At 38.3% G+C, this 121,896-nt stretch overlaps 5 protein-coding genes across 7 annotated transcripts in view; 3 read left to right on the forward strand and 2 right to left on the reverse strand.

Moving 5' to 3' along the window:
* The window catches only part of LOC127651279 (G protein-regulated inducer of neurite outgrowth 3-like), a 4,613-nt gene extending 4,054 nt beyond the window's left edge, over positions 1–559 (forward strand). The window contains exon 2 of the mRNA XM_052137036.1: positions 1–559. This exon is cut by the window's left edge and continues 2,694 nt beyond it. The gene's annotated coding sequence lies outside the window, so the exon portion shown is untranslated.
* A 7,143-nt stretch (positions 560–7,702) lies between these two features.
* Positions 7,703–28,160, forward strand: zgc:154142 (uncharacterized protein LOC555481 homolog). Its single transcript, XM_052138111.1, is given in 23 exon segments — positions 7,703–7,826; positions 9,173–9,309; positions 10,683–10,776; positions 11,696–11,836; positions 12,117–12,214; positions 13,914–14,125; positions 14,127–14,200; positions 14,460–14,486; positions 14,489–14,680; positions 18,417–18,557; positions 19,964–20,131; positions 20,134–20,200; positions 20,670–20,801; positions 21,204–21,315; positions 22,424–22,485; positions 23,356–23,606; positions 23,609–23,626; positions 24,056–24,219; positions 24,348–24,531; positions 24,676–24,861; positions 24,864–24,884; positions 24,970–25,110; positions 28,003–28,160. Coding segments are annotated over 23 exon segments (2,904 nt in total).
* Positions 28,161–61,398: 33,238 nt separating this feature from the next.
* Positions 61,399–75,161, forward strand: LOC127651280 (protein FAM13A-like). 3 transcript variants are annotated; one of them, XM_052137037.1, is made up of 12 exons: positions 61,399–61,593; positions 64,710–64,775; positions 66,220–66,436; positions 66,719–66,860; positions 66,955–67,036; positions 67,278–67,483; positions 67,587–67,670; positions 68,160–68,255; positions 70,356–70,439; positions 71,925–72,121; positions 73,660–73,761; positions 73,918–75,161. In XM_052137037.1, the coding sequence occupies exons 1-12, from the start codon at positions 61,500–61,502 to the stop codon at positions 74,039–74,041; spliced, it is 1,494 nt and encodes a 497-aa protein (XP_051992997.1). In that variant the 5' UTR covers positions 61,399–61,499; the 3' UTR covers positions 74,042–75,161. The 3 variants fall into 3 exon arrangements, with proteins under 3 accessions (XP_051992997.1, XP_051992999.1, XP_051992998.1); XM_052137039.1 differs by lacking the exon at positions 70,356–70,439; XM_052137038.1 differs by lacking the exon at positions 64,710–64,775 and having other exon boundaries at positions 61,400–61,593.
* An 808-nt stretch (positions 75,162–75,969) lies between these two features.
* Positions 75,970–105,992, reverse strand: herc3 (HECT and RLD domain containing E3 ubiquitin protein ligase 3). The gene is made up of 25 exons (XM_052137194.1): positions 105,892–105,992; positions 103,729–104,022; positions 100,647–100,806; positions 100,032–100,108; positions 98,459–98,680; positions 98,131–98,222; positions 97,633–97,763; positions 96,978–97,132; positions 96,577–96,650; positions 96,013–96,137; positions 95,404–95,463; positions 93,486–93,597; positions 93,111–93,300; positions 91,882–92,045; positions 91,652–91,765; positions 91,149–91,172; positions 90,985–91,074; positions 90,712–90,882; positions 88,313–88,456; positions 86,648–86,814; positions 82,233–82,296; positions 81,008–81,090; positions 80,015–80,198; positions 79,598–79,700; positions 75,970–77,454 (listed from the first exon to the last, which is right to left on the reverse strand). Exons 2-25 carry the CDS (start codon positions 103,952–103,954, stop codon positions 77,246–77,248), a joined length of 3,141 nt encoding a protein of 1,046 aa, XP_051993154.1. The 5' UTR covers positions 103,955–104,022; positions 105,892–105,992; the 3' UTR covers positions 75,970–77,245.
* A 1,386-nt stretch (positions 105,993–107,378) lies between these two features.
* LOC127652057 (E3 ISG15--protein ligase HERC5-like) lies at positions 107,379–120,479 on the reverse strand. Its single transcript, XM_052138112.1, has 23 exons — positions 120,263–120,479; positions 117,621–117,735; positions 117,381–117,457; positions 117,028–117,249; positions 116,800–116,891; positions 116,519–116,649; positions 115,850–115,977; positions 115,675–115,745; positions 115,469–115,593; positions 115,309–115,368; positions 115,124–115,229; positions 114,855–115,044; positions 114,617–114,780; positions 114,391–114,524; positions 114,088–114,157; positions 113,898–113,999; positions 110,894–111,031; positions 110,602–110,768; positions 110,422–110,482; positions 110,233–110,303; positions 109,923–110,106; positions 109,647–109,749; positions 107,379–107,938 (listed from the first exon to the last, which is right to left on the reverse strand). The coding sequence occupies exons 1-23, from the start codon at positions 120,477–120,479 to the stop codon at positions 107,727–107,729; spliced, it is 2,940 nt and encodes a 979-aa protein (XP_051994072.1). The 3' UTR covers positions 107,379–107,726.
* Between the last annotated feature and the right edge of the window lie 1,417 nt (positions 120,480–121,896).

The raw sequence follows: 121,896 nt of genomic DNA on the forward strand, positions 1-121,896 counted from the left end.
AATCACGAGTGAAATTGCACGTTATTAGTTCATAAACCGTTTAAATATACCGCACTTTAACTATAGTGCATGACTTGTAAGGCAATACATTTGAACTTTTGCATTACATAACCAACTGCATTTAAAGGTTGTTCAAGTAGGGTCAAATTGCACAGTAGCTCAACCGATACAGCATTACAATTGCTATGCAAAGGACCGGGTACGAGTCCTGAAAAGCATGCAAGTCGACACATAAGTGATCTGACACAAAATGATGTGGTTGCAGGTGCGTTTTATGACACTATCGGTTAGGTTTAGGGTAGGGAGGTATTGGTAATATAAAACTCAGTAGAGCATTAACCTTAAAAACCTCCTGTTTGGGTGAAAATACAACTCGCTTTTAAGGCCCCACAGTGGACATTTCACCTCAGAACTGCCGCGAAGGAACCACATAATCTAATTTGGAAAATATTTCACAACTTTCTCGTAATTTCCATGAGATCAGGCTCCTTATACTGTGAATAGCCATTGTGGGATTCAAGAATATGCACTGTATTGATGAGCAGATGTATGCATATAATTGTTAAACTTTTTACCAACTTTGTTTAGTTGAATATCTTTTTATTCAAAGTTTATTTATATAATTTAATTTGTAACATTATATTCATTTATTGTAAAAAATAAATAAAAAGTAGAAGAAGAAGAAAAAAGAGATCTTCAATGGTTGTTGCAGTACTTTGTTTAAACTGAGCTCATTTCTGAGGATCATTATTCAACAGTGATGTTATTTTGATTTTATATTAAAACTACAAAGAATTGTATTTATCTAAAGTCCTTGTTGACAAATTCTTCTTGCCATTGCAGGAGATTTGTCCCTCTTTTTGTCATGAACAATACATCATTTTAAATGCTTTGTCTGTACACGTGTGTCTATACTAACCATGTACACCCCATTGTATTCCAAAGCAGTGTCTTTATCCATCAAATATCTGTCATTAACCTACTATATCATACCACAAACACTGTTCACTCATATAACTCTTCATTTTATGTCAAAATAATGACATCAATGACTTGGAGATGTTAAAAGATGCATAAAAAACTAGCATGGCTTTTCATTTCTGAAGGGACGCATTAGATCTTTGTTTTTTTTGTGAATCAAGGGCAAGTCATCATGAAACTAGGGCACTTTCACACTAGAGTTTTAGTCCTTTTGAAGTCAGAGTTTGGCTCATTTATGAAAAATGGTTTTCCAAATGGATGCGCACCAGCTAACGGCAAGAATCGAAAATCAATGTCTTTTATTTAAGAAGTTAAGTAAGGTCTTATGAGTAATATTTCACAAACATTTGTTTTCTAAATGACTCTATATGCACTAAATCTATAAATCTCTTTAAATATGCATAAAATATGTTTATATAAAATCATTAAAAACTGTGCCATATATTTTGCTCATATTGCATCAAAACCACACCGAATGCACGGTCTCTTTCGCTGCAGTGAATTCTGCAGTTCTACAGTGAACACTAGTTCAAAGCCAGCATGTTCTCATGCATTCACAGTACATGTGATAGTCTATTCCCCAGCATCACTTAGAGCTCTCTATGGGGCCTGAAACAGCTGGAGATTATATCAGAGCCGCACTTTGGTTGTCTGATCAGTTTTGCATCACCTCACGTCTCAACCTCAGCTCCATTTTTTTACCTTCTTCTTCTGCTGCATTAAATAACTGGAAGAGTGCCAGCACTTCCTCTCATAGTGGCTCTCCCCGTGGTGTATTTGCCTTACATATGTTTTTGCAACACACACACCTTGATTCTCTCTTGCTCAGTCCTTTGTCTCCACGTCCCTTTCTTTTATCGGTATGTGTATATATACAATATGGTACATTGAGATTTGAGACCACTAGTGAAAATGCTTTTGTTTAGCATTTTTCTAATTTAATACAAATGTTTCATTACAAATGATCAACATAACAATTTGAGTTGCATCTTGAATTGAAAAATTAACTAGAAATTCAGAATTGTCCAAATGTCCAAACTGGACTCCACAAGTTTGTGCAAAACCTGATGATCAATGTCATCCCAGCATGATTTGAGGGTGTTCCAAAGAGCATAACATGGCCAATGTCACAATTACAGTATTTGGTTAGTGATTTACATTGTAGAAATAGAGCAGAATCGAAAATATTTAGAATTTATTTTTACATCATAACGCTACTTTGCTTTCTAAAATAATAATAATAAAGTGTGTTACTTTTGAACCCAAATGTGTATTTTAAGGCCACTTCCACAGTAAGCCTTTTTTGTTTGACAAATCTGTTTTTAATTTTCTAAAGTCAACATTTTCCAAAGTATGCAGGACTAGAGAGCACTTTCGAAAGTCTTCATTTTTGGTGGAGGAAAATTACATTCCAGTGTGGAAGAGAGGGTTAAACAATGAAAGTTCTTTACATTTAAATAGACTAAGCTGTGTACTGCACATAATTATTGATCAATGGGGCAGTTTCAACTGTTTATGAGATGGATCGCCTGAGGGAAAAAACTGTTCTTGTGCCTGACGGTTCTGGTGCTTAGTGCTCTGTAGCGCCGGCCAGAAGGCAACAGTTCAAAGAGGTAGTGAGCTAGGTGAGTGGGGTCCAGAGTGATTTTTCCATCCCTTTTCCTCTCTCTGGAAGTGTACAGTTTTTGAAAGAAGGACAGGGGGAAACAAATAATCCTCTCAGCAGTCCGAACTGTCCTTTATAGTCATCTGATGTCCGATTTCATAGCTGAACCAAACCAGACAGTTATTGAAGTGCAGAGGACAGACTCAAAGACTGCTGAGTAGAACTGTATCAGCAGTGCCTGTGGCAGGTTGAACTTCATCAAGTGGCGAAGGCAGAGTGCGAATTACCCCACCATAATTGGGGGGTACTGCTCCTTCACTTCTTCTATGACCATCATGGTCCACTACCATATCAATCCCCACCGTGATCGCCAAGTGCAACATGTGTTGTGCAACACACATACAAGGTCTAAACATGCGACAAACTGATAATCAGTAGGCTACAGAATATCTCATTGTTATTATATATCCAAAAGAGAACTGTTTTGATCAACTCCCAAAAGTTAGAAGTTAAGTGCACTGAAATACCATTCTAATTACTAGTAAAAGTAATACCTTTACAAGAAGCCTATTGCCTATTTCATGAAATATTGATTTGGTTTATTTTTAGATTTCATAAGACCTGGAGGTAAGACTCAACCCTCTCATATACTGTGTAAACAGAAACCAATTTTCCATTATAGTCTATGGTAGTCAGTGTCAAATCAACACAATTACTTGAAGATATGTGAAACCTGAGCAATCTTTAATGTGATTAAGGAGCATACTATGAAAAACCATACTACCACAGAAGAACTACATAGCGGTAAGACACAAGAATTAAATTTGAAACGATAATACTAACCGTCAGTACATTTTATAGTGGTTTATAGTGAAACCGGTAATCGTCCCATCCCTACAGGTAAGTAGCCGGTAATTCAATGTATGAAGACGTGACATGAGCTATGAAAGAACAAAACACGTTAATAAATGAAGGTTGTAAAATCAACAAGCTAGATGTCAGCTAGCAACTTACATTTATCCATGCACGTCAGCAGCAAACCGTTCTCTATCTCCATTGCTTCTAGCTGCCACGGTGGTTAAAAATGGTATGGTCCACAATAGGGGTGTCTGAAATCGCTTTACATTAAAATGTTCCTACAGTGAAAATAGGAGTTGACTTATATTGTAACCGTAAATATATTTTTTCACAATATCAGAAAAATTATCTGACCCCCCCAAAACTGAAATTTCTGTCCCTTTGGGGGGTACTGGATCTTCAATGGGGGGTATAGTACCCCCCAGTACCCCCTGTAATTCGAACTATGGGCGAAGGAATAACAACATCTGATGGGCTTTTATCACAACGGAGTCAATGTTGGTCTCAAACATCAGGTGGTAGTGACCAGGAACCTGAATGACTCCTCTGCTGCCACAGTGCCTCCTAAAGTTCACTATCATCTCCACTGTTTTGAGCGTGTTCAGCTCCAGGCTGTTTTGACTGCACCAGTGAGCCAGCCGTTCAACCTCCCTTCTGTATGCAGATTCATCATCATCCTGGATGAGGCCGATGACAGTAGTGTCATCTGCAAACTTCAGGAGCTTGACAGAGGAGTACTTGGCTGTGCAGTCAATGGTATACAGGGAGAAGAGTAGTGGGGAGAGCACACATCCCTGGGGGGCGTACATGTGCTGGAAGTTAATTACCCCTGTCTTACTACCTGTTGCCTGTCCATCAAAAAGCTGGTGATCCACTGACAGACGTGACAACAGAGAGTTGGTGTAATGTCTGGAGAATAGCTTGGATGATGGTATTGAAAGCCGAACTGAAGTCCACAAAAAGGATCCTTGCATATGTCCCTGGTCTGTCCAGATGTTGCAGGATATGATGCAAATGTAAACTGCATCATCCACAAACCTGTTTGCTTGATAAGCAAATGGAAGGGGATCTAGAAAGGGTCCAATGATGTCCTTCAGGTGGGCCAACACCAGTCTCTCAAATTACTTCATGACCACAGACGTCAGAGTGATGGGTCTGTAGTTATTAAGTCCTGTGATTTTAGGTTTCAAGGGACAGGAATGATGGTGGAGCATTTAAGGCAGCGGGAACTTCACACTGCCCCAGTGATCTATTGAAGATCTGTGTGAAGAGGGGGGCCAGCTGGTCAGCAGTAATCAATATTATGCCACAAATGTTGTCGATTGAGCTTAACTTGTACTGAACCTGGAATATTCCTTTAACAGTTTACAATGTAGTGCATGGATTATTAGAAAATGTATCCCTGTGAAAATGAATCCATTAAACGTTTGTAATTTGAAGGCCAATAACACTCATACCACAGATATACCATTCCCAAATATCTCTGCACCGTGTGATGAATATTCAAACCAGGGCGTATTGAAAATATTGTTGAAATATTGAAGGCCAGTTAGGGAGGTTGTGTATAAATTACACTCTCCATATGGGTTACATAGGAGCTCTGGTTATGTGGTAACAGAACTGTCATTTCTCATTAGTCATGTGATGCTTTGAGATTATTCAGACTCCTCGTTGGCTGAATCGGCTCATATTAAAAGTCAAAGAAAAACTTGTATAGCTGCAGTGTGACAGAAAGCCATCTTCTGTGCGCACCTGATCTTGCACTGGGACACCTCCTGCCCTTACCTCTCCTGCTCATCTTAATTAAATTCAGACAATATGGCTCTCTTTGCTCATAGCTACGACTGGCAGGCAACACTCAGTAACAGTGACAGTGCAAATGTCTGTAATTGTACATTGTATCCCACGCATGACTCTGGGTGGCAGATGATACTGAAATAATATTATATAAGGACAGGAAAGGCTGCATTTACTTTCACTTGAGACACCATTTTACATGGCTTAAATGTCAATATTTATCCATATCTATATGTATATCATCATAGCCTACATTTGTGAATAGACAAATGTACATGAAGATTTATTCTACCAAAAGCTCTATTCCAAAACCTATTGGACTGAATTTTAAGGCATCATAATGTAAGTGTTGTCCCGAGATGAAAGCATGCCAAAAAGTAAAGTAATTTGTAATGTGATTACTTTTTAAAAGAAGGAATAAGTAAAGCTATCTGATTATAATTTTAGAGAAGTAATTAGTCATTTGCTGTGGATTACTATTTTTGGGAAACTTACCCAAAACTCCTTAGGAAGTATCCAGAGCAATAGTAATTTGCACAATCGTTTCCCAATTCCTATTGGGCTGTAGAATGACAATGCAGAAATAGCCTAGCTACTGTCATTACCTTTCACTTCATTATAAATGTACATGTCATAAATATATCACCAAAAACGTTAGTGTTGTATTTACATCGTCTTTAATATCATGGTTAAAGTTCATAGTTAATTAACTTCGCTATGCCCGAAAAAAGAGAGTTTTGGTTTACATGAGATGAACCTCAAAATACTGACAGATATTCCATCCATCCATCCATCGTCAACCGCTTATCCTGTGTACAGGGTCGCGGGGGGCTGGAGCCTATCCCAGCTAACATTGGGCGAAAGGCAGGGGACACCCTGGACAGGTCACCAGTCCATCGCAGGGCCACACATAGACAGACATACACTCACACTCACCTCCACATCCACACCTAGGGCAATTTTTTGGAGACACCAATTAACCTAGCCTGCATGTCTTTTGGATGGTGGGAGGAAGCTGGAGTACCCGGAGAGAACCCACGCAGACACGGGGAGAACATGCAAACTGCACACAGAAAGGCCGGGGCAACCAGGGTTTGAACCCACGACCTTCTTGCTGTGAGGCGACAGTGCTAACCGCTGCACCACCGTGCCGACAGATATTCCAAAAAAACAAATTTAATGAAAGTTCAGTCTAATGAAATTTGCTAAATAAAGTGCCCAATATTTGTAGATGTGTTTGTATGCCTGCTTATTAGTGTATTGTGTTCAGGGCTGGACTGGGAAGAGAAATCGGCCCGGGATTTTACATGGCAACTGGCCCAAATGTTGAGCTGGGTGGGGGTTCGCTGTCCTTTTCAGCATATAGCGGCACTGTTTTGTGGTCAGTTCTGCATAACGCAGCGGCTCATTGTTGCTTATCGCGGCCCATTTGGCACGTTTCGCGGCCGAACCACCAGCCGCTTGGTTCTCACGATGGGACATTCCGCCCCTGATCGGCCCAAAAGTGCGTCGGCCCACCGGGAAAATGCCCGGTATGCCAGATTACCAGTCCAGCCCTGATTGTGTTATTAGCTTAGCAAAATGCTCAAATTAAACTCTATTGGAATTAGTTGTAGAGACTCCTCACATACGCTTCATGTGAGGGGGGCTATTTGGAGTTGTTCCCTAAGTAGAGTGCTTTAAATCAGTCACATGGTTACATTTAAGTTAGGATGCTGTCTTAAAAGGCAGCTGCCTATGAATAACATAGCTAACATTGCATCTTTTTTACATATGCTTTTAACTGATATGGAATGCTAAAATGCAGCTTTCTGAGGTAAGGTCCCTCCCAGGATGTGAAAAGTGACTCCCATCGATGGAAGGTAATTCCAAGTGTTTATGAGAGCAGCACATAGTTCGCTCATTATCTTTACGAGATAATGAAGTGCCATTTAGTGCACAATTTACAGTATTTTCTCCACAGAATTCAAGAAGACACCTGAACAACATTGGGGTTTTGTGTCAACACATAGTGACACTACCTTCTAAAGGCTCCTTCAGAAGAAACCTCCTGGACTGAGTCTGTACGGTCCAATTCAATAAAAATGTCTCTTTAAAAAGACCTCCTTTCATTTGCCCTGTTCAATGCCTGAGCGGATAGGATTAGGATATGTGTGGCTCTGCAAGCTGTTCCTTTTTATCTGTGTTGATCTTTTCTACCCCAAAACAAAATGTTCAGTCAGGAATCAGGTGTTTGAAAGAACAAGGAATATTTAAAGAAGCGGTTCACCCAAAAATGAAAATTCGGGTGAGTAAAAGATGACAGAATTGTCATTTTTGATGAAAATTAACTTCCTCACAAAGGTCAACACAAATGTATACATTTTAGACCATCTGTGAGGAGAACATTGCTCACTTGGCTTCAGTTGAAGAACCCAATCACTGTTTCTCACTGGGGATCTCTGCAAAACATCAGAGCAGATGAAGTCCAAAAAAGGCTTGACCACGCTAGAGAAGAGCTTGATCTTTCTATTTGTAGCCCTGACTGCAGTCTGCATTGGAATTGTTGTGGTCTATGTCATTGAGAATAAAATCAAGAAGGTGGGTTACTATTATTGCAAAGCAGAGGTTGTTTCAGATCCAGATATACTATCAGTTAAACGTTTGGAAACATCTACTCATTCTTTATGCTTTTCTTCCACAATTTAGAGTAATAGTAATGCCATCTAAACCATTAAACAAATCAAAGCTATCTTATATTTTAGCTTCTTAAAAGTATCCACCAATTGTCTAGATTACAGTTCTGCACTCTACATCCTGAGATGCTTTTAAACCATATTAAAGGAGTTTTTATGCATGCTGGGCACTTATTAACTGCATTTGCTGCACTTTGTTGTCCAACACACCCATGAAAAAAGTCTAAAAGTGTATTCAAAACAAATGGTAGCCTACTGTACAGTATTATTAGACGATAAACCAGTTTTGTGCACTGGTGTTATTTTAGCTAACACAACTGACAACAGACAGACATTTAAATAATCTCAGCTGTGGCAATAAAAAGAAACAATTTAAATGGTGTAACTCTGTTTATGATTATAAGGGCCTATAACGTCAAATCAATAGGCTTGTCTGATGCCATAGCTTATGGCACAGAGACATTCACTCGATAAACAAGTGCGCTTAGTTTTAAAATTAATGCCTACTTAACATTCATGAAAACACAGCTATTTAAAAGTTTCTGATCAGATCCTATCCAAACGGATTTACTATAGAGACATTCCTGCTAAAAAAACAGAAACAGTAGAAATCCTCACAGAAATTCTAATGTTTTTATGGAAACTATAATGGTCTCTACTCTATTGTGTTGGCTTCTACTGGTGGCATGTTATGTCTCGTGGATATCGTTAGGGACCAATACATATCTGTAATGGAAACCAGTACAAACCAATGGAATGTCACCCAAACAGACTACACTTGTAATGGTATTTGTCATGGAAACCATTAGAATGTTTTGTTGCTGTTGGTGTGCTTCGTATAATGACTTTACAAATGTACTTTGGATAACTAAATCTCCCTGGCATGCCAAACTATTGTCTATGCCACACAATAATATAATAGCATACTAAGGTATAGCCTACTCTGTAGCAATGGTTGGGTAGAAGTTTTATCATATATTTATGACATATTTGAATGAATATAACTTGACATAGAGTTAAACTTACAATGATAATATTTCAGCTCCTTTAATGATGAATCCAGTGCAATATAAATACAGTTTATTTATTTTTTACATATTATCCTGTTCTAAGTCAATCACCGGACTAAAACTGTTATGTTTCATTTTCTTCGCCTCCATTAAATATCTTAACCTGCAGAGTGCTGAGGAGATGTAATCAATTTGTTTACACAGACTCTGTCAAATTCTATTCTTCGCCCTGTCTCTGTCTGCAGAGGATGTGATCGATAAGGGATGTGGAAATTTGCAGGAGCTGATGGCTTTCTCCGGGGAATTCTCCAGTGGGAATTACCCCAGCAGCTACAACAATGGCATGAGCTGCAGTTGGCACATCTCAGTAGAAGCCAATAAAGTATGATACTTACCTCAGCTAGTAAGAAACAACATACTCTTAAGGACAATGTATAAGGCCTTAAATTACCCATTTTCGAGCTGGTAAGGATGCTGAAACTATAATTAAATAAATTAAAGGAATATTGCGGGTTCAAAACAACTTAAGCTCAATTTTCATTTTCTTTTCATAAGAGAACTATCTCTTTATGCTCAATCAACAGCATTTGTGGCATAATGTTGATCACCACAAAAAAATTATTTCGACCCATCCCTCCTTTTCTTAATAAAAAGCAAAAATCTAAGTTACAGAGAGGCCAATGGTGGGCCAATTGTTGGAGGGTTTAAAGGCAGAAATGTGAAGCTTATAATATTGTAAAAGCACTTACATAAATTTTTCTGTTAAAACTTGTGTATTATTTGAGCTGCAACTAGTTGTTTTACCGTCATTTTAGGGTTTTAGGGTTTGTGGCATTACGTCGTCATGACAATTGGATCCATAACTTCGCACAGAAAGTCTTAGTAAGAAAAGGAGGGACGAGTCTAAATACATTTTTGTGGTAATCAACATTATGCCACAAATGCTGTTGATTGAGCTTAACTTGTATTGAACCCGGAATATTCCTTTAAAAAAATGATCTTATCCCTCCTTAATTTGCTGATATAACTAGCCATTTCAAAGATAAAAATGGAAAATACTGCAGCTCTGTGGTGCTATCAAAACTCATGACCAGTTGTAACAATTTGTGTGACATGGCGAAATTGTAAAAACTGGGCGAACTGGCTCGTATAAATACGTACAACTCCCAAAGAGAAAAATAAACGAACCAACATAATATGCTTTCCTAAGATAATTAACATTTTTCCTAAGTTTAAACCTTAAACAAAACCTAAACCTAATGATAAAGTCTAACCTCTTACCCAAACCCTCAACCTAACCATGATTTAAATAGGGAAAGTAAACATCAGGGTTTGGAACAAGATAAGGAAAGTGTTAGGAGGCTAGCTAACATATGATGCCTGTATTGTATCATGGTTTCTATGGGAATATTCTGTAAGCGGTAGCTATTCGTACAAGCATAGTCATACGATATTTATGATTTCATCATCTTGTATGAATTATTATGCGTTGTCATGAGACTATGTTGGCAAAATTGGCTCAACCAGTGGTACACCATTGGTAAATGGAGGGTTATGGGAAACCTGTTTGACAACAGTCATTATAAGTCATTATTATGATAGATTTTCATTTATCTAACACCTCTAACAGTTCTCTCTCCACAGAAATTGGGATTTCTTGCATTAAAAGGTAACAAGTCACCAATTTGTTCGCAATTGGTGGAAAATCCCAAATGGTGAAAAAGCTAAATGAGATCTCATGGTTTCTCTGACCAGGTCATACATCTGTGGTTTGAAGACTTCTCATTGGAGGACTCCAGTACATGTGAGGCAGACTTTGTCACTCTTAAGGATGAAGTTGGCACCATTGGTGAGTTTTCTGCTGTGGTTGGTGATCAATTTAGCAAAAACCCATTTATTTTCTGGCAGAGAGTCAGGAGTCAGGAGTCATGATTTGCAATAAGTTAATTACCAAGTGCACAGAACTGATCTCCCCAGTTTTTCCAGGGGCAGGAGGCAATTAACTTGTAACAGTGACTGAATGTTAGTCACCATGTTTTGGCTGTTTGAGCTGATGCTTCTCCTGAGCAAGTCAGGAGAAAGACACACACAATGACTAAAACTAACACACAATATTCACAATTCTACAGCTGCAGTTTCCTCCTGAATAAGCCTGCAGACTATTGCACATTGATTGCCCAAATCGTACAGCCTATCATTAAAGACAAAAAGGGTATGTATGCAGTGCAATCTCCATATTCAATCCAATATGAACATAACTTTGACAAGAATACTGGGGTCAGTGCTGCAACAAATCTGACTCTCATTACTGACTGTAAAGCGCGTCACTTGAGTTTAATAATAAATCTTATTATTCTCAAATCTCCTTATTTTCACTTTGTTTTAATTAACTTTTACATTAAATGTTTTTTTCTTTCTTTGTCTTATTTTTGTACTTTTATGTATTAATTTCTCTGTTTTTGAATATTTATTGTGTATGAAATGCACTATACAACTTGCATTTACTGTAATTCATCAATGATTATCATCCTGTCTGGACACAATATTTATTTGTAACTAAAATAAAAATTTGGTGAAGAATATGAACTGAAAATTGTATTGACATGTTTTGTGAGACTCTGTTATACAAACTGACATATTCAGATGTGCATGCTTCTTTAGTGCAATGGCTTGAAATATAATTAAAACCAAAGCTTACAAAACATTGCATACACAGTAAGATATGAACAATTCCATTGTTGCATACTAAATATGTTTCCTTTTTGCAGGGAAATACTGTGGCTTTTCCATGCCTAAACCCATGGCGTCTTTAGGAAACAGCATGTTTGTGTACTTTGACACAAATGACAGACACGCAGAGAAAGGATTCAAAGCACTGTACCGTTCCGTGGCCCCTGAGACGACTTCAGGTAAAGACAATGAGAGTTACATAATGGCTTCATTTTATTACATTATTATTAGCACCATAAAAGAACATTTCAGATGAAACAATACTGTCGCCTGCTGCGCTTTTCATATTATAATTGAATGTCTGTATAATATTCTTCTCTGGACTGATACTGAAAGGCTGTTAAATGGGTATCACTGTTGACCTAGAAAGAGACGCACGGCGTTAGTGGATGGGGTGGGGGGCTTTAGAATATACTTTTGGAGTCAGCTGACTCTTTGTCACTCTATCCCAGCTTCTAGAAATAGTTGGAGCTGGTGGTGTTCTTCAAGGTGACCGAGGGGAGCTGTTGACCCCTGGCTTTCCTGCACAGAACTATGAGAATGGAGCGCTCTACAAGGTGATGTATTCTGCTCCCTAAATAGTGGTGGTTACTAAGGCAAACAAGAGGTGTGCTATTTTTATTCTCAGTGATCGGAATTATGATTTGCACCTGGCGAGATATAAACCAGGTGAAAAAAAATCATTTAGATTTACACTAAAGCAGGAAACCAAGGCTTAGCTACAGAGCATAATATCATAGAGACTCAGGGGTGGGTACTTTTGACAAGCAATCCCCTAGAACACTCTAGCAACCGCCTAACAATGCACTATCAACCACATAGCAATCCCTTGGCAACCACACACAACACCGTAACATCATAGTTTGCACAGGATTGCACCACATGCTCTTCACAATATATAAAATTCTGGTTCCATTATGTTTTTGACAAATCCTTATGCACAATGTATCCAATGACAACACCCTAGCGACCACTCACCTTACCTAGAGCCACATTAACACACCGGCTTACCTGGGCTGAAGCCCAAGGGCCCCTGGCTGCATGGGGCCACCCAGCATCAGTCATGCTATACTCCCCCGTCAATGTTTGCATCAGCACGTGCATGTAAACACATCATGATGATGAGTTTTACAAGGCAAGCGCAACACAAAAAATTAAAACATTGTTTTTCAATACATTATTACAGATAACGAATACCAGGGCTGTTTCTGAGCATATGGGGGCCCTAAGCAAAATTCTACTTGGAGGCCCCCCGCAATCTCACTTCCTTCTCGGGCCTCAAGGGGGCCCCAATTTACCTGCCTAATTGAGCCATAACAGATCCCTGAAACTTACTCACATCATTTAGTATATTAAAACCACAACAATAATAAAAAAGCACCTTGCTTTGTGGTGCCCCTGATGGCTTGGGGGCCCAAGCGCCTGCTTATACCACGTATAGCTAGAAATGGCCCTGACGAATTCAATATCACTCAGATTGTACTTAAAGAGGAAATGGTAGAAGTTGTGAGGAGATTCAATGATTTGTTTTAACATTAGGGGCTTTGATTAAGGAAGTCAGATTGCTGGAAGCTTTCCCACAGTTCTACGGCTCCATCTGGCAACATATTTACCCACATCAGCTAATCACCAGCCAGGCTTGCAGCCTTGAATTCAAACTAACTATAGACGCATAAGATAGCACTTTCACCAGTCATGCCAGGATTCCAGAATTGCATCAACTATGCATCAATCTATGTTTAAAAAGCATGTACGTTACAAATAGCAGTTTGAGGTCGTAATTAAGATAATGGTGCTGTAATCTTTGAATCGATTAGTTATGCTCTGGTGAAGTGTATGGTGGGGTGATAGATAGCTGCTATCAGCACCTGCAGTGTGAAAGTACCAAAGACCAACTGATATGATTACTCAATAACTATAATTATTAGTGCAAAACCTATTGTTTGATTATGCTTCTACAATGGCAAAACAAAGTTTATGAATGCTAAAGAATTATTGGTCCATTAATTTATTCACCAGTAAATCAATTCATTGTTTATCATACAAGAGTAACAAACATGTCCTAAAGATCAAACATGAAATGTATTAATATTACCATAAGCCCAACAATATGCAAAATCTGTAGCATGATATGGTCTGAATAAAAAAACTGTCTGTTTTGGAAATTCAGACACAGCAGAAGTTTGATTCACCAGAAGTTCATAATTAGGTCCAATCAGTTAAGCATTAATCTAATGCATTTGTTTTGGATGCTAGTGGAGGATACAGGTACCTGATGGGGAAAAGGTCCGGCTAACGTTCACATCCTTTGACCTTGTCCCGGACTCATGTGGTGACTTTGTGGACATCTATGATGGTGCTATAGTTCATTTCTGTGGAAACAAGGCCCCAGCTCCATTGGTATCTACTGACAGTACTATGCTGGTTCGTTTCAAGTCTGAATCGAGCCTGACTGCTAAAGGCTTCAATTACAACCACCCCAACAACAACGAATCGACCAAACACCACCACGCCTGTTCAGACTTCCACACTTGCCCCAGCAGGTGAGTCTGGTCAGGCTTCAGTCCATGGTGGCCACGGCCACCCCTTAGCTCTGCCACTGATCAAATCTCATTTTCTTTTCTATGTGTTATGAGACCTAGATGGAGATTCATCATTATAATTTAGTGCCACAATTAAACAAAACCAATCAAAACTTGATGACTTTGTTAACAAGCACAATTTGCATCACCATCATTAGTAAGATGCATTTGTTTTGTGCTTTATTGATCAAAGAATAATGCTCTGTTACTCAATATCTAGACTCCGGCTGTGGATCCCCTGGGAAGCTGTTGGACGTAAAGGTCAGATCAACTCCAAGAACTATCCTGAGGCTTATCCTGCCAACCTGCTCTGCTCCTGGGACATCACTGTGGATGAGGGCTTTCTCATCAATTTGCAAGTCACTGATTTAGCCATCGTGGGAGAAACAGGCCAATGCGGAGATGATAAACTCACAGTCTCCGATAGTCAGCAGTCACTGGGTAAGGCACGATTAAGTTATGCTTGCATCATGGTCTGGTACAATGACCACTTAGATAATGGTGTTTGCTAAGGAACAGTTCACTTTTATTATTGCGTATACTTAGGGATTTGATCAAATCCCGAACCATAAATATTAAACTTTTCATTGTTGTTCATCACATGCTATGGACATGAATGGTTTCAAATCATGCCGATTATCACACTATGAATTTGGCAACAGTAGGTCGAAAGTTCATCTGTGCTTACTGAAATGTGAATCACTGCTCCCTAGTGGCCAAAGCTGGAAATGTTTTTGAACATATAGGCACATGTGAGCTCCATTTTCCGAGTGAAATGTCCACAGAGTGGCGCCAAACTCGAGCTGTATAGCAAGTTGTTTTTAGCTGTAAATGATGTAATAAAGTCCACAGGAATGCACATTTTATTAACTATATGCTCTAACCCCAACCCTTAATCATTGATTATGTTAACGCGATAACTTCCCGGTTTCCATGGGACCAGAGTCTGTGTCTTTGAGGCTGCTCGTGCAAAGTGCAATCAGTAGCACCACAGGAAAAGGTAAACATTATTGAATTGATGCAAAAATGCCTGATGGGAGTTGGTGCTTGTCAGTAATTCTGCAAAATGGGGTTGATTTTAACATTCGATAGCAACATGTTGATTACTTTGTTACTTTGAGTTTTTCATGGGCAGGTACTAAATAAAATGTCTTCCACCATTCTTGCTGGTCTCCCATGCTGGTCTGTTTGCTGGTTTTAGAGCCTTTTCTAGTGTTCAGACTGGAAGACCTGCTAAAAGCAGAAAACCACTTTAGGTTAGTTTACGATATCTATATAGAATATCAAGAATATCTATAGTCGACCTCAACTACAGATCTCTCTCATTTAAACTATAATGTTTGACCATGCAAACTGAAAATACAAAAACCCTTATCTTACATTTCCCTGAAATTACATTATTAAAACTGGGCTAAAAATGTGAACAGACCACAACTATTTCTATTTAATATATCTGCCAGTAATTTAATTTGTGAAAAGAGACAAGCCAGCATAACATGTGCCAGAATCAGATGCAACTATATTAAATACTAAATAGCACCACTGTGCAAGAGTAGATGGTGCTCCCATCGCTCTATCTTATCCCTTTCACAAAGGGGCTGTAAAAACTGATTATCATCAGTCTCATGCAGGCATGAGCCAGCAGGTGAGCTATAAATTACAGCTCCTTGCTGAACATCAGAGAGAGCTGAGAGAAGCCGATACACTTATCTGCAGCAGCTTTTCAAGGACTGCACTCCAGATCCCATCAAGTCCCAGTGCAGGTTGACAATGAAAGGTTTCTTAGGTTTCTTTCTTCTGTGAAACGCAAAAGAAATAATATTTTAAAGACTAAATAATATCAGTTGATATTATATTTTCTTTAAAGCTTAAAAAAGCACCCAAAAGTGTCATAAAATTAGTCCATGCAACTCGTGCAACATATTCTAAGCCTTCTGAAGGCATATGATCACTTTGTATGAAAAACAGACTCAAATTTAAGTTGTCATTCACTGCCATTCCAAATGTATGACTTTCTGACTTCAGCAGAACACAAAAAAGGTTTTTAGAAGAATATCTCTGCTCTGTAGGTCCTTGCAATGCAAGTGAATGGTGATCAGAACTTTGTAGCACTTTTATAGAAGTAACATGTGGGGCCTGTTTAGCTTCACGGTCACATCTGAAAGTGAAAGTGGAGATTTAGAGTAAAAAAGGACTTATATTAAATATTATTCTGTTTCTCACTCACACCTATTATATTGTTTGTGCAATCAATGATCAACTCATGAATAGGAAGCCCAAATTAAATATGGCGACATGTCAGTAACATCAAACCTCATTCTTATGTCATGACAATATGATGCTTGGTCACGAGACATGGAAGAACTAATGAGGTTTTGTGAACTGGATCAACCGTTTCATAGAAAAGATCCAGCACTAAAGAAAGATTCGCAAGCCAATTGGACGCTGCTACTTTTCTTATGAACGAGCATAGAATAACGAGGATATTCAGTAAATGATTACATCAATTAGCATTTGTTCCTCACGCAAAGCTATCGTATTTCTTCAGAAGACTTGGATTATAGTCACAGATCGTATATTATGGACCAGTTTTATGATATGTTGTTGGCTTTTGTTTTTGTTTTTCAAGCTTAAAAGCTTAGTTCATGATTCGTCATTGTATTTGCATGGAAAAGAGCATCCTTTTCTACTTTTGAGTTCTGTAGATCAATTATACCAGAAGTCATACCATGAACTATTCCTTTAAACCACTGAAATGTAATACAGATGAACACAAGGGCTCTAAACAGTGTCTGAAAATTATGTTAGATGAAACAAATGGGAAAAACAAGTTTAGTTTTGCTCCTCCAGCAGTCATGGGTTGTACGGCTCATTAGTCTTGACACTGTGTCCTTACTTTCCGGTTGCAAATGTGTGTGTGTTCTGCACATCACATCATTTGTCCTAGCTGTCAGTATGAAGCAGTACCTAAGTGTTAGTTCTGCTGACAGCATGTATCACCCTGAAGAGAGGAAGAACACAAACACTGTGTAGAAATGCAATAAAAACAATGTTAAACTGGGCTAGTCTTATATTTATACTCATGCAATTTAATATATTACACACAGTATATGAATGTGTCTTGTGTTGCATTTATGTCCATTTCTTGCATGTTCCTTAGATGCCATTTGCATGTTTATTCGTACATTAATGATTGACGACAAAATCATTATCTTAAAATAACATGGAGATGATGATGATTTGCTTATTGTGTTTGTATACTATAAGCCTGCACATTTACAAATGACACTTTTGATGCAAGAAAATCTTGAAATGGGCTTTTAAGAAAAGAGAACGCAATGCAAGCAATTTCCAAGGATGGATTATGGTCAGAATTAAAGTGGCAAAGTTGCAGATACGAGCAAGAACACACTGAGAATTCGCTAAGATTTAAAGGTGCACTCAGTAACTTTTTGCTCGTGTCATCTTGGACTTACAGTGACACCTAGTGGTGTGGATGCAGCATCATTCAAAATCAATAGCTGTCAGTTACAGATGACAATGTAGAAATTCACTATTCACTAAAAGCAATGATTAATTTAATCCAATAGTGAAAGTGTCCAATAACAAGATGGATACTGAGATTAACTGGTCATGTGATTCTAAAATGGCAGCCCCCATGAGGGCACCCCTGCCCCATGTAGAATTAAACAGTATTTATAAGGCTACTGATATGACTAAAGTCCTCATCTCATGTGAGTGGTCATGATTTTATATATATGTTTCAAAATTAAAATGAATTTCTTTAGGAGTAAAACTTTTTTAATGGGGAACAAATTGCTCAGTGCACCTTTAATTGTGCCAGGTAAAAGCGCTGTTTATTTGCATGCAATGTCTGCCCAGGTGCCGAACACTGGATATACCAAACACCTGGATATACGCCAGGTTATAATGCTTTTCTCCATCATTTGATGAATGTGCATTGCAAAAAGACACAAAATGTACTAGTATACCTACAACACCAATGCCTTTATTTCACCTCTTCATTTCACCTTGTTGTAATGTCACTGGTGTGCATTCAAGTGCTTTTCGTCTATCTACAGTATATAATTTACATTGCATCATATGTATTTGGCAGATGCTCTTATCCTAAGGAACTTGTGGATTCATGGTATACATGTCTGACTCTCTTTCTCAGGCACAGACTGTGGGTTTGTTCTTGCCCCTGCTCTAGTCAGTGTCAGTAACACTATGTCACTGAGTTTCCAGTCAGATGCTCGGCTGGCCGACCGTGGCTTCTCTGCCAAATGGGAAGCTGTGTATCCAGAGGACCTTGCTGGTATAACACCTTATAAAGACATCCATCTACGCACACCTACACACACTTAGACACCTTTAGATGAATCCTGCTGAGGGAGCTGCAAGCTGTGCCCAACGGCCATCACTGCTCTATGGATGTGACTGTGTGTTTCACTGGACAAGCTGTTGATCCATTTCTTAGCTGGAATAGTGCTGAACAGCTCTTGTCTTCCATATAAATGTCTCAATTCTACAGCGGCAAATGAAAGAGCTATTTTTTTGCAGTATATACAGTATACATCCTAGATTTATGAAAAGCATTCTCTCTTTAGCATATGCTACAACCCCTAACAAAAGAGAAAAAGACATATATAGTCTGTATGCTGATTTACGCCTGCAATAACATGCATTGCGAGAGCCTGAAGTTGGAGCTTGTCTCTATAACATATTGTAAATTCTGCTTGCAGTGTCCTTGAACCTGAGCAGCGAACCACCGTAAACGTACTACATGCAATGAGGAAGGCCTATGGTGCATTATAGAATGTTTGCATACAATTCATACCATGTCACTTGTCAGATGTTTCATAATATTATTAGTAATTGCAACTTAAAGGTGTAGTTCACCCAAAAATGAAAATTCTCCCATCATTTACTAATCCTCATGTCATGACGGATGTGTATGACTTTCTTTCTTCTGTAGAACACAAATAAAGATTTTTAGAAGAATATTTAAGCTCTGTTGGTCCATACAATGCAAGTGAATGGTGATAAGACCTTTTGAAACTCCAAAAAGGACATAAAGGCAGCATAAAAGTAACCATTATGACTCCAGTGGTTAAACCCATATTTTCAGAAGCGATACTGTAGGTAAGGGTGAGAAAAAGATCAATATTTAAGCCACCTATTGGTTGGGGCTGGTCAAAGGTGGAGATTTATAGTAAAAAATAAAAAAATACCCATACCTACCACATAGCTTCTGAAGACATGGTTTAAACACTGGAGTCTTATGGATTACTTTTATGTGCTGATTTATGTGCTTTTTGATTTTAGATGTTACCACATATTTGGTATGTTTTTGAGACGAGTGACAGGTGCATGATCCCGTATATGATGCTGCGAGTAGCACAGTGACCTGCACTGTTTGTCAGTTAAATACAAGGAAAAATAGCTAAATAATCCCATTTTCATTGAGAGAAAGTACATATTTTACAACAATACAAATAATGCAAAATACAGTGACGTGGAATAAAGTTACTTTTGTACCCTGTTAACGTGCGACCCTTCCTAGACTTGAGGGTAAAGCCTCGGATTCAATGTACCAGTTAACAACAAGACACAATTTTGTGATATTTTTCTATTTCTTGGAACACTCCTTTCTATACCTGTCAGATTTGATACCCATTATTTTGTCTGAAAGATGCAAAATGCACTTATGATGTCCTGCAGATATTCAGGGATGTGGAGGTTTCTCGCAGGAGGAGACAGGTGTCATCAAGTCTCAAAACTGGCCCATGAACTACCCTGCTAACAGCATGTGTCTGTGGACTGTACTCAGTGCCAAGGGCAAGACCATTAAATTGACGTTTACTGATTTTGATGTGGAAGAGGCAGGTATTCTGACAACGTGTTCGTCTATGACGGAACACCGCCAGGAGCGAAAAAACACGGTGAGGAAATGCAAGGGTGTTGTTCAATGCTTTTTCAAGGCAGCCTGTTTATGATGCACTTTAACAGATAAAACGGTGACATATTTATAACCACCATACGTTCAAACCACCCGTACATGCTTAGAATTTATTACGATTCACTAAAATGCTAAGAGTTATATGCTTTTTAGGTGTACAGAAAGCAATAAATCACAAAATTCAATCAAAATAACAATGGTTGAAATAAAGTACATGAGTAGTTGACATATTACATGTCCATGAACTTCAACGTACGTTATATTTTACATGCGTATAATGGAATATGCATATGTTTTCACAGTTTTTAGGAGTTCACTTAAATTGTCATGTGGTGTAACATATTGTTTTTTAGAAGTGAAAATTAGAAAATGCAATTTAAAAGGTTGTAGATGAAGTATACCATGTTACAACGTTCAAAAGTATAATTTAAATCCAGTGTGTATTAAAAAATATCTGCTTTTTTACAGGTCCATTCTGTGGCTCTATACTGACTTTTTCACGGAGGCCAAAGGTTTCCGTGCACACTGGACTACTGATGCTTCCCTGCCTATCCCCACAGAACCACCAGTACCGCCAAACCCATGGGACGACATCAAGATAGGACAATTATTGACATTATTTTTACAGCAGATGTTGCATGTATGTTGCATTGTCACAAACTAGTTAGTTAGCTCACTAGATGATCTCCCTAATAAAGTAGTTTAGCAGAGTGTAGCAGGATGACAGATTGCCAGTAATTTAAAGACTGCAAACTCATAGAGGTAGAAATACTGCATGTATTCCACTGTAATGCTAATTTTTCCGAAGAAAACTACAATTCTTGTAACCAGCCTTTGTGAAAATGTCTATTTTTTTCTGAGTAATTTGCAGAGAGGATAATTGTAAGCTGAAATCATACATCAGGTTAAAAATCTCTTCAGATAAATGCCTGCACCTGAATGCTTCTCATAGAAGAGCTGTGATGGTGTGACTGAAGCTGTTTTGTGTCTTTTCTCTTTCACAGGCTGGCCTGAGAGCTGTGGGGAGCCTATGATCCCCCCAGCTGTCAACACTCGCATTGTGAATGGAGAGCCTGCCGTAGCTCAATCCTGGCCATGGCAGGTGTCCATGCAGGTACAGTTATACCTACATTTACATTGACATTTATGCATTTGGCAGACGCTTTTATCCAAAGCAACTTACAGTGCACTTATCACAGGGACAATCCCCCCGGAGCAACCTGGAGTTAAGTGCCTTGCTCAAGGACACAATGGTGGTGGCTGTTGGGATCGAACCAGCTATGTGCTTTAAACCCACTAAGCCACCACCACACCTTCATGACTTTTATACCTTCATGCAATCTCATACCCCTATAGATCTAGATATCTAATATTTAAGATGACCCGAATGCTTCTTATCTACATAATGTCTTCTTATCAATACATGGTTAAGATGCTTATCTAAACATGTCAAGTGCAGTAAACAGTGGTGTTACCTACAGTACCAGTCTATATGTTTGATCATTAAATGACTCAATGATTTGTAAGATAGTTACTCTTATTATTATTTGAACAAAGCCTTGACTAGAAACACCCTGGCAACCATCCACAACACCCTAGCAACCACATAGCAACACCCTGGCAAACCTCCACAATACCCTAGCAACCACATAGCAATGCCCTGGCAAACATCCAAAACACCCTAGCAACCATATAGTAATACCCTGGCAACCATTCACAACACCCTAGTAACCACTTAGCAAGACCGTAGAAACCAGCCAAAACAACCTAGCAACCACAAAGCGATGCCCTGGCAGCCATCCAAAGTACCCTAACAACCACATAGCCATGTAATAGAAACCACCCATAAAAACCTAGCAACCACATTGCAATGCCCTAACAGCAACCCACAACACCCTAAATAGTCTAAATAGTATTCAGTCAATTACCTCTGTCTAATGACCAACACTGGCGTGTTTGTGATAGTGAGATCAGCGTACACGGCTGGCGCGAGGCTCTCTAAGCAACATAGAAATCCGAATGAATGAGTACAATATAAAATAAAGAGTTAAATAGGATGATCAAATGTTAAACCAAATTTAATAATAATAAAGATTGAAACATTAATATATCCTTGGAAACTTATATAAATGAAGTCAGATAAAATAAACAGGAATCATAAAATGAATAAAGTTATTTAATCTGAACATAATTACTTAAACTTAATACGCACAATAAGACAGAACACGCAGGAGACCTTCAGCCACACCAATGGATACCTTGGGCCTTTGGGCCCTTACACAATGTACACCATAGAAATCACAACACCCTAGCAACCACATAGCAAGATGCTAGAAACCAGCCAGAACAACCTAGAAACCATCTAGCAAGTCCAGAGTCACTCACAACACCCCAGCACATTGGCAACCTCATAACACACTGCCCTGATAAGCACCCACAACAGCCTAGCAGAATCACATAGCAATATCCCAGAAAACACCCACAACACCCTAGCAACCACGTGGCAATATCATAAAAACCACCCAGAAAAACCTAGCAACACCAATGCCCTGACAGCCACCCACAACACCTTAGAAACCACATATCAATGCCCTAGAGACCAGTCAGAACACCCTAGCAACCACACAGCAATGCCCAGTACACCACCCAGAACACCATAGCAACCACATATCAATGCCCTAGAGACCAGCCAGAACACCCTAGCAACCACACAACAATGCCCAGTACACCACCCAGAACACACTAGCAACCACACAGCAACACCGTGGAAACCATCCACAACAACCTAGCAACCACATAGCAAGGTGCTAAAAACCAACCAGAACAACCTAGAAACCATATCGCAAGGACTAAGAGTCACTTGCAACTAGGGTTGCAAAGGGGCGGGTAATTTCAGGAAAGTTTCCAGTAAATTTCCATGGGAAGTTAAGCTGGGGAATTTTGGAAATATTCCATATTAGAAACTTTCCATGGGAATAATGGGAATTTAGAGGAACTAACTGGGAATTCATTGTAATGTAATCGATCATTGTATCATATCCAAGCATAAATATAAACAGAAGTCATAAGAAAACATCAATGCAAAATGCTAGTTATTATAAAATTATTTTTATGCATGTATATGCATGTTCATATGTGTGTTTACCTGTCGCAGGTATGCAGATGAGCTGCAGCGTTGGAAGATGTGTCTAGGCAAACACAACCTGATCTTCTCCAAGCCCAATGAGCAGTGCTTTAACGTGCTGGGCATCTATCCGCATGAGGGCTTCCAGTACCCAACTGTACCTTCAGTGGAGTTTGACATTGCTCTGGTGCGCCTGGATGGAGATGTCATACCCACTGACTACATCAATTTTGCCTGTCTGCCTTCAGTAGAGGAAGTCCTGCCCGGAGGCAAAACGTGCTATGCTGGGGAGATGAAACAGGTTTGATTACAAATTGTAATCGCATGATGTTGTCCTGCATATATACATATACATATATACAGTATTAAGTGATGTCTACATTATGTAAATGTCTTTACTTTTGTTTACATCACTATATGGATTTGATTTACAAACAAACCTGCCCTGATATTTTGATATGGTCAGCCTTCATATATAGATTTGGCATTTACTTTATATTGTAAACTGTATATATTGTTTTCAATATGCAGCTTTAGTGAAGATTCTGGAGTGGATATGCCCTCTGCTGGGTAGTTTTGAAAATGCAGCACTTTAAATCAGTTACATTTAAATAACAGACAACTAAATGAAAATGTTTTTTCAAGATTTAAGATGTGAGTTTTACCTGTACTATGTAAATAGATATAAAATAACCACTAATGCATAATACGTCATTTTATTTGTCAATAGGCAACTCCACAGCTCATAAAGTGGCTGAGACATTGAACCAGGTGTCTCTACCTGTAGTACCATATGACACCTGTAAGCGCATGGACTACTGGTGGTTCCAGGTCAAAACCTCTATGATCTGCTGTGGCTACACTTTAACTGACGAGCTTAAGTCTGTGTGTCAGGTATGGATCCATTTAAAGGAATAGTTCACCCAAAAATTACAATTCTGTCATGTAGGTTATTTTTTACTGGAACACAAAAGAAGAAAATATCTGTTGCTCATCATCGCATAATTTTAATGTTGTGATAGGGCGACTCAGGTGGGCCCCTGGTATGACAAGACAGTCCCTCATCCCCCTGGGAGGTGCACGGCATCACTAGCTTCGGTCCCATTGGCTGTGTCGTGGACAAGAAGCCCAGCGTCTTCACCCGGTTCTCGGCCTACCTGCCCTGGATTGAGAACATCATTCGCAAAGACATTGTTTACCTCACCAGTATGTTATCTTAGCATAGTATGCCATAGTAGTATCTAATTTTTTGTGCAATAAGCTGAGGGCTTTAAGGTCTATTCGGTCTGAACGACCCCTTAGAATGTAACAATTTATTTGGTTTTTGAAGCTTTCTCTCTTTCAATCTAGGTTCTGGTTGTGGGGGCCTGAAGGACCTGGTTGGCACTGAGGGTGTGCTGGCATCTATGAACTATCCAGACAGTTACAGTAACAGAGTGTACTGCCAATGGAATATCCGTGTGCCCACAGGGAAAAACATCCATCTTCACTTCAACAACTTCTCCCTGGAGGAGACCACACTGTGCCTCAATGACAAAGCGATACCGTTGGCACTCTAGGTAGAAATATATCCTGTGGCCTTTGTAGTGTTTAGGGAACATGGATGACAAATTATATAGTACTGTGTACTCACTCTTCTTTCAGGTACACACTGCAGCACTTCTCCACCGAAAGATCTGGTCACAGCTGGAGACACAATGACTGCCAGTTTCTCCTCCAATGACAAAGTTGTGGACTCCGGGTTCAGTGCGATATGGAGAGCCATAGATCCTGCTGACTTAGAGAGTGAGTGAAAACTCAGATCAAACTTTGTCATTGCAGTTCTATCGGGAAGACACACAGGCATGAGTGAAGTTTGAGATGCCATTTATTTGATAGATGTAAAACAGAAAGTAATGTCTCTCTTTGGCGTAGGCTCCGTCCGGCAGTCCGAGGGAGTTGTACCCGGAACCGTCATGTCCTGCCGGAGATAGGAGGCAGGGGCGAGGAGCCTACCCCCCTGCAGGACAGGGCTCAACTGGTGGTGGTGGGGTGGTGGAGGTTGCAGTGTTAGCACACCGAAACAGCAATGTGATAGATTGTGAGCAGACTTATAAAGCATTGGCTTACGTGCGATTGGCTGGGAGTTACCCAGCTAATGGTGCGATGATGTACAGCTGCTAGTCTCCCCGCTAGGACTACACTGCGCTTACATTTCTTGCGAGGCAGCACTGATATTCCTCAAACACTCCAGGTTGGGGTTTGTTCTAAACCCCCAACTCTAAGGATTAATCTTCAACTTTATACTGTTTTAAGAAATGTAATATTAAAGTTTGAAAACATTTAGCATTCAAAATGTAACTGGCAGCAATGGTGTTATACACAGTTATATTTTCATACGTAATTGCGATTGGTCTTTCTTGTACATCATCCATTACATGACAACAGCAAAGAAGCTCTGATGCAGCATTTAATTTACAAATTTTATTCATTTATTACCATAAAACACTTTTTTATCTTGGTCTTTCTTTTGCTGCCTTGCCAGCACTGGTATTTCCTGAAGAAAATGCAAATCTTGTGCAAAACTGGAAAAAACATTTAAAATCCATTGCGCTTAAGAAGGGAGCCAAGCCATATTTAGAGACATTGGTGTAAGCTCTTTTGACTTGGGCCAGTAATCAACCACCTAGCAACCATAGAGAGCACCCTAGCAACCACCTAACATTTCCCTCGAAACCACCCAGAACACCTTAACAACTGAATAGCAAGTTAACAACCGCATAACAACTAAATAGTAGTGATCAAGCAGCCTTTTAGAACAACATAGTATTGTGGTGTTTTTGAAACACTTAAGAGCACCAATTATAAATATCCTGTTGTTTTCAGTCTTCAGTCAGAAAGGGCAAAGACCCCTGTTGTGTTTGTTAGTGTTTTTCTTCTTATTATTATTATTATTCTGCCAGGGAAGTCTATGGCAGCCCATAGAACTGTTTGTGGGAAAGTTATGAAATTTTGCACACAGATAGAGGACAGTCTAATCTGATAGCACAGCAAATTTGGAGTGTCTAGCTCAAACCTTTAGCACCAACCAAAGGACAAAATTGAATTCATGTTTATGCTAATAATTTAACCGTCCATTTTTTGCTGATTCCTGAGCTCATGCCATGTCGAAAGTATACCATGGTTTCAATTTCCGCTGGACTAAATTTTACGGCATTTCGAATTTTCAAAATATACTTTTTTGAACTTGTCCTAGGCCGTTAATACGATTTTCAAAAAATGTTGCACAGATGCTCAGTAGACAGTGCTTACAAAAACATATGGAATTCAAGTTGACAGACCAAACCGTTTTCGATTGGCGCTTCAACAAATTTGGGGAAGAATACGCAAAATGGGACTTGAGGCTATATCTCTGCCACTCTTTGACAGATTTTGATCGTGCCATGGCCATCATGCCCTGAGGTGACATGCAGCGTTTCGGTGCAGTGCTCCCTATTTGTCAAAAGATAGAAATTGCTTGTAACTCTTGAACGCTTTGGCCAAAAATCACAAACTTTATCCCTTTAGATTCAGCGCGACATACTGAGTCGAGCGACATCCAATTTTCCCATGTCGGCCATTTTTGGCATCTGCCAATTCGAATTTCTGTCGTAAAATTCAGTGATGCAGAAGCAAAACAAAGCCATGTGCTCTCACAAGACAACAAAACACCCAAATGGCATGAGTGCACATCGCTAAGACAATGAGGCCCAATATACGCTCATGCCAACTGACAAACAAGATGAGAGAATGCGTAGTGATGCCATGCATTCTCACACTAAACAAAACCTGAGTGAAGCAAATGCAACACAATGCACACAACTGGCGACAAAAAAAGACAGGACACTTGTGCGAGAGTTCGGCCACACACACACCCGACACCATAGACCGACGTGTCCGAACCTCAGCACAACATGAAGACAGCTTGCGAACCGGGCATGCAACACGAGTGCGACACGAGGCACACCCATGTTTGCGAGAGACAGACAAACGATTGACATGAGTGCATGCTGCCAAGATGACATAAGCACGATTCACCCACGTCAAAAACAGACAGACATGGAGCACAAGTCGCCGAAAACTGACACCATGCTCCCGACATGAGCCAGACCAAAGAGCGCACTGAAGGGAATACAACAATGCGCTCATACAAAGACAGACAAGGAAACACAAGTCAGACATGGCTTGATAATGCCACGGTCCTGTCAGACAAAACCCAGACTGACAGAGTGACAGGACCGTGACATTACCGTGCAGAGCTTTGGATTTTCTAGAGCTAGACACTGTTTCAAGATGGCCAGAGCAACATTTCAGATGCTATGATTAGTCCACTGGTTATGAACGAGTTTATTCAGTGTGTTTCCATCATAGTTTATGTGCATTTCTTCTTATTGAATAAAACATTTATCCACCTCATGTGAGTGTATACATTTATTTTGAGAATTTTGGAGATTTTATTTGCAACTTGGTGCTTCCACCAGCAGTTGTTATGCGATTATCCCAAAATGTGCATAAAAATATGTCGATGGAAACCCAACTAGTGGCGAACTTGCATCGCATTGCCAACAATCTCCTCTTTTTACCTCTCTCATCTGCTTCCCCCTTTTCTCATCTTTCATTAGGGTGACTCAGGTGGTCCGTTTGTGTGCAAACCGTCAGGCAGTGGTGCATCATGGGAGGTGCATGGTGTGGTGAGCTTCGGTCCCATGGGATGCATCGTGGATATTAAGCCCTCTGTATTCACCCGTGTCTCTGCCTTCAATCACTGGATAGAAGACAACGTGGCGCACTACATCTATGAGAACACTCCAAGATAAATCAACATTTAATCCAAGAAAGGGACACATGGTAGCATAACTAATGAAAATGACAAAAGAACACCAGAGTAAGCAAATGCACAAGTAAATCATTGTGCTAATGTTTATTGTTTACATTTTTTCGTCTATTGAGTGCTTTATGCAGCTGATAAATCTCATTGAAATATACTGTATTTTATGGCTATGACCTGTTAGGATTTCATAATCCACTATAATAATGAATACTAGACACTATTTCAAAGTTGTACAGTTATAATTATTTGTAGTAATTTTTTTGCCTGTACATACCGATTTTTACTAATGTTTTTTTTTTTTTTTATAATTCTCATCTAAAAGAGCGAGAAACTTTGGGGATATCTAAGTTAGAGTAAAACAAAGTTTAAATTTTAGTTTAAAGTTTACAGTGATTCAATAAAGTGTATAAAGAAAACAAAGTGCGACCCTTTGCCATTAGCAGTGAAACGTTTTGAATTGGTAATTGATGTAGCCTCCCCTCATTCGCCCCATGTGGAGAAACTTTCAAAGGTGTGGGCCCGCTGGTCATGTGACTCATGAGACCAGCCAATATTGGAGTGTGGTATGGAGTCACTAGAGCTCCATTGAGGTTTCAGCAAAGGGAGGCTGACGACTCTTTTTCGCCTCTAAAGATTTTGGAAATATCGCAGTCCATTCATCAGGATCAATGATGAACTATCCACAACAACCTCAGCCATGGACTTTGTTGTAAGATTTTAAGGAGACTGTTGTAAGTTAAAGGAATTTGGAGAATCCATCACTCTTTGGTTGCAGGCTCTTCCTGGAACAAAAGGGAGAATGGGTGCTGGAGCAATAACCATCTGTGTAAGTACAGTCTGATGACTCCTTTAAGGCAGGGGGATTCAAAGTCAGACTGCCTTTAACTAAGTCAGTGTGGAAGTTAATGTGAGCGTTTACATTAGGATATTGTGCAGTCACTGCATCTATCGTTGTGTGTTTAAAAGCCTTAAATCATCCTAGGCTTCAAACTGGAAAAAAAGCCACAAAACCAAGGTCATTTGTACCTCATCGCTTTGCACACAATGTCTCCACTGTTGGGTCAGCTGGAAGTGACAACATCTCCCTGTCCTTCAACAACTTCACCTAATGCATCTACAAAAACATGTAGGATAAGAAATAAAAAATTCACATGTATATTAATAGTTTAGCTTTTTTTGAACACCCTCCATAAAGCCGTGCATTCAAATCGACCCACTATTTGTAGCTTCAGCTAATTTTTCAAAAGCAGGAGAGACTTTACCACAAGACAACTCATCTGAAGAGTCATGTATACAACAGAACTAGGTGTCCCACATTACCCAATGTACCAAATTACAGTAAATCACCCTATGTGTGAATCCTTATATGAAGTGTTGTGAGAGCCCACTTGTTTGGCAGGAGGGGGGATTTCATGGACATCTGCTCCTCTTGACTAGAGTCGCTCAGACAGGCTTATGTTGTATAACACAAACTTCAGGCAATAAACTTGGAACCTTAGCAAACATCTTAAGTTTAAAGCATATATCATGTTAGTAGATAGACAGTGGATTATTAATAATATCTAATATTGGTATTTCATTTTGATCTCTGGTCTGGGAACACCTCTTATCACTATATGTTTTAAGTCAAACATGGATGTATCCAATGTTATTTATTTTTCAAGGAACATAATGAGTATGAAACAAATGCTATTTTAAACTAAGGGTGAAGTTTGAGTTGTAACATACTGAGTGAGCCATTTTACAGTATGCTGGAGTGTGTTTGTTGTGTGTGTATGGTAACAGTAGTCTGTGCATGTACAGTATGTCCATTCATTTCATTTTTTCATTTATTGTTTATTTTTACAGGGACAATGCACAATTAAAAGTAATTGCGCCAGAATTAGCTAATAGCTAGTTTACATCTGCTGTCCCTGGGCAGGTAAACAAACAAAATAACATACATTACATATACCCCACATAAAACATCACAATACATACATGTACAGAATATAAAATTTAAAAACAGAATATAAAACAGATAATGTACAACACAGTCATTAGTGGTTGCAGATCTGTTGTGATAGTAGCCAGTACTTAAGCTTATTTTTAAAAATTAAGAAGCTATTGAGGCTTCGAATGTTTGTAGGTAGGGAATTCCACAACCCCACTACTCTAACTGAAAAAGCTTTTTGCCCAAAGGCTGTTTTTCTGTACTGCGGTACCAAATCTCCCCTGGCAGATGCTCTAGTCCTACCTGCACTTCCATTATGGGTCACGCATCCCTGAAGAGGGGGTGGAGCAAGATTATGAATAATTTTGTACATCAGGCACACATCAGTATAAAATACAAAATTATTCATAATTAAAAAATGTAACCTTTTCAAAATAGTACAATGATGGTAGTCCCATTCAGATCTCCTCTGATTGTCCTCAATTTATTAATGGGCTATTATTGCCTGAAAGAGACAATCATAAAACATGATAATATGAAAAGATAAATATGTGTGTTTATGGTGAAAGAGAACATCTGATACAGAAGACCCAATTAGAAGATGTCCACTGCTCGCAATTTAACTGGGCACAGAGCACAGCTATGTGGCTAGGTGGAGTGGTGGCAGCGTAGTGGGCTAGAGCACTAAACTGTTAAGCAGAAGGTTGCTGGTTCGATCCCCACAGCCACCACCATTGTGTCCTTGAGCGAGGCACTTAACTCCAGGTTGCTCTGGGGGATTGTCCCTGTAATAAGTGCACTGTAAGTCACTTTGGATAAAAGCGTCTGCCTTTTTTTTTTTACATAAAAGTAAATTTAACAAAGGTTCATACTATTAATATCATAGCAATCAAACATGTCATTATAGTACAAATTCAATCGGTAACTGGTGTAGGCATTAAAGCCCAATTCCAACTTCATGAATCTTAATGTTCTCCCACTTTCTGTTAACACAACATCAATTGAGTTAAAACTTTGACGATCAAATTAAATCAGATTTTATTAAGTAAAGGCCAGACCTCACTAAATATAAAGGCCTATTTTATGTGTCTCAACCAACTGTTGTCTTAAAGCTGAAGCCCAGAAGCTGAAGTTCTACTCGTTCTCCACTAGATGGTGCTATGACATTTCAGAGCTGCCAATCAATGCATTGGGCCTTTGCTAACATCGCAGCATGTTATTATTGTGAGTCTAAATTGGATCTTGCAAACACGTCTCATTACTGAAATGTTAAAAAAACCATTTTTCTGTTTACTGTTTGATAAACTGATGAAATATGGCACAACTTCCTTCATTTGAGCTAAGAGTGGCATAATTGGTACCTGTTATGCTGGCGTAATGAAGCCAACATACTGTTATTCTCCAAACTTGGTTTAGGTTTTTTTTTTTTTTCCAAATACCAGAATTTTTAACTCCTCCAAGAGTTTTCAAGCTACCTCCACCAAACCTGGTACACATCTCCAGACTGTTCTGATTAAGTGCGCTGTATCTTTTCTAACTGATGAGCCATACAGTTTAAGTACAGTTCAGACAAGGATTTGTCAAGCCACCATCAAAGTTTATCTTGACAAACTTTATTATCAGTTGAAAAAAATAGTTATTGTAGTTTTAACTGAAATAAACTTCTCTCTCATTGTTCCATTAATCATCAGGTCTTCGTCAGGAGGATCTGTTCAGAGTAAACGGCAATGTTTGGACCATAGATAACCTGGTGTAGAGGAGGTGGACCTGCATCAGGAAGCAGATGTCTGAAATGGCTTTCTTTCCTGTGTTGACGTATTTCCGATTGGAACCTGAATTTGGGATGTGATATGTTAAAGGACTCATCCTTGGGATGTGATTATACTGCTCATAGTTTGGTCCCCATCATGGCTACCATTGTAACTCCATCAGTAGTTATTTTAACAATGGCATTTTAGGGATTTTAACATGGCGAGACCTTTCCCCACGCCCCACCTCTCTTATATACGCACAATGTTGTAGCCGTCACCCTTCCTCTACATCTTACAGAGTTAATCAGTTAGCTTTATTCACTTTCACATATATGATTGACTTTATAACCTTGAATAATCCTTGTCGCCTTGTCCAGTTTTCTCTAACAGTTTATATGTGACAGTGAGCAGAACCCTTATCCACTATAAGGAGACACTAAATATTTTTGGCAAAAAATTTCAATAAATGCATTTTTGGTTAATCTGAAAGAGGAAAATAAAAAAATATTACAATCAAAATAATAATAGATCACATGAATTGAATTTATAAAGTTGGATAATTAAAATAATATACTGGGTTCAAAACAAGTTAAAGGGATAGTTCACCCAAAAATGAAAGTTCTCTCATCATTTACTCACCCTCATGCCAACTCTGATGTGTGCAACTTTCTTTCTTCTGCAAAACACAAACAGAGATTTTTAGAAGAATATCTCCGCTCTGCTGGTCCTCACAATGCAAGTGAGTGGTGAGCAGAACTTTGAATCTTCAAAAAGCACATAAAGTCAGCATAAAAGTAATCCATCAAACTCCAGTGGATTAATCCATGTCTTGTGAAGAGATACGTGATAAGTGATAAGGTTTTGGGTGAGAACTGACCAAAATGTAACCCCCCTTTTCACAGTACATCTGTAAGCAGTCTCCTTGGCGATCATGATTTCAAGCTCAATTGATTTGAAGAAAAAAACTAAAAAGCAAAAATCTGGGTTACAGTGAGACACTCACAATGGAACTGAATGGGACTTACCTGTAAATGTTAAAATGCTCCCTGTTTTAAAAGTATAACCACAAGAAATAAACAACATGTGTGTGTTAACATGATTTTAGTGTGATAAAATCACTTACTAACATGTTCTGTGTAAAGTCATTGGCAATTTTAAAAACATTTTCCATGACTACGTAATGCCCGAAAGCCCTAAACGGCCGTAAACAGGATTTCAACTTGAGAGTTCAGATAGTACACCAGTTTTAAGACAATTAATGTGATTTTATTCACATTAATTATAAGCTTCACATTACTGCCTTTACTATTGAGCCAAAACAATTGGCACAATTCACTTCCATTGTAATTGCTGCATTCTACCCTCTGTTTTTGCTTTTTTTTTTTTTTTAAAGAAAAGGAGGGAAGAGATAATGTTTTTTTTTTTTTTTGTGGTAATCAACATTATGCCAACATTTCTGATTGAGCTTAACTTGTATCGAACCCGAAACATTCCTAATTTATAGTGTTTCTTGGATTCTGGTTGCTGGTTTTGGGCAAGAACCAGGGCTGGACTGGTAATCTGGCATATTTCCCGGTGGGCCGACGCACTTTAGGGCCGATCAGGGGCGGACTGCCCATCGGGAGAACTGAGCACGCCAGTGGGTCGGCCGAGAAAAGAGCAGAATGGGCCGCGATAAGCTCAAATGCGCCGCCGCATTATGCAGAACGGACCACAAAATGGTGCCGCTATATGCAGAAAAGGACAGCGAAGTGACAAGTTTTGGGCCAGTTGCCATGTAAAATCCCGGCCAATATTTCCCAGTCCAACCCTGGCCAGAACGTTAATATCAGTGCAAAATGATTGCAAAACTACGACATTAATCTGATGCTCTGATCGATCGGCCACCGATCAGTATCGGCCAATACTCATGTCCTATGACTCAATCTGTGGTCAGTAATTTGGCCAATCGCATAAACCGATCGCTTTTGTCGCAAAAGATGCGCGGCTCCTTTAAGACTTCATCAACAGTGTCATGGCATCACAGAGTATGGGGAAAACTGACAAGAGTTGGAAGACAACAAACTTCATTCAGCAGTTAAAAACGATGCGTTGGGAGAGGTATGGCGAATAAAAAATGGGTTTACTGTACTGTTAATGTGGCATTTCACACGCGACAAAGCAAATGAAACAGCGCGAGCTGTGAAACGGTATTATCGTTCATGACGGCAGCTTCTCACTCTCCGCCGGACATAAACATCTCAGCAATAACACTAGTTACAAGATGTGTAATTCAAACATCTTTATTAAATATCTCCCGATTAAACGGCATTAACAATAATAGCAACTTTAGAGTTATACAATATTAAGATATAATTTAATGAATTAAATATAATGCAAAAATAAAATAAGGAATAATAATTATTATATGAAATAATGACAATGAATCAATAGCCAAAAATGTCATATTAAGTTGAATTGCGTTTATGGGTTATCGGGTTGTCTTCAGTTTGACACTAAGTTTCATTTTTATAGGGCTATCAATCTTAATATAGAGAATATTTTGTTAGCCTATAGTAGTTTTAAAGTCTTATTAAAAAAAAAAAAAAAAAGTACAGCAATAAGCCTTTAAAATATTTATTTATTTTTTTGTCAACAAAAACTAGGCAAAGTGAAATTACTGGGAATAGGAAAATTAAATGAATAGTGACAGTGTGCAGAAAGCTTCCATGTAGCCAGTACTGACAGAAATCCTGATAAAAGGTGAAATGGTCGGGAACGGTATCGGCTGTAAAAACCTGGAACATTTCTTTTAATGAAGCAGACAGTAATTGCTCACATATTGTGTTTCTATGCTGTTCTTTTAGAATCCAGTGAAGATGACTTCTGTAAAGACCTACCTGAGCTCCTGCAACAGCTCCCAGAGATTCACTACTAGGCAAATTTTTATGTTGATCAAAAAAGTTGATGACATGTCTTATTTTGGTCAACTACCCTCCAGGTAAATGAACATTCCATCAATAATAAATCCCGTATTGAACATGTTATGGTGTTAAGGCTGTCTAACACCATGCTATCCTGGATTACAGCTCCAATAGATGGGGCCAAAGTCGAGCTGGAAAGTTTTACCCAATGTCAGCGCTAACACAACCCTTACATACTTCCATGGTCATAAATTACTGGGTTGTTATTTTCAGGAACAGAAACACTTAAACTGATTATTCACAAGTGAACAGCTCGGAGGAATAACAGCCCGAGATGACTCGAGATATCTGCCCCAACATCACTAAACATCCAGATGTGAAAGATTGATTTTCCCCCATAGGAGAAAGTACTCAAACATGTACACTACCACTTAAAAGTCTGGACTCACTTGAGTCATGAATAAGCATTTTACTCAACTGATCTACTGTTTTTACAGATTGTGCCTGCATATGAATTTCTTTACAAAACAAAAGCTTCTTTATTTTTTGATTTTTTTTTTTAGCCATAATCCATTTAGGAGACACAGAAGTAATGTACATTAAAATGCATCCCTTTGTGCGATTTTATAGTTGTTGTTTTTATTTTATAGTGACCGCTGTTATTCACAAATGTGGAAAGTAGTAATGTAAATGCGTCCAAACCTTTGACTGGTAGTGTGCATTTTAAGTGCATTCTTCAAGCCTTTCATTTTAATGGAAAGAGCAACAATTTTTCAAATCCTTATCATGTGATCAAGAAAGAAAATCATATCTCTTTAGATAACATGACGTTTAGAGGAAACAAGGCCAATTTCCTATAAATCCTTTAAAGATATTTGAAGTTGGTGTTGTATGTGTCCTGTTATAGTGACTTGTATATGGGTTTCCATCTGTCCAGCTGTCAGCCGCAGAATGCATCCCCTGATTATATTTCAGCCGCTGAGTTCCAGGGAATCCCTGACACCTCAGCATGTGTGTTTGACACCTCAGCATGTGTGAATATGTGATGTGTGTAACCTCAGCTCAGCAATGTGGAAGTGACAAAACCGTTGCCTGTTTTAGACGCATACCTCTCCTGTACAACATGTTCCCTTTGTCAGAAATAATTAAACCACAAATCCAGCTGTCTGACCAGCACTGCGTGACCCCTGACAGTAGCAGAATTTACTGTAAGCTTTATGACTTTATCATGGGACAGTATCTCTCAGTCTCACTGTAGCCCCACACACTGAGAGAATGGTTTATTTATTTTTTTAAGAAAACTCTTTATTGTAGATTCCCAGGAAGAATGTGTTTAGTTTTTTCCTCTTTGACCTTTAATGAGAAAAATGACCTGAATGACTTTGAAATGTGGCCTACATCCATGAAGTCATTGATGTTTATTCACTGTCAAGACTATTTAATTGTATGTAATTAAATATTTAAATTAATATGTAATTGTAATGTATTTTTTTCCACTTCATTACTAATTTGTTTTTCTGCTTAATTTAATTCAATATAATCTAATTTGATTTAATTTAATAATTTTTGTAGCACAGTTTTCTCAGCATGTCCTCACACATGCACTGTGGCTCTTAAAGCTGTCTGTTTTCCTCCGCAGTGTGTCACCTGGATTTGACAGTATATGGGAGCAGAATATCTGTAATAGCATTATGGCCAAGCTGCTCCAGAACTACAGCGCCATCTTTGAGTCTGTGGCTGAGAGAAGACCGACTGAAGAGGAACCTTCAAACATCATCATGGTCGAAGTTAGTTATTTTAAAAATAATAATTATACTCCAAGGGATCCCGAGTACCTTGTGAACCAGAAAATGGAGACATGTAATATAAATCTATGCAGACAAAGCCAAGCCATTTTAAAAACTTTTAAACCCTGACGAAGGCATGTGTGCCAAAACACCTTGGCAATAATGCTATATTTCTCCATTCCACAAGTGTTGCTGGTTTTGCCTTTCACTAGCACTTTGCTTTTTCCATGCACCTTGTTGGTGTTGTAAAGTTTCACCTGAACAACTTTATAATTTTTTTTAACCATTTAAGGCCTAATGCATTCTGTGGAAAAATTCAAAGGTTTTTTATCCTGAATAAACTAAAGTACTGTGGGGGAATGACAATTTCCTCACTTCTTTGCCTTATTGTACTCGCAACAAAGCCCTTTCCACTTTTGTTGGCAAGTAACCTGGTCTGATTCCATAAACACAGAAGTATGTTTTTGTCATGGCCACATTGTTTTTTGTGAAGTTAGTGTAAATCATCATAAAGAGAATTTTTGAGCAAACTCATAGAGACAGACTTCATAGTTATCCATTTATAAAATGAAGATAGTAACCTAGTTAGCTACAGTCTTCTCAGCTGGCATGCACAATTGTAAACAATTGTAATATTCCAGCTGTGGCTCAGGTGGTAGAGCGGGTCGGCCACTAACCGTAGGGTTTGTGGTTCAATTCCCGGCCCACATGACTCCACATGCCGAAGTGTCCTTGGGCAAGACACTGAACCCCAAGTTGCTCCCAATGGCAGGCTAGCACCTTGCATGGCAGCTCTGCCGCCATTGGTGTGTGAATAGGTGAATGAGTCACAGTGTAAAGTGCTTTGAATACCGTTAAGGTTAAAAAGGCGCTATATAAGTGCAGACCATTTACCATTTAATATCATGACAAGAACACAACAACGATTCGTTTGAACCAGTCATCAACACTCTTAGACTAGCTAAGTTCACATCTGTCAAGAATTTTAGGGATGTGCACAAACAGGAGAAATATCACCAAACCAACACCTTAGCAGAACTAAAATGTCAATGCATTTCGGCATTATTTTGGGGCAAATTAAAGAAGCCTGTTCACCCAATAATTACAAATTAGCCTTTAGTGTATACATGGCCTAGGAATACACTCAAATGCCCACTAAGTAATCACACCGATGTATGGAAAGACATGCTTCACTGTCCAAAACATGCCACTGCTTCAGCCATGTGGTCACATGCAGAGCCAACGTGCCTCCATGACCTTGTCATGTTGCTGTTTGCACCGACTCGCCAAAACCTCAAGACGTCATGGTGTTATCTCCCATATGCCTCCATCAACAAGGATTACTTGTTTTCACTTGAGTTTCAATAGTCACATGAGAAACTTTTCTGCTGTGTCATAAGAAGACAGGTAGTGCATTCACATACGACAAGCTTTGTTGTGGTCAGTGAGGACAGGTGATCTCGAAATAAGTACATGAGTGTATTGTTCTGTTCCCAGGAGGCCAACACAAACACAGAAAGCACAGAGATGTCACCTTACTCACCTGTTCCAAATGCACACACTGCCGATCTCAAGAAGATGAATGTAGGGGTGAGAGTGTGTGTGACTTTCTCTATAGGCAACCTACTATTGTACACAGAGTTCGTGTGGGCATGTTTCCACAGCCATATACACTCTTAAGTTCACGCAGTGAACTGTGGCTGATTCCGATGACATAGCACTTCAGAAACACCAACAATCCAACAACACTGTTAGATATTAGGTACAGGTCACAAGAGTCGGTTTGCAGTATAAACCAAATGACTCAACTGCATATCACAAATGCTGATTGTAATCCAAAGTGATTCTGTCACCAAGTGTCTTCTGCACTCAAATGACTAATTAAATCAGAAAGCGGAGGCACTACAGTCTGTTTTTACTTAGAGTAATTTCTTTATTCACTGAAAGCTGCATATAGACATACACATTCTACGGCAAGCCTCAAGGGGATGAATGTAGAATCACACTCTTTCACAAGGTGAAGTTACTCTGAACTACTTTCTAAATCAATCTTTTACAATTGATTATGTACACGTGGTAGTCCTGTTGTTATTTCGGCAAGCTCCATGTGACATGGAATCAGAGAGAAAGGGAGTTGTGGAGAATTGGTATGTTTGACACCCCTACACCATTTTGTTGAAAAACCACTTGGTGACCGAATCACTTTGGATTACAATCAGCGTTTGTGATGATATGCAGCTGAGTGTGATTAAAAACGTTCAGATCAGCTTGACGTCTTGTCAGTTCTTCAGTAAAAGAAGAAGCTCATTGGTCACTTGACGAGAACACAAGAGCCTGCCCTATGCGCCGAAATAATTTTTCTAACCATTTTGATTTTGCCATGTGCTGGAATCAGGGAGTCCCGACAGTCAAACGACCTTCACTGGCAGATGTTAATGCACGCTCCGTCTCTCACCCACTGGCCGGCAAATATGTATATCAGTGTTTCCCAAACTGGTGTACGCATACCCCTGGGGTTACACGAGGTGACAATGGAGGTACGTGAATAAAACTCTTGAGATATACCGTTCTTTTGATTTCATCACTGTCTATAATATTCAAATCCAGTTCATGTATTTCTCACTGCCAAAAATTATTTTGTTTGCTCTCTAGTGTAGAAACACCAAAATGGTTGTGTCATAAAGGTCAGATAAATATGCAATAAAATAACCCCATCTTTTGCTGTAAAAAAATAATGTGTACTTCACTGTTTTACCAGACTCGCCATGTCAGTCGTCCATGATTTTAGCTTGTCTGTTTTCATAGGGAGTTTTGATTCTGATGGTATAAGTTCAAAAGCTTTGATGACAGGTGTCAGACATCCGATGCGACCAAATAATGATCCACATTCACACGCAGTATTTTTCACTCACATTTGCTCGCATGCTAGAGACCTGTTTTTACATTGCTGCATGATGTTTTTCAGCAAATGAGCTAAACCTTGCTAACAGTGTCAGTGAGCTAACAGTGTGAAATGTGACATAAAAAGCATCTTGAGCTGACCAGGCAATTGCACAGATACTTATCCACAATGCTCTAAGTTGGCCAGCAATGCCGTATCTGCAATGATGCACAATTACAGGCACAGAACCGAACCCTATTCTTGCGTACCGCGATGAGGGGAGAGTTTTCAAGTTATGCAGTTACGTATATCATATCTAGCATTCACTTCTCAATTGGTAAACCATTTATTCAATATGTATATAACATACAAATATAACATGTTTAATATAAGAGAGATGTTTTACAAAGATCATTGTGTTAAATATACATATTTTCTAAATATATTGTGTGAATGTTATCTATGCATTTGAGTGGGGGTACGCAAATGGATGTTGTATGTTCGGAGGGGTACGCCACTGTAAAAAGTTTGGGAACCACTGATGTATATGAAGCTTACACATGAAAATTGCTGGAAAAATCAGCTATTGTGACGCCAGCTTTTGCGGCAGTGTCTAGAAGGGAACCCATTGCGCTGGGAAAGTCTTGTGAGAGTCTCATTTGCTGTTCCCATGTTAGTGATAGGTTTAGGTTTAAGGGTAGGGTAACAGTTAGGTTTAGGAGTAGAGCTAGGCTTAAGGGCAGGTGTAGGCTTTCTATGGGACTCAAAAAACAAACAAAAAACACAATAAACATAGTGTATGAATGACGCATGTGACAATCACAAGACTTCCTACTGCCCCAGGATCCCTTCTCTACATGACTCAACATCATTTTGAGGACAAGTTTGGTAAATCCGTATTTGGTTCATGTGGGATTGCAGCATCTCACAGAGATGGAGATACAGCTTTGTCATCCAAAAGATTTAGATCCAGTCTTCCACGGGAATGCTGTGCTCTACTCTTGGTTGGTTAATTCTAATTTGACGGATGGATTTGTAACTTGATTGGACTCTATATTTGATAAGATCGGGTCAGTTGTGATGAGGCTTTCTGGTGTAATGGAATTCTCTATCTTTGGTATTTACTTTAGTCACTGTCACTTCTGCAACAGGCATTATTCACGGCTATCACGAGAATCGAAAAGGGTGTAGACTTTGTTTATTCATTCAGACTGACAGTATTTGAGTCACACTGTAAGATGTTGGATGAACAGGACAATTCAAGACTCACTTCTGTTTGTAAATAAGGTTGTTAATCCCAAATACTGACTGTGTGAGCATATCCTAACTTGGATTATTTCATATGTTTTATGGCACATCATTAGAATCACTAAATAGTGCTGTATCAAAAATTGGGGGCTTGTCCAAGATCTGAACATGTCGATATATGCTCCATGCTGAATCTGGATCAGATTCTTGTGACCTTAATTCCAGTTAAAGGCCCAGTTTGGGATGTATTTGTCTTTCTGATGGGTATTAAAGTTACACCCCTGGAAAACACAAAAGTTATTATTGTGGACTACAGGATGTGTTTGCTTATGCACTTAGGAAAACATTGCGAGAAATATGATGAATAGATCTACAAGAGCTTGTGCCAACTGCAGATTTTAATGAGTGCTCAATCAACAGACATTCAAAATAGTTGAATCATATTTATTTAGAAAATTTAGCAAATCTTAGTTTATGTTCCCTCATTGAATTGGGCAAATAGGCAACTTGAACCGTTGGTCAGTTCAAGTCAATTCTGAATTTGTTTCAGAATTGTCAAAGAGTGGACACACGATGAGTTAAGTTTGTTTAGTTTAGTTTATTAATGAAACATTGCCGTTTTCTGTGATGGTGATCATGTGAACATGCTCAGTCAGAACCGTACATCCCAGTGTTTAGATGTCTGTGGGAGACGGGCTTGGTCTCATGTTTGTGTATGTTCTCTCTATGAATCAGCATACCTGTGACCCTATTAAATGACTGGGATGATGTTTTGAAATAAAAAAAAACAATATTGTTTCTGTAGATTTAAAAAACTTGTATGGAGGTGCTTGTTTTCAACTGCTACCCTAAGCACACAAATGCACATTTCTTCCAAATGTTTCTACTTCTATGTCTAGTTTTACTCATTTTGATTGCTAGAATTGATACATTCTATTTAAACTCGAAATGTAATGGATTAGCTACAATGTGAAGATTGTTTTGTCAGGTCGCTCAATGCTCTCTCTTTATGCTTTATGCTGTCTCAATTGCTTTTGTCTCTTTATGTAATCCAACACTGACTCAATGATTTTGAGGTCTGGACTTTGTGGGGGCCATAGCATCTGCTGCAGGACTGCTTGTTCTACTTCAAGTCAAGTCATATTTATTTGTAAAGCACCTTTCACAACACACATCGTTTCAAAGTAGCTTTACAGAAAATCATACATTAACAGAAAATGAAACTGTAATATCTATAATGTCTTAGAGTCATCATTGTGTAGTTTGATAAAATATGATTGTTAATTGTGGTTAAAAATAAGTAATTAAATAATAATTGTTTTTATAACCCCAGTGAGCAGCTGAAGGTGACTGTGGCAAGTAACACAAAACTCCACAAGATGTTGATTAATGGAGAAAAATAACATTAGGAGAAACCAGACTCACTGTGGGGGCCAGTTCCCGTCTGACTAACATCATGAATATAATGACAATATTACTTATGTATAGTGAGAGTCATGGTTTAAAATTAGTAAACAAAGTAAGTGTTAAGGGTCAGTGTTTAAACAAAGATTTTGCAAAGAACTGTAAGATTAATGACTAATGTCTTTTAAGTTCATCCTGGATTATCTGCAGAAGTTCACATAGATGTGTTGCCCTTTGTTAGTTGACTGATGAAGGGTTTTGTTGGCAATTAATTGATAGTCTATATATTCTATTATAAGAGTGTAGTCCATCATTAGACCGAGGTGACGCAGGCAGAGATCAGTGAGGTGCTGCGCAGTTCAACCTGCCTGGTAATTTCGGTGAGGTCCATCCTAAGTCCAAGGTTCAGACAATGGCACATGAAGTATCCCATATCTTATGGTTGGAGTTGGCATCAGTTCATCCTCTGAAGTCCATCGTAATAAACTGAGGTGATTTCACCGGCTGCTATTAGTCATCATCACACAGTGATACGTAGCTGTGGAGTCCAACACGAAGCAGGAATGCAGCTGGATCCAGCCGGTTCTGGTGACCTCTGCATAGGAGTCCCAAGGTTGAGACAGGGAAACACATATAATATTATATAAGCACAGATGCAATTCAATTTATTTGCAGTTATAGATCATGATCCATGTTTCTGGTTCCGACAGACCTAAAAATAGCAGCCTAATTGTGAGTTAAAGGATCAATTAGGTGTACTTCTACTATTCTATTTGCTAAGGAATGTTTGGAAAAAGGAACACATATGTGAGAATGCTGTTTGTAGACTACAGCTCAGCATTCAACACCATAGTGCCCTCCAAGCTTGATGTGAAACTCCGGGCACTATGCTTAAACAGCTCGCTGTGCAGCTGGATCCTGGAGACGGCTGAGGAAGTTTGGAATGAACCACCACATCCTCACACTGTTCTACACCAGCACTGTAGAGAGCATCCTGACTGGCTGCATCACCGCCTGGTACGGCAATAGCACCGCCCACAAACGCAAAGACCTGCAAAGGGTGGTGCGAACTGCCAGAAACATCATCAGAGTTGAGCTTCCCTCCCTCCAGGACATCTATAACAGGCGGTGTGTGAAAAAAGCTCGGAGGATCATCAGAGACTCCAGCCACCCGAGTCATGGGCTGCTCTCACTGCTACCATAAGGCAAGCGGTATCGCAGCAACAGGACCCGCACCAGCCGACTTCATGATAGCTTCTTCCCCCAAGCAGTCAGCCTTTTGAACACTTGATCTCTCACGATCAATAATCAGCACTGCACTTTATTAATTATCATCTTGTATCACACACTGGACTGTCAAATATATTCTCCCCAATTCAACTACTGTATATATTTTTTATATACCCTTACCCTTATTTTTTATTTTTATTGTATGTGTATTCTATATTGTGTGTATTGTTTACTGTACATTGTATATTGTGTTGTGTAAGTAAGTTGTGTAGGAGTGGTGGTGGCGTAGTGGCTAAAGCACAGGGCTGTTAATCAGAAGGTCACAGGTTCTAACCCCATGGCCACCACCATTGTGTCCTTGAGCAAGGCACTTAACTCCAGGTTGCTCCGGGGGGATTGTCCCTGTAATAAGTGCACTGTAAGTCGCTTTGGATAAAAGCGTCTGCCAAATGCATAAATGTAAATGTAAATGTGTAAGTATGCGTACATTTGTTATGTAAATTGTGTTGTGTAAATATGTTGTTTATTGTAATTGGTACTGCTATGTTATTCGGAACACACGAGACTTGCACTTGTGTACACAGTAGTGTGACAATAAAGTGATTTGATTTGAAATCTAAAATGCTCTAACACTAATACACTAAAGCAGAATATATAAAATAAAGTTTTAAGATAAAAAATTTAGTGAATTAAATAATATAGCAAATAATTGTGCACATTGTTGTACTGTAAGTATTAATTTCTTTTAAGAGACTTAAGAGATTATTTTTATTTGGCTGGACATTCATTTTCCACAGCACACGACAGCAGAAGTAAATCAGCTACTTCATATGATACTTAAAAGTCCTTTGTGGAAATACTGTGCATTACAGATCCCATTCATAAGTTACACATCAATTACATGAAACACAGCCTCAAGAAAAATAACAACATGTACATAATTACAGCCTTTTCCTGGACAGAATTAAGTACATGTTGTTGTTCAAGAGTAGAACTCATTATTTATGTACAGTAATTACACTGTAAAAGAAACACAGTCAATTAAATTGTGACATCTCTAAAGACCTGCTCATTCCCGTAACCAGAAGCAAGTTGAGATTAGATCCACCAGAATTGACTAATTTGTAAATCATAAACTTTTCCCCATCTTTCAACTTCCTGAAATACTTCAGCCAAGGAGGATCTTAACACATACCAGCTTATATAGTGTTTTCATGCGAGCTTTGAAATCCAAAGCAATTGGAAGTCCTCTGTTTACATAGACATGTGGTGCTGATTAAACCGAGTTTGGCCAGATAAGGTCTAATCGGCAATGAAATGTCGTAAACAGGCTGAGAACTGCTGATGGAAAAAATACTTTTGTGAAAAATAAGACCACTTCCTACTGGGGTGACGTGTCCAATTTCATTAGGGGTCAATTAAATCATTCAGCTCAACACGGAGCGCTGGCCGAAATGGGTGACTCAGTTTACCACACTTCATTTAGGAAAAAGCTACATAAATAGACAGAACTTTATACACGGGACATCTGTTGACATCTGATTATGTTTGTGTGAGAGTTTTTTCTTGACAGGAAATAGAGGAGTTACCTCTAATATTTTGCAAGTACTTAATGGATGGAGAAGATTTAGTTTGGGTTTGTTTTATAGCTTTATAGCTTTCAGGTGGAACACTTGTTGTTGTTTGGGAGAATTTCCTTGTAATTTACGCACCGTAACATTTTATGAATTAATTTTTGTGTTATTGTTAGATTAGTAGCTGACACACAGTCATCGAACCATGTTTGCTCATCATTAATCTCTGCTAAATATGTGGCAAAAGTTCAAACTAATTTAGAGCTACTGAAACTTGCTTTGCCTTAACTTTGCATTGGGTTGGTCTTGGGAGTCTAGAAAGTTCAAAGAGTTTACAAATGCTTACAGATTATTTTTAGTGTATACTCTAACACTTTCCTGCATGAAGATTAAGCTTGAAGATAAGACTCCACCGTGGAACTGTGGAGTTTAGGAACCACTCAAATCTACTTTGACATTCTGAGGGTTTGAAATCATCAGTTCAGTCAAGGTGATTGATTATCCAAGACATGTAATGGGAATCTTGTAAATATGTGCCTTTAAGACTCTTTTGAAATGTTACTAATGAGTGTGCAGTTCTGATAGTGAAAGACTTTTCTTCAGATAGAAGTGAGTGATGATAGAGACATTTCTAGACCTGTACAGTGATATGTGAGTATTTGTTGGCTTTCTGCTACACAATTCTTTTGATATCGGTATCTGTAATTGGAAAACCCATATTGGTAAAAATAATATTGGATCCAAATTGATTTCTCATCTTGGTTATAACGCACGTCTCGGAGATTCTGCACTGCAAAAAATCCTATTAGTTATCAGTAAATTTGTCTTGTTTCAAGGGGCCATTCACATCGAACGTGTTTCATGTTCATTTGTATGTACACATGTGCTTTACAGACATCTTTGACTGTTGCGCAACATCTGTTTTTCTGTCTCCTGCAGAGCATTGTGATTTATAGATGCCGCATCAAGTTAAAAGATATTTAACTTTTCTTGTTACATTCCAAAAAATATTTTTTGCCTATTTTTAAGATTTACACATTTCAATTTCAGAAATAAACCCATCAAATTGCATTGTTATTTTGTAATCTTTTGTGAGTAAAACTTGTTTATTATGCTAAAAATTACTTTTTGTTCCATTTGTTGCGCTACATCTTTGTTTTTAGCGCAATAATGCGTTCGGCCTGTAACTGCCTCTAAGAATCCTGAAAATAAGATCAATTCAGTGCAAATTATACAAACTTAATGGGATTGCTCACCCAAACACAAACAAATATTTTATAAGAAAATCTCAGTTGGTCTATTCAATGCAATTGAATGGTGGCCAGAACTCTGCAGGTCCAAAAAGCACATGAAGACATCATAAAAGTAATCCACAGAACTCCAGTGTTTTAATACATATTTTCAGAAGTGATATGATAGGTGTGGGTGATAAACAGATCGATATTTAACTACTTTTTTACTATATATTCTCCTCCCTGCTCGGTAGATGGCGATATGCACAAAGAATGTGAATCACCAAAAACAAAAGAAGAAGAATGCGGACGTGAAAGTGGAGATTTATAGTAAAAAAATTACTTAAATATAGATCTGTTTCTCACCCACACCTATGACATCGCTTCTAAAGACATAGATTAAAATGGATAGTTCACCCTAAAAGGAAAATTCTCTAATCATTTACTCACTCTCATCCCATCCCAGATGTGTATGACTTACTTTCTTGAGCAGAACACAATTTTTTTTTATTTTTTTATATCTCAGCAATACAATGCAAGTTAATGGTGATCAGACATTTGTAGCTCCAAATATCACAAAGGAAACATAAAAGTAATCCATAAGACTCCAGTGGTTAAGTCCATGTCTTCAGAAGCAATATAATAGGGGTCAGTGAGAACCGGATCAAAAGTTAATTCTTTTTTCTCAAAATCTCCACTTGAACTTTCACTTTCAGATGCAAACGTGAAACTAAACAGGCACCAGGGCTGAACAGGGCCTTTTAGGTCCAACATCATCCAAAACAAAAGTACAGAGAAGATTATCAATGTCAGTTTTCCAGTTTACTGTTTAATGCATGTATGTATGGCTTATTTCCACTGTAAAGATCCTTGAATGATCACCAGCTATTTTTGTTTCATCAGGTCACTCGTTGTACTCCAGTTGAAGATACAGACCCTCCAATGGGAAGCGAGTCAAGTCCAGATAACCCAACAACCACACCAAGAAAAAGAAGGTACGATTTTTCCAGTTATGCTTTAAGTACAGGTACACCATTTGGTTAAAAGTTGTCACACTATTTGTTTTATGTCTGTTTATGTCTAAAATCCTTGAATAAACCCAAGACATCATCATTTCCGGTGCCTTGCGTGACGTTAGCATTCCGATCCCACTTTAAACAATCACTCTAAAGCGTTTAATGCGTTAAACTCGAAGAAGCAATGATTTTCTAGTGGTGTTTGCATCATTAACACATTGATTTCCACATCCCATTGAGTTGCAGAACATTAATTGGGTCCCACAGCAGCTGTAATCAATAGTGTCCTCTTCAGCGTTTGCATTTGCATGTAGTCAAAGTCATTAGCTATAGACATCTGTGCCTTCAGGACTGAGTGGGTGTTGTTTTGTGATGTCATTTCTGTAAATTAACAGCTCATTTTGCGTTAAATTTAGTTGCCTCTTCCTATTTACTGTGCGGTGTTGGCCTGTGCTAAGATCTAGATCACAAATCAATGGGTAACATTTGGACTCTGGTTACATTGACGTTTCACAATCCATGGATGAAGGTGCCATTGCTTCCTATTTTACAATGGAGGTGATTTAGTTGAGTGTAGTTTATAGTAGTTCAATACAAGTTCAGTATTTTTTTGGTTTGGTATAGTTAAAGTTGGATTTACCTGTTATAAATTTGAAGCTCAGTTTGATCGTTTTTGCATTCAGCGTCATAAAGAAGCAATGAGTCAAGCTGAATTTGATCTGGCTCTTGTGCACGTGGGATTTTATACCTATTCCACTAATTCAACTGATTTTCGGCATGTACTGCCTTTATCAGTTAGCAAGGTAAGACAAATGTGAAGCAAGCTATTTAACTAACATTTGCTTGTTATTGTGCTTTATGTCAGGCTGGAGATCTTTAGGGTGTTACCTTTAGTAACCCAACAAAGCTTCCACCTGGTATTCATTTTACATTTGAATCTCTATCTTTGTTTCTCGGTTTCTTCCTTTCTTGTATGTTTCAGGTGAAGAAGTTAAGGATGGAGGTGGTGTCAAAATGCGTTCCTCAACCAACTCCATCTGGGGTTCCTCAATCCAGGGCTTTGCCCCATCTTCCTGACAGAAGCACCAGCCCCAGTTCTGACAGAATGAACCTAACCTCTCACACCTTAAGCCCAGCCATGTCCATAGACGCCTTCAACAGGTGAGTGCGCACTGCTTGTATAGTTAGTATATTTGAAACAGACCCATTTTCACATTTCGTCTTGATATTAGGGATGTATATTTTTTGCCATTGTATTGCATCTCACTGTTTTTTAAGCATCTCTTGTCCATAGAGGACGAAAAAGCATCCCAAAATATCTAGTAACAAAACTTTACAGTTTAGAAATACAACTACTTAAATTGCCCTTTTATCAGTGTGTTAAATTATATCTGTGTTTGTAGATTCATTTAGGATTTTACGGCCTTTTCCTTTTGAACCCTTGTCCTTCAGGGCTCTTTAAATATGTGTTGTAAACTGAGAGAAAATGGGAAGTTAATAGCTCATGCACTCATCACATAAAACTAGATGGCTCCTGTGGGAGGGGGGAAGTTAGTTCAGGACTAATTTAGCAAAGTCAGCATCAGAGTCTTGAGTCAAATCTCTTCTTTTACTTTATTATTTCAATGTAGGATTATCAGTCGCCTACTGTCTCCCTGAAATTAGGTGTCCCTCAGGGATCGGTTCTTGGACCTCTACTATTAATTATATATATACTGCCTTTGTGTCTACTCATTCCTCACTACTAGGGACGGATTATGACTTGCAAAGGCCCCTGGGCCAATTATCTCCAAGGGCCCCCCTCCAAAAATTGTTGACTGGAGTTGTTTCTTTGTTGATGGGTTTTCGAGCGGGGGGTTCGCCAAACTGGATCATGCAACCTTAAAGCCCAGGGCCCCCCCAGGCAGTCAAGGGCCCCTGGGCACTGGCCCCATTGGCCTGGTCGGTAATCAATCCCTGGCCGCCACTGTTTCATTTACCACTGTTATGCTGATGGCATTCAAATTGTAGATCTGCTCCCACTCTCTAGACGGTCCAATATCAGCATGTGTAAATGAAATAAAAAAAATGGCTCAACTCCAACTTCCTAAAATTGAACATGGATAAAACTGAGATAATTATTATTACTTATGAAAAAAATTCAATATGACTTTAGTTGTGATATTGATGGCACTTTCATTAAACCATCCAGTACTGTAAAAAATCCCTCACTTTTGAAACTCAATTAACTCCATCTCTTAAGTAGCCTTCTTTCACCTTCGCCTCATTGCTTGCCTTCGTCCCTTTATCAGTCTCAAAGATGTCGAAACACTGGTTCATGCTTTTATATCCTCATGTCTTGACTATTGCAATGCCCTCTTCATTGGATTACCTGCTAAATCTATTGCTAGGTTGCAATATATTCACAATTCTGCTGCTAGAATTCTTACACATACCAAGCGCTCTGCTCATATGACTCCATTCCTGTCTGGTCTTCACATCAAATATAAAATAATTCTGCTTCTATTTAAATCACTTCAAGGTCTGGCACCTCGCCATCTTAGTGAATTGCTTCTACCCTACAACCAGATCCGCTCACTCGTGTCTTCTGTGTCCGGGCTCCTTTCTGTCCCTAGATCTCGCCTCTCTGCTATGGGTGACCGGTCATTCAGCGTAGTAGCACCCAATATATGGAATTCACTCCCTCTGACTCTTCGCAGCATCTCTTAAATTGAGATTAAATCTCAATTTAAAACTTTTTGGTTTTCTCAGTGTTATTTGTCTTAATGCGTTATGTATTCACTCTCAATGACTGTACTATCTGAACTGTGTTTTTGTGACTGTTCATTGTTTCTGTATTATTATGTTACTATTGTAAAGCGTCCTTGAGCTCTGTAAAGGTGGAATAAGCATATTATTATTATTTTGGGGTTTAGTTGAGTCAGATTAAAAGTTTAGGCTTTCAATTCTAAATCATGTTTAAAATCTAAAGTATCAAAATGATATTTACTGCATGTGAGCAACAATAATGTTAACATTGTTCATAACTGCAATGTAAAGCTTAAGCATTGGCTAAACTTATTCTCAGTCTTAAATACTGATATATTGATAAAATGTGTCGAAAAATAAAAAGCTGGAAAGTATTTGCAATGATAACATTTCTTTCGCAATAGGGATATGTAAATATTATTTACAGGATATAATTCAGTAACTGTGAATAGTCAATATGCACTTTGAGCTTTTTCAGATTTTTCGTTTGTTCTGCAAACAGGTAAAGCTTGTTTGAAATCTTGGCAAAAATAGAGTTTTGTTTACACAGATATGCGAGTATGTCAATAAGAAGAATTGATTCGTTAGTGTGTATACCTGTCACGCATATGTAACCCTGTCTGGGGTAACTGTCAACTTCAGCAAAAAAATATCAACAGTGTTTTTTTTTACGTGTCGGTAGTGTTGGAATTAGCATGAAAACCGCTGCAGGACATCATGTTTACGGTGTTGTCATATCTCATAAACGCAAATAATTTATTTGAATAGAATGAATGGAAATCTACTCAGATTTTGTTCATCTTTGCACATCATAACTGCTTTTCGCCCTCGTCACACGAAAAAAAACAAAAAAACATTTTGTGGGTTGATTGATGAAATTGAGCACTTTTATGTGTCTGGAGAAAAAAAATAACAAATCGATTTAACAAATTTTGGCAACTGATTAAATTATGCGAATGCTCAGATGATGATGATGATTACTTATATATAATTTTAAACATATATTAATTTAGATTTATTACTATTATGTATTATTATTATTATACAAAAATATAATATGTATTATTATTATATTTTTTTTTTTATCCCCTTTTCTCCCAATTTGGAATGCCCAATTCCCACTACTTACTAGTTCCTCCACTTCTAAGATCATCAATCCACGCATCTTATCACGTGGCTTGTTGAGCACTTTTCCACGGAGACCTTGTGCATGTGGAGGCTTCACCCTATTCTCCACGGCATCAACGCACAACTGAGAGTGAGAACCACATTATGGCGACCACTTTTTATTTTTTGGCATATTTTTACAAAACGATTTGGTACTGCGATTCAGTTTCATCCCAAAAGTAGCTATTCAATATAAACCTGGATTCCACAAAACAGTTTGGTAACTAAACTGATCTACAGTAGCTGTCTTGTCAGCTTGCTGTGACTTTCTGTACATATGTGTGGACCTTGCATCTTCCCGTGGTCCAGCGTCTGCTCTTGAAAAGGATAGCAATCTAGCATTTTGATGATCAGCAAGCCCGCCTCTACACATTTAGGAATAAGGCCAAAATTTCTATGGCTGCCTCTCACCTTTGTGCTAAATATTAGATAGATTACAACACAGGTTTGTGACTACTATAGAATTATTAGTACAAAGCCAAGTGCACATGGGCATCCACTCCAAGAATGTATTTAGTGTAATCTACTGGGATGGGGGTAGTGGTCTGCTCATATGATGTTTCCAGGAAGAAAACTGTATATTCATGTAATGGTTCATTCATAGATTGAAGCATCCTTTTAACGTTAACAACATGAACAATGATGACAATAATTCAATGTACATTGTAATTAATTAGAATTGTTCTAATTATAATTCTCCATGTAGTCATATCTCGATGCACAAAAGCTCTGTTAAAATCTCTGCTCAGAGAGGTGGCGGCTAAGCAAGATTTCTGTTTTATAATTCATGATGGCAGTTTTTATTTTAATATCCTTTTCAGACTGTGCCAAACAAACTTTGTCCAATTTTGTGGATTCCTGAATGACCAGGACTTAAATCCTCTGTATCAGACTGTTGTGATTCAGTAGAGCTATAACTCTGGTTTATTTCCTTACACACACACACACACACACACACACACATACACACTCACACACACACACACACACAGTGTTCATGGTGATGTCGCACGTACGTCTGAACAGTGCATGCCAACTGAACTCCACGAATGAAGCTTACGGTGATCTCCACATTGGTTGTACTACTTTTGTTTAACCCACGCCAGAATAAATGAATCAAGTATCACAATTCAGTACATTTATAGTCATTATAGGTGAATTGGCTAGATTAACAATATTTCTATGAAATATGATAAATTCCTATGATTTATTTATTATTTATTTACTATAAGGTTCTATTGTTTAACATTAGTAAATGTATTAAGTATCAAGAACTAAGGATGAACAATGATTTTTGACAATTCAGCGTTAATTAATCTTGATTAATGGTAATTTATCAAAATACACAAAAAAATGTACTAGTATGAAAATGTACTTTAACTTTAACCATCTTTAATAAATGCTGCAAAAGTAATGCTCATGGTTAGTTCATGTTAACTATTATGTTATTTAATCTTAACAAATACATTAAGTGTTACCATTATTTGTATAAGCAAATAATTATGTAATAGTTATGGAGGGCAAAATTACTCAAAATTAAATAATTATTTAAATATTTAAACAAATCATTTGAATACATAGTGAATTCATTAAATTTATCATATAAATATTTAAATAAATTTTTAAATATGTAGTGAATAAATTAAATGCATCATTAAATCTGTACATAAAATCTCCCATACATTTTATTTCAGCTCTAGCGTTGACTCTTTGACAATTACATTTAAACAATATATCTCTGCCTCCATTTTCATTTAAGAGCTCACTTTGGGATCTTAATAATTTAAGCAAGAGAATTACCGACACGCCAATCAAAGCAGGCGGGTGTAATCAGCACTCCTTTGAGATTTTGAGAACACTCCTTTGAGAACAAAACGGAGACAGAAGCTGTCATTGTCAATGTTTTGTTTAGCAACCTCATCTGCAAGAGTCATCACGAAATCTCTGACGGTACCAAGCCCAGCCATAGTTGCGTTGTGAGAAAAGTGCACCTAAACTAACCAGAATTTCCAAAGAAATCGATTATAAAGACGACACCTACTGTCATTGAGTGATGTGCCATAACCCTGAAAACGAAAAGACTGGAAGCTCATGCGCTAATGTAAAATATACAGTATATATATATATATATATATATATATATACACATTACACATTTGTAATAACTCCTGATTTCCTCTATAGAACACATACATTATATATATTTGTATATTCACTTTTATTTAATTTTATTGTGTGTGTGTATATATATATATATATATATAACAATTCAGAAATTCAAACAATTGGAATCCGCTTTGTGTCAGAATAGAGACTTTGATTCTTGGTTAGATTCAGTCTAAGCATGACAGATCTGGTTATGATTTCTCAAAACCACTCTTGTGGGTGTGTTCTCGCTTCATTTGTGTTGACTCATTGCATCAGCTTAGGTCCCTTCGCGCACCATAGCAACTGACCCTTCACACATTTCTCATGTTTACACCATTACAGAGTTTACCCAACCCAGCCCTCGCTCAGCGGATGCTCACGCTCCCTTTGGCACAAGCATTGAGAATTCAGCTATTGGTAGAAAATCACCAGAGAGCAGTTCTCCCAAAAATGAGAACTCTGTCATCATTTACTCACCCTCATGTCTTTCCAAACCTGTATGACAAAATACATTCTGATGAATAAAAATGTTTTCCATTTCAATGAAAGCATACAGTTACCAGGCTCAGTCAAGCTCTTAAAATAAAAAAGGCATCATAAATGTATCATAAAAGTAGCCCATTTGACTCATGCTCTATATTCCAACTCTTCTGAAGCCATATGATAGCTCTGTGTGAGATACAGACTGAAATTTAAGATGTTGTTCACTGAAAATCTTCTCCACTGTAGCTCTCAAATCTTATTCACTCTTCTGCATATTCTAGCTTGGTGTATCAAATTAATATCACTTATATACTGCCTAACTATCCCTTTAATGTAGCAAAAGATGGCACAATTTGATCTGATGACATTCGCAGTACAATAGAATGTTTGAAATGCCATATATTTTCTAAATACAATTTATATTAATTGGTATAAATTAGAAGTTTATATGTTCTAGCTTAGCCAGCCTCCCCTCTGCCCAGACGTGTAGTGTGCTCTGCAGCTGCCAAGTTGTGTAAAACTGGCAGACCTCATCAAATCATCTCTAGTCCTCTGTCTCAACGCACACCTGTTATATGGCCTATTCTTGGTAGCCTTTCATGCCATCTTGACATGTTTACATCAAATTGGTCATTCCTTTTGATTCAGCTGGATACCAAGAAAATGGTTTGCCTCAGCGGTCTCCTTTATGGTGTTTAAATAGAGAGTTGTTTGTCAGCTGTGAGTGTTTAACTTTCTGTGACCCTGAGAGCTCTGCCGGTAAGGAGTTAACTGGAATCATAGCCTATTTCCGGACCCACAAGATAATGCTGCTATTTATGCCACTGGAGTCACTTTCTGGCAGTTTCTTTCCAAATCCAGAAGTATTTTGATTTTTATTTTTTTTACAGTTGGATACTAGGAGCCAGTTTTTATTTACTATCAATTCCTAAAAAACTAGAAGCAAATAATTTCCATGACTTTCAGTTCCATTATTGGTTCTCGAACGTGCATTCTTCCGGCGATGCGGACAGTGTTTCGGGCATTACCATTCAGCGTCATTACAACCCCATTAGTAATTCAGCAGCACGAAACTGTTTAACCCAATTCCCTAACAAATGTTTCTTACGAGGCTGTTCTTTTGAATCTACTGCGCGAAACATACAACGGAACCAGTGTAGCCTGATTCTCTGAATGAATGAGTTGTTTATGAGCTGGTTCTTTTGTTTTGGTGAAACATAGTATACATGCACACAGGTCAGTGCTCAGAGGGACTGGAGCCGACTGCCCACTCTTCATATCCTGTGACAACGGCACGAGAGAGGAGGAGATATCAGCGAGACCAGGAGGAGAAAGAAAACTTCAGGTAAGAGCAGGTTACTGCAGAAATACAGCATTATGTCTTGCTGACACTGTATCCAGATATCATCAAGCTATCAAAATGATGCAGAAACAGTAAAACTATACAGCACGGTAAGTGGTTTCCGAAGGTTCTCTAGCATCCAGCTCATCATAGAATATCGTACAGAGGTGTTCTGGTCAACTGGATGTGTTTCTTTGTTGCTCAAGATGTTTTGGCACTTACAATATCTTAGTGGCTCCATCGACTTACCCTGGCAGTTTTGCCTCAATTCACATCTGTGATCTTATTAGTGCAGCGACCCCCACAACATTTCATGAATGTTGTAATGTCATTGTGTGTGATTGAGGTTAAATGCAGGAAAATTTCCACTGATGAAGCCACATGGATGAGTGCCGATACTAATTGAGCAACAGGGAAACCCATCGAGTTGAAGACGTCATTGTAGCTCGTGCAAAAACAAAAGAAACATTTCACTTTCACCTCATTAAGTATGTGACAAAAATTGTTACATGTTAATTTAGTGCTTTTAGTTAATAATATAAAAATAAGACTTAAAAAATGTTGCACAATTAATCATGTCCCAGACCATAATAAAGGATATTCCTTCCATCAGAGCAATTCAAGCTCGAAGTACCACCTGTTTTCAGCAGGGGGCAGTAAGCGAAACTCCAGCTGTATAGGCAACACGCAGCTGTACAGAGAACAAACCAAACTCAGTAAAATATGAGGATTGATGCTTTTCTTAAATACAGGGTTTCCAACTATGTTTAACTTGAAACAGTGACCTAAAAACACTGTTTTTGATGCAAAGCAAACAAAATGAGACCAAAGTGTCCGTCCGACGCATGTGTACAATGACACTTCCCTAGAAAAGTCCTTATAGTAAATCTATTTCGGAAAGACTGACGAATTCAGTTGCAAAACTGATTGCTGTGTGGACTGTAGGCCAATGATAGGCTATATATTGCCTTCTAAAGCCACATTTTTAACATTAGTTAATGCACTATGAACTAAATAAGCAATGGGTTTAAATAAACGTCTGCTTTAAGTAGATGCTACATCGTGCTGGCTTGATCATTTCTGCTTTGATCTCTTGAGTAAAGCACAATCACAGAAAGTCCTTGTCAAATTTGTAGTGTCTGTAAGGGAAACTGTGTCACTCTCAGGGTCGAGGGTGATAAAGAGAACATCCTGTCTCTGGGTGTGAGGGTAACAGAGGCATCTGCTGCTGGCACTAGAGGGTCAGAGGAACAGGAAGCCCAAACACAACGCCACACTGACTGAGCTCTCTGACAACCAGTAAGTGCATCTCTCTTGTTTTCCATCAGTTTTACCTCCATGTCCTTTTCTCTGTTTTTCTGCAAGCAAGGCAAGCATCACTGGAGTGGTGGTGGTGTAGTGGACTAAAGCACATAACTGTTAATCAGAAGGTCGCTGGTATGATCCCCACAGCCACCACCATTGTGTCCTTGAGTTAAGTGCCTTACTCAAGGACACAATCCTGGGGGTGGTTGCCCTTGTAATAAATGCACTTTAAGTGTGCCAAATGCATAAATGTAAATGTAAGCATCACTATTACTATGGGTCATACTTAAGTAGGGATTGAACAAACCTCAAACCTTATGTATTTAATGTCAGCACATAACCAGTCCTGTGGCGATTATATAATAATGATACCTCAAATCATGTGGATTGTTGAGGAGAGGAGTGCTGATTCTCTCCTGAGTGATTAGACTTACAATTTTCATCTGGCCGAAGTTCCAGCATTATAGAATATCAGGGAAAAAAAACACAATTGCGGGTCAAAACAGTGACAGGAATAGCCAATTATCTTGGAATCCTCCATGTCCAGGGGGCCTGGGTAGCTCAGCGAGGATTGATGCTGACTACCACGCCTGGAGTCGTGAGTTCGAATCCAGGGTGTGCTGAGTGACTCCAGCCAGGTCTCTTAAGCAACCAAATTGGCCCGGTTGCTAGGGAGGGTAGAGTCACATGGGGTAACCTCCTCGTGGTCGTGATTAGTGGTTCTCGTTCTCAATGGGGCATGTGGTAAGTTGTGCGTGGATCACGGAGAGTAGCATGGGCCTCCACATGCTGTGAGTCTCCACGGTGTCATGCACGACAATCCAAGTGATCAGATGTTCACTTCACTGACATGTATTAGACACCATTTCTGATGTTTTAGTAGTGTCTCAGTTTACCAAAACATCTATTCTTTGCTTTATCACTGATGTTAAACATCTGATGTTAACCCTCAATTTTATGACTGCAAATGTTTAATTTGTATTTATTTTTTTAGCTGTGATGAGTTCTTTTAATCAAAAGCTCTTTGTGTTTCTAAGAAAAGATGTAGATGTACGACAAATTTGAGTGGCCTCTATCAAAGATGCATGTGAAACCACTGCAGGAAAGATGCCAACCATAATATACAGTTATACTGTACAGCTTTTCGTAACGCCATTCATTCTTGATTATTCTAGGCAAGGTGAATTAAATGGAATTTTGTTTTCAAACAGGTTTCCCAAAAGCTCCCCAAAGTCTGGCATTGGTCAGTTGATCTGTCGATAAGTGTCAACTTTAGCGTACATTAGCGTACATTTAGACCTCACTTTTGGACAGATAACCTACATATACTTACAAAATACTGAATTGAAGAGTATCAGAAATGTATCTATGCAACCTGTTGGTGTTGTGGTGAGAACATAATGGATTTGTTGGAATATTACCTCATGCTCCTGCGGTCATGCCATTTGGGCATGTAGTGTTTTACCTGCATATCCAGACCAACCAGTTCGTGAAGTTTCTGTGCTAATGTTCCACATCATTTGTAGAAACATTTCTTTCTCCCTTTTTAATCGACATTTTTAATGTTCTCTTGTCAGATTCTTTGATTGTAGAATTTGTTATTTTAACCATGCAAATTTGTTAAGTTAAGCCCCATTTCGCTGGCATTGTGATGTCACATACATGCTGAATCAGTGTGTCCGTGCTTGCCATGCGTGAGATGTACTCCTTCATACACTAACTGTTAGAACATGTTGTACCCATTGTGGTATACAGTAAGTGCTTCCCAGCTCATTGACACTGGCTGCTGATTACAGACATTTTTCTTTTTCTTTGTGAACGTGTTGAAAGCCACAATCCTTTACATGTAAGCAGAGCTTAACTGAAGCTTTATCAGTTAATCGTAACTCAAGCTAAAGGCATGCTAACATGGGTATTTGTAAACAATATTATAAACCAGTAGCTCGGTGAAGCAAACCTGCTTCTGCCAGTTAAAAAATTAAAACTTAATTTTTATTGAAGCAATAATATTTGATTTCTAATCTTATTTACAATACATAGCTTTATGGTTTAGGGCTGTCTTTTTATGGTTAATAATTACACAATTTTAAATAAATTCATGACGAATTGGGTGGTGCATTTTGTTTGATTAAAAACTAAATATAGGCAGCTTAATTACTAAATCTATAGTGTGGAAATTTCAACCCAAACCAGAAAAGAACCTTTAAAATTAAAATGTAGAGATTATTTAATGGATAACTTCCTTTCAACATGTCACCTTTGACCAGGACAAAACCTTCCATTTTAAACTTTGAATTACCCTTATTTTTGAGTTTCTAGACCAGATTACTGGTATTAAATCTTATGAAAGCCTGTTGATCTAAGTCAGCTGACTTCCACTGCTGATCAACCAGTCTTAAAGTCGTTTTCATCATGGGTTCAGCATGAGCATGTGGATGCTATATATACATTAGGCTTCTGTTCGTAGATTACAGCAAACGTCTTTAATTTAAATAAGCAGTTGCTCCATGCACAGACAGGTGTTTATCTCTCCAATTTAATGAATGTGTTTGCAGTGTGTGTATTTAATTAGAGCCTAATGACATGTTTTAGTAAACAGTGTCACTAAAAGCGCAAATGTCAGATTCTACATTCGTTATTTGGACCTCTGGCAGCACAGGCTCTTTACCTTATGGGTGTTTCTGCAACTACAGGCTATTTTATGTATATATGCCAGTCACATTTGAACTTTCTCTGAAATTGTTTTCCAGGCCTTCATCATTCATTCTTGCTACTTTTCAAATGCATTTTATGTATAGATTTGATGGTTTTAGCCTTGTCCCTGGTCCAAACTTTCAACATTAAACTATGAAAATTCATCATGAAAAATAAGATAGATAAATAAATAAGCATTACAAGTTGAGATGTGGAGAAAATGACATTTGCGTATATCTACTTTTGGACATTTGTTGACAATTTAAATACTAGTGAGATTAAAAAAAAGGTGCGTGTTTTTCGGGAGTTCAGATTTTTAAAGTCTACAGAAACAAAAGTGCCCATGGTTGAAGAAACACCCATATATGGATGATAGTTTTTATGCCATAGATGCCAAACACATCTTGACATAATAGATTAAGGGAAGTCTGGGTGTTTGTTTCCCATACCACAAATGGAACACACCTTTTCTTATCTCCTCTGTTGGTAGTAAATGCCACAGCACTTGGCATTATGGCAAGAGCACTTTGAAGAACAATTACACAAAAGCCTCACGGAACAATCGTACAGCACAGAGTCCCTTTATTCCATGTTTAGATCGATAAAATATCAGTCAAACATTAGTGTTGTAATTCTAAGCCACGATGTGGCATGTCAACACCATTATGAAAAATCACCATGCCACAAATAGCACGTCTGCAATGGGACAAGTTCTTGTCATATCCAGTTTCATTAGCATGAGTAAGCTCTGTGTGCGGTAATATTCGTAATAGATCTTGTGGTCAGACACTGTTACTAAGAGCACTGATAGTGGGACGTTTGTCATACTGTTGGTAATGCAGGGCATGCAGAGAGAAAGGGGGAGGGCGGGGGGTAGTGCTGCCTTGAACTGCTCCATAAACTGACACTGTTCCACGTCCCAGTGCCCGGAAATGTGTGTTTGCGTGATCTGTCTACACTATGCATGCCCCTACAATATTAGAAGGACATCATAGAGATTCGTAGAAGATTGCAAGGAAAGCTGAAATAAAAATATCATGCTACTCTGCGTGTAAGTTCCCTAAAGCAGGGCGTGCGTGCTCTGCGTGCTCTGCATGTTCCCTTCCTATTCTTTGTCCCCTCCCATTCTTGCTCCCTGTTTCCTGAGCCACAGAGACAAACAGCCACGGTTGCCAGGTCTGCGTGACAAAAATAGCTCAATACTAAAACTCTAAATATGCCACAGACTTTAAAAGCCCTTTTAAACTTTTTCAGATTTCCTTTCGTTTTTAGGGCTGTAATATAAATTGAGTAGCAGAAACATTAGCAAAGTTTAAAAACTGTGGTTCATAACATTGGATGAAAAAAAAAAAAAAACAGAAAAACAAAACCTGCCTTTCAATGCCATCATTTAAATTGTGACAATTTTAAATAAAATTAATGTATTTTAAATAATTAAAAAATAAATACATCTAACAAAATATATATATATATATATTTTTTTTTCATGGAAGTAACAAAATGCAATGCATTTTAGGAATGACAGACTTCAGAGGGTTGCGTGGATGATATAAATGCATGGATAATAAATGTATTTAATATTAATTTCAACATGTATGACTTTTAATTAAAAACATTATTAATATATGTTAACATTAGTTAATGCATTATTAACTAATAATGAACAATTTTTTTTTTAATTAACCAAGATTATTAATTGCTGTTAAAAAAATACTGTTGTGTTAGTCATGATACCTAATGCATTAACTAATGTTAACTAATAGAACGTTATTACAATGTATTCACTGTATATTGTAATAATAACCACAGTCGGCATGTGTATGTCCATAAAAATAGTATGTGTGCGATACGTCACACCCATGAACTGCGGTACATAAATCAATCCACGGCAACAATTTAAAGGAATATTCTGGATTCAGTAAAGCTCAATTAACAGCATTTGTGGCATAATATTGATTACAACTAAAAAACGTTATTTTGACTCACCCCATTGTTATTAAAAAATGGTTATAGTAAGGCACTTACAATGGAAGGAAATGAGCCAGTCCATAAATGCTAAAATACACATTGTTTCAAAAGTATAGTCTCAATATTATAATTGTTAAAATTATTTTAGTGTAATAACATCACATATTAACTTTATCTTTGTAAAGATGGACTTGGCAACCCAGGAAATGGCAGCAGAGATGTAACCATGGGGAAAAAGAGAGAGAGGGAGAGGTAGGGAGGGGTAGAATGAAAAAAACAAAAGCTAACCACACCCACCCTGAAAGGGACGTTTGTCAGAGTTTGTCAATGGCAGGCAGCCAATCAGCTGGAAGGGGTATGTCCTGCAGTTCTGCCCACTGCCCTCCTCCCAGCCTGTGAGTAGACGGGGGAAGGCGCAGGCAGGGTATTGCTCAACTTAAGAAGTGCACCGTCCCCCTCTCTGGTGTAGTTGGTGTTTATCCTGCGCTCTTTCCTCTGCTAGACGCCTGCCATGAAGATCCAAGAGGCTCTTAGTGGGGCAGAGACCTGCAACGATGTCCCACGCCTGGACATGTCTACTCTGACAGAGGACAGTGACTGGGCAGGTCAGTCTTTTTTATGTTTTCTGTGTCTCTCACAAATATCTGTCTGCACATGGGCGACAGCTATGAGTCTGCCTTGCCCATATTGTGTCCTCATGTTGCATGAGTGCAAAGTCTTATGAAGTCACTTTATTGATTGGAAGGGAATTATAAAAGGAGCCTGTAGTCTGTTTTACTCTTATTGAGCAAACTGTATATTAGGTTTTGCATTGCAACAGCTTGCTAGATTGATGCATTTTACTGTGCATGTTGTGGAAGGTGTAATTACTGAGTAGGTTGTGTTTGTTGGAGCTTCTTAAAACCCCAGTGATCTCCCTTGAGAAGCCTTGACTTTAATCCATCTGGGGTTTTGCACTGGATCTGTTTGCGGTTTCATCTGCACTTTTTTCCCCTACTTCCCTTTTAGCTCTCATGTTTGTAAACATTCGAAAGGCTGTCGATTTCATCTTTCTGCTTTTTTGCTTCTTCATCGTCTTTTTCGAGATTAATAATTTATACAATTGAAGGTTACGTTTTACCCAACCAATCCTCCAAATCTAAATGAATTTTGCTGAGCTGATGCATCGGTTGTGATCAAATGGATTTACTGGCTACAGCGATTTAATGCATATGCACAAATGCTGCATTTCCATTAAGTTTAACGATAATCCTTCAAAGCACGAAGGAATTATTACCCGTATGTATCGTCTTTGGGGTTAAAATTTGTTTGGGGTGGGGGGTGAGCCTAGCAACAAGCGAATGTTCTCTCCAAGTGGAAGACCGTATGTATAGTCATGGCAACAGAACTGAAACATGAGGCAGTTAAATTCAGGAGTCTGCGAGCTGTTGCTATGTGTACACGTCACGCCTGAGCCTTTAAACTTCTCATGGCTATGCACAACACTCTCGGATCCCTTCCTGTTTCCTCTCCTGTCTGTGCAGCATGTGCCAGTCAAAGGCTTGCACAAAAATGCACAAACACACCCCTTTTCTCCATGACCTTTTAAATGCTGTAGTTTGCAAAAATGGTACATATTTGGTCACCTTTCGAGGTCTGGCATGGTTACACGGTAGGCAGTGAAGCACACATAGTGCAGAGAATCGCCTTGCTGGGAGGGTTGCCATGTTGAGTCAGAGTTACCCTTTTACTTTGATAAAGTGGTTAATGTCGTGGACACAGACTTGGAAACTTCTGTTTCTCTATTTCACATGCTTGCTCCATGGCACCCTCTGGTGCAAGCTTCAAACAGATGTTTACGTAATCACAAAGATAGGGTTGATGCTTATACTAATGTGGTCAAAACATCACTTCGTGGTTTGACGAGGTTTTTAAAGACGCATTCCTGGGAGATTAGTGTGAGAAACGCATTACAACCATGTGGTGTTCTACTGTCTTATATTTACATTTATGCATTTAGGAGACTCTTTTATCCAATGTAACTTACAGTGCATTCAAGGTATACATATTACCAGTAGCGTACTCTGTGGGAATCGAACCCATGACCTTGTTGTGGCTTGCATACTTTTTTATTTTATGCATTGTTTCAGGGCATTTTTTTAAAGATAGTTTTGAAATATGTATTGTCAAAAGCACTGCAATAAATATATTGACATTTTTTATAGCGCATTTGAAAGTTTTGTAGTAGATTTCACATAGTTAAACACTAGGAATCCTAGCACTTAAATTGTTTGTCACACTAAGTTGATAAACGTAATCACAGATAACATCATGCAAAAAAAAGGACCGGTTTTAGAAAATTATGTATTGTGAAAAGCGCTTTACAAATAATTTGAAAATGTAACAATTTTGGTGGAATTTGGAAGTTGAATAGTGCATATTAATTTAACAGTTATCGGCCACAAATCCTAGCAATTAACTTTGTCATGCTAAAAAGATATGGTTTGCAACAATATGTATTGTAAAAAGCACTATGCAAATGATTAACTTGAAAATGTAATAGGTTTGTAGTTCTGTAGTGCATTGTACATAGATATACATTACAAATTACATGGAATTTTTCATTTAAGATAAAATGGGTTTTATAGCCTTTTAACATTGTATTTGAAAAAAAAAATGTAAGCACATAATGGGCCTAAAGTTTGTTATGCCATGTTTAACAACTTACAGTATGAACAGGACTAAAAAGAGTTTTGCAACAATATGTTTTGTGAAAAGCACAATACAAATGAAAATGTTATAGTTTTGCGTGATTTGAAATTTTCATAGTGCATTGTACTCTACAAATTACATAGATTTTTTTTAAATACATTACCACTAAATATCAGCTATTGGCTCCAGCACATGGGAGTGGTCAGATACAGGAAGTGTTGGGGACAGTATGTAATATTAAGCTGCCAGACCTTTGTCCCAGTGAGGCCAATGCACATTGTGGTGACCCACTATGGTGCCAGGACACAGCAGTTTGCCCATATGTTTGCCAGCTGGTTTGTTCACAGTCTCAGAAAACTTGATATATCACCCCCTGCTGCTCTGTCTTTTTCACTTCCCTTGAATAAAACCATATTTCCTTGTAGGGGTGGGAGATATCACTTATTTTCTTTTTGATCCAAAACAAGTCCTAAGATTGCAGATACTGCTACCAACACTGATATGACATGGAAATGATTGATATTGGAAGATAATATGGGTAATAAAAACCACTTAACATAAAATTTTATAGCCATCATTAAGCACTTAATTGGTCTGCAAATGATCAGACTTTTGGTTTATCTATTAACAAGTAGAGATTTTCATTTTTTAATCTTAAAACAAACGTCACACAAACCCATTATAACTCATTTGACCTTTAGCTCAGTTGTTATTTATTATATAATAACCCCAGATGATCTATTGCAATTTTTAGAGTTTCTGCTTGTGTTCAGTTGAATAGAAGGACAATTAAGGCCAAAGAATACTTGGAATGTCCAAATTGTTGATCGGAATGCACACAGTATGTGTGACGCAAATTTTGTCATTCAAACAGTCTGTGCGGATTGTCTGCTTGAAACCCAGATTTTCTCAATGACTGTGCTAAAAGAGTATTGTAAGCACTGTTCTAGAGCAATCTGCCGATCCCCATTTTCTAGGGCCGTTCCCACCATGGCCTCTTTGGTTACCTGTCTTTCTCTATCTCTTCCAGATTCTTGTTTCTTTAGCGTCCCTTTCCTTGACTTTAAAAGCCTTTTCCAGCAGAGCTACAATGAGGGTAAGGGCTGAGATCTGCTTTTGTTAACAACCTGATATGCAAGAGCCCCATTTCTCTCCAATGACCTTCAAACGCTGCATGGAAACCCCATAAAACACCCTAAACTGGCATTCACCCACCCCGCATCTAACATCTCACTGCTTCTTCTGTGAGCAGACACAATAACATTTGCCTTTATTTACAGTATATTCGCAATTGTCTAATATGCTAGCACCTTAATTTGGCGAGACTCTGTGAAACGCCATCTTGTACCACATTGTTGTATGTATTATGCTGGCTCAACAAAATGGCCTCAAACGCGTGAGAGCAGAGCTCCTCAAGCTCGACTATAACAAGCACATGACACGGTACATAAGTGCAAAGAACCTGTTGCTGGAATTTAGGCTCTACAGTATCAGTTCCAGCATTTTGAAAAGCATGCAAACTGCTTGTTGTTCTTTACCGCAGCATTCTTCTGGATACATCATCATTCAATGAGATTTATGAGACTTTGATAGCATCAGCATAGTAAATAAACAAAACATTCATAAATTAAAGTGTGTCCAAACTTTCACGTTTGTTTAATAATCCGTAGTGCTTGAGGGGCCTGGCTTGCTCAGAGAGTAAAGATACTGACTACCACATCTGGAGTTGCGAGTTCGAATCCAGGGCATGCTGAGTGACTCCAGCCAGGTCTCCTAAGCAACCAAATTGGCCTGGTTGCTAGGGAGAGTAGAGTCACATGGGTAACTGCCTTGTGGTCGCTATAATGTGGTTCGCGCTCTTGGTGGGGCACATGGTGAGTTGTGCGTGGATGCCGCAGAGAATAGTGTGAAGCTTCCACACGCTCAACAAGCCACGTGATAAGATGCGTGGATTGACTGTCTCAGACGTGGAGGCAACTGAGATTCATCCTCCGCCACCCGGATTGAGGCGAGTCACCACGAGGGCCTAGAGCACATTGGGAATTGGCCATTCCAAATTTGGGAGAAATGGGGAGAAAAAAATAAAATTAAATAATAATAATAATCTGTAGTGCTTATACTTAACCTTTAGAAAACATATTCACAGTTACATTGAATAATCAAGAAATAAAAAGCACATGTATTGAATATTTAATAAAGGTGATGGTATACTTGGATATTACTCTCTTTAAAAGTTGAAAAACAGCAACTTTATAGTTTTGCTATCAGCAAAAACCAAAAAGGCTGACCTCAGGACTCCAGAAATCTCAACAGGGTCAATAGAGTATCAGCTTGGTTAAAATTGAATGTGTTATCAAACTTTTGGTCACGACTGTAGGATATCAACAAAGACTGAATGCACCTCGTGGCCATCCTGTTGCCAATTTTTCCCTGTTTGCCTTGTGAAATCTAAAAGCACCGTCCCATCATTTGCACTCTATTTGAACAATTCCCCTGCCCAAGGGTGTGTAAACAACATTCATGTTTTTTCCTCTTAACAGAACCAGTGCCGGCCTACTCATCTTGGCAAAGGGAGAGTATGGACCGCAATGAAGCTCAGGTATCGCCCCACGCCGGTGGCAAGCTGATTCGTCAACTTCTAGAGGAAGACAGTGACCCAATGGTCTCTCCACGCTTCTATGCCTATGGAGACAGCCAGCAGTACCTGGATGACACAGAGGTTCCACCATCGCCACCCAATGCCCACTCCTTTGTAAGGTAAGAATGTACCCTCTTAAGTTTTGGGAGTTAAATAAAGACGTGAAATACTATGGAGGGGAATTCACAAAGTTTATTTACACGTGTTGGTTTGGCACCGGATTCGCTAAAGGAATTGCGGGAAACGGGTAACAGTGCAAACACACCACAAATTTGTGCTGAACCCATTTTACAGGGACAAATTTTGCAGGCCACATACTAAAGTAGCTTGGCTAAAGAGCAAATTCATCCCTCTGTGTTTTGTAGGGTGAATTTTAAATTTTGCAAATGTTTTTAACTCAGTAGGCGAAGGAGTTCATCGTTAGGTTCCTGCGATGATGACCGTGAGGAGCTCACCTCAGCCCAGCTTTCAAAACGTATCCACGCCCTCAAGAAGAAGATCCACAGGTTTGAGGAGAAGTTTGAGGAGGAACGCAAATACAGGGTGAGCGATTTCCTAAACTAAAGGCTTCTTCTACTTCGCAAACTGTTTCTTACTCTTTTCACTGCAAATATTGAGCTTTGTGTTTTCTTCGTAGCCATCACATGGCGACAAAGCCGCCAACCCAGAGGTTCTGAGATGGATGAATGAACTCGCTAAGATGCGTAAAGACTTGAAAGGTATGAACTGAATGGCTTTACTAGAGATGCAAGAGACACAGTAAGCATTATGAGCATGATTAGCATTGTGTAAGCAACACTAATCCAACCTTCAGGATATCTTGTTTGACAAACAGCAACAAAATGTCATTTGTCGCTAGCCTCTGTGGATGAATGCCAGGAACTCTACTCCTGATCTGATTAGGGCTTGCAAAGAACATATAAACAAATGGCTGAACAGTCCATGATCTGTCTTCCACAGATCACAAGTTGTTAAAATCAGAGGAGGATTTGACGCCCATCCCCCGCCAACGCAGTAACACGCTTCCCATGAGCTTTGGGTCGCAGTTGGAGAAGAAACCACCCGAGACCAAAGCCCCCAAACCCCCTGTGGAAAGCACGCTGGAAGCAGTCATGAACAAACTACAGGAGAAACGCAAGGAGGCGGGGCGACCAGAGGACATTAAAGTGAGTTGTTTGTCATTTTTTCCCCTACAAAGGCATGAATCCTTTAAATGTTGGGGGGATGGGGATACTACAGTTCCAAAGAACATCTTCTGTTCCCCTTTAGGATATGACCCGTGAGCAGATCGGAGCAGAGAAGGTGGCCCTTCAGAAAGCTCTTCTGTATTACGAGAGCATCCATGGCAGACCAGTGAGTATATGCAAATCTTCATATGTGCAAAATATGCAAGATAGTAGCAGGAAAACCTGTAAATATCAGCAAATTTTAAAATTGTTACAGGCTTGGCAAAGTCATTTTCAGTATTTTTTCATTTTTTTTTTTATATTGCTAGATATTGCTCTTTTCCGGAAAGACATAGTGATGTTCAGTTCATTAGCAAATTGTACATTTGAGTCGGTTATTTTCAGTGAATGGGTCGGACAAACTGGGTTAAATGATTCATTAGCTAATCAGTCTGGATTGTAATGATTTTCGTAAATGCCGATCTGCTAGATATGATTTATTTTTTTTTTTGAATGAATCGGTCAAACTGATTCATTAATTGGCCTTAAGGATTAATTAGCGAAAAGTCTGAATGTGAATAATTTTTTAAAAACCTTATCTGGTTATCCCAAATGACTGGAAGCGTCATGCAAAGATGAATTAGTTACAAACTGCTCTATCATTCATTCTTTTAAGGTCACCAAGAATGAGAGGCAGGTTATGAAGCCTATGTATGACAGATACCGGCTCGTCAAACAGATCCTGTGTAGAGCGTCCACCATTCCAGTCATTGTAAGTTCCATTTTTGTCCTACTGCCTTCATTCCCCCTTCCTCCATGTATGAATTTCAGTTTGTCTATGTACTACATATTTCGCTCTAGTAAACATTCGTTAGTTTAAAATATATATCCATGCTACGCTAGCAGGTGGCAAAAGCCATTGTTGACGTTTGTTTTATAGCCATAACTTTAACTTCTTTCTTGAGCTAATTCATACAGTTACGTCTCTGAGGTATTAGTAGGGGAAATAGCATTAGCAGTAGCACAATATAAGCATTTAGCTGCAGTATTGATGTGGTGGCAGTGCTGGGGCTTGTTAGCACCGCTAAGCCTGTCTTTAACAAGAGCTCAAGCGTGGCCAGTTTATATCCTGTGGCTCGGTATTTGCAACAGCATTCCTTATAATTCCTTCCCTACCTAAGACTCTTACACACGTACTCTTAAAGTCCTCCAAAGCATTGCCACCCTGATAAAAGTATTCCCATTCCACAGGAATTAGCATTTTAATAAAAATGTACATTTCTTAGAGCCCTGGCACAATATATTTAATAATGCAGTCATATTTTAAGTACATATAAATACATGCAAAAATTGTATGTTTTAAAACATTTGGGTTAACAACTATTTACATAATTTACATAAAAACCATTACATAAATACTCTACAGCCTGATTAACTGTATGTACTTTACTGTATGTACTCGTAATGTCTTTTAGCTTTATGTTCTGCATTTTTATTTTGTTGATAATGAATGGGCTTGTTTCTGTAAACTATTGACCAAAAAACTATTGAAATGGGACAAAACCAAAACAATCGGCTGCACAACATTTAAAAGGTGATGTGTGTAGTTTTTTCCCATTGTTACAATACTTTTTCCAATCCCAGTTTAAATGTGCACTCTGTTATTTTTCCCCCAAAACTTTGACTCCTAAAGAAATGAATTGTAATTTTCAAAAAGATGTATAAAATCATGTGCACTCACATTAGATGAGGACTCTAGTCATATCAGTACCCTTATAAAAGCTCTTTTATTCTATTTGACGGAGTGGTGGCCATATGAGGGCTGCCATTTTAGAGTCACATGACCAACTGAATACCACTCGCTTAATCTCAGTAACTCAGTAACTTGTTATTGGACTCTTTCACTCCAGGATTAAATTAATTATGGCTGATTGTGAAAAGTGAATTTCTACAATGGCATCTGAAACTGAAAACTATTGATTTTGAATGATGCTGCATCCACACCACTAGGTGTCACTGTAAGTCCAAGATGAGAATGACAAAAAGTTACTGAGTGCACCTTTAAAATGCGGAGACAACTATGAGGCCAGAAATATACTTAACGCAAGTATGCGTATGCGTATGCAATTGCAAGCGCTTGGCCGACACACAGTTCAGCTGAACAAGATTAATGTGCGTTCTTGTGTCTCTGTGGTGGTAGCAAACCTCAGTACTCAAGGGGGCAATAGAGTTACCCTCAAAAGTCTGTGCTCTTGAACTGGATGTGTTATAATTCGAGTAAGTTTCTATAAATATTTTGACTTACTTGCTCAGTAATATTCTTATCAAACTGTTACTCCTCAATACTATAGCTGACTTGAAAGAGGAAACTCACCACAGAAGTGGTTCACAATAATGTCTGCTAATGTCTAGTGCCCCTTGTGGCTACGTTGAGATTGCAATGCGTATTGGTTTGTGTTATGAATTGCGTGCGGTCTGACACGTCAATGCAACAATGCACAAAATCGTGCCTGCATTCATGTATTTATGTAGAGTCTGTTTTGGCATTAAGTAAGCCATCGTAAGTTGATTCCGCATAAAAGTGTAAACATTATGGCACTATCAGAACATTCGTGTGTTTGACAATGCAGAGTTCGGAAAACCAGTTTGAAAATACTTTTGCATTTCCGTTGGGTGACGGCAGATGCGTAAAAATTGCACACTTCACCTTTAAAGAGAGGAAACTAAAAATACAGGGTTCACTTTCAAGTCGTAAACAAATGGATCCAAAATGCCCAAAGTTGCAGGAGTCCTTTAACAGAGTCCTGCCCTGCGTGGGCTATTGCAAGGGTGGTTTATGGAGATGTAACACCATTGTTAACATCTACCTTAGGGTTCGCCTTCCAGCAAGCGCAGAGGCCCCCTGCTGCAGCCCATAATCGAGGGTGTACCAGCCCTGTTCTTCAGCGACACCAAGGTGAAGAGCTGTTAATGCTCAACCAATCAGTGATGCACCTGACCTGCCCTGCCTCCTTCCCCCTCGATTTCCACATTTACCTAATCATGATCACAGCCTGTTGATTCTTGTGACCTGGTGGATCCCCAAAGCGAATCATTAATTGCATGGGCACATAATACTTGGGAGTGCTGTGTAGTTCGACTCCTACTGATTGAATAGTTGTTTTATCAAATCCCCTCTTGGTGATTGGCAGGAAACTTATGCTCAGTTTTTTTGTGTTTTGGAGGAAAACTCTATGCTCAAACTGATCTGAATTCAACTTACTTGCACTTTCACATTATGTTTTTCATTGTACTACTAACACGAGGGCCTAACACGAATGCCATTGAGCTTTGACTTGAAAATCTTGAAGGAAAATACAAGTTAGGCTTAATAGACAGAACTTATGGCATAATGTTGATTACCACAAACAATTATTGACTCATCCATCCTTTTCTATAAACAAAAGAACCAAAAATCTGGGTTACAGTGAGGCACTTACAATGGAAGTGAATGTGGCCAATTTTTGGAGGGTTTTAATGGCAGAATAATATGTTAATAAATATTTAACATTAATAAATGTTATTTATCTTAATTCTTTTGTTAAAACATGTGTATTGTTTGAGCTGTAAAGTTGTTTAAATCATTCTTTTTACCCCGTCATTGCAACGAAGTTGTAAAATTGGATATAACTTTAAAATCATATTTACTAACCTTTTCTATTTAGTGAGATTAAATCGCTAAAATGCATATTGTTTACATCTTGTGGCTGTACTTTTAAAACAGTGAGTCTTTTTACATTTAAGATTGGCCCCATTCACTTCAATTTTAAGTGCCTTACTTTAACCCAGAAAGTCCTCGTGGTGGCATAGTGACTCGCCTCAATCCGGGTGGCGGGGGCCGAATCTCAGTTGCCTCCATGTCTGAGACAGTCAATGCGCACATCTCATCTCGTGGCTTGTTGAACGCGTTACTGTGGAGACATGGCACATGTTGAGGCTTCACACTATTCTCTGCGGCATCCACGCACAACTCACCATGCACACACCGAGAATAAACCACATTATAGTGACCACGAGTAAGTTACCCCAAGTGACTCTACACTCACTAGCAACCGGGCCAATTTGGTTGCTTAGGAAACCTGGCTGGAGTCACTCAGCACGCCCTAGGATTTGAACTCGAGACCCCAGAGGTGGTAGTCAGCATCTTAACTCAGGATGATGACTAGTACCCAGCTACCCAGGACCCCTGATTTTTGATAAGGATGAGTCGAAATAATTTTTTGTGGTAATCAACATTATGCCACACTGTATACCGTTATTTGAGCTTAACTTCTATTGAACCCAGACTATTCCTTTAAGAAAACTCTTAAATTGATTGTGGAAACTCAGTCAACCAAGGTATTAACTTATGGATCCTTGAGTTAAGCTGGAATTGATCTAACAGCACCATCTGCTCTTCCAGGAGGAAGAGGACGGCTCAGATGATGACAACGACACAAACACTCAGTTCAAGGTCACGGTTAAGCCTGAGCTGAGTATACTGGGACTACTTGACCAGCTGGATGAGGAAACGGATGGTTTCATCTCACCCATCGATGAACTATCACCATCCAAGAACACAACAGACATGAGACTGTCCAATTTACATGCTGCTCCCATGTAAGTAGTTCATAAGACTAGTATTATAAATATTAAAGGTTTAGAATGGAAACTTCTTAGGGGATGTTCATTAGTCGGACATCTTTTGACCATTGCACAATATCTCGCTGTTTTTTCAGCATATCATACATTTAAAAAGTACTTTGACTTCTAAAAATGCATCTGGAGACACCTGTTTTTTATTCTAGAACTTGTTTTAGTGCAAGAAAGCATTCGGTTTAAAATGCCACTGTGGCAGGGCGGAGGGTGGGGCCAGGTCATGATCCTACACACCCGGTCCCGTATTCTCACCTCCTCCTTTCCATTGTTCCCTTTACACTAATGGAAAGGAGGAGGCGAGAACCGGCTTTTCAATATAAATAATAGTTTAATGATAAACTTAAAAGACAGCATAAATACACACATGACGGACATGTCCGTAAACGATCTCTCTCTCCCGCACGATCCTCTGCAGTCGACTTTTATCCCTCACTGAGGCTTAATTAGCCTAATACAGGACCGGGTGTGTAGGATCACCGACCCGGCCCCGCCCTGCCACAGCCACTTAGGGTGCTTAAACACTATGGAAAGCTCAAGGCGTGGGTCACATTTACCTTCGCACGGCGAAATTCCGAGGGCGAAGTCATCTCAATGGGAACTTGTGCAATCGGGAATTTGGCGCAATAGAATTTCCCCTCGCAGTTTTCGCATGGAGTTAAATTTTGCTGAACTTGACAGGCGAATTCGAAGCGTCAGAAGCTTTGTTCGGCAGTGACCTCTGTGTGGAAGGTTTTTCGTACACAACTACACTGAATATTCACAATGGACAAGGATATAATTTTAGTTATACAATCGACTCGCAATGCAAAGGTTTCCACTAGGGCTTTTGACAGACGTCATTGCTTTCAGCTCACGGTCATTGGCTTGCGCCCGGCATTTTCTGCTTTTCAATTGCATAAAGCGGAGAATTATTTTTCAGACACTCTCTGCGGCTCCCCACGTTTTTGCTGCACTGCTGTCAATCCCACAATCGACCATCAGAGTATGGACCTCAGCTCCCATAGATATTCATTTAAAATGCTCACTCACCTGCACGCCAGCGGAAACGTACTGTAAATGTGAACATGCCTTTAGACAAAAGTGTTAGGCGGAATATGTAAGGTCTATTTTGAGGCTGTGAAAACAGCCAGATCAGTTTGAAATCAAGTTGTATTAATATTGTGTTAATATTGTTAAATAAAGAGCAATAAAGCGCGTGTCTTCATCAATGAATGGCTATATCAAAGTGTGTTACAGCACAAATTAAAATTCATAATGTTTGGTTGTTGAATTTTTTCTTCTAAATCTTTGTGACGTATCATACAGAAAGAATTCTCACAATGAATCTAGTGAAGCTGCAATGATTTGCATGACAAAAAACTGCTAAAAGTAATAAATGGTTGAGTGATATTTATCGTATCAAACATTGAATAAGCACATTCTTACAGTGTTTTCATTGTTGCTGTTGGTGTGCAGAAAGAATCTTAAAACTTTCCACTCCCTCCTACACAAACACACAGGCAGGAACTTGTGGAGCAACTCCAAGAAACCCGTGAAGAAAAGAAAAGGATCCGCAAAAACCTCAGTGAATTTGAGGATCAGTTCTTCAAGCAGAACGGCAGGTAAAGAAAACGTATCTTTCACAATTACAATGAATGTTTAGCAAACGTGTAAACATTGTACGAGTTGTCCCTTGAAAAAAATTTTTTAAACGTTTAAAAAACAATCATTAATTTGATTATTAATTTACATTCTTTGTACTTCCACCGTTTCCATAGAACTGTACAAAAGGAAGATCGCTCGCCTTTGGCTGGGGAATATAATGAATACAAGCACATTAAAGCCAAACTGAGGCTGCTGGAAGTGCTCGTCAGTAAAAGAGACTCCTCTAAATTCATCTAGTGTGCAGCCCATCCAGTGACCTGCTAAAGGACTTACTCTACTAGCCAAACAAGTACCAGACACTGCTATCAAAAGCAAAACAGCTTGTACAAAGACATTTATTTTATCCACATTGTTTGTGGCCATGCAGCCCCATTAAATGCACGTTTGGCTGTCAAGGATGAGGACTGAAGATTTCTAGAGACAGTGGATTTGAAAATGCAACCAGATTATGAAAACAATCAGATTACCGCCGAAACCCTAATCGCAATTGCCTATTAAACCAAGAAGAATGTTTCCGTTATTTTTCATGTTGTATTATACGACCGTTCGTATGGATCTTTAGATAATTTTTTTATCTTAATATTGCTATAATATACTGTAGATACAACTGTTTTTCATAATCAGGCATAAGCTTTGAAGAACATTGAGACTGTATGTCTTATATTGTAAATAATTTGAGAGTTTATCATTATAGGAACTTTTTGTATTTGATGAATTAAAGAAGGTTACAGATTTTCGGAAGGAAGGCTCTGTATATTTTTTCTTTATTTGCTGGTGCCATATTTCATGTAAATTGTTTATTTTCAGTATTCATGTTTCTGAGAAATTGCATTGTTTGTGCTTGTTCATAGTTAAACTATCTTTGTTGTTCTAACACTGAAGCTGTAACCTTAAGACCATTGAGTAAGCTAGAATTAACTTACTAAGGGGCCTGTGATATACTAACGTAAAAAAACAAACAAACAAACAACAGAAAATAAAAAAATCCCTTGCCATGCTATAATGGTGTGGAAACGCACAAAGAAAGGTAATATAAACTTGCTGTCATCATCTCCAGTGTCAAATGGTCATTGCATTAAAGTAACTGTTTAACAGTGATATGGGTCGACAAAATCCACTTAAAATGTTACCAAGAAAGTAAACCTATGTTGTACTGGCAGGTTTGCTTCTGATTTGCAGATCCAAACCAAATGAGCATGTCAAACCTTTTCTTATTCTCCAGATTGGAAACGTGTAAAACCTTTGTTTTTTTCTGAACGTGATAACGCTAATGGATAAAATGAATACTGTGTACATTTTAGTGCATGATTGTATATGTATTTTGTATATATGATATAAAACCAAAACATATTTTTCTTCTGAATTTACTTGTTTATTAATTTGTTTAATGAATATAAAATAGTGTGAATTGTGATTACTTAATCTGAATCAAATAGGTGATCTGTGATTTAAATTTTGCGAACTTTAACTTTAAGAAGTACAACAATAATCGGAGGTGAAATTTGAATTTTATTGTTCTGGAAAAAATAGATAAAACAATATATTCCATCTGAAAGCTATAAAAGTAAATATACTTTCTAAAATAATAATGCATCAGCCACAAAGAAGCCCTTGTTTGCACACATTGAAAGAAAGGATTTAGCTGAATAGGAACACTTCTTTATGTGTCTTTCCAACATGTACAAACAAATACATTTCATGCAGCTAAATGCAAAACACCCGACCACAGTCTTCAGCGAAAAACATCACAGCGGTGCATTAGACATAATGTATCGTTCTCTGTCAAAACACCAGTAACTACTGAGGAACCATAGGCAAGTCATTCTGATCCATTTGTAATGGCAAACCAACACCAATGCTCGTTTTATTAAGAAAACATAAATAGAAAATAAATCCCCTTTACTGCATATAAGATATGACCTATTTTGGAGAGAACATGAGGGATTTAATCAAAAACTACAACAGACTGAATTGAAAAAAATATATAATGCAACTGTTAAAATATTCACATTTGTTGGATTAAAATTTATTTAAAATCCCATAACTAGTACACATCAACCTGTAGGTTATTGCTGGATCACGTTTTTCAACAAAATCTAAACCGAAGCCACTCATGCATATGCCCCCGATTAAATAACGCAACATTTTACGAGAAGCAGTTTCAGCGTCCACCTGGGCATGGCACGCTCATGCATGCCTATCATTAAGAAGAAACATTGTGTTTATAATGACTTACAAATGAACATCAATGAAAAAAAGACGTAAGAATGAATTCAGAAAGTGCGGAACTGCATAATCTGTATTATTTGAGCACAAACAGAAAGGGTAAAGCTTCGAAAAAGGGATTCGTTCTTACATTAAATCCCTTTAGTTTGTTAGGTCTGAAAATGTCTGTCTGGTGCTGATGGACTTTTTTTTTTTTTATCCTGGACGAGCCCCCAATTTGGATGAGAGGGTTGTGATAGAGATCTCTTTCTGGATGGATACTAAAGAAATCTTCTGGGTTCAATACAAGATACAATCGACTGTATTTGTGGCGTAATGTTGATTACTACATAAAGTTTCGACTTGTCCCTCCTTTTCTTTAAAAAACTAAAAAAAGCAAAAATCTGGGTTGCAGTCAGGCATTTACAATGGTAGTGAATGGAGCTAATCTGTAAAGTTATTTCCAATTTCATAACTTCGTTGCAATGATGACGTAATGCTGTAAATCCTAAACCTACCATAAAAACCATGATTTAAACAACTTTACAGCTGAAATAATGCACGTCTTAACAGGAGAATGAATGAAAGTGCTTTCATAAAAGTAGAATCTTCACATTTCTGCCTTTAAACAACCCCAAAATTGGCCCAATTCACTTCCATTGTTAGTGCCTCACTGCAACCTTGATTTTTGCTTTTTTCAACATTATGCCACATTGTTGTCAATTGAGCTTAACTTGTATTGAACCAGGAATATTCCTTTAACAGCACATCTCTGGAATTTCTGCATTTTACTTAAATTAGTTTACGTCATCCCAGAAAATCAAAATTGCAAAATTATGTGGTCTTGACAACAGAGCAATCTACCAGTTTTGATTAAAAAACATCAATGATATTTCTAAATATATAAAGAAATTATCTTTAATTTATTTTGCTGACTACGGCATGCCGATTATTTATTTGTATTATTTAAAAATATAAACTTTGATAACAAAAACAGTCAAGGAAAAATAGTGCACATATTAAAACGCAACCAAATGAAGTCCCTCTCAAAAAAAATGGGAAAATAATAGATTTACTCATATCAGATACAGTATGTGCTCTTCTGTGGTAAATGTGAGAGCAGTTTTCATTCCTTTTTCTCAACAGGTTTAAAGTGCAGTGTAAGCAGATGCTCAAGAGCCCTACAGGCCAGCTTCCAGACCTCCGCAGCTCAACCTCGCTACCCACTAGTCCCGCTCAGACCAGACTGAAGCCCTCATACTGCTCCACAGCCTGTGTGAGCCTGTGCCGTAGGGTCTCTTTGGTCTGGTAGCAGGGCATGTCCAGCATGTTATAGCAAGTGTGAGCCACAGGCAGGTAGTGCTCTTCCGCGGCCGTCGATTGGATGACTATGCGTAAACTGGCCATGCCGTGGATAGGGATGCGGTCGCTGCCTGTCAGGAACACTGGCAGAATAAAAATAAAAACTATTCAGTCTGCATTCTAACATATGCATTTGTCAGTCTTTAATAAATGCACTCATTTCCATTGATTTGCTTAAACAAAAATGACCAGCACAAGCTATTACAAAAGACCTTTTTTGTAAACAGTAAAGGCTTATTCACACCAAGACTATATATATTTTTTTTAAAACTTTAAATCGAAACAAAGCATTTTTAAAAGCTAACGTAAACTTAGTTTTTCCGAATGCCGCTACGTCTCGTGCACAGTGCCTTTTGTACTAAGCCATGTGATAAAGGAATTTTAATTATTAAGAGTGCCATGGTGGTTATTTAGATTTTTGGACTTTATGAACCCTTGACCATCGAGCACATTAAAGGAATAGTTCACCCAAAAATTATAAATTTTTCATGATTCACTCACCCTCTTGGTATCCCAGATGTGTGACTTACTTTCTTCTGCAGAACACTAATAAAGATTTTTTTAAAGAATATCTTTAAATAAATAATAATTGTAGGTCCTCACAATTCAAGTGAATGGGTGCCAAAATTTTGAAGCTCCAAAATCCAAATAAAGGCAAAATAAAAGTAATCCATACGACTCCAGTGGTTAAATCCATGTGTTCAGACACGATATGATATGTGTGGGTGAGAAACAGATCAATATTTTTTTTTTGGTCATAAATTCTCCAAAAACAGATGGAGAAAGAGAAAGTGAAGGAAAAAGGATTTAAATATTGATCCGTTTCTCACCAACGCTCATATTACTCGATATGAACGATCATATCACTTCTGAAGACATGGATTTAAACACCAGCGTTGTCTGGAGTACTTTTATGTTGCCCTTATGTGGATTTTGGAGCTTAAAAATGTTGGCACCCGTTCACTTGCATTGTAAGGACCTACAGAGCTGACATATTCTTCTAAAAATCTTTATTTGTGTTCTGCAGAAGAAAGTCATATACATTTGGGATGGCATTACGGTCGAGTAAATGATGAGAGAATTTTCATTTTTGGGTGAACTATACCTTTATAACCCACTTTTGAAGCTTTTTAAGGATTTAAGCATAACTTGTATTGAATCTGGAATATTCCTGAAGTACTAGGGCAATTTTTTAACCAACATGTAAGTCAATATTTTTTCCTTTATATGTTGACAAAAAAAAAAAAAAGAGAGAGAAAAGTCTAGAAAGAACTGGCTGAAATAATTTAGTCATTAGTTATTGGGGATTTTCCCGCTTGAGCTGCAAGAGCTGAACACCTGTTCAGAGAACCGCTTCACTAATGGGTTTATTACCTCACTCAAACACACCCTATATATATGTGACATTAATCAGCTTTATCCATAACATATACACAATAACAAGACAAAAACATGCAATGCGAAACGCAATACCCAAAATTGTCTAAAATGTGAGGAATTCACAACTGTAGCTAAAGGCCCCAGCACAATCATCTTCGTTTTTCACTCATGTTCTTAGAAAATGTCTCTATGTGAACGATCGTACAGATGTAGGTTCATTTGCACCAGCTTGCTAACAACTCTACACGCCGGTGTGTTCATGTTGACTGATCTTAACTGTCGACGTCAAAGTAGGACACATCTACTAATGATGTGGACCAATGCCAGTAAGCAAGCGTTTAGCAGCCGGTACAAAGTTTTCCTGAATATTTGCCCTGGCGAGTTATTACAAACCATCAAAACAAACACAAAATGTTTTTGTGTGTTTTTTAAAATGAAGTCACACCCGCTCATTCTTCGATTTCATAGGAAGTATGCAGGGGCCTTAACACTTCAGTATATACTTTATATGTAATTATTTAAGGAGCTCAGTCGTTCAATCTTACATATTAAACAAATTAGTATTTCACATGTCTGATATACGTTTAAATTATTAAATGTTTTTACAAAAAGTTTGGTCTAATACAGTTTGGCACGTTTTTGTAATTTCGCACATTAGCATCAACTAAAATACGTTATTTTCGTCGAATAAAAGGATACGCCATTTCAAGTGTATAATTGACTAAAATGAATGAACAAGACGAAATACTGACTAAATTCAAAGGACATGTTGGTCAAAAGACAAATAATTATGACTAAAATTAAGATTCAAAGCCACTAGAAATCATGCGATTGTCTCTGACTTACATAAGAACTGTTTCTTTTTCTCTAAAGGGAAGTCATGAAACACCTCCCAGAACATCCTCACTGTCGTGTGGGAGGCAGAGAACTCGCCCTTGTATGTGGCGTTCTGGAAGAAAGAAATTAAATATAAAGGTCTTGGAAGGTAAAAACAAATGCCACTGGTTTGTTTAGCTGACAATATATATATATATATATATATTATTCTATTGGTTTGAAGGGTGTGTATTCAGTGGGTGGGATGGGATCTGTGTTTACCAAGTGTAACCCCACATCGCACTCTTTGGCATTCTGACATTTCTTTTAACTTACTTCAAGTTGACTTTGCCTAAACTCAAAGCATATACCATCAATTACTCCTGTTGTGTTGATTTACGGTGGCTCAAAAACTGAAACCACAGTTGTATGTATAAAGAGCCCCACCTTCTCCATTTCCTCCCAGTTGTAGTTGTTGTTGCCCACCACCATGGCCATGAGCTCAGAGGGCTGGAAGAGAGAAAGGATCTCCCCACCACAGACCTTCAGGAAACCGCTGGAGAAGGCCGAATACTGCTCCCGAACGGAGTCACTAAACACATACTTCAGATACGCCTGAACAAACTCCTTCCTGTGAGAGGAACACACAAAAACACATTTAGTTTTGTATAGAATGTGACATTAATGTTCTTAGCAGACTTCTTGTCAAAGTGACTAAGACACCGTCCACACTAATCCGTTGAAGGTTAAAAACCATCCACAGTGGAACAGATTTTGACTTTCGAAAATGCTCTACATAACCTCATAATTTGAACAACGACGACGTTAGGAAACTGGGTTTATATAGCTTTTCATTGGCAGCAAAGAATAAATATAAATAGCAGTATGTAATTTCACTTCATTCTCAACCCACTTTCCGATGTCCGCTTTATTGTTTTCCTGAAATGCACACTTAAACTTGGCCACACGTACATCGAGAAGGTTTGCATTCACATGGTTTGTCTGGAATTGCATTTAAGTCTCATCTGTTTTTACAGCATCTGTAATCTTGCAATTCTGCTCCCTCCTGTGCACTCTGACACCACACACACACACACACACACACACACACACACGTAGTGTTTCCATGTTTTATGGGGACTTTCCATAGACATAATGGTTTTTATACCGTACAAACTTTATATTCTATCCCCTAAACCTAACCCTACCCCTAAACCTAACCCTCACAGAAAACATTCTGCATTTTTACATTTTCAAAAAACATAATTTAGTATGATTTATAAGCTGTTTTCCTCATGGGGACCGACAAAATGTCCCCACAAGGTCAAAAATTTCGGTTTTACTATCCTTATGGGGACATTTGGTCCCCACAAAGTGATAAATACACGCTCACACACACACACACACCCACCACTGGCTTGATACTGCACAGAGTCACACCTGTTTGTCTTGTCCACAGCGATGGTTTTCCCTCCCTGTACCAGCTCTTTCACCTCCGTGATCCCATAATACTCTCTTGTGATCTGTGGAGACAGAGACAGATTATGGATTCATTTTTGTAAATCAATTCTTTTGATTTTCCCTTTCAATTAATCTTTTCCTTCATTTCGAAACGCTGATTTCAGCAATAAGTGTTTATGGAAGTCACGGGTGGCATTTTCTGTTTTTAAGTGTTTTCGTACAAAATAAAAATATTGCTGTTCGTTAACTTGTATTGTTATTTTGGTACATATAAATAAATATGGTCAAATATTCACTTAATGAAAAACTAGTAGTCATTTTTATTGTTTTTGTGTTTTACTTCAATAAATGCAATAAATGATTTATATTGGTACATTTAAATAAACATGATCAAATATTGTTCCTTGTGTTCACTAAAAAATGTATAGAATCGAAGAAAATAAATATTTATTTACTTTTTATATTCGATTACAATTTTTTCCGATATTTAATTATGTATTGTATTTTACTTCTGACGATAAATATTTTATATTAATACTAAATATGATCAAATATTCCTCCTTGTGTTAACAGTTGAATTTTTTTTTTTTTTTTACTTCTTTATTTTTTCATTATTGTTTTATTCTTATTATTTGTTGTAGTACTTTGTTGAAAGGAATATTTGACATTGGTACACATTAATACAAATTATCAAATATTCTTCCTGTTGTTCACTTGGTGAAAAACTGTTTTATAATCTATAGAATTTTTTTTTTACTTCTTTATATTTTTTATTATTTATTTATTATTATTTGTATTTTCTATTTATTGTATTTTACTTAATGCAATAAATATTTTATATTTGTACAAATAAACATTATTAAATATTATTCTTAGTGAAAACAAGTTTAAGAATCAAACCTTTAAAAAAAGTTTTTCCTTTTTTTATTTGACTTATTTTTATTATTTATAGTATTTTACCTCATGCAATGAAAATTTAACTTTATCAATTTAGCAGAAATGGCACCATCGCTAACAGATTTTAATTTCTGAACGCTAAACAACTCTGGTACTGTGTTGGGTCTCCACTTCATGTCCAATGTAAAATCTGGGTAATGAAGCAAAAGTTGAGAACCAATAATATATAATATGAGTTCCAGTTATCAATGTTGCAGCATGTTCATGTTTTGTGAAGTTATGTTTACATTGGTGTCTGGCAACTTACTGCAAAGTTCAGACAGAAGGTCTCCTCAACATCTCCCTCAAACTCCAGAAGCTGCTGAAGACTCCTGCGGACAGATCGAGAGAAACATTAAGAGGTAATAACAAGAACAATCAGATTTTTTACATTTAGGGTGCTCTGAAAGGTTGCTAGCTGGTTGCTTACTGGCCCAAGAATGATGATAAGAATCTATGATATTCCTATAATAACTCCATTAGCAATTTGTGCTCATTTTTACTTTCACAGACGAGCACACCAAACATCATTTTCTCTTTTTATCTCTGCAGTCATCGGCAGGCATTTAACCGTCATCTAATCAAAATCGAAAAGCTCACCAGCTGCAGGTTATAACACCAAACCCCTGGATTACTCGAGCTGGGACAAGAACATTTTATAACAAATGGCCATTTTTTCCCCATGAAAATATAAACCCTTTATGTAAACATGATGTTTGCTGGAGCCTTCTCCAATAATAAACGAAAATCAGAGGCCTGTGTAATTCAGAAAATATGTCCTCATAACAGGACTTGAGTCAGTGGGAGACTGATATTTCCCCCCAGGATTCAGGACAGACGCCAGCCTAATCAGCCTCACTATGGCCCGAAACACTGTATTTAAGACAAGTATGTGAAATCAAACACTTCTACATACACAAACTCGATTTCATGCAAGCAATGTATGTAGTATGTGTTGCATTCTCAGCATTGCCACAAGGGTCACATGCTCCAGAGCCCCAAACCCTCAGGGGTCCCAAGTAGGAAATCCGTCATTTAATCAACCACTAAATTCAGTTTAGTTCCATTTAATTTTTTTAGTTTATTCAGCATTTTTAGTAAGTGTTGGAGTAATTACTTATGAGTGCACGGTATCCCAAGTAGAGTGCAACAGTCTGGTTACAGAAGAAAAAAATCCCGTTCATTTGTTGATTCATTGATTTTTAACGATAACTTATAAACTTTTAAAGACAGACCTACTGTGAGCGCTGAAGCTGTTAATCGACGTTATATGCTTCTATTGAAGCCATCAGTCCATTTTGTGTTTTACTTAATTTTATGAAAAATCATGTTTGATATTGAAATAATGTTTTTGGTAAAGAACTACACTACCCATGATCCTAAAGAGATCCACCAATCAAAGAGTTGCAGCAAACGAGCTCTGCAGCGACCGCCCACTTCCATGACACTATGCGAAAGACGCAACCAAGTCCGTCTCCCTACAATCTATTTTTTTTCATAGTTTTTAATTCGGCTACATTAATCGCAGTGCTTCATGGGATTGTAGTTCATACTTTTTCTCCTCCAAAAGTGTGCGGGCACTCTTGCGCGACTATCACGATGTAATACCCTGCTCCGCCACTGATACAACTTTTGTCTGATGTCACAAAACATGATAGCCCTTCCTCTCTAACCTCATGTTTTCAATCTAGAATGTACTAGAGGTAGTTCGATGTATCGGTTTAACCGATTAATCAGTGATTTGTTGATTTTTGGAACTATCAGTTATCTGCCAAAATCTATGCCAATAGTGGCTGATTAGTTTAGTTTTATCCAGCCAGTTTCCTCAGTGGCCTTTTGTGTTTAGGGCTTGTTTTATAGTTAAAAGTCCCACTTTATGCACCAAATCTTTATTTTTCCAATTATTATCTTGGTTAAACAATAAACTACATCTGGGATTTTATTAATTTTGGTCTCTTGTAGCCTCAATGCCTGTGCATGTCATAGTATATTTAAATAGAGTTTAAAAACTACTCGGTCAAGTAATCGGTTATCTGCCTTTTCCACCACCTTAGTAATAGGTATCGGAGTAGTGGTGGCGTAGTGGGCTAAAGCACATAACTGTTAATCAGAAGGCTGCTGGTTCGATCCCCATAGCCACCACCATTGTGTCCTTGAGCAAGACACTTAACTCCAGGTTGCTCCAGGGGGATTGTCCCTTTAATAAGTGCACTGTAAGCCGCTTTGGATAAAAGCGTCTGCCAAATGCATAAATGTAAATGTATCGTCAAAATCCACTATCTGTCAACCTCTAGTATGTACTGCCCTTTGTTAATAATATCAAATCCCATGCTACATTGGCAAAGGAGCTCTGCAGCAACCACCCACTCCCATGAAGCAGTGCGAAAGACGCAACTCAGTCTCTGACCTTTGTGCACAATCAAATCAACCACTATGGCACTAAGACAAACTGGTTGGCTTTGCTATATTTGTTGATGCTGGTCTTAAAGTCCCTCTCAAGTCACTGATTTAACCCCTAAAAACTCATTTTGTTAATCAAAATTATTTAAAAGTTAAATTTAAAATATTTAAAAGATTTTCCATGAAAATAATCCCTTCATGCCATAAAATGGCTTAGATGTAACTCTACACCTTTGCCTCATTAAGTATGCGTGGATCTATGAATATGCAAATTAGTCCACGCCTCCATCTCCACTCACACCTGCACTGCTCGCCTGCAGCTTGGACTTCCTACTCGCCTTCAACTCTGTTCAGTGTTCACTGTAAAAGTACTAAACGCTACACTATGGCAAATGCTAATATTGGAGTAATTCAGCAATATGCGTTTCAACTGGAAACCGATTCTGAAGAAGAATAGCGAATACGTTATCAAACAGCTAATAATGACAAACCTTGTACCTGTTCGCCACCTCAAGATAGCTACCTTGTAAAGATAAACATCCAGATATGCTGTTAGGAAGAATTGCTTTGAACACCATAGAAAGACTCTGGAGAAAGACATATATCTCATTATAACTAACATTGCCCTTATACAATGTATTTTTTGAGTAACGTTTGCCGTAACTTTCTTCGTCAACATACCCAACCCATATGAAATTTCCTGTCAGCATTTGACATGTACCATTGTGTAACTTGGCACTCTAACATTGGCTAACTTTATCTTGCATGCAGCATATTTGTTGGACACAGTCAACGGATAAAACACAAGAAAAATAAACTTACCGGTTGACCAACATGTTGGCTCGTACTCTCTGTGTCCCCAAGATAAACTGATGGAACCACGTTGGGCTTCAATATAAGTTTAGTGGCAAACCCCATCTGTTTTTTGGTAACATTTTCAAAACAGTTCTCTGGAAAATGACTACTGCTAAGTTTTGCTGGGACATTTCCTGAATAAACTGCTTCTATTTATCTCAGATTTTCAGAGCCTTTGGTAATACATGAAGGCTCACCATTTGTCCTTTCGCAACATTGCAATCGAAAACATTAGCTACACCTGGCTTCTCCTGATACCCCTTGCTTCACCGTAGTGTATGCTATTGATATGGAAAGCCAGACCCCGCAAGTTGATGGGATTGGTTCCTTAGGTATGTGACGTATGAAACCCTGGCTATCTGAATCCATGTTTTTGAGACTTTCTTTGGTACACTGCAGATCCAAGGCGAAAATGCTCAGCCATGGTGTTGACTGCTGATTTCACTCATGGTATGTCTTCTAGCATATAAAAAACACCATATGGACATGTAAACAACGTTAAAAACTTGAGGGGGTCTTTAATTGCCTATACCGTGCCCACTGATGGTTTCTTTCATAAGTTGATATTATTCAGAAACTATGTGAGGATCAGCCTTGAGCCCGGCAACAGAAAACATGATTACAGACTTGGGTTGGCCACCAGCTCTGGACTGGTTTTCTCTCCTGCTTTCTGCAACCAATTAGTTTCCTGCTGATGACTCACAAACTCTAACAGTTTAAAAGCTTTTTGGGTGGCTTGTGATTGCGTTACATTAAAAAAAAAAAAACAGTTTATGTAACTCCATGGCAAATGACACAAAATTACAGCAAAAAAGGTGAAACTGTTTTAAAAGGGTCCTCTTCTCTGGTTGATGTAGTATGTTTAGAACAATAAAGCCTTGAGGGTCAGAGGAACTTTCAGCTAATGAGGGTTGGGATATAATGGTCTGCAGAATCTCTCTGTGGACAGCCGAGCTGATTTGATTAGGGACTGATGGCTTTTAGTGAAAAAACAACAACAAAATGAGCTAACGTGCTTGGTAGTACAAGTATACAGTAGGTACAGACAATACCCGAAGCAAAAAAGTTCTGTTTTTGAAGGGATAGTACAGCCAAAAATGACAATTCTGTCAATATTTAGGGGCTGTTCACACTATTTTGCATCGGTCTACCCTGTTTTTATTTCTTTCTTGTGCAAACATGCACTAGGCAGAAGTTATGGACCATTGCGATCACGTAGGAGTACCATGTTTCTTTGGACGCTGTTTCAAGTTAAAAATAACTTCTTTTAAAAACCCAACTTGAGAAACCTTTGTTCCACTGTGTCGAAGCTTATTTTAGCACAAAAAAGCTTTCAGTCTGAACAGCCCCTTGTATCGTCATATCCAAGCTGTATGACTGTGAGATTTTCAAAAGGATGATGGAACATGAAAGTGTTGTGTGCTATACCTGCCCTCTGTAGGAGAAAGCTCTTTCAGGTCCACAAGAGTGGGTGAAACATCCAGAAGCTTCTTGTAGAGCACGAGGGGGAAGTGTAGGTCGACCACAGTTGAGTTATAAATAGCCAAACCACAAATTATCCCAATCAGGTGGAACCAATTGTGCTCCACAAAACACTGCAATGCAAATAAGCAAACTTGATATTAAATGATTTATTTATTTATTAAAATTTTCATTTACATTTGATGAATTTAAGTATATTATTATAATTTATATTAAATATATTATAAATAAAGATTTTAGGGCCTGGGTAGCTCAGCGAGTATTGACACCAACTACCATCTCTTGAGTCACGAGTTCGAATCCAGTGTGTGCTGAGTGACTCCAGCCAGATCTCCTAAGCAACCAAATTGGCCCGGTTGCTAGGGAGGGTAGAGTCACATGGGGTAACCTCCTCGTGGTCATGATTAGTGGTTCTCGCTCTGAAAGTTGTGCGTGGATCGCGTAGAATAGCATGAGCCTCCACATGCTGCAAGTCTCCGCGGTGTCATGCACAACATGCCACGTGATAAGATGTGCGGATTGACGGTCTCAGAAGCGGAGGCAACAGAGACTTGTCATCCACCACCCGGATTGAGGTGAGTAACCGTGCCACCACGAGGACCTACTAAGTAGTGCGAATTGGGCATTCCAAATTGGGAGAAAAGGGGATAAAAATAAAAAATATTAAAAATAAATAAAGATTATACATTTATTAAAGCAATGGATAATCTTGATATTTTTTCACAAACTGTGTGATGAAAAATGTATTTGCGTAATAATTAAAGGAATTTAAAAATTCCCATCCATGTTGGAGTAACACACATCATTTAAAAAGTTATAAATGTAATAAACTGGAATTATTATTAATAATAATAATTCCATACAAAGCTCATTAAACTTTGCATTTGAACTCCACAAAACACTGCAATGCAATAAGCATGAATAAATTAAAAAAAACTAAATATATCAGCGCAAATCTTTCATTTGAGAACTTATTTTGCATTATGATATAAAATATATTATTATAAATAAAAATGTTATATCTATTAAAGCAATGGATAATCTTTATAATTTTTCACATGAACGGTGTAATGGAAATGCTATTTGGGTAGTAATTAAAAGAATTTTAATATTCACACCCATGTTGGAGTAAACCTTCTAATTTATAAAAGTTATAACTGTAATCAAGTTAGTATACTAATAATAAACTCATCTTCCTTCCTTAAACAAAGCACATTAAACTTTGCCATCATGTATAGAATAATGTGTAGCTCTCATTACTAGCATCATCTCTGATCCCTCCTACAGTATTTTGTAGGTCATTCACAAATCCTGCATGATCATCGTGTTGACAGCTGAGCTAGGAAAAATCTCTCAAAAGCACAGGCCTGATTAACAAGATCTGTTAATATTCTCAATCACACAGCAACTTGTCAGTCAGGCTTTAAATAAAACAATCAACTAATATTACGGTAACTTGAAAGGCCTTTGGCGTACACGGAGTATACAATAAAATTATTTTGGAACTAATTTTGTTTTGGTCTGCAAATGAATTGCATTTTTTTTTTACATGTAATATACAGTAAATAAGCTTCTGTTGGATTTTAGGAGTAAAACGAAGGCCAAACTCACTTTGTCAGAGAACCAGAGTAGATTGGACTCTGTGTACTGTGTGAACATGCCATAGACGGGATCCATCAGCTCTTTGAGCAGGAGTAAGAAAAACTCCTTGGTGACTCCTCCAGCATCTACTGCTTCCTCTCCATCAAAGATGACCTACAATCATCAAAAACATTGCATATTAGAAACAAGTATTTTGTAAAGGTACAGACTGCTATTTGGAATTATACACTAGTCTGTCACAGCACCTCAGAAAATAGTGTCTCATAAATTTCCTCACAAGCAACATGTATTTTAGATTCAATACCAACTAAACTCTTAAAAGAGGTGTTCTCTATAATCCCAGAACCTCCTCTTAGTATTATTAACTCCTCGCTATCCTTAGGATATCTCCCAAGAAACTTTAAAATGGCAGCTGTCAAAACTCTTATTAAGAAGCCACAGCTTGATCCTGGAGAATTGGCTAATTATAGACCGATTTAAAATCTCCCATTTATGTTGAAAATACTAGAAAAGCTAGTGTCCTCTAATCTATGTTAATTTCTACAGAGAAATAGTATATATGAACAATTTCAGTCAAGATTTATGCCCCATCACAGTACAGAAACTTATCAGAGTTACAAATAACTTGCTCTTATCATCTGACCGTGGCTGCATTTCTCTTCTAGTCCGTTTAGATTTCAGTAATGCCTTCGACAACATAGATCAAAACATTCTCCTGAATAGGCTGGAGAATTATGTTGCATTTGTGGACATGAATTAGCATGGTTTATGTCCTATTTAGCAGACCGCTACCGCTTTGTTGGTTTAAACGAGGAATTGTCAAATTAAACTAAAGTTAAGAATGGAATACCACAGGGATCAGTTTTAGGGCCTTATCAGGAATTGTGGAATAAGGTTCCACTGCTATGTCGATGATACCCAACTTCATATTTCTTCGAAACCCAACAAAATTTCACAATTCTCCAAATTAGCAGAGTGTATTAATGAAATCAAAGATTGGAAGTCCTTCTACTAAATTCCAACAAAACAGAGGTACTAATCATTGGACCAAAAACCTCTAAAAATAAGCCGCTAAAATACAATTTAACTCTTGATGGATGTACTTTAGCGTCGTCTTCAACAGCGAAGAACTTAGGTGTACTATTTGATACCAATCTGTACTTTGAAAATCTTTAATGCACCTCACTTATCTCTACCTGCATCACCTTGGTCTATTGATGGACTACATTTTTGAATGTATTACTTAGACTATCAATGAAAAGCCTTGATCTTCCAACTAACAATGGACAATTCATCTATGTTAACTTCTGCAGTTATTCCAGGATGGACTTCAAAGACATTAGTTGTTGGGGGTCTAGGAAGCTCAGCAAGTAAAAACAATGACTACCACACCTGGAGTCGCGATATCGAAACAAGGGCTTGCTGAGTGACTCAAGCAAGGGTCACTATAATGTGGTTCTCGCTCTCGGTGGGGTGTGTGGTGAGTTGGGAGACATAGCACGTGTGGAGGCTTCACGCGGTTCTCCGCGGTAACGGAGATGTGATAAGATACATGGACTGACGGTCTCAGACGCGGAGGCAACTGAGATTTGTCCGCCACCTGGATTGAGACGAGTCACTATGCCACCATGAGGACTTAAGAGTGCATTGAGAATTGGGCATTCCAAATTGTGTGGTAAAAAGACATTAGTCCTTACTCTTACAATATATACAAAATCTTTTTATAAACAACAGCTCTTAAAACTTACTTTTAGAGCTTTTAAAACTTTTTCAACCATGACTTGAATTACACACACAAAAACAGACCCACACAGAGCCTGGTTTCTCCCAAGGTTATTTTTCTCTATTATCTACATTGGCTTGCTCACTGGGTTTCTAAATACAATTTTTATTTACTTATTTATTTTTTATACACAATTTACAATAATATTTTAATCAAACTACACAATGATGACTCTAAGACATTATAGATATTAGTTTCATTTTCTGATAAACCATGATTTTCTGTAAAGCTGCTTTGAAACGATGTGTGTTGTGAAATGCGCTATCAAAATAAAATTGACTTGCTAAAGAAGAGGCTTTCTATAAATAAAATTCAACATAACATGGCATTGTTTTTGAACATGCCTTCTGTTATTCTGGCATCACTGTATTCAGATTTTCCTGACCCTAAACAACACACAAAACTAAAACAAACTGTGGTCGGTCGCTTTACTTGTTGGCCTGATAGTCTTCCTGTCCTAGGGGGAGGTTCTTGGCTAGAGTAAGCAAAAATTTTGACCTGATTTGATTCCAATAGTCTGAAAGATCATTTCTATGGTAATTTTCCAATGGAGGCGAGGTCAATTAAGGCTTCTGACTTGGTCCTTAGGATTGTGCATTGGGATCTGCATTAGATGAGGACTAACCTTAAGTGGCTTCTTCAAGTCTAAGTCATTGTAGACCGTAAGCTCCCGCAGAGCGTCGCTCACTAAATGGTTTCTCCGTACGTGGAGCACAATGAAAGGATTCCTCGCCAGCAAAGGCTCCATGGTCAAGAGCATGAAGACATTGTGCAAGTTAGCGCCGCTTACCGCCATCTTAACAATGACAAAACAAATCAAAACTTATTGAAGGAACTGTAAAAGATATTAACATAGGCAGTAAATTTACAGTGTGCATCAACATATTTGCATAGTAACCTGCATTTGCAGCTCAGCATCTGTTTGAAGCACGGTTGTCTTGGCTTGCGCGTTCAATATGAACGGATAGGCACATAACGTGAAAGAACTCTGGGAAATAAGATTGAAATGAGAAGAACATAGACTACATTCAACTACATGGAACTACATTCAAATAAACATACCTGCACTGGAGGGTATTGCATTTTCTGTAAGAAAAACCAACAAAACATATTACATTTTAATGCATTTTTACTTTTCAGCTTGTATTAAGCAAGTTGTGAACGGTTAATGGTCTGCACTTATATAACGCTTTTTTTTTTTTAACCTTAGTTGTTACCAAAGCACTTTACACTGTGTCCCAATCACCCATTCACACTCACACTCATACACCAATGGCCACAGAGCTGCCATGCAAGCCGCTAGCCTGCCATCGGAAGCAACTTGGGGTTCAGTGTCTTGCCCAAGGACACTACGGCATGTGGAGTCGTGTGTCGAACCGCCAACCCTGTGATTGGCAGCCGACCCGCTCTACCACCTAAGCCACAGCCGCCCCATTAGTGAAACGTTATAAGAATAGATTAAGTTATAAAAGTGATAGCACATTTTTTATAATACAATGGGATCCAACTGACACATCCACTTCAAATTCTACATTAAAATAGCTATACAAGCAAAATTTACGCACAATATCTGTTTTCCGCAGAAACCATTTGAGGTAGTCTTCCTGGATGTCCACCAGGCTGGAGATATCAGGGATGTAGAAGTGATTGTAATCCACACGATGGGCCTTCAAGTTCACCTACAGCAAAGTATTGCTAACACAGCTGCAGTTTATCATTCAACAACACAAGTTAATGTAACCTTTTCTGTAAAAACATGAAAAACACGTTTTGTACTGTCAACTTTTCGTCGCACCTTGTGCAGTTTTTCCAGCAGTCTCAGTGCTGCACTGATGTAGCTCTCCAGAAACACCGGCATTAAAAGAGCTTTACCACCAGTCAACAAAAACACAACTATGCTTTTATACATCTCTACTAGTCTGGAGAACATCTCACAATCCACCAGAGACCACCAGTTATCTGAAAGACAAAAGTAGAGAAATATTGTTTCCAATGATATTTCTGTCCTTGAGATATACTAGGTTGATCTTCAAAATCAGTTATGAGGTGCTAGTCAGCAAGACACTGTGGGGTGTGACCACAATCTTATATATCGAGGCATAAGTAATGTTATGTATAATGGTTAAGATAAATACCATGATATAGTCAGGGGTTAAATTGGGAATTTGGAAGGGGGGAGGGGTTGAACCCTAAAATCGGGTGGTGATTCTGGATTCTAGTCTCCAAGGAAAGATACAATTGGACCAGAGCATACAAGCAATTGAATGGATTGACAAAGAAGCTGCCATTTAAAATGAAATGCATTCAAATTAATTTTACATCTTTTTTAATCAAAGATGTTAATCAGGACCGATATGGCCCATTTTAACCACTGGATATCAAGGTCATGCTGGATAAGGTTGGATTAAATGGAATTTTTTTTCATATTTCAATAAACTGGTCAAATAAAGTGCTGGTCCCTATTCTCTTTTTATGTGTGTGCGTGCGTGCGTGCGTGACGTGTAATTTGTAAAAAAAAAAATATTTTATTTATTTCTATTATTTTTAAGCCAAAAGTATACTTCGAATGTGACAAGAATTCTCGAACGCAAACCTGTCAAAGTATACTCTATTTGACGGTACACCCAAATGCAGGAGGTTGGCGCATACATGCTACGACTGCTATAAGACACTGGACTAGTTTTCACCTTCGTCTTCTGTTATTTACTGGCGATTGCATCTTCTTCTAATGCTTCTTCATGACAGCAAAGACTCAGCGGTGAGTGTTGCCACCTTGTGGAACAGCTCAAGGGCAGGCGCATGTGCATCCTGCGCGTTCAAAGACGCGCTGTTAGAAAAAACGGCCTACGCGTTCAGTGCTCGCATACTCTGTTGCACAAATTTGCGTAACACATACTGTACGTAAAATGTTCTATGTTGTCGAGTTGTATATAACGGCACACTGCCCCAATATAATAGATTTGCTAGGCAACAGGAACAGCATCGTCCATAATGGTGTTGCTAGGCATGTTGCTGATGTCATACCGAGCACTTTGCTGGGGTTGGCGTCCAGTCTGAGAATGGCCATGGCCAGAGGGATGGTGAGAGAGATGTAGTTTTTGGAGTCCTGGAGAGCGGGACATTCAGCCAGGATAAGGTAGATCCTCATGGCTTCCACGTCAGGAGGAGAGCAGGGCAGCTGAGGGATCAGCAGACTCTCAAAGCTTTTAGAGGCCTATGAATAAACAGTAGAGCTTTTATTATTATTGTTATTTTTTTTATTAATCACTGCCTTCTAAGTACACAGTTAACCACCCTTGTTAGTTTATACTCTGTCTGTTACTTTAAGTTTTATAAACTTAAATAATATAAATTATGAGCTGACTCATACATGTCATACAAAGACAGACAAACACACACCTGCTCCAGCATTCTAGAGAAGGCTGGTTTCATGAGCGTCTCAAACAGCAGTCTGACAGCATTGAAGTCGATGCCTGGGACTTTGGGGTTTGTTTTGAAATGACCGTCATCACTGTGAAAAGAAAAAGGTGAAAATGAACTTCCAAATACTGGTTGAAGCAAACTGTAGAGCCACAGATAGGATCTAATTTACTAAGATTGAAAACAATGTCTTCTCTTCAACTGCTGAATTCTTCAACATCAATTTAGAGCACCAATGTCATGGGTTCAATTCCCAGGAACACATAAACTAATAAAATGTATTCCCTGAATGCATTATGTATTCCTGTAAGTTACTTAGGATTTGCTAAACTGACCCATTCATTAACACCTAAATAGAGCATTAATAGAAACAGGTTAGATAAGATCAAGAAAGGCTCAACTTCATATCTAAAAAAACGTGTCAAATGGTTCTGAACTAGCTATGATGCATAGAACTGAAGGAGAAAGAAGTATTTCTCTCCGTTACTCGGTCACAAGGGATAAAGGAGTACATGCTGTGTGTAAACACAGAGGCAGAGCTGCAGGAGTTTAAGCCTGATTCTGATCCATGAACCAAAACAACACACACAACCTCACATGACCATATGAAGCAGGGCCAAAATTCTCCAAGTAACTCAGTTCACTCCGAGGCCATTCATGCTCTTATCTTCTAGAATAGGGAATAACTGAAATCTCCAAAATTGTGTGTCAAGATTACATTCTGAAACATAGTTCAAATCAGCATAACATTTAGACATCAATGACAGACCCCAAATCAGTTAAAGGCATGTTATTAATATGAGGTTAGTTCTAATAAGTTTTGATTCCATTTTATAATCTATCCAATTCAATCTAATCTGATTTGACTGATCCAATTCAATTTCATTTGAGTGAACCGATTTAATGCAGTACAATCCATTTCAGTTTGGTTTGACTGATCTGATTCAATCAATTAATTTCCATCCGATTCTATCAGACTCAATTTGATTCGATCGATCCGACTCTATTCAATCAGATTCCACTGGATTTCACATGCCTCAATTCCATTCAATCCAATCCAATTCTATTTTATCCAAATTTTTTATCTATTATTATCAATTCAATCAATTCTGTTAAATTCGTGTTTGAACTGATTTATTCAGTCTGATTAATTTAATTTGATTGAGCTAATTCAATAATATGCAAATGTATTCCATTTGTTATGATCTGATCCAATTTGATTTAATCTCATTTTATGTTCTATTTAATTCAATCAATTGAATTCAATCCAATCTGATTCAATTTGTTTCAAATCAATCTGATTCAATTTGATTTGTTTGAACCGATTTAAATCAACCCAATCCATTTCCATTTAATTTGACTCATCTGACTGAATTCAATCCAATCCAATGCAAATTTTTGCCCTAAATGGACTTCAACTCAGCAAAAGATTAAGAGTTCACTGAGTGCTACTGACTATGTCATCATGTGTTGCTCCAAACACCTGTTGACCCCGAGATGGGCCATGTGCACAGCAGCATTTTAACCAAATACACAAAATGCCATATTAAAATGGCAACCCATAATACCTCAGTCTGAATTCTAATGACACCAGTTGGGCCTTATGTAATCAGATAATCTTTTGAAATGTTTTTGCTGTGGTGCAGATTATGAACCGGGTTAGCAAGCAAGGATTCCTTGTTGGAAACTGCCACAATGAAATATGGCCTGCTTTTTTCTAGACAGGGTTGGAAACAAGGACAATTGTGTGTGTCTGGAAAAATTTGCCTAGTGACATAAAGCAGGAGTTGTCTAGTATGAAACTTTGCAGCTGTTTGAGTGGTCCCATTGTGACGACCATCTGATTACTGACATGAAAATGTGAGACAGGGTCACATGGAACATCTGATCTGCTCACCTTTTGTCCAAGAAGCTGGCATTCCAACATGCAGTTGAGGACAACAGGACTATGATGTCACTAGATGGGAGTCAACAGATTTAAAATCATGAATTAACTCTTTCTTAACTTACATCTGCATTAAAGACCGCATGAAATCAAAATTGAGCTCAGTAAGTTTCATTCATTTTCAACAATTTATTCTGAAGAAAATAAACGTTTGTTACTATAATCTTTCTGCAAGGCTGCGTGGGCAGAGAAAAAAAATTTTTGCAATTAAAAAAAAATAAAAAATATCCCGGACAAGCCCCCGATTACGTTATAACCCCATTTAGGGTGAGGGCACAACATAAAACTGCAACACAGAAAGATGTTACATGTTATACTCCCTCTACTCCAAATCTATGGATAAAATCATATCAAATAAAATAATAAAATTAAAAAAAAAATCCCACCCTACAATATTTTGTTTTATCACATTATGATAAATATCACATTATGGAAGGTAAATGCGTTGGAATGTTATGTTGACTTTAAATATTTTAAACTGTTCCATTTACAACTGTTTAACATTGAGAATATTTTGGTATAACAACTGTTGTCACTAGCCAGATAAAGAAACAAACTCACTTTGCTGTGTTTGAATCACTGTTTTCATGGAGCTTCATCCTCCAGGTATCCAGATTCTCCGAATTAATCAGAGCGATGCTTTTGGTCATATTCATAATGCGGAAATCCTCAGGACAACATGAACTCTGTTCAAAACACATACAAACACTTAAAAATCTTATATTATTACTAGAGCCCAAAATAAGCCGCAAACACAACAGAACTATTAATACTTGGTTTTAACACAAATTGTTCTTAAAAGTCTTGACAGAAACTAAATTAAGTGTATACAGCAACATTAGTCTTGTTTCGGTCATAAAAAGCCTTTAAATTGATGCTGTGGCACCCCTATGTGGATAAGAGACGGTACTGATCTCCTCACAGGCACCTGCTAATTCTCAAGTCCAAATCTAGATGATTTTTAATAGGTTAAATAATCATCATACACATAACACACTGCTGTAAGCAGGTACTGAATATAAATGCATATAAACGTTTTGAGGATATTATCTTGAGAAACACAGAGATTTGCATAAACATGTACTATCAATTCTATTGATACAATGGCTAAAGTGCCAAGGTTACCTCCTTGTTGGACAACAACAGGAAATTGTGATCGCCTCCACTGTGAACTTTACTGACGGTGTAGCACTCTGCTTCTGTAGAGAGATTATTTTTGCAGTTACATAATAACAAAACCAAGCAAACGACACTGTCTGTAGCATCGGTGTTATTCATTATTAAATCAGAAGAAATCATATTTTACAGATCTATGGGGGATCAAGTGTCACATTTTATTTAATGGCTGCACACCCACCTTAAACCAAGTAAACTCCAAAAGAATTAGAGCAATAAATTAGTGCTTAGTTAATATCTATAAATTTAGGCAAAGAGTAATCAACATGCGCCTTGATAATATCCTGATCATTTTAATCCACAAATATACTGCAATGTTTTGCAGTGGATAGTTTATCATATCTGCGTACTTGTGTGTATATTTTCAATGCAAAGGGGCTGGATGTTCCTGATGGGAAATGGGCTCTTGGCATATCCTCTTATTCCTGTACCCAGCTGGCCCTGATTGTTGCAGCCGAAAGTGAAAACCAGACCGGTGGAGGGCACAAATGCCAAGGTGTGATGCCTGCAAAGAGTAATATGCCATCAAACTTGCACATTTTGGAACTGATTCAAGCAGCCCAACACTTCTGATTATTTGTCACACGAGAATAGCTATCAGCCGATTCCAATAATTTCAAAGTATTAAATCTATATACTGTAATTGGCCTATATAAATATAAATCGCCAAGCCGATATATCGGTCAATCAGTAATCTGTTTTCTGATGAAGTTATGGCTATTCATCAACAAATAAAATGAGCATACAGCCTATACCAAGTTATATGTCAATTCCAATCATCTCAAAGTATTATATATATATATATATATATATATATATATATATATATATATATATATATATATATATATACACACACACACACACACACACACACAAATGGCAGACATAAATATAATTGGCCTAGCCAATATATCCATCAACCAGTTCATCTACAAATAAAATCAGCATATAACCAATATGAAACAGATAACTTTAACATTTTTGTCTTGTACATATACTGACCGTCCACAAGCGATCTGAGACACTTCAGTACCCATGAGCTCCATCACTCTGCGTGGAAGTGGCTCGTTGTTGGTGGAGTCATGGCCCAGCTGTCCTCTTAAACCGTTTCCAAATGTGAACAGACCCCCTTCCTGTATAAAACATGGCATGAGCAGGAATGCTTCAATGCTCAGGGTTGAAAATGGAAAATACGGTTTTATTTTGGGTGAATTCAGGTAAAATTACCACAATATCACCCTTTTTTTCTGTTATAATTAGAACAGCTTATCAGTTATAGCATATCTATGCTAACATTCAGAGTACTTCGACACCAGACTAGGACTGGGGATCGCCAATCTCTTAGCAAAAATGTTCATAAATCCAAAATGTTTGTTCAGAAAATCAATATACTTTATTCCTAAAGGCAATATAGTCAATCAGTCAAATGAGAACAGCAAGTCGAACTGAATATGTGTTTGTTTGAGCATGATGTATATAAAAAAAAAATCAGATGTGTACCTTAGTCAAGGCAGCGGTATGCTCATCTCCACAGCTGATGTACACAACCTTCTGTGAACGCAGGAACTTAATGTGGCAGGGAACAGCCCGGTCTATTAGATCACAGGCAAATGACAACATTATGTAACAGATGTATGGACTTTGGTTTGGCCTTTCCCAAATGATGAACTTGATGTGGACTTGCAGTATAGCGTGAGCATGGAACAATTCCTAGCACTGCTGAAGGACAAAATGCTGATAGCTAAAGGATTGGCCTTTGAAGGGTTTGAACTTTCTGGTTACCAGCACAGATCTCTAGGTTACATCAGTCACAGTTTGTGTGTCTTACCTTGCGAATCATTGAGCCCTAGTTGTCCAGCGCTGTTTTTCCCCCATCCAAACACAGCTCCAGAGAGGGACAAGGCAAAGCTGTGGTCTCCTCCAGTACTGATCTGAGCCAGCGGAATCCCACAGAGAGATTTGAGCGGTTGAGGAGACAGAGAGCTGGGCTCACTCTTCCCTAAACCCAACTGACCGCTGGAGTTCTCACCCCATACAAACAGCTGACCATCTGAGAAGAGGTAGACAATCAGGTCCAACAGAAAACCCCCCACTGTTGACCAATAACCAGAGGTGGAAATAATACTGAAATATCATACAAGTGAAAGTATTGTTACTTCCAAAAAATGTAGTGTGAGAAGAGTAAAAGTACCAGTCCTAAAACCTACTCAAGTAAGAGTAAAAGAGTAGCTAATTTAAAAGTACTCATGAGTAGTGAGTATTGAGTACTGAGTTGCGAAAGCTATACCCCGTATGCTTCAAAATGTAGCACACATACCGTACCGCGGAGGGAAAAACTGTTTGGTAAAGGGGCCACATCGGGCTTTAAAGGAATAATTCACTCAAATTTACTCACCCATATGCCCTCCCGGATGTGTATGACTTTCTTTTTTCAGCAGAACACAAATTAAGATTTTTAGAAGAATAGCTCTGCTGTTTTTGGGGATACACATTCTTGCATACGCCCCCTTCTGGGCAGAGAGAAGAATTTCTAGCAAAAACGTGCTTAAATATTGATCTGTTTCTCACCCACATCTATCATATCACTTCTGAAGTCATGGATTTAACCACTGGAGATGTATGGTTTATTTTTATGATGCCTTTATGTTCTTTTTGGACCGTCAACATTTTTTATTAAATTAAAATCGTGGTATGATATTGTGCGATTACTTAACCGCAAAGGGCTACGACAGTTTAATTAAATTAACAGATAAAACAAGCTGTTCGTTTGTTGCTGTTCAGAGATGTTCAAAGTCTATGCACGCTGCTCTATCCTGTCTGTATAAGCATTATTACAGTGTGTTCAGAGCGGTTCTGTGCTCCACAACTTCATCTCGTGCTCAGAAATGGCCCAAACATATTCTATGCATGTACGTGAATTCAGACGCACCTTGCAATGCAAGCTCGATTTCACACGTCATAGCGTTGTGAAATGTGTCAACGCTCAAATCATTACACAGCGTAAGTATGCGCTGCATTCTCAGCGTTGCCACAAGGGGCGCTAGAGTGGATTTTCTTCTTTCAATCAACAACTGTCATGTCGGACTCGGGCAGCAATTTGAGTTTAATCTTTTCGAAAAATGTATACAACTTTTTGTCCCCAGTCCATTCAAACGAACTTGTTTTTTCTCTATGTCTCTCCCCACTCCTCAACAATCGACTCATCTACCACATCCGGGCTGCATGCAAAAACGTAGGCAGCTGACTTGCTGCCTAATCAGTTAATATATTTTATAATATTATCAGCAAATATCACCATATATTTTACCATTGATTTTTGCCAATAACTGATAGCTCAAAAAGCAACTATCGGCACCAATTAATTGGCCTCTAATTAATACAACATAGGAATCTTGTCTTACCTTTTGAAAGTGCTATACAGTGCTGGTTGCCACACATTACTTGTGAGATTCGATGTTTGCACAGCTTTTTAATCAACCTAAATGGGACAAAGAAAAATAAAATACAGAGCTTATTAAAGTGGGCAAGCTCTGGAATTCATCCCCTTACAAAAAGCATCAAGTTCCCCAACTGCTAAATAACAGTACAATGAAACCACATGGATCTACACTAAGAATTTACTCATAGGTGTCATTTTTCAGTCACATGAAAACACATCCGTAAACCCATTTACTACTCTATTGTGAAGTATTTCCAAGAAAAACTGAATTAAGTTAAAATAAGCCTACATAGCATTTGGCTACTGGTTAACATAATTTTTGATATAGGTGGCATTAGCTAAATAGGAAAGTCATTTCAAAGGGGGGAGCTAGTTATTACAAAAGCCTAGAAAGATTACAGAGGCATTTTTTTTCTGTTCAATGCATGTACTGATGAATCATGCACAACAAGGTCTTTGTATTAAAAATGTAAATAAGGACCATTTTGATTTCATGTTGACTCAAATGCATAAATGCTGTAGTCCCTTAAAAAGGTTTGAGAAACTCTAACATAAATAATTGATGTTGATGATTTACCTGGGCACCCGGACTGCTTCCTCAGCCGTACCCAGACCCAGCTGTCCACCTTCACCGGCCCCCCAGGCAAACACCTGCCCCTGCTCATTCACAGCCAGAGAGTGAGCCTGACCACACGATATCCCAGCTATTTTCTGAGCATCCAGTGCTCCAACCAGCTCTGTGAGTGTGAGACACACACATAAACACAGAAACATGAACTCACATGTCCATTGGCATGGGCTGAATGGAGCAGAGTTTCCTTCCCCAATTAATTCTCTATGGAAGCCAAACTGCAGGTTTAAGTGTTATTTTGGGATTGAAAGTGGAACCTTTCCACTCGATAAAGCTTTTTAAAAGGTTCACGCGATTCATGGAAAAGAACGATTCGCTCACAAATCAGAAATGAATTTGCATTGTGAGCAAGTGGAATATTTGAGCAGTATATGTAGATTTACTACAGAAATGTCCATACATTTTCATTACTTTTCCTAACACACCTCCAAAGCAGCAAATCTCAGTTTTTTGGGGTATTTCTTCCATGCCAGTGGACACGTATGGTATGACTGTCACAAGCCCATGTGAAATATCACACAATGGCCTTGATTACTTGGATATCTTTCTTATCCCATCTTGACTGGCTGCAACCACTGCTAGATTTGTATTATGTAGGTTATTACAATGTTGCGATACAAAACACTAAGCACCTGTAAGCTGTTTTGAGTTGTCCACGGTCTGTTAAAAATGAAAACATCAGCAATCATAGCAATCATCTTCTAAATAAAACTGTCTTTACCATTCACAGAACCAGAAGAAGCAACTGATGGCAAATCTGTTTTGAAAAGTAGCCCGTGCTGGGAGAAGGTTTTAACCTGTATAGCATATCAAAACATTGTCTGATCCAACCTTTCTTTTTCTCATTACGATTTTTCCAGAAATCGAAAGCTAAAAAACTCCCCTTTGTGGTGTGAATACAGTGAGACAAAACTAAAATGAACACCTACCACAAAGCGAAATTTTATTTTTGCTTTCGTTCTCCAAAAACAAATCTCCAAACAAATTAGCTTTCTTTGCAAGCATTTAGTATTTTATTTTTTCTCCGCAATTTGGAATGCCCAATTCCCAATGCGCTCAAGGTCCTCATGGTGGCGTAGTGACTCAATCCAGGTGTCGGAGGACGAATCTCAGTTGCCTCCATGTCTGAGACGTCAATCCGTGCAGCCATATCACCCTGTAGCTCAAGACCGGTTGCCTACTGAAGCTAAGCAGGGTTGAGTCTGGTCAGTACCAGTACAAAAGATGAATTCCAAATCTGAATCCGAATCTGTATTAAAGCATGCCAAAATGGAAAATACCGTTTTATTTAGGGTGAATTCAGGCAAATTTACCACAATTGTATCCTTTATTTCGTTAAAATGTTAATAGTTTATCAGTACAAACAGATCTCTATAAAATATTCAGAGTATTTGACACCAGACTAGGGCTGGAGATCGGTGTCATGTTTAGATGTGTTTTTGTTCATGTTTTGATTTCATATCTTTTATTTAGAAATTTGTTCACTTCCTGTTCACGCCATGTTTCATGTGTTTTGTTCTCATTGGTTCCTTTTTTTATTAGTCTTGTCTTGTTAGGTTGTTTTCAGTTCTAGTTTGTCATTAGTTTAATTTTATAATCTTGTTATCTTGTTTAAAGTTCTGTCTGTTCATTGGATGTCTTGTTACCCATGTCATGTATTTAAGCCCTCATGTTTACCATTGTCCTTTTCTAGTGTTGATATAATGTCATTTCATGGTTATTTCAAGTCTAAGTCAAGTCGTTTATTTTTGTTTGGTTTTCAAGTCAAGTTTATGTTTTGTTTCACGTTTAGATTTATGGTTATTGGATTTCACTCATCTTGTAAATAAACTGCACTTGGGTTCTTCCATTATCGTCTTTGTCTGCTCCTGTGTCATTGTCTGCCAGCAACGTTACAAAATACTAGATCGACAACAATGGACCTAGCAGTTCAGCTTCTGAGCCTCTCCCAGGGGAGTCGTCCCCTGGAGGATTACATTGAGGACTTTTGTGCCCTAGCCTGTCAGGTGGCTTTTAATGAGCTCGCCTTCAAGGACATTTACCGGGTTGGGACTTCATGAGCCCATATCCTCCTTGATGCCTGGCGGTCGCCGTCCCCTTAATCTGGCCCAATAGATCGACCTCGCCCTGCAGATCATTGGTTCCACGTTCACTGTGTGGGAAGCAGATGGTCCACAGAGGTCGCTCCCGAGTCTCTGCCGATGTTCACGACCCCGGAGATCGTTTACAAGTCTCTGCTCATGTTCACGACCACAGAAGTCGTTTCCAAGTCTCTGCCCATGTTCACGACCACAGAGGTCGTTTCCAAGTCTCTGCTCATGTTCACGACCACAGAAGTCGTTTCCAAGTCTCTGCCCATGTTCACGACCACAGAAGTCGTTTCCAAGTCTCTGCTCATGTTCACGACCACAGAAGTTGGTTAAAAGTCTCTGCCCATGTTCACGACCACAGAGGTCGTTTCCGAGTCTCTGCCCACGACATAGCCACCGCCGAGCCAGAGTTCCACGACATGGTCGCCGCCGAGCCAGAGTTCCGCGTTGTGGCGAGAAGGGATTTCTTGAAAAAAGGATGTTTCTTTTTTTGCTGAGTTTATATATATATATAGAACTGGATCGCTGATGCAACGGTAAACTGCCAGAAGGAGGTGAACCCACTGGAAGTGTTCGAGCGGCCATCTTGGTATGCCCGCATGCCATCACATATCGCTCTATTCAGCTTCAGATTAGGTACTAAATTACCAGTACTTTTGACATCACTATTCTCTAGATATGGCTCAGGTTCCTCTTTCAATGCAAGTCTATGAGATGTTTTCACCCATTTTATCATCAAGTGAAAATCAAAAGGCTGGTCGGGATACATGCAGAAGTATAATACTTAAGGTTATGGGTTTGTTAAAATCCCTAACCCCAAATATGAGCAGTCATGATAATTACCTTGGAAACACCACTAACTAGAATACTAATGAGATGGTGTGTAATTAAAAGGTGTTTTGTAACAAAATTAGAATTGCAACCACTGGTATACTCACCTGGCCTGCCTCCTCCCTTGTCATGGCCCAGTTGACCGTAGCTGTTGGAGCCACATGCGTACACACTCCCATCATGCAACAGGAAGAGTGAGTGGTGGCTGCCGCATGCCACTTCTTTCAGACCCCTCCCGTCAAACATGCAACAGTTCCTGGGCTCAGAGACGGGCACCTCTGATGCACCAATGCCCAGCTGGCCCGAAGCACTGCTTCCCCAACACAGCATCATGATTCACACATAAACCGATGGATGGATGAAGGGAGAGCTCTTAGGCTATACAGCCTTGTCTTCTCCACCTGTTGCAAGACGGATCAAGAAAATAATAAAAACACAATTTCACACAATTGATTAAAAACACAATGTGAGCCACAGATTGGCAGGCGTAAATGGGTGTGAAATCAGTAGAAGGGAATGGAAGAGGTCACACCTCATTCCATTTTCCATATCGGGCAGTATGTGTTTAAATGACAGCTAGTGATGCCATGCCCTTGTGATGAGTCATGCAGGTAATAAACCACCTGGTGTGGTTTAATAAACTTTAAGTGCATCATAGGTGTGTTCTGAACGTTCAAATCAAGCTTTTTGGCATTATATTTGCATTCCAAACATTCAAATCCAAATATTGGGGGTGATAGGCACTATGCCAACATTTAAAGGGAATTTATAAGGCATCATAGGCTTGTTCTGAACATTATAGAATAAAATCTGTAACATTTACATTTATGCATTTGGAAGACGCTTTTATCCAAAGCAACTTACAGTGCACTTATTACAGGGACAATTTCCCCAGAGCAACCTGGAGTTAAGTGCCTTGCTCAAGGACACAATGGTGGTGGCTGTGGTGATCGAATCAGCAACCTTCTGATTACCAGTTATATGCTTTAGCCTACTACACCGCCACCACTCCAACAAGCATTTGTGGTGCGATGCGAAGGTTCAAATTGCAATGCACGAGAGAATTGTTCGAATCACATTTTAGTGCATCATAGATGCATTCTGAGCATTCAAATCGAATTACTTGTTTTACTAGGTGAGTTTTCAACATTCCAGTCGAACTTAATGGCATCATAGGTGCATTCTGCACAATAAAATCAGATCTTTAAGCATTTCTGAGGCATTGCGAAGTTTCAAATAGAACATGTATACATCATATCCATGTTCAGACAGTTCTAATCAATTTCTGCAGCATCACAGGACTCTCTGAGCATCATACTGTATGCATTGTAGGAATGTTCTAATAAAATTGTAGTGAGTCATAGGGGAGTTCTGAATGTTCCAATCAACTTTTTTTGCCATTATATTTAAATTCCAAATGTTCCAATCCAACTTTCTAATCGAACTAGTTGGCATGATAGGCACTTTTCCAACGTTTCAGGGCATCATAGGTGCATGCTGAACACTAGAATCAAATCTTTAAGCATCTCTGAGGCATTGCGAAGGTTTTAATCGAAATTTGAATCATGTGCGAGTTCCGAAATTTCTAATCGAACTAGTTGGCATGATAGGCACGTTTGCAACGTTATTTAGTGCATCATAGGGGAGTTCTGAATGTTCAGACCAAGTTTATGGCAGTTATATTTGCATTCCGACCGTTTGAATATAATATTGGGAGTGATAGGCACGTTATGAACATGAGAATCAAATATTTAACCATCTTTGAGACATCATGCACGTTCCGAACGTTTGACTCAAACAAGTGGGCGTGAATGATATAGGCACGAATTTTTATTTTAAATTTGTTATGTTCGAATCTAGACAATATAGGCGTGATTCGAAAGTTCGACTGAACATTCAAAACGCGCCTATGATGACAAAAAATGCTGTCCATCTATGCAGCTAACTGGGTTTGAAAATATTCAATGTGGGTCCAATCTCTGTTCTGACGAGTTTGGCCTTAAGCAGCCTGGCACTTTTCTTAATGACACAAATCAAGCTGTAGCTCATATAATACAGACCTCAATCTTGTCAAGCTGATGTTAAACACAGATACTTAATCCTAATATTCAAGATAATGATTTACCCACTGACACATAACACCGAGCTGACAGTTACTATAACTGCACTTTTCTATCACGCAAATACTGTCTTCTGTATTAAGTATAAAAAAAAAAAAAAAAAAAAATGAACATGTATTCATATCAGTTATTTAGATCAGATAGTGTTACCAGGTAAAATGCATTTCGTCTCCTCTGTGTTTTGGTCGTTTACACATGAAATGGTTTCAGTTGGATCCGACGAAAACAAGGAAGTTACGAGTCAGATTATTGCGTCACCGGTCACGTGACTCTTGTCAATTTGCCACAGAAGCCAAAATATACACATTAACCAAATGTATAATAAATACGGTTTCTAATATATAATAAAATTCAGTATTTGATGGAATTATTTTTATTGATTTATTTATATATATCTAAATAAAATATATTAATTTAGCATGAATCAACAAAAGTGAAAACAAAGGTGGCCCTGACATGCAGAACAACAGCAAACATTGCATTTACATTTAAAAGACGGAGTCCAACTATTCCGTATGTAATATATATATGTGTGTGTGTGTGTGTGTGTGATGTAATGTAATATGCCCAAAACTATTAGCTGTGTTTGTGAAAATTAAATAATCCATTGTTATACAAACAACTTTTATTCTTGGTTTGTGCAGCAATACATCAGAAACAAAACTTGGCAAAGTTGCTGTTTTTTATTATTATTAAACAAATACTAAGGCATATTAAGATTAGAAACATGTATTAAGACACAAATATATGTATAAATTAAGTTCATAAATAAAACTTATCACAATTATTACAGTATTTGGAAAAGAAACCTCTCCTGCCTGGTGCGAAAGAACTGAAACAGCAATGTGACAAACACCAGAGCTCATCTACTGAATAACACAACTTATAAATAAATACACCTTCATATGTAGTTGTTTCTAATTTACTTTCTCACCTCAATTATTTCTGTAAAATCAACATTTGATGGCACAGCCTTAGGACTGCACACAAAACATCTGGAATAAATGGTTATATATATATATATATATATATATATATATATATATATAAGAAAAGTGACAACAATGCTGTAGCTTGTTCCAATTGGTGGAACTAAAACTAGTAAAACAAACCCAGTGTTTCTTCCAATCATCCCTAATCTCCCCTATATATTAAGAAAGGACATAAACTATGGAGTTATTGCTAAAAAAAAAAAAAAAAGATAAAGGCTCAAGTTCTGAGATCTGTGACCTTTGATTATACACAACAAAAATGCCAATTATTGTAAAGAGAACAACATCTAAAGAGTGAAGCCAGATTTTCAAAGCTGCCGTAAATTATGTTGGCTTGACAAAAAATGCAAAATGATCAAAAATCCACAAAATCACATTAAATTGACGGGATGTTCAAATGGGCCAAGACTATTCAAACTCCAACTGTCCAAAAATTTACATGTAAACAATAAATTATTTACACATAAAAAAAAAAAATGTGTATATATATATATATTTAGCTTAACATTGCTCATTACAATTAAAAAAAATTTTGTTTTACTTTTAGACAGCCAACATCAAAGTTTGTCAAGATAAACTGTACCTATCTAGTCATTATTTTTATTATTTATTTATTTTATTTTATTCTTTTACATAAATTGCCTACTCTCTGACATATATCACTCAAATGGGTGCTCATACATTTCTCTGTGGCAGTCCTAAGCCGAGTTCAGAATGGCATACGACCCATATATCTGTATATGGCAGAAATATAAAAGTATGCCATTTCAAATACCTCCCTTTGTAATAATTTTGCTTAGTGGTTGGTTTTTCTGACATGTCTTTAAAGGGCAGATTTTGCAGGAAGGGCATGTGGTACCAGTTAGCAAAATGGAAGGAGTTAGCAAAACAGCTGCAATCGCATACAACACCGTCTGGATAATTATTTCCTGAGAGCTATCTGCATTTGCACAGTGGACCACAGGTAAGATAAAAATGTTTAAAGCATCAATCTCAATCCTCCCAGAACCCTCTCTTGTGGTTGAGGGCCTCTATTAGTTTCTTCTTTAGTGTTGTCTTGCTCTGATAAACAGGAAGCTCCAGCAGGGAGTGGCAGGTCAGAGCCTTTGGTAGATGGTCCTGAGTAGAGTTGTGCAAGTCTCTGACTCTCATATTCACCTGACTCATACCAAGAAATGGCACTCGCTCAAACCCTGTCAAGAACACTGGAGAATGGAAAAGGGTGAAACAAGGTGTAAATGGTAGAAATGCGACCAACGGCCCCGGCACACTTCATACGACATACAGGTGTGACATCATTTAGAAAAAATCTTTTTAATTTGTTTCGGTGGTTCGTAACAGCTCGCAAGGGCAAATTTTAGGAAAACTTCTTAAACACATTCTTACTGTCATTGGTCCACGTCATCGGTAGGTGTGACCTGGAGCTCCACCTACTTTGAGGCCGACAACTAATTCCCGTCCAGTAAGTTAAGATCAAACAACATGAACAAATCGGCGGGTACATTTCTTAGCAAGCTGGTGCAAACTTACCCTGTATCTGTATGATCATTTTCAAAGAACATGTCCTGCAACTTTTTTTTTGTTTGTTTAAAAAGTCTACAAAAGGAATCAAATCTACCCAAATACTGCCCATATGCTGCTTCACTCATGTGCTGTCTGAAGCTGCAAGCCATTCACACATCTGCCCAAAGTAAGGTGTGCCTATCATCATTCATCTGTATTCTACCCATTAACACTCTTTAATATATCCATCTTCATAGTAGTATCAGTGTCATCATAAATTACAATAACAGAGTGTAATTGGCACATATTATGGCCATGTATAGAGTCTTAGCGCATTAGTGCCATGAATACAGAAAGGTAAACATTACAAAATACACATTTCCTACATCATATTTATAACTTTGAATTATTATAGAGTAGTTAAAACAGCTTCTTTTACTAATCTCATGTGAATTCTACTCATAGAATGAGGCATGAAGTCATAGATAACACACTTTATTGACATATTAGTTGATGTTTTACATGTAGTCTCATGCGTCCTCATATTTAACCTCCTGAGACCCTTGCGTGACTGCTGTGTGCATTTTCCATTTTTGATTTCAAATATTAGCAAAAAATAAATAAAAAATCTACAGCAAATAGTTTTCCTAAAAAGAAAAAAGAAACGTCCCTTTTTTAGGACACGGTATTTTAAAGATAATTTTGTAAAAATCCAAATAACTTTACAGATCTTTATTGTAAAGTGTTTAAACAATGTTTTCCATGCTTGTTCAATGAACCATAAACAATTCATGAACATGCACCTGTGAAACGCCCGTTAAGACACAGCAAATGTCTTAAGATGCCCAGGGTCCCTGCTCATCTGTGTGAATGTGCCTTAGGCATGCTGCATAGAGGCATGAGGACTGCAGATGTGGCCAGGGCAATAAATTGCAACGTCGTAATGTGAGACGCCTAAGACAGTGCTAAAGGCGGACAGGAAGGACAGCTGTTCAGGAAGGACAGTTGATCGTCCTCGCAGTGGCAGACAATGTGCAACAACACCTGCACAGGATCGGTACATCTGAATATCACACCTGTGAAACAGGTACAGGATGGCAACAACAACTGCCCGAGTTACACCAGGAACACACAATCACTGATGGAGGATCAGTGCTCAGACCTTATTTTCATCCCGTGGACTCGGGGTCGCACGAGGTTAAATGCATCTCTAAACGCCTCCCACAGCAGCATGGCTGCTGACTGCATGTTCGCAAACAGCAAGTTGTTGCTCAGCTGTTTCGAAGCACTTTCCCGTGAGTGTGCCGAGGCCTTCAGTGCTTTCGTTTTGCGGCTTTAAAAACCATTTATCTCATGAACCAATAGCATTTTGATAAATGTCATTTTAAAGGGTTATTGAACTTAACTTACATAGAAAGGCCTTCTTTTCCCTTGATGTTAGTTCATCAAACACCTCCCAGAATGAGATGATGGTTGGATGTTCATCATCAAATAATCCTTCATATCTGGTTTCCTGTTGATCAAAAGATAAATGTGAGTCTGCCATTTGTTTCCCAATGAGACTACTGATATAATAGTACTGATATACAGTAATTAATAGGATACTGTACTCAATCACTCAAGAGTTTCCTACTTAAGACATTTGACATGGGTGATTTGTTTAAGATGTTTAAAATATGTGTGGACCTTCTTGAGTGTGTCCCAGTCATAGTCTTTATTGCCCACCATCACTCCTCTCAGCTCCATTGGTTCAAACATCTCCACAATGTGACTCTCACACCCTTTGAAGAAACCTCTCCTGAATTCTTCAAACACTTCCTCCACAGACTTATTCAGGGCATAATCCACATACTTGTCCACAAAGTCTTTCCTGTTGTGTAAATTAAAGATGTTTTATATCTGAATTCCAAGCTCAAGAGTTCAGCAGAAACAATACTTTAAAGTGACACAGGTGACACGGTATCATTTGATTTCCTGATAAAATAAAAAAACTTACCTGTTGTCATTTGTGACGATTTTTCCTGGCTCAGCGGGATCCAATTCCACTTCTGTTCCATCCCATTCGATCTGATTTTTAAAACAGAGAAAATTGGAGCACTTTATGACTAAAAGATATTTCAGTGCTGCCATACTGTATTATTGTGAGGTTACAGCACACAATAATGTCACAACCAAACAAACCAACCCTGAAATTCATGTCCATTTCTTCAACATCATCGCTGTAGTCCAGAATGTACTGCAAACTCCTGAGAACATCATTATTAGTATTAATATTAGATATCTAATCAAACATTGTCAACATTGTTACCGACAAATGCAGAGATGCTTAAAGGAACCAAGTTAACACTGAATTAAAAACACTCACTTGCTAATAACCGGGTCAAACTCGCTCAAGTCTTTAAGAGATGGCTTGACGTTGAGAAGTTTCTTGAACAAGGCTAAAGGAAAGGGCAGGTCCACAACACAGTTGTTGTTGAAGGCCAATCCACACAGGATCCCAAACAGGAAGTACCTCTCCTTCTCAATACTTGGCTGGTTTAAGGAAATAAGCGGTAACAGTCAAAGAGAACCATGGAAATAAACAGATAGCCAATGTCTGAACTATAGGAAGTTACCTTAAAATAGTACCATGTAAAAAGTAAAAGTTTTTGCCTTACCCTTGTTGGGAACCAGATCATAGTTCTGCAATCACCCTTGAACATCTGAGAAGCTGGTGCACACAACTCTTCAAACACTTTCTTAAAAAAGTCTCTCTTGTTGACATCTGAATGATTCATATCATCTGTGAAAACCACCTTTAATGAAAAATATATTTTAAACCGCTGTTCATAACTGTATCACTTTATTTTATTTTATGTTCCCATTCATTTATTTTTGCAGTAATACATTTTGAAATTGTAGCATGCGGATGGATGACTGAAAGGAATGGTTCGCCCATAAATGAAAATTCGCTCATCATTTACTCTAATGTCATCCCAGATGTGTATGCCTTTCTTTCTTCTGTAGAACACAAATGAAGATTTTTAGAAAAATATATCGCAGCTTTGTAGGTCCATACAATGCAAGTGAATGGTGACAAACTTTGAAGCTTCAAAAATTACAGAAAGACAGCATAAAAGGTCCTCCATTAGACTCCAGTGGTTTAATATATGTCTTCTGAAGTGATCCAATTGGTTTTGAGAGAGAACAGACCAAAAAAAAAAAAAAAAAGAGAGTCACTGAGCATTTTGCACTGCATTATTTCAAAGCTTGATTACTCTTCCTAATGCTTGAGGCATGCGTAGAGCACCAGATAGCAACAGGGAAGTGTAATAGAGCTTGTAATCATGATCTCCAAGAAGTCTGCTGATGTCAAGGTTAACAGTTAAAGAGTTATATTTTGGTCTGTTTTCACAAAACAATTGTACCGCTTCAAAAGACATGGATTTAACCACTGGCATCATATGGCTTACATTTAAACAGCCTTTGTGCTTTTTGGAGCGTGAAAATTTTGGCACCCATTCACTTGCATTGTATGGACCTACAAAGCTGAAATATACTTCTAGAAATCTTCAGTTCTTCAGAAGAAAGACATACACATCTGGGATAGCATGAGGGTCAGTAAATGAGAGAATTCTCATTTTTGGGTGAACTAACCCCATTAAATCTAGGTGACAATAAAATTGTCAATGTAACTTCTAACAGCAATTTAGATGTTAAAGGTATTGTTCCCCCAAAAATGAAAATTCATCATTTACTTACCTGTTACAGGACGTAAGCAGGAATAAGAACCCAATTGCAGGAATTAGCAAAATTAAAGATTTTATCAAATAAAACAATACAAACAGGGAAAAACAAACTCTCACAAGGGAGAACACTGAAAAGCAAAACAATAACAATCTTCTAAACTGAAAGACAAAATGACAAACAACTGACTAATCAAAATGAGATCAAAATTATCTCAAATAAACATAAGAGGACAGGGAGCAGGTAAGGCACATAAGGAACAGGTAAATCCAATTAACATAACAAGGACTAAATGGCTGTGTCTCGTTTGGAAGGATGCGTCCTCTGGAGGTCACATCTGTCGGCCGCATACGTCATCGAGGCTGTCTCGTTTCATAAAAGCGAGTAGGACACTTCGAATGCAGCCTTCTTTCGGAGGATTCATGAGGTGTATACTTCACAACCCACAATTCATTGCTTCAACGGAAATGTCTAAAAAAAATAACGCCAATGTGCCTGTAAATGTGATGTCCAAACGCAAGGAATGTTAATTCCCAATTTGAAGTACCTCAGTAGATGGGTGCAGAGTTTATAATATGTATAATTATATTAATATATAATTAAAATAAAGTATTAGACTAAAAGTACACCTGTAAAATCTATTTTCTTTTCTCTTTACATCATTATAACTCTCCTAAAATGTACCTCATACATTCCCTTCTAAAGGGACTTTGTTCCCTTCTCACTCAAAGCGCTCGCACTTGTTGAAGAGTGGCGTGCTGTCATAGCAACCATGTTACATTCCGTTTCCGTTTGTTCTACGAAGGCCGTCTCTTTTAAAGGAGACTTGTTTAAAGGAGAACACTCAGTATACTGCAGCCTTCAAAGGACGCGTCCTACCTAGCACGCAGCCTTCCAAACGAGACACAGCCAATGAGGAGTGTGATGAGTGTAAGGAGGAGGCGGGGTCAGGGAAGCAAATGGCAGAAAAACACAAAGCTATGTGCTAACACATGAGACAAGTGCACATGGTGATGGGGAATCAAACAAAGAGGACCGAAATCTAAGCTATGCGCTCACAAAAGACGAGACATGGAGCATGAGTGTCTGAATCCCGACCCAGAACATAAACCAAACTAGGAGTCAGGACCCAGACACCACGCTCCTAACATGAAAACACAAACACAGAACATGAGTGTCAGGAGGATCCTGTCACCACTATAAATATGACTGGCAAAGTGACAGGATCCAGGACCCTCATGCCATCCCAGATTTGTATTACTTACTTTCTTCTGCAGAACACAAATTATGAGTTTTAGAAGAATATTTCAGCTCTGTAGGTCCATACAAATCAAGTGAATGGGTGCCAACATTTTGATCCTCCAAAAAGCACATAAAGGCATCATAAAAGTAATCCATAAGACTCCAGTGGTTTAATCCACTTTAGAAGTGATATGATGGTGTGGATGAGAAACAGATCAATAATTCAGTTCTTTTTTCCTAGAAATTCTTCTCCCTGCCCTGGAAGGGGCGATATGCATTAAGAATGTGAATCACCGAAAACACTGTGAACTTTAAAGTAGAGACTGACTGAACAGGAAGGAGATTTTATAGTAAAAACAGGACTTCAGTATTGATCTGTTTCTCACCCACATCTATCTTATCGCTTCAACATTAACCACTGGAGTCTTATGGATTACTGTAATGCTGACTTCTGAAAATTGCTCACCATTCACTTGCATTGTATGGACCAAAAGAGCTGAGAAATTCTTCTAAAACTCTTCATTTGAGTTCAGCGATGAAATACACATCTGGGATGGCATGAGGGGGAGTAAATGAGAGAATCTTCATTTTTGGGTGAGCCATTCCTTTAAGAACATCAAATATATGTAATATCCATAACTGTGTTCAGCATTTGCACCTCATCGGTGAGAAGAGAAAATAATCTTGTCTTACACTCAGCCATCTTGTTTTGAGATATTCCTCGTTGCTATTTCTCAACAGAGAGAAACAATCGTCCACTAGTGCTGTGCGTCTCAAAATCAGTTGGTATGACCCCTACAATTACAGCATTTAGCTAATATTCAAAAAGAACTATATGAACAAAAACTTTTAGGTTGATTTGTTTTGTTCAAGACAAAATTACCTGCCATATTTTGTTTTTCAGAAAGCTGCATTTGGCTTCTAGGTTAAAGATGCATGGAAGTGACAAAAGACTGTTTAAAGTTTTCTGTAACAGATGAAATAAGAAAGATGCTATATTATCGCAAATAAACATACGTATAAGATGTACGGCCAAATGTTTTTGGTACCTACAAAATAGTACTGTGCCAATGCCATCATTTGATTTCTCATAATGACGTTTCCATTAAAGGCCATGATCCCTGGCTGCTGATTCATGTTGTTTATGCTTTCACTGGTGACTTGCAACTATTGATGTAAGAAAAACAGAATTATTTTATATTTCAGTTTCCCTAAGATATCTTGTAATATTTTTGGGGTTCTCACTGTCTCAAGCAAATCATTGATCTCGTGAATGATGAAATCAGTCTTTGTGATGTCATTGTGGGTACTGCAGCAGACCTTCACAACAAAAACACAAAAAGTATATATTAAACTACTATTATAAAGTTTCCATGATTTCAAAGTATGTAGTGAAGTTTAATGAAGGGCACCTTATAGAGCATCTGAAGGACCTGCACGCATTTCTGCAAGCGTGTCGGTATGTCACACGTCATGCTTTCAACAGCAATACTGCCAATCAACTTGGCAGATGCCTTACGAAATAACTTCACCATCCCTTGGAGACAATCATGAGGGAGTCTGGACCAGTACATATCTGAAATTATAACTTAACATGAAAATACATAAGACAAAACAAAAACAAAGGTTGAAAATGTATGACGGTTTTACCTAACACCCTCAGTGCAGCAGGATTCAGCCGAAGGATTTTGGAGGCCAGTGCTTCAGTGAGTTCAGTTCTTTGTGGTTTCTGGAGAACGCTGATGAGTTCAGGGAGGAGAAGGTAAAGCCTCAGATCTTCAACACCAGCTGGGGTTGTGTTCAGAGAAGGCAGCAGTGTATGCTGAACCACCTTCAATACCTGAAACACAACAATCACTACCTGCATTTTTTTTATTTAAAATGTAATAAAAATAAAAAAAATGTGGATTGGCTGTTACCTCTGATATCACTCTTTCCTTCTCTGACATCTCTGCAAAAGATTTTCTGACCAGGTTGAAATCCAAACCGCAGAACTCAACAGATGTCTGGTAATGTTTGTCACAACTACAAAGACAGAAAACTGCCATAAAATCTGTGAAGTGTTCAGAAATGTGCTAGACAAGTCTACCTAGTGTCGCATTACCTTGTTTTGAGAAAACTTCCATTCAGACAGGCAGCGGATGAGAACACTTTGTTAATTTCCCTGTAAATAACAAACAATCATACAGTAGTAATTCACTTTTTATAGTCTATTGATTGTCAATACTGAACTGTCCATGGTTCACATTGAGTCAAACACTCACTTCTTGATTGTTCTCCATGACTTTGAATAACTTTCGGTCACCCATAGTTCAATCCTTCTTTCATTTAATGTCCAAACCCCTCTGTCCAGATTGGGTTTTGGCTTTGCTGATTCATTCCCAAGTTTCTAAAAATTATAATCATTGCAACAATAAAGTAAACTATTTCCAAGTTTGTTCAACTAATTCCGAATAAACATTTGTGTTACCTTGAAGCACAATGCAAAAGAATGGTTCTCCCCAGCAATGAGTTTTTCAATTGCACATTTGTGATTAGATTCTGTGTACAACAAATATTTAATTAATAGCAGAGTTGACATAATACCAACATAATTAATAAACATATTCATATCGAAACCTATAGTTATACTGATTTGTAATTACCAATAGGCAGCTCCACAGGTAATGGCACAGACTGATTACTCATTTGTCCATTTCCCAGCTGCCCTTGTGTCCCACATCCAAATGAATAGATCAGCTTTGACGATTCCACTAACACAAGTGTGTGATTTCTAGTATACAACAAAGAATGAAAACCCATTCACTAAGATTAATAAAATACTTATATTTGTTTAAGCCATGTTAAGAATATTCATGTTGTAATGTTGGTTATTTTTAATTGTAATTTTTTTTTCTCCTCTTTTCTCCCCAATTTGGAATGTCCAATTCCCAATGCGCTCTAAGTCCTCGTGGTGGCATAGTTACTTTCCTCAATCTATGTGGCGGAGGATGAATCTCAGTTGCCTCCGCGTCTGAGACCATCAATCCGTGCATCATATCACGTGGCTTGTTGAGCGCGTTAATGCGGAGACCTAGCGTGTGTGGAGGCTTCACACTATTCCCACAGCATCCATGCACAACTCACCACGCACCCCACCGAGAGCAAGAACCACATAATAATGACCACGAGGAGGTTAATCCAACGTGACTCTACCCACCCTAGCAAATGGGCCGATTGGTTGCTTAGGAAGCCACTCAGTAATATTGGTAATTTATATGTTCTGGTTTTCTGAAATATAGATTGCAATACAGCACGTAAACTGGCTAGTCTACCTTCCACATGTGATCCGAGACACTTTAGATCCGCACAGTTTATCGACCACCTGTGGATGATGTTCATCTGTAATTGAGTTGTGCCCAAGTTGGCCAAAACGTCCAGATCCAAATGTGAACACAGTGCCTCCCTGATAATACAATTATCATTACTTTATCATAAAATTTTAAGCCTTTAAAAGTGTAACATTTTACTACTTTTTCTGTCCAGCTTGTTATATCATTCTATGACAAATGTGCAATGTACTATAATATCAAATAACTGGTATGAAATATAATACCTTTGATAAAGTGGCAGTATGTTCCCCTCCACAAGAGATGAACACAGTTTTCTTCTGGTTCAGGCTGTTTACAACTGTTGGGACGTACCTGTCTGTGATGGCACCACAATAAATTCATCACTTCCAAATACAGAATATCACATTCATGCATTAATATGGGCTTCACACTGTATTGAACAAATCTCAGAAATATTACTGAGAAGAGACAGATTGGATAAAAATGGGAACCTGTGGTGTCTCCTAGGCCCAGCTGTCCAGCATTGTTCTTCCCCCAGCCAAACACAACTCCAGAGATAGACAAGGCGAAACTGTGGTCTCCTCCAGCGCTGATCTGGACCAGAGGAATCCCACTCAGACTCTGAACATGTTGAGCAGTCAAAGAGCCAGATCGTCCTTCCTTCAAACCCAGCTGACCGTGAGAGTTCTCACCCCATACAAACAACTGAGCATCTGAGAAGAGAAGAGGAACAACTCTGCATATCTACTCTGGCAAATGCACCATTTTTATCAATTCAAGTCAATCTAATGCTGCCAAAATAAAAATGGCAGCAATTTTCTATTCATCTGCTGCTGGTGAGTACCATCGGTTAGTGCCATTGAATGCTGGTCTCCACATGCGATCTGAATCACCTTCCTGTTTTCCAGGCCTTTGAGAGGACTGCAAGGACAAAACAATGTGTCAAGTCTCCACTCTTCAAACTGGGTAATTTAAATCAAACAGCACTTTAGTGAATCAATATATATATGTATGTAAAAAAGAATAAAGGCTAGATGATAATACTTCTGTTATTGGTGATATGCCTGCTGTCAGATAAACATACGTGCACATAGAAGAGTTGTCCATAATGAGAACTTTTCCTCCATAAGCAAGCAGGACCGCCCCAGCTCCCCCACAGACAATTGATCTGATTTTATCTTTCTTTATCTGTAGTTGTTCTAGGTCAGAGTAAATAAAATAATTTGATCAGTTCAACTGTTCAAATATCATAACAAATATTAAAAACAACATTGTAAAAACATTGGCTCACACAAACTTTGCCAGGTATATTATAACCAGCAGGAGACCACTGATGTGTGAACTGAATTTGGTGACACTACAATGTGTAACAGTGAAGTTATTGAATATTTTTGTAGTATCGCTTTTCGGATTTGCACTTTGCAGATGTCCCTGTGGATTTGTATCTCAAGCTGCGTTCACACTGCCAGCGACACGCAGCGACAAAACAACCTCATCAAATTCATTTTCAATGAGAGCTGGCGACTTCCGGCAACACGAGCGACGGTGACTTTTGGCGACCGGATGTGGGCGTGTCCAGCGACGTGACAAAGTTGAGAATTGTTTAACTTTATGCAAATGAAGAGGGACTTTCGGGAGCGACAGCCAATATTAGAGAAGATAGTAGAGCTCTCGTGATCCTAATATTTTAATAATAATATTAATTGTAAAGAAACAGTGCTGTTTAGACTCTCCATACACACCACTAGCGACCTAACCGCCAGCCACTGGTGACATGCAGCTACAAAGTAGCTGGCAGTGTGAACGCAGCTTCAGTCGGCTGCGTGTAGAGATCAATGTAATTTGTCCAGCTTGGAGGAATGATCGTTTTGATGAAAATGAGGTTGTAGCTCATTGTCTACATTACTACGGTTGGAAAGAGGTGTCGTTTGTATTTTAACAACGTTTCTGTAATTAGTTATTGATCCCGGAAGTTCGAATCTGTGAATATATTTCCAACTTGACCTGACTGTCGATGTGTGACACCAGCACTGATGCAGTGCAACAAATGGTCAAACAGAACACAGACGTATCGAGATGCATTTATAAATATTCAAGTCTAAACTTAACACAGTGTCTACAAAAATGCAATGGTCTTGCACGGTACGCTGATAAAGTGAGTTGTGGCACAACAATCAAAGATGTCCGTCCAGTGTGTGTTTACATGCCTCGACGCACGTGTGAACAGCTCTTAACTCGCCCTATAGCCTACTTGAAAAACTGACCCAAACCTGGCCCAAAACCTGTAGGTTTGTCAGGTACTGCCAGACATAGATTGGGTTGAAGACCTGTAAACACGTGCGGAATATCCGAATAGTGATTTTGATATTTGAATTCCATGCACATCCCTGTTAATAACGCGTGATTTTGGATTGGTTCATAATTACAAAGTACATATAACTGGCAGTGTAAGACATTGCTCCAAACTTTCCTTCCATCAATTTGAAAAATCCAATCAAATCTGCCAAGCGTCCTGTAGTGCATAAAAGTGAATGCAGTCACCTCATGGGGGCCTCCATGGTGTACCGGCCCATGGGCATCAGTTCGTAATCCGTCATTGAAAATATGGCCTGTGGGCTAAACCCCGGATGACACTGAAGTCTAGTGATGCGGCGCCCGGATGTACACCGGATTCGAACCCAGGTCTCCCACATGAACAGAGAGCTAAAAGGAGATGTCTCTACCATGTCTAATTAGTTTAAGAAACATATTGATGTGCGCCCCCTTTTTGAGCACAAACCATGAAAATTACATAACTTAAATGGTTTTATTTACTGGACCATTTGGAGTATACCATATATGGACACAGTTGTAGTATCTTTTGAAAGAAGACACTTTGGGCTTTATTTACCAAGTTTCAGAATTAATATATGTTGTTATTATTTAAAGTTAGAGAAGCTGAAGTTTATAGTAATGGAATATTTTGTGCTGAACATGTTTTATAATCTACAAAAACAATAATAAAAGTGCCAAGACAACCCAGAAACACAATGTTCTCAAAGCCACAAGTCTAAAGAAGTTACGTTTCAAATTTGAAGATGATTGAACACAAAATGGGGTTCCTGCAGCTTTTTTCTCTGTAAAATCGCTAGTAAAATTAAGGCTCCGCCTCTCAAGGACAACACAAACTCTGACTGCACTGCTTGGCTATTATGAATAAAACTACACCGCATTTTTAAAAATAGACTGGAGACCGGCTCATTTTGTTTATGAGACTCTAATATATAAGATCATATACAGTTTTACATCATGAATGCAGCTCCGATTGCAGTTTGTTGAAGAACGATGATGAAGGGTAATTCTTTCAGGCGAGATCTCATGTAAACAATGGAGAATATATCAATATTTATCATATTTATCACTTTTATGGACAAAAAGTGCTATTGGATGATTTTCAATGAACGCTTGTCATGGACAATTGATCCAAGTGTGTTGAACTGGATTCATCTGGCGATCGTGTTTTCATAACAAAAGTATGAAGTCCCATTTTTGATATTGCATGTTTCATTTGTACTCCTGGCACAAATAATTAAATTGCTGTCATGAAACAGAGATCGGATATCAATGTTGAGACCTTTGAAAAGATGTATAATTTGTTTTAAGCATTATTAAATTAAAAAACGAGTTATTTAATTATTATTATTTAATTGCCAGTTATTTAAGATGTTACAATTTTGTTTATCATACTTAGTTTGCCATCATGACCATTGTCTTCAGTGCGCAGTTTCAGGATCGAGACCTTCCCATCCCGGATGAATCCAATAAAGCGCTTTCCCGCTGAGATGTCCCGAATTTCAGTTTTTGGACAAATGATGTGTATTCCACCACTATCCGCATGTTTGACATAGCCAGGCTGTAACAACCCGAGGCCCTCTCTGACCGGTGCCCCCCAATAACACAACATCACAACAGTTCACAGCAGTTTTTCAGCGCGTGAATGGACTGAAGCACATCATTATAAATACAGCCTGAATCGAAAACGAGAGTGAAGCAGCAACACCGGGTCACGAATTAGTATTGATTTCCCAAAAAACGAAAGTAATTCGGAAGTTGTGACACGCATTTAAATGTTGTTATTTTTGATGAATGAATGAATGTGGATCGGAGTGATGATGTACAGTATGTGGAAAACGAAACCTAATTTGGCTATAAATTAAACTTCTCGACACGCGCATTAGTGTTGTAAAACCAATATGACTCTATAAGTTAAGTAGGTCACGTGCACTAACAAAAAAAAAAAAAAAAACTATAGGGATCCTGCATAATTAATTTTGTCCTAAAAATGAGTCTAAGGCAGCTATAGTTTGATTGCTTTAAATACACGTTTTAAACTGACATCAGTGTTTCGTGCGTTTTGGAAATGATAAATAAAAGAATTTTTTAGAGATTCGGTTTATTTACATTTGTACATATTGCAGCAATGAACAAAGCAAGATGCAGTTCACAGACTTAACGTATACAGATGAGAATTCGTGCTAGTGTTTTATAACAGCTACAACAGTAAATAAACAATTATAATTAATAATAATAAAAATAATAACAAATAAATTGGGAAGATATTCTTACATTTAATATTTCATATAAGACAATAAATATTTACAAGAGAATGAATTTCAAGCTCAGATCATCCCGGCGTCCATGATTTTGAATGGGAATACGGGTGACCTTTACCTCCTGGGTCACGCGGCAGTTTTGTGTGCCTCGTTAAGGCTATGTGTAAATGCTGATTTTAAGCACTGGTCGAGCTTTCATGAACCTCCTTTTGCATAATTTCCATGATGAGCAAGTCCCTCACTCTAAACTCCCTGAGCGGGGTAAAGTTAGTTTTAGGTTCGATATTTTTGGATATTCGGATTCTCGTTCCCGCGCTCACTGCCGGCGGCAATTTGCAAAGATTTAGCACACTTGGCTTGATGTATTGGTATATAAATGGTATATAACTATAATATATAGACATATAACACTGCACTCAGAACTGTCAGTTGGTGTGGCTGCAGAATTATAACCGAAAATGCTCCGATGCGCTTTCATTGCTTAGCGTATTTAAGGGACCGTCTGAAACTTCCACTCACTATTAAACACAGGCAGTGTCCAATCACTCATTCAGTTGACGTTTTAGCTGTGGGTAGAGTTTTCAGATGGTCCCTTTCCGCACCATAGGCAAATATCCTTTATTCTGTCTGACAGCATTGAGGAAGACGACGGTGCAGGTTACCCAAAGGGGCGTTTCAGGTGCGAATCAAATATTCAAGCCATATATTAGTGATGTAATAACTGTAATAACATATATTAACACTGCTGTTATGTGTAAAAGTACCCGA

Source organism: Xyrauchen texanus, chromosome 11 (genome assembly GCF_025860055.1).
Source record: "Xyrauchen texanus isolate HMW12.3.18 chromosome 11, RBS_HiC_50CHRs, whole genome shotgun sequence".
Taxonomy (NCBI): domain Eukaryota; kingdom Metazoa; phylum Chordata; class Actinopteri; order Cypriniformes; family Catostomidae; genus Xyrauchen; species Xyrauchen texanus.

What these genes read in the sequence shown, in the direction of transcription:
- LOC127651280 (XM_052137037.1), top strand. Translation starts at nt 61,500, where the DNA reads ATGAAGATCCAAGAGGCTCTTAGTGGGGCAGAGACCTGCAACGATGTC. An exon ending in AGGAGGAACGCAAATACAGG is followed by an intron (nt 66,861 to 66,954) that starts GTGAGCGATTTC and finishes TTTTCTTCGTAG; the next exon opens with CCATCACATGGCGACAAAGC. An exon ending in GATGCGTAAAGACTTGAAAG is followed by an intron (nt 67,037 to 67,277) that starts GTATGAACTGAA and finishes TGTCTTCCACAG; the next exon opens with ATCACAAGTTGTTAAAATCA.
- herc3 (XM_052137194.1), bottom strand. Translation starts at nt 103,954, where the DNA reads ATGATGCTGTGTTGGGGAAGCAGTGCTTCGGGCCAGCTGGGCATTGGT. An exon ending in ACTTGAAGAAGCCACTTAAG is followed by an intron (nt 88,457 to 90,711) that starts GTTAGTCCTCAT and finishes TGATGATTGTAG; the next exon opens with GTCATCTTTGATGGAGAGGA. An exon ending in CCTTCTGTCTGAACTTTGCA is followed by an intron (nt 81,091 to 82,232) that starts GTAAGTTGCCAG and finishes CTGTCTCCACAG; the next exon opens with ATCACAAGAGAGTATTATGG.
- LOC127652057 (XM_052138112.1), bottom strand. Translation starts at nt 120,479, where the DNA reads ATGTTGTGTTATTGGGGGGCACCGGTCAGAGAGGGCCTCGGGTTGTTA. An exon ending in TGAAAAACAAAATATGGCAG is followed by an intron (nt 114,000 to 114,087) that starts GTAATTTTGTCT and finishes CTGTAATTGTAG; the next exon opens with GGGTCATACCAACTGATTTT. An exon ending in AAATGGACATGAATTTCAGG is followed by an intron (nt 110,304 to 110,421) that starts GTTGGTTTGTTT and finishes TTTAAAAATCAG; the next exon opens with ATCGAATGGGATGGAACAGA.